The sequence below is a fragment of the Rousettus aegyptiacus genome, unplaced genomic scaffold, assembly GCF_014176215.1.
Source record: "Rousettus aegyptiacus isolate mRouAeg1 unplaced genomic scaffold, mRouAeg1.p scaffold_m13_p_3, whole genome shotgun sequence".
Taxonomy (NCBI): Eukaryota; Metazoa; Chordata; class Mammalia; order Chiroptera; family Pteropodidae; genus Rousettus; species Rousettus aegyptiacus.
The window spans coordinates 123,176,889-123,311,497 of NW_023416306.1; the positions used below are offsets into that span (position 1 = coordinate 123,176,889).

Here is a 134,609-nt window from a genome sequence, read left to right on the forward strand (position 1 = left end):
CAGTTAATGAATGTGGTTCTGTAGGAATTTGGAAACCACCAAAACTTTACTAGGGTGTCCTGGGTAGATTCTCAGACAGGAAGAATTGTATACTGCACTCCTTTTAGAGAAAAGAAGAGGTCTGTATGGTGAGGAAGTATTTAAAATTCAAAGATTCAAGAGTCCAACTCTTTGACAAGAATGTCCCTTGAGAGTGCCTTAAGTTGGGCCAGTTGAGAAACTTTGTAAGATCAACTAAATATTTGTTCTCATTTCATACTCACAAAGTAAACTATTAAAAATTTGCCTGCCTTTTTTTGGAGAATTACAGGGAGAAAGGAGAATGCACTATTTAAGTTAACTGGAGCTTCTAACAGGTGCATTTTAAAAAATAAGGTGGCAACTGGTATATATCCTATATCAATGTATTTGTGAGCTTGGGTTAAGACACAAGTATATAAAAAATCAGTATGGATGGCTTTGACTAAAGAGAATCTGTTCCTGAAAGATAATGACACTTGCATGAGGACAAGGTTGAATTTCTGGGAGACTAACTTTGGTCAATGAAGAATTTACAAAGGCCAATGCCCCATTGTGGGGACCTGTCTAGGAGGCCATTCTTCTCCAAGTAACATCCCTCTGCATCATCAACCATAAACCTTAATGTTTAATGTTGAACACTGATTGCCAATACCCTGTTTTTAAAACTTTCTTCTCTTGACTGCTAGGATACCACTCTTGTATTCTCTCCTATTTCTCTGGCCGTTCTTTCTTAATCTTCTTTGTTGAGCCTTTACCTGACTCTTAATGGGAGAATTCTAACAATTCTGTCCTTGGCTCCCCTTCTGTTCTAGTTGTATACTCTCCCGAAGATCACGTCTATCCTCATTCCTTCAACTGCCATCTATATAGTCTAGATCAGTGCTTTTCAACAGAACTTTCTGTGATGATAGACTATGATGTATCTGTACTATCCAATATAGTAGTCACTGGTCATATATGATTATTGAGCATTTGAAATGTAATAATGCAACTGAGGAACTGGGTTTTAAAGTTTATTTAAATTTAATTAACTTAATTAGCCGCCGGGATTAGAATCACAGAGAAACTGTAACAAGAGTCTCCTCATTAGGTCTGGAGAAAGGTCCAAGAATTGATATTTAACCAGAGCTCCCCCTGGTGATTCTGATGCACACATGCACTAAAGATTTTTCTGGCTTAGAACTTGGTTGGTGTATAAAAGCTTAAAAAAGATTAGGGCACTTCTTGAGGTTTAGATGCTCTAGCTCAAGAGTTTGTAAGAGTAAGTAAAGTAGATGAGATATTATCCCACCCCATCCATTTCTCAAACATCTGAGAGTAGAAGAAGTCCACCTGCATCATTGCTAATATTGTAGCTAATATCAAGAACAGAATACATTTTTCATGAAAGGAACAGATAGGAAGATCAATTCAGGGAAAACAAGTGAGATATGAAGTACCCAACACCCTGAGGAGGGTACCACTTCTCTAAGGATATAGTGAGATGAGAGAACTTTATATGAATTGGAAAGGCTGGAACAGAAAAACGCTGGATATATTAAAAGGAAAAATGAACAATGGGGTCTGAAAGGGACTTAAAACTTTCAATATAAAAATCTCATATTTGCCACAATGTGTTTCTAAAATTTCCCTCAATTATTATTTGCATGTCTCCTGACAGTGTACTAAGTTGAAAGACCTTTGAGTTGTTTTAATATACTCCTTCCTAAAGTCTTTTTTCCTCCCTAATGATGAATAGTCATTTCCTTATTACCTAGCTTACTTATCATACAGCAATATAAACTTTATTGCCAAGAATATTGATGAAAAGTATATTTTAATGCCTGGCCACAAGAACTAGTAGAAAGAAAACAATGAAAAAAAGAGGCAAAATGCCATGTAGTAGAATGAGAAAATCATATGCTTTAACTTAGATTTGATTCCTGGATCTTCTACTTACTGTGTGACCTTGGGCAAGCTCTTCAAGCCTTTTTTTTTTACTGTAGAATATATCCATACTGTCTCTGAAGTAGGCTTTAAATATTAAATAAGTTAAATTGCTTACAGTGCCTGGAACATAGTAGGCATTCATATTCTTTTCCTCCTCCCACAGTATCTAAGTTTAATACATATATCTCTCACAGGCGATCCATGATGGAGTAGAACGAGTTGATACCACTAGATATTGAGAGTGAATTCCTACAGTGATGAAAAGCCTACTTCCCTTCTGGACTGATACTATGTTCCTGAGTCTAGTATACCATATGGAATACCATACCAAAATTTTAACAGTGACTATCTCTGTAAAGTGATAGCTAGAAGGGCAGAGGGAGGGACTTTCAATTTTATATTATGTAGTGTCAAAACTTTTTTTTTTTATAACAAACGTGTTGCATAAATTTTTTAAATTAAAAAAGGATAACTGTTGCATTCACAAAACAAATTAGGGAAGAGTGGGGATCCCAAGATGAAGTTTTTGAAGGAGAATTTTTTCTTTTCTTTTACCCTCTGGGAATGACAGCTGGCAGGGAAAATGGCAATAGCAGAGAAACTTCTGTTGGGTGCCTTCCAGCCAGTCCCCATTTCATAACTTACTTTTTTCGTTCTCATCTGATAGGAAAATTTCCAAAGACTTTCTGCAGGTTGTGACTTAAAGTTCCTTTTTAAAAGTAGTTATAAGTTATGACTCATTTTGTTAGTCTGTAAAACTGTAAGTGAATCTGTCGTGAGGAAATCTCTATTATCTACCATTAGTAGTAGCAGTGTTGTCTGCCGTTATCTTTACCTGCATGGCAACACTTAATCTAGTGACATAATCTGTGAATACAAAGAGGACTGATGTAGGAAGTGTGGTAAAGTTTCAGCCTGTGACAAAAGAAGAGTGGAAAAAAGAACCATTATAATATAGTGCCAGGGCAAGTGAGAGTAAACAGGTGCTGGGTGACCATACCTCACTGGGAAAAACAACATGGGCAAAAATGTGCTAAGAAGTAGAGGGACAAATGCCAGCACGTTTCCCTTGCACAAACTTTCTAGGAAGAGCACAGGATACACCGAGATGCTTCAATCATCTTCTTGAAAATTTCTAAAAAGTGCCCAAGAATGTGGAAAAACATGTGCTAGAAAGAATTCTGGCAAGATGACAGTGCTGTAGCCACATCAAAAGATATCTGCATACAATATCCATTACTAATTTTTAGATTACTGAAGAGGTCAAAGAAACGATAACTTTTTAAAAGAAAATTTAAAAAGTGCTTTGGTGTTGTCCAAGTTTTATATAAAATTATCAATATTGACTTTTGTCAAATGTATAAGAAGTCTAGATACATGTATTGAAATACTTATTCCAAGAATTAAATGACAGAATTTAAGAAGACAAGGCACATTAACAATATATATTTTCACCCCATTTTCTCAATCATACAGACCCAGAAAGGTCAGAGGATTCTTGGAGTCACTCCCATCAGATACCATTAGAGCTAGAACTACAATCCAAACCTTTTGGGTCCCATATTGTGACTGAGAACAAAATTTTATAAATTTGTGCCCCCGAAAACTCTTCAGTTGTATAAAATACAAATAGCCTTTTCTCTTTTAGCTAGTATTTTAAAATAAATTTATAAGAGGTTTCTTGTTGGCCACCACACAGTCTGCAACCCCACAATCATCTTTCCAGATTCTCTTGAATAGTCTATCCATTAGCCAGGCCCCCCAAATCCTCTCCCGTCTCCCAAATTCCAGACCGCTCACCTGGTTCTAGACTCCCAGGTATCCTGGGTCTGACCTACTTGAGTGGTACAAATTTTCTAACCTACACTTGTAGCTTTTTGTCCCAGCATCCCCAGTATTTGTGCCATGTTATCTGATCTGCTGTTGCCCATTGTCCCTGCACAAACATCTAAAGCCACTCTTCTTTCTAAGAGGGATGAAGGGAAGGCTTTTGATGCACTCAGGCAAGTTCCTTTGCTCAGTGATTTTCCCAGTTGCCAAATGCATTGTGACTCAGAATAAGAAAGAGAACTGGGACAGGCTCAAGACATCTCCCCCTCTTTTCTTGTCAGCTGTAAAACTAGAGTGGAAACTGTCTGATGGCTACCAGAAATTTACTCAATCACATAAATATTTCATCTAAAAATAAAAGCCAAATACACGTTTCTTTTTTTTTTCCGCATATATTTACAATATAAATACTAATTTGTTTTCAAAGTACATATTCTTTAACAATTTGTAAAAGTTATCTAGCATGGGACAGCAATTTAATGTAAAGCTTCTGTAGTAGTGATTAAGGAAAAATAGAACTGTTTGGGGGATAAGGGATTCTAGAAGGAATATAAATGGGCATGATGATCTGAACTTGCAAAGGGAATGGGAAGCAGCTTAGTCTGCATTGCACTGCTAATACAGAATGTTACAGGACTACTATGTAAGAGCAAATTGGAAGGGGTGTTGTAAAAACTAAACTTGGGAGATATAAAAAGTACACATGCTTGCATAGTGCGTTAATCTTAAAGAAGCTCAACATTTCATTCTCATTTTCAATAACTTAAATGAATAGTACTCAAAACACATCACACAAAATTAAAGACTTGTGCATATATTTCAGATTTCAACATTAATGTCAAAAATACATAGTATGATTTTACATAGGATTTGTGCTACATTAGAACACTAGAGACAAACATCACTTGAGTATTAAGGAAAACATTAAATATTAAATAACTGAGAAATAACATGTGTAAACACTAATCTAACCGGGGGTTCTGCTATTGCAACATGTCCAATGAAGTGGTTTCAACAGTACAAAAAGGCTTAGGACATGAGTGTTTCCAGTCTACTTGGAATATGTGGATCTCATTCCAGGAATCCTTTAATAAAAACTGGTCCAGGATAACAGGAGAGGATCCACTCTCCTGGTTGTTTATTTGGTACACTCTGTTCTACGCTAATTTTTACTTTCAAACTGGGGTAATCAGCAAATACTTTAAAATGTCACTTCTTATCAACATCTTGGTGAAAACTGAGGGTTTGTTGGTGATTCAGTGTAAGATTTGAGTTCGTATGCAGCACCGCTATCAACTTCCATTGACTTTCTAGAGAACAGGAGTCGTACATCTCTATGGAGGTAGATCTTTCCAGATTTAGAACTCTGGAACCTGAACAAACGAACAAACAAACAAAAAGAGGCATCATTTCAGAGAATAAGTCTTTAAAACAAAACAAAACAAAACAAAACAAACTCGAATAATTAAATTTTAAAACTAGGAAAAATTAGTCTTGCCACAATATTAATAGTAATTTTTAACAAGATGTTTATATTGCCAAAGCATGTGATACTATTTAAGCACCTCTCCCTTACTATTTCCTAAACACTTCATACTTCCTTCTCCCTCTGACAATGCAGATATGCTTCCTTCTGTAAATCTAGGTTTCACATACAATTTTACTTTTCATCCCTAACACCAGAGTACATATACCTTTCCTCACCTACAGTATCAAGTTTCAGTTCATATCAGCCAGTTATATACTACATTTAGGCTTTGCAAGCCTAGCATCTTCTAGCCACAAAGGCTGATACATTTCACAAAACTTGCCCTCCCACAATTTTGAGTACATTAAAATTGATTCCACATTTGAAAAGTCACCACAGAAAATAATCAAGTTTTGAGGACAATCACTGGATGAGAAAGGGCTGCTATCAGCAATAGTGGCTCACTAAATAAAGCCTAATCATCATTAAAAATCAGAAGAGTTAGCAGTGAAATGAAAACAGTTATCAAAATTGAATATGGAACAGTTTCTATCCTCTGCTAACGTCTATAGCATAATATGGGGGCTGTAATCTTTAATCATATAAACTTATCTGGCATTTAAGTCAAACACAGCCTTTAGTGTTAATTTCTCTGGTTTTCCCTTTGCATAGTGGAGGTACTCTCTGGGTTTGCAGATTTTATTCCTAAATTAGCTGAAAATTCTGGCTGTCAGTTGTGTATATTAAAACAAACCTCTGTCTCACTCTTCTTTTTTTCTTTTATTAGTTTCAAGTATACAATACATTGGTTAGACATTTATATAGTTTATAAAATGATCCCCCTAATTGCCCCTTTTCCTCTGTTTTTCCACCTAGCCAATATATTAATGCTAACTGCATTCCCTATGCTGTGCTCCCTATCCATCTATCAACCACGAATTTGTACTTCTTTAACCCTTCACCCCATTCTCCCAGTTCACCAACCCCCTAACCCCTCTGTCTGTCACCAAATTGTCCACTAAATTTGTGAGTCAGTTTTTGATTAGTTTGTTCTTTTTTTGTTCCTTAGATTCCGCATATAAGTGAAATCACACGGTATTTATCTTTGTCTGACTTATTTCATTCAGCATAACCTCTAGGTCCAATGTCTCACCCTTTTTCTGCAGTTTTTCACCATCTCAGTGTGAAGGAGAATATAGTGAGCTTTGGGAATTATGCCATACTTTGCAAAGAAATTTTTTTAGAGTATTGAAAATATCTAATCATTATGTGGAGATTGTAAAAGCTGGAGTAGTTGAGTTTTACTTTGGTAAATGTTGGTGACATATGGCTAAGGTGGTTAAACTTCAAAAGGAATGATATTGAATGGAAGTTTAGAGAGTTAATTCTTTTTCTAGATTGGGCTGGGAGCTATTCTTATAGTGTATTTTATACCATTTTTCTTTAAAAGTTTTCTAAGTCTATTTGGTAGATTTTTCATTCCCATAATCTGTATAACATTTCCCATGAGGCTCATGCCAGGTAGTATAAAGCTGGGTTTAAATATACTGTGCTGGTTCAACATGACCTTTGGTTGCAGAACACCAGGCAGAAGACCCCAAGAGTCCTAATTAAGCAGTGCTATAGGGGAAACCAATTAACTTAACAGACTTTTTCAAGTATGGGACTCGAGTGTGCAGCTCAATCCTTATTCACTCCAGATCACCATAATGCAGATCTATTGAAAGATAGCTGTTGGCACCATCAGTAACAGACTAAAGAGGTCCTCTGCCTGGGCCCTGAATGAAAAGGTGCCTCCTCCTGATGAATAGGGCTCCCTGGAGTAAGGAGTTAAGATGAGATGAATTACCATCACTGATGTGATTGAGGACTTACTATGAATAGTATCAGAAAATTATTAGGAACAGAGTTACAGACAAAATACTGTTGAGCTCTCTCTTAACCAATAGACTTGCTCATTGATCCTCAGAGCTGAACTAGGATTTCAGATTGGAAAACCTTAGGATGCTGGCAACTTGGGCTTCAAGGGCAAACAAATGGTTTCTCACGATGTAGAGCTGTGAGGGTGGGTAGTAAAAGTTAGAGGGTAAGATATTTCTAATGGAATCACTAGAACATAAGCTCCATGAGAACAGATTTTGTCACAGCTGTTTTCTAGTGCTTAGAAGCATCCCTAACACATAAGCATTTGTGAAATGAAGGAATAAAGAAAGGTTAAACACTTCCCTGTCTGATACAGTAGCTAGTAGCCACATGTGGCTATTGAGCACTTGATATATGACTAGTTCAAATTGAGTTATGCTGTTAGTTTAAAATACATACTTGATTTCAAATATTTAGTACAACAAAAGAATGTAAAAGCTCTCATCATAGTTTTTATATTGATTATATATTCAAATTATAACATTTGGACATATTGGGCTAAATAAAACATATTAATCTTTCCTGTCTCATCACTTTTTTAATGTGGCTACTAGAAAATATAGAACTATACATATGGTTCATATTATAATTCTATTGGACAGCACTGGTTTAGAAAATGTGTTTTACTGCCCCACATTTATCAGCATTTGTTTTGATATAAAATTACATTACAAAGCCATAAATGAGAACTCCCCAAATTCAACAAGTAATAATGACCGCAGGCAGTTATGCCATGCGTTTCTGCATCTTGGCAAATCACCAAGAATTTTCAAGTTAAGCAGGTTCCAAGAGGCACTGGTCTAGTTAGAATGACGGTTTTTTAAAGAAACTAAAAATTTTAGAGTTGTTCTAAAATTACGTATTTTAATATTCATTTGAAACATACCTCAGATGTATGAGGTAGCGTAATAACCGTTCTTCTGAATGTTGGATGTTCTCTTTATTAACACTTCTCCTCATGTCCTGTTTAACTGGTACAGAAAAAGTTCGCTGTCGTAGGAATGTCTGATGATTGGCTGGCATATCTCGTAAGTCATATATCACAACAAACATCTTCACCACAGTCTTATTAGGATTAAATAAGGTCTGAAGAAACAATATAGAAATGACTCCTTTAAAATGGTGACTTGTTGACTTCACTCAAAATGATTATGCCAATAATAAAATAGATTTTTTAATAATAAAAAGATCCCAGTGGATATACTTCAGTTTTGGGGACTGAAGTTAATGAAATTTGAGTTTATATGATAATATTCAATAGTTTTTAAATGGTTCAATTTATTGTTTTATTTCACAATAATGTGAAACTCTGTAACAAATCAATATCTTTAGTCACAAATTGCATGTCAATAATAGACAATACAGAACTATTGCTCCTAGTCCAGATTTTAAGAAATGGTTCTATTCTATTAGGTTAAGCAAAATATATCCTCACTAGATTAAAGCATTCCAGTTCATGTATTTCAAACATTAGCTTCATTAAAGTGTAGCAACTAATTTCTCAAAATAGAATTTTAATTTTCCTCACATTTTAATAGTGACTAAATAGAATCTTTAAAAATTAAAATCTTGGTAAAACTAGACTTTTAGGTACATATGGTTATTACAAAATTTAACACATATTCTCAAAAGAGACTTTTTCCTATCTGGAAACATATCCAAGTTTAGAAAATAAAGTTTATTATTAGTTACAAAGTAAGCTAAATAATACTTAATGTTCTCATAGATTCATTTCAAAAACTGAAATGACAGTTTATCATCAACAATATCATAATATATAAAAATATCCTTAGTGAAAACTGAATTAAATTCAATTGATACTTGGCTATTAATAATTGAAGGAATATTATTTTCTAAAATACGGATTTATAAACAAAATCTCAAACTGCCGATCTGACTTTAACCAAATTACCAACACATCAATAGGTAACTTGGTGCCCATGCTTTCAGAAGCTCATCCGTGGCACTGGACATCACTCACTGAATCAAAATGAGAAATATATCAATATTATGATCCAATTTTTTAAACCTAGTGAGTCTTAAGATTAAGGCTAATACATTCAACAACCGCACAACTAGCAAGCCAGGAGTTCAAACTATATTTTTACATTATTAAACTATATAACGTATGAGACCTACATTCTGTATTTAAAATTAACCATTAAAGTTGGCAGTCCTCAAACAAGAGATGAATGTACTGCTTTTGTGTTTATGCTTCATTATTATGACAACTGATAGCTAGTTTTCCAGTGACCCAAACTTTCACATGAGCTATGTGGCCAGAGGCAAGAGAACAGATTATCATTCTTTTAGTTTAAGAAATCCATTCAACATAAAAATATCACTTTAATATGCAGTGATTCTTCTTCAGTAAAATTTATATTTATGTATATATGGTAATATATACACACATATATAGCATAGTACTATGTTTCATATCTGTGTAATATGAAATAAGCAAATGTATAGACTCCTTTGCTGTATTGGAACAAAGGTGATGAGTAAAAGTGGTCTGGTGAAGCACTGATCACACTGAGGCCAAAGGTGAAACAAGCTTTTTGAGTTATAACAGATCCTGAATGCAAGAAACTCAGCTAGACTCATTTTTTTTTTTTTTAATGTCAGCTTTGTTGATGTATAATTGACAGATACAGCCAGACAATTTTCAGTCTGCAAGAGCCAACTCTGTAATAGACTTCTGGGCTTTCCAGATTATCCTGGGTCTGACTTGGAGACGACCTCAGTTTGGTAAAGTGGCCGTGATATCAAATTACTCTTCCGAGAACCCTAGACCAAAGAAGATGAAGAACTGCTTTCCTTTATGGAGGTCCCCAAATGGTCATTCCTGGGGCAGAGCAGGGAAACTCCAAACAAAGCTGCAGACCCACTGTTACTTACCAAAGTCGTTGCAGCAGCAGTAGCAGGAGAAAGGGCTAAGTTCTATATGTATGTGAGAGAATGATTATTGCAATTGTAGGCTATAAAACACATACCACTTGTATTGTTCCTGAAGGAGGTACTCGATAACCCCTTTTACCAAGGGACTCTAAAGTAATCACACCCTTGAAATAAAAGAAGACAAATTTGAGTACAAAACCGATGCGCATGTATATAAAAGACATAATATTAATAAATCATGTAATTATTAAAATTTCGGAATTCTATTTGTATGGAAAAACATTCACATTGAATTAATAGAGATACATTCTAAGAGTATGAAATAGTGAGGGTCCCACTGGTATGAAAACAATTTACTGTTCTTCCTGGAGATGTTGCAATAAATAATATATACATCAAATATACAAATAAATAACAAATATATAATATCATGCTGCTTGAAATTTCTATTAAGATACAGAGAAGTAAGAAGTTCTTTAACTAAAAAGGATAAAGGGAGATGACAGGATTATTCCCTTGTATCATGTGGGAGAAGGGAAATTAAGAAGCAGAATAATTCATTGGTCTTTGGACACATAAAAAGTCAGAAATGTGGAAGGGTCTAAGCCTTGACCAAAAATGAAGCAAATTCTTACTAGATACAGACCAGCATCAGTATCACCTGTGAACTTGTTAAAAGTGCAGAATTTCTCATTTTTCCCCCGACCTACCAAATCAAATTTGCAAATTAACAAGATTCTCCATATGATATCAAAGATACATTAAAGTTTGAGATGCACTGCTGTACTATATAAAGTAGTTTTCTGAAAAGGATGTTCTAATCACTGCAAAAGTCCAAACAATGGGAAACAAGTACATACTAAAACAAGGGAACCTAAGATTGAATGTGTGAAAATTTCTAGAGAACCAGAATGACCAAATGACTAAAGGCAATGATTGTGATAATTCTTAGATAGCTTTAAGAAATGAATGCTGATTCATTTGTTTTAACAGAGCTAAAAATAGTTTTCTTTTGAATAGTTAAGGTAGTTAAGTAGAATAATTGCATGCTCTACATTTCATATCCCATCATTTTTCGTTGTACATGCCAAAACATGTCTATCTTATATAAATGTAAATATAAAACAGGACTGTCCCATCGGGCAACATCGTCATTGGGTTTGAAAGACAGTCCAGGGTCGAGGGATAAAAGGAGACAAAAGTAAAAGGGAAGACCAGACTCTGATGTGTGAACACCTCAATTCCAGCATTTAACATCGAACTATTAAATTAACAAGCTAATATTGGGAAATGTTCACAGAAATGGCCAATGAGAAAACAAACGTGGTTCTTGACAAATCTGATTGATCACATGGTCATTTAGAATATGAAAATAGCTATCACTAATTGCATCCCTAATAAAAAACAGCAATGAAGCTTTAAATAATTTCTCTTATAATCTGCTCTAAATGAAAAATGCTATGGTATATAATGCCCCTTTTCTTCCTAGTTCCAGAAAGAAAAAAGTAAAATATATCTAAATAATAGCTAACTTTATAATCACATTGCTACAGGTAATGCATTACTGTTTTTCCTTGTCACCCTCCCCTAAATAAATAAAGGAAAACTGGTGAGGCAAAAGCTACTATCAAGCCTATACATATTTCCTTTAATACATACAATTCTAATAGTTTTTAGAACATGATAATGTAATTAAATCAATTTATAAAGAAAATATAGATTTTTTAAAAACTTTAATAAAGATTAAGGCAACATTTTATAATAATTTCTAAGCAGTGTAGACCAGTAATGGATTGGCAAATTAGGAATTTTAGAAAGGAATTGAGAAATTATTTAGAATTTTATTAATATCATTAAATTATTTATTTCAATAAGTCAGCATATTAATATTTATATCTACAAAAAGTTGCCGTATTTAATATAAAGGAGAAAAATATACTTCTGGTATTTTAGGATAGAATAGGAAGGTTAAGATAAGCTAAATTGGGTCAAATCTTATACAAAAACTCAGTCTCTAATTATTGTCAGCAGAGAATATACAAAGCTAAGTAAAACTGAAAGAAGTTTATCTTAATTTGGTTAATTACAAATGGAATAAAATAATATATGGCCCTACTATAATGATAATACAAATCATACCATGAATTTGCCACTGTCACACCTGCTTTAGACCTTTCTGCCTGGTTCTACCATGTAATAGTTTTGAAATCATGAAATGTTGTCATAATACATTAAGAGAACATTTTAACCACTGACAGCCCATTGAAGAGAGATAGTATATAGCTTTGAGTTAATCTTATTTAATGAAAAGCCCTGTATCACTTCTACGCCACAAAGACAGAATTTTCTGTGCTAAAATTTTACCTTTGTGAGTTATTTTTATAATTCATGATGAGAGGTCCCAAGATGATAATTAGAGTAAAAAATAGGAGTTTAGTGTCTCAGCTCTGCTGGTCTACGATATGTATTATCTTCTCAAAACCTGATCAGTTCTTTGAAAACAGACTAAACTACCAGTATGTAATAAATAAGATTCCCTGAAGAACAAGATTAATTATATTAATTTATAGTGGGAAAGATCTGTACTCTAAGATTCGGACAGGGTCATTTGTAAAAGGAACCCATTCCTAATGAGTAAACTGACTTAGAAAAAAAATTACATAATGGAAAGTTTATTGAAAAATATTATCAGAGAAAAGTAAATCAGGGATTCTTAAAGGGTAGACTAACTCAACTCAATAACCTGATTTAAACTCTTTCCAATATCTATTCAAATTTGTAACCATTTGTGTGTACTTTCTGGAGACACAGTGACAAAATTCTCTCTTTCTAAATCCTTTATTTTAACCATTCATTTTTTTACACATCAACCAAGGTTAAGGACTATTACTGTTTTGCTTTTTTAAAGCACAGTTCAAATGACCTCTTGCCCATGAATTTCACTTAAAGATATTTGAGCTGATTTTCAGCCAACTCACTTTTTTTTTTTTTTTATTATTTCTAAACCATCCTAATAATCATCAGGACTTGGTTGGTACATAATGACAGATATAGTACTGTAGACATCTTTAAATTCTCTATCACTATGTACTAGTAGAATATGTGAGACTGATGAGACCTCTTGATGTTCTGGTAAAGCAAAATGGGAATCTTTACAGCTATATTCTAATACTATAAGCATTCTAGTATAATACAGTTTTTTTCTGGTATTGAACTTATATCAATGATACTTTCCATTTTATTAATTATCTCACATTAGCAGTTACTTTTTCAAAAATTTCTAGAAAAGTGGATCCATCTTTCTATGGTAAATGAAAAACAGGTGGCTTATGTGGTGATAACCGGGCAAGTGTTTGAAGGAGTGGGCCTCTGTTTTTGATAATAACCAGTGTTGTGTGTCTTATAATTGTGATCCACAAGTGTAAATATTGGGAAAAGGAAACTTTGAATAAATGAGCAGACCAATGTGCTTTTTCTATCAAAGTATGAAACACTGATTATGCTCTTAACTAAAATTTTCACCCTTAGAATGGAGTCAGTCTTCCTTGAGCAAATTGGGCAAATAATGGGTAGGCTGTATTTAGTTCCCTAAAAAGTATAATTTCCCTTCTTCTGTTGTTTCTCGATTACATAGAATTCCCTTTTCACAACTAATAGCAAAAGATGTTGTTACTTATGTTCTTGAAAATATAGAATATGGGGAGAGGAAGCAATTGGACCAGGTAGTAGCTAAGGACATTAGAGCGGCAAGACCAGTGCTATATATTTCTATACTAATAGAAATATGTACTTCTCAAAACAAGACCTAACATGAAAACCCATATCTGACTCCATATTTGACACTGTCACTGTAAACTTTTTATATACTTGTATTGCTAGCCACTTCTCCCTCTTTGTCTTTTGCAAAAGGGCTGATACTAATCATTCTCTGGGACTCAGTATCAGTAAGCAGTTGAAGGCTTATTTTATCCTCAATCTATTGGAATAAAAAATGGAAAAGATCAAGTCATAGAATCATAAGGCTCCAAACTGTGCTCTAATTCCCCTTAGCTATCTTACTCTACTCTAAAACATTAGCATAAAGCCAGAAATAACGAATATTCTAAAGAACCCTAGGATTGAGAAAAAATGGTCCAAAGATAAAGCAAACAAGAAAATGGGGGTGAAAGGGCCTACAGAAGCCTTAGGTTACCAAATCTTTACATAAACTCTACTTGAGATGAGGATCACATGTGAGGGCAACCCTCGTGGGACCAGAGTACACTGTAAGCACTTGAGAATTTGTGTGGGTCTATGGCCATACTACCATGAACGCACCTGATCCCGTCTGATTTTGGAAGCTAAGCAGGGTCGGGCCTGGTTAGTACTTGGATGTGATGAGAATTTATGTGAGCTCAGCAAGATATAAAATTATAGTGTCACTAATCAAATTTTGTCATTTTTTCAAATTACATAGAATAAATTTTCAGCACTATGATCAAATGTGAAAGAAGGTATCTACTGTTAGAGATAGCTCAGAAAGAAGTTGTGCGATACTATTTTGGTATATTAATTTCTATTCAGTCTTCAATTTTCTCTTAGGAAATGCTTTATACTTTCAAACATTGCACCAAAGCGATCCTCAATCTCTCATCTTAAAGACATTTGTCATTAAGTTGTTGATTTTAGCAGAAAAAAAACAATTTTAAAAATACTTGCCATATAAGGAGAGGGAGCATTATCATCTGAAACACTGTAGAATGACACTTCAACTGGAAGAATCAAATGTGTGGGGCAGAAAATACCACTTGCCCCTACCTCGGCAGTAAAACCATCAACAATGCCAAGAGGATCTAAACGGTAGTTCAAGACAGATTCCTGGAAGACAAAATAATTTTTAAGAAACAAATATAACAAGTTAACACATTCATTTTGTTTTCAATTTCAAGAAATACATTCCTATGCCTTTTGGCACTAGAAAAATGGTTGCTACCATTGCCATGCTCTCATTTCAAACATTCATCTGACCTGAAATCAACTCCTCCCTGGGGCATCAATCTTCTACCATACTGCAGAGTTCAGCCACCTCTCACTATTCTGACCCATTAAACTTCACCATTAGTTAGATCTAATTTTTAACGTTATTCTTATTTCTATAAGTAAAAATATACTCTAGAGCAGGTATAATAGCAGAAATTTTTCTCATCCCTTGCATAGCCTTTTCATGGTGTTAGCTACAGAGAAGCACTTAACAACCTGTTAGCAGGTCATATACAGAAGTTCTATCAAAAGAGAAAGCCACACACTGCTCCTTTAAAAAAATACTGTTGTATATTACATATGTTTTATTGTCTAATTTAAAAAACAGTAAATGCTCATTAGAAAAAAAACTTTAAAGAAATGCAAACAGAAGAGAAGATCCTTATCCATCTATCCCAAGCTCACTCACTGAGATAACCACTGTTAACAATTTAATGTTTATCTTTCCAGGTATGGAAATGTTTCCAGAAACATTTTAAACCTTTCACAAACCTCTCTTTTGTATACTTATATCAGCACATATATGCATTTATCACGTGAATAGCATTTCTTTGATTAGGTAATTCTTTGAAAAGGAACCCTGCAAGCCCTTATGAGTCTAATAGTCTGTGTACTCTAAATGTAAAACAGCAAATCAGCAATTCTGAAGTCCCCTGGTCAAAAAGACTGAAAGACCCATGTTAAAACAACCTTCTCTATCTCTTTCCTGCCCTGCAATCAATCCGATCCATAGCCTGGTGATTTGACGTCTCATCTCATGGCCTCTGCTCTCTCCCCAACCACCACTAACCTTGCTCAGACCTTCATGACCTCGTCTCCAAACAAATGTAACGTCTTCTAAGTAGTTTTTCCACCTCTAGTGTATCCTCTGTTTTACTGTCAGAGTTGTTTATCTTTTTTTAAGGAATGTCTTATGTCATTCACCAGGTTAAAAACTTTGTGTTTCTGGTATCTATGGGATGAAGTCAGATCTTCATAGCATGGCATTAAGCCCCCTGTACCTTTCCTGCATCATCTCTTCCCACTTGCAGAGTCTCATGCTTCAGTTTCAGTTGATGCTTTCCAGCACCACAATGCTATTTCTCTGCTTTGCACATGTGTCTTTGTGCATGTGGTTCCCTCTGTATAGAATCCTTTGCCACTCCCCGCACAAATTACTTGGCAAATTCCTACTCATCTTTTATAACCAAGCTCAAGTAACAGTTCCTCAGTAAAGCTTTCCCACATCCCTTTAGCAGAGAGTGGACATATGAAGACTGAAGAAATTTCTATTACAGTGCTAATTACTTGGGTTTCTAAGTTATTTATATGACTATCTTTTCTAGTAGACCATAAACAAGACAGGAACCTTATTATTTAGTTTTGTATTCCTAGCATACATGACAACACATAGTAGGTACTCAATAAGTGTTTAAGAAAAATATTCTAAAGATGTATAAAATGTTCATAGGGAAAGTACATATTAAAATGCTTACAGAAAGGGCCAATGACCCATGTTAGTCTTTAACTTGATTCAGAATTTTGTGACTTTAAATTAATATGCTAACATGGATTCTAGGCCCTACTCAGTGCAAAATAACAAGGAAATAAAAGACATACAGATAACAAGGTAAGAAATAAAACTGTCCTTATTTGTAGATAATATGAGCATCTACCTAAATAATTCCAAAGAATCTAAAAAGAATCAATAAAAGTAATAAATAAGTTGAGTAAGGTCATAAGTGATTATATATATGTATATGTGTGTGTATATATATGTATACATATACCCATATATGTGTATATATACACATATATGTATATATACACACACACATAAAATCACTTATAGTTTAATATATAACAATGAATAATTGGAATTTAAAACTTTTAGTGTGTAATTTACAATTATCACCAGAAAACATGAAATACTTACATATAAATCTATAAAAATATGTCTAAGAAACTACAAAACACTGATGAAAAAAATCAAATAGCTAAATAAATGTAGAAAGATACTGTGTTCATGTATCAAAAGATTTAATATTCTTAAGATGTCAATTTTCCAAACCAAATCCAGTTGGCTGTTTTGTAGAAATAGATAAGCCATTTCTAAAATTTATATGAAGAAGGAAAATAACTTTTAAAGCAATTTTAAGATAGAATGCCACATTAGAGGACTCACAATTACTGATTTCAAAACCAGACGAAATGGACAATCATATTTATAAAAATGAACCTTGACCGCGTACTTCATATCATATATAAAATTAACTCAAAATAGATCACAGATATAAATGAGCTAAAATAATAGAACTTAAAGAAGAAAAACATAGAAGAAAAATTTTGTGACCTTGGATTAGGTCAGTAATTCTCAACCAGGGGACACATGTCAATGTTAAGAGATATCTTTGGTTGCTACAATTGGGATAAGGAGGGGAGTGCTACTAGAATCTAGTGGGTAGAGGCCAAAGATTCTGCTAAACATCTAACAATGCTTGAAACAGATCCCATAACAGAATTATCTGGCTCAAATACCAATAGTGCTAAGGTTGAGAAGTTCTGGGCTAGGCAAAAATTTTTCTTAGTACATCAAAATCAAGATCCATAAAAGAAAATAATAAATTGGACATGAATAAATTAAAATCTTTTGCTCTTTAAAAGACTGTTACAGAGATGTAAATTACCCTTAGACTTAGAGATAATATTTGGAAAACATAATATGCTTATTTGGGATAGCAAAGCTAAATGATAAAGCACAGAAAGGAGGCTCCAACAGTATCAGTCATGGGGAAGTATAAATTCAAACCACAGTACGAACAGCACTACACACCTACTAAAATGGCTAAAATTAAAAAGGCTGACTATTGCAAACATTGGCAATGATGTAGAGGAACTAGAACTCTCATACATTGCTGGTGGGAATTAAAAATGGTATAACTACTTTGAAAAACAGTTGCACAGTTTCTTAAAAAGTTAAACACACCTATCATACTACCTAGACATTCCAATCCTAGGTAGTTACCAAACCAAAGCTTATGTCCCTATAAAAACTCATACATGAATATTCATAGGAGTTTTATTTGTAATAGCCCCAAACTTAAAAAGACCCAAATGTCTAGAATCAGGTGATTTAATAAACAAACGTTTATTGCCACATAACAGCAATAATAATAATAATAGCAAAACAAAACAAAACAAAACAAAACAATGACAACAACAAAAAACCCTAACTCTTGATATACAGAACAATACAGATAATTTCAAAATAATATGGGTGAGTCAAAGAAGTCCCTGACTCCAAAAAAGAGTAATTACTGAATGGGTCTACTTAAATAAAATTTTAGAAAATGCAAGCTATTTTATAGTGGTAGAAATTAATGGGATTACCTCATGTAGGAAAAATAACCCATTTCAAATGGCTGTCGATATTGTGCTGGATTGAACTGACAGAAGAAGAGAATCACAAGACAGATAAGTGAAAAGGACGAAAATGAAATTTTTGGAAAGGAAAACACTAATCGATAGCAAGAAAAAAAAAACTAGCTTCAGAGATCAGAAAGACAGCCTTCTATTTGGGTGTTGCTCTGGGTCCATGTGTTTCTAGACTCTACCTAAAGCCCCACAAATCATGACAAAAAATACTGATTCCCCTCAACAACCTTGAGGGTAAGGCTTTGCCCTGGTTCATGAAACAAAACCAATGTGTCAGTTTAGTAATTTGTCCATCCCTCCACTACCCTTTTTAGATTGCCACAGAGAGTCGAATTCACAAAGGAGAATATCTCCTGTGATTTACTGGAGAGAGCATCAAATTCATTATTAATTAAAGAGGACCTATGGGTTGGACAGTCTCAGAACTTCTTTTAAGTCACATAATTTTTCTGTTTAAGAAGTCACATGAAATGTGTCCATATCTGCACAAATAGAGTCGTGTGAAAATAAGTGTACTGATCTTTAACCAACTTCCTTTTCATAAAGCTTTCAGATATCAAAGCTCTTTTTTCCCCCTTCATAAATGTTCTTGTAATAAAAAGGTTTCAGAGGACCTGATCCTCACAAGAGCCGTATGGAATTTTAAATGACAAAGAACAGAGAATTCAGCATCTCTGAACTGATACCTTGACAGTGATATAGAAAAAAGAGTCTACTTATCATATCATATTTTCTTTTTATTTCCACTAAAACTTTAAAAGACAGCCTCAACATTAAAATATTGTCTTAAATAAAATATACTGTTAATATATCAAAACACCACAACCCTGGTAAAGCTATTTTAAGTTAAAAATATAAATTTTAAGTTATTTTTTCTTAAAAAAAAAAAAAAACACCTCATCAATTAAAATCACTTTTAAAATGTCATTAGCAGGTTTATGTTTAAGGTTGTTTTCTAATTAATGACAACTAAACCTATAATAATACACTTGATCCCAAGTATATTATGTTCATTATTAAATAAAGCAGCACACATATCAAAGACCTTTAACCATTGACTTTCTAAATTATCTTTTTATTTTAGAATCAATTTAGATTTACAGAGAAACTGTAAATACAGTACAAGAAACCATGTGATTTAAAAATCAACCTCCCTGATCATGATGGGATTGCCATCAGCACACCATCATCCTTCAAGGCCAATTTTATCAGGTAAGAAAATGAGTCAGGTCTGTCCTCTGTGGCTAGAGTAACAGATACCTCCATCCAATGTGATTTTATCTAAGTCCTCTGTCTCCTCTACAACCACCCAATTCTAAGATGTCACTGTCAACAATGCTCCCAATTTCACTTCTGGTTTAAAGGAAAAGGAAAGAAGGTGATTTCAAGGCTTTGGAAAAATACAATCCAATTTTTTATTTCCTTTTCATAAGCAAATGACATAAATTATCCCCTGGACATAAATGAAGAAACTGCGACTCTTAAAATAGTTTCAAAAAACATTACCTCAAAATTTCCTAGGAGACTAAGACTTGTTATAGGTGGAGCACTAGAACTCAGAAATGGTTTTTCATGAATATCTGGATCATCTTCAATTTTCAAACATGGCCGAGGACTAATAAAAAAAGTCAGAAATGAACATATTAACCATAATATTTTCTAATTAACTTTTTCACTGTTAATATAATCTGATCAATTTTATTTAAGCTACCATAATAAAAAATCAATCGAACCAAATTCTAAGATATGAAATATCTAGTTTAAAATTCCAGATTAGATTTTATAATCATTATTATAATATTTAATAAAGAACATCTATAACATCCTAGGAAATTTCAAGGTAGAATTTATAACAGATCACATAATGGCATCTACTGGAAACATATAATAATGCAATCTTTTATATCAATTTTCAAATTCAATTAAAACTGAGAATACAAGGGCAATATTATGTGAATAAAGAATATGAGAGTATTATATGTCAACAGGGCCAAATTGCCAAGGCTTTTTTTGCAAAGTAGTATAAGGCAAAAGAGGGTGTGAATGACCAGAAATATACAAACCCACTTAAATGTTAAAACCAATGTGTTTGTTTATTATGATGACCAATATATAGCATCTACTTTTAATTTTCTCCCTGACTCATCCTTAATAACTGTGTGTGTGTGTGTGTGTGTGTGTGTGTGTGTGAAATCACATTGAAAATGAGAGCGAAGTAAAAAATAAGATTCCTGTTAAATTTTTTATTTTTAGAGCCAACATTATTTATTGTGAAAGGTCAGAATTTTGTGTAATACTGTTTATATCATATACACAAATGAATATTAAGATAAATACCTTCTAGATGCTAAGCTTTTCAGATGCAGTAACGAAGAATCCAGATCAAAGCAACCTGATTGTGTCTTTCTTTGAGGAACCTAAGGTCAAAATAATCATTTGTAATATTTGTAAAGGCTATAATTTTTTTCTTGAGTCGACAGAATACTTTTCAAATGAAAGCTAAGCAGATCTTAAAAATAATAACCTTCTCCTGTAACAGCTTACATAAAATAAAGCTCTTTATTACATAATATTTCATTTATTAACTAGTATGGAAAAAATAGATGATTAATAAAAGCACTTTTACTAGGTTTCTTTTATTTTTAAGAAGTAGAGCCATTTTTTTTTCTAAAACCAAACATGGAATCCCAATATATAATAAGACTTTTCTACTTTATATACTTCTGTATTTCGGGGTGGGGGCGGGAGCGGGATGGAACTAAAAGATTTATAGCTTTGACATAAAAGAAAAAAAAAAGATTTAATGGTTATGGGAGCCTGGGGTCCTGTGTTGCTCCTCTGCTCATCCCCACTACCCTGCACATTTTTAAGAACCTGGGGCTTCAAAGACAATAGGTTTGAAAATTACTGCACTAGGAAGTTAGAGGCACCGCTGCATACCAGATTATCTTTAAGACAAACCACCATCTAGCTCTAAATATCCGAAAAGTGAAAGACCCAAGTGTAAATTAAAGGTGAAATCATATATGACATGCCAGTTAGACATCTGTTTCTAGAATTAATATTACATAAGTATCTGAGTGATTAGTCTAATTGGTGACAAAGAAAAACATTACACTGAAAGTCTAACCTTCAATATTTTTGAGAGTTGTACAAGTGTACCATATGATTTTTTTGTAGTCAGCACTTAATGTGAAATTTTCAACCTAAACTATCACTCTTCAATTCTGGAAAGGTCATTACCTTCATTTCTTCTAATATTGCATTTTCCTTATTCCATCTAGTCCTCCTTTCAGAATTTCTACTGGACTTTTCCTGAGCATCTCATTTTATCATCTATGGCTCTTTCGTATTTTACCATCCCTCTTCCTCACTGTACCTCATGCAGGTGCTTTCTAAGTATCTGTCTAATCCAGTCACTAAATCTATCCAGCTTATTCTAGTCCACTGTTTAATCCATCTGTATGTGTATGTACATGTGTATATACTCTTCAATTGTAATATTTTTTATATGTAGAATATCTATTTATTTTTTCCAAATCCATATGATTCTTCATCTCAATCCTCTGTCTTTACCTTCATTAATCTCTTGGAACATTTTCAACAGAATTGCTTTTTACTCTTTTTCAGGTTACTCTGATAACAGGATTCCTAAATGTGAATTCTTCCACTTCTTGCTCCTGCTGATTCTTTTAAGGTACTCTGTAATTTTTTTCCCTTGCAGATCATCTTCAGCAGGAATTATTTTCCATGAAAACAAATCCTTCATTATAGATGTGGGATAGTTTCATGCTCCCTTTGCTGGGACTCAATGGATTTCACAGGTTCCAATTTAGTTTTATGGTTATTTCATAGCTAGATGTTTCTGAAACTCATCAATTACACAAATTCAGAACCCTTACCATGAGTGGTTTAGGTTTAGGTCACAATTCTTTTGGGGGCTTCTTTTCCCATATAGGTAAATTTGTTCCTCCTTTCCTATCTCTGGAAGGACAGTCCACCCTTGTTTCTACTTTTATGATGAGTCTGGTTTTAGGTCCCAGCTATGACTGGTGCAAACTTGGAGTTATGACTCCTGTCCCAGCAGGGGCATTAAACCCTAGCACTATCTTAGGTTTAGATAGCCTGGAGGGCCATAATTTGCCCAAGTTAGTATTCATAGATTTATCTCTCTTGCGCTTACATTATATTTACAAGTTTTGTCATATTTTACCCTGGATATCTGTGTTTAGGAAGGAGGAGGGGGTCTTCCTGTATCTACTCAGTCCAACCTATTGAATAGAAGTTTGTAGTGTTTTTTATACCAGAATGATGCCGATCAATGATTTGCAGACATTTTAGATATCTGCAAGTTCTAAACATGAGATCAGAGAAAACTACTTACAGGACTTGAAAGAAGAGGCAATCCAGTTCGAGGATGAAAGGCTCTTGTTGAGGTTCCATCCAAAGAATGAAAATTATGTTTCCGCCAGACACTTGAATGTTTCAATGGCATAGTCCTCTGCTGGGAAAAGAATTAGATTTTAATAGTAATATTTTTTGGTCTTAGACTCAGTTCTAATATGTACTAAGGTACTACATGGTGGTAAAGCTAATCACCTATATATCTAAATTTATACACTTTAATCAGAAAACAGTATTAACAGTTTTTTCTAAGTTGCTGAATAAATGCAAATATTCTAAAGAAAATATATTCTTTAGAAAAATACTTAATACAACATAAAAGTATGTTCTATTGAAAGCATCAATACCAAAGAAAGTATGTTCAAATGCTTTATCATATCTATAAATAATCAGTCTAGCATCTAGTAAGCTAATATTTGATTCTTTTAATTTGTAAAAAAAAAAAAAACCAAAAACAAACAAACAAACAAAAAACTACTCACAGGTAGAAAAAGCATAATGTTCTAAAATAGAAAACTGTCCATATTAAGAGGCATTCTCTGAGGATATAATTTGGTGGGGCATGATATAGAAAAATATAGTAAACATGAATTTAAAAATATATCTCATGTAGTCACAGTACCATGTTTTTGAACTGATACAGGAAATAGGCTAACTCTTATGAGTTTAGACAAGTTTATGCCAAAGGGTCAGAAATTCATAAAAACATGAATAAAAATCTTAAAAAAATAATTCGAGTTCAGGCTCTACCATTTACTAACGTTGTAACCTTAGCAAGTTCTTCTCCAGGCATAGGGTCCTTATTTGTAAACTGGAATTAATAATAGAACCTAAGACCTCATAGTGTAGTAAAAGGATTAAGTAAGCCAATGTGTATAAAATATTCAGAAGAATGCCTGGGTACACAGTAGATGCTATATGAAAAATGTGCATGAAAAAATGAAACTAAGTGGCTTGAAAAATGTCATGGCCAAATTCAGCCTATTTGGTACAGGAAAGGATCATGAAAAGCTGATAGTCTTAAGGCCAGGGTAGGTTTTCACAACAATTATAGCTTTAAGAAATTAGAAATTACCATTTGATTAAACCCATATGTATGTTAAAGAGATGAAATTTTCTGTTAAAAAAATGTAATTTTAAAACTATAATGTCCAGCAAAACTAATCTGAGTGACAAAGCTAAACCAAGGCCATTCAAGTTTGAATTAAGGCAGTTAAATAGTTTTCTTTATAATTGAGATATAAATCTGTGATACTACTTAGAGAAATGAAGACAATTTGAGCCTAATAGTAGTTTTCTAAATTAAAAAGTGGTTTGGTAGAAAGTCAAATAAAATATAAATAAAGTATCTTTTATTTATATAATGCATATTTTAAAATCTTTTATTTGATTGTCACTTCAACTCCGATATAGGCAAAAGAGATTTATTATTCTTATTTTCAAATTGAGGAGACCGAGGTTTTTAGATATTATGTGACTTATTCACTGTCACTCAGGGACCTAATTGTGAAGTCAGGACTGGAACCCAGGAATTCTGACCAACGGCCTAGCGATTTCATTATAGATATTTCTGCAATCTTTAGCTAAGCAGTGGCATAAAATAATGAGCACACTGCCGATGTGTGGCACACTGCCAGAGGGACTAATAAACAATATGTTAAAATGAGTTTTATTTCAAACTCCTATGTACACTCCATCAGTTGTCCATACTATTGAAATAAAAAAGGGCAACAAGAAGAATTAACCTAGTATCTTCTCTTAAGTGGGTTATTTGCAAGGATGTTAATTAATACTAGTTCTGTAGCAGGTTTATCAGACTATGTGTTCTTTAGATACCGGGCACTCAGGGTCTTTATATCTAGATCTCCTAGAAACATAATGGATGTTTTAGAATTACATTTGAAATAGTACATATTACCTACCAACACCTCTGTATTTTTCAGTCGTTCACATGTAGACAAACAATCTTTTACATTCTTCCTCTGAGAACGGTTTTGAGATTTTTCATCAACTGGATCTTCTTTCTTGTCCTGTTCATTTTTCAATTGGTCTGACTTTTTGCATTTGAAGTCTTCATTATCTTTATTGAGATAATTTTCTATACTATTAAGTTGCATATTTTGCTCACGTGTTGTAGGCCTTTTTGAGTCTTTATCTGAGCACTCGTTTTCATATTTGTGCAAATATCCAGATATTTCCAACATAGTAACTTTTGAGTCTTTTTTTTTTGAATTATCAAATTGGTGATTGTTAAAAGATTCTGGATTACAATTTTCATTTTTTATTATTTTTTCTTTATACTTATTTGTGCAAATTTGTTTGTCAGCACTGCAATTTGAATACCGTTTATCAATTCCATTGCTAATTTCTTGCTCCTTAAATTGACACTCAGAAAGTGTATTTTCCAATCTGACTGCCAAATCTAAGTTATTTCCTTTGCAATGAGACATATTTGAGGGAGCCACTAATTTGTTCTGTGTTCCTTGAAGTGTACTTTGGATGACTTCACTAGGACTGTCCTGATACAGATGTCTCCCTATTTGAGGTTTTAAAGAGGACTTGACTTTACTATTGCATTTAAAAGAACTAAAAGATTTGGTAGGTATTAAGTTTTCCCCTTCATTGCAGTCTTCTAACAAGGAAAATTTTGTATTAGAAATGGAAACAGAGGCATCATTCTTGTTTTTCTTCAACAAATTTTTGTCTTCATATGAACTCCTAAATACTTTAGAAGGAACTGAACTGGAGTCACACAGGTTGAATGATTGCCGGGGCATATGTGATACCGTTGGATCAATATGCTCCAAATGTTGAGCAATCCTTGCAATGACATCTTGCCGCTCCTGGAGTAAAGAGCCTATTAAAGGATTAGTCTCACCAACAGACTGGCGAGAATAAAGACCATTAGAAGTGCAAGTTTCACTTCGAGGAGTTTCTGGTTTTGCTCGAATTTTCCCCTCACTGGCGTCTTCCGAAGAGGTCAGCTCTGGATTACCAAAAGAAATGGAGAAAGTTTCTTTACATTTTCTCACGTTTTCATTTTCTTGTGAAACACGGAAAAGTTTAGAATTACGTGAACTAGATTCTTGTGTATTAAATGTATGTCCTGAAACATGTGAACTGCTTGGATCACAATGAATCAAATGCTGAGCAATTCTTGCAATAACATCTTGTCGCTCCTGAATTAAAGAGCCTATTAAGGGATTAGTCTCACCAACTGAGTGCCAGGAACTCTGGCGGCTAGAGACACTGGAATCAATCACTGAAAGTGATTTTATAGTTCTCACTGGTGTTTCTTGAGACTTTTTATCTCCTCTACCACGGAAGCCCAGAATGTTGGCTTGACATGTTCCATAGTCAGATTTACTGCCAGTGCCTGGATATAGTTTGCCATTTTTGACAGCTGCAGTATATTCTGGAGTTGTGCCATTTTTTGCATGTAATACACTTTCAGGTGCCATGGTCCAAGTTTGTTTGCTACACAGACGCTGTGAACTGTTGGTACTACATTGTTCTGCTTCATTAGAATTGCGGTGCTGATGGGCTTTAAGTTCACGTTCTTGAATTCTTTTCTCATACAGGCCAATATTAGTGTGAATACTACAGGTCAAAACCGGGTAATTCGATTGTCTGGGCAAGGACTGAACGCTGACTTTCAAGGCCACATTGTGAGAAACATTGGGAACAGGAAACACATGTTCAGTTGGAGTCTGTGAAAAATTCCACTGTAGGTCTACATCGGCAGCACTGATTCTGGAATCACACAGAAAAATATGGAATCAACGAGGTTATAAAATATATACCATTAGCATATATTATTTAAACATTTTAAACAGCCATCTACTTATCTTTGTTTGTATTAATGACTATTGAGGTTTTACTTTTTGCTATTTAACCATGCATGTCATTCTGATAAAACCAACACGAGAAATGTGGTAGATTATGTATGGAATAGAGATGATCTTTTAAAGAACACCAAAGAACTTAAGCATTAAAACTGAAGAATATTATAATTTAAAATTATTTGTCAAAGCAAAAAAAGAGCTTCATAGTTACCACTAAATAAATGGATTTAGTTAGTTCTATTGTGTAAGGTGTTTAGGAGATACTTTCTATCTCATGGCCACCTGCCTAAAGAGACAATTAAAGAGTTGTTTAGCAGCCTGTATGTTTACAGTGTTTGAAATGCCAAAAAGTAAGTAAGGCTACCATTATGGAAATACAGCAGCTCAGAAAGTTCTTCCACTTTATTTATAATAGCAGCACTAAGTTCACTGTTGGCTCTCTAAAGTAAGTTTAAAAGTTCTCTGAAAACTATTCCATACCAAATTTAACCCAGAAACAAAATTTACACTGACTCACATCTACATTTCTCTAATTGTTTCGAGAAAAAAAAAAGTCAGTAAATTTTACCCACTTATATTTATAAATGCAGGAATAAAATACTTAAAAGACAAAATATCATTCGGTAGCTAACCAATGTAGTTGAATACACACTGTATTCTTTTTTGCCCTACACATACCTGTAAAGAATATTTCGTGGAATAGCACCATGAGAAACACTCAGCCAAGCACTTAATTGAGAAAAGAACACAAATGAGCGGACAGCCAATAGAAGAGTCTTCTCTTCAATAAATCGATCACCACTCCTAAGGGAAGTAAGAAAGCATCATCTAAATGTCAGCAAGTACAAAATGAATTTATTTTAGAAAAATAGAAACTGAAATAAACATATCACTTAGGATGCATGCTTTCAAGAGTATAAGAGTGAATTTACTGGTGTCACTTGAAGTCACATAAGTACTAAATATCTAAATTTTACTACATAAATAAAGGGATTCAAAGATAGGGTATATTATTAAAATAATGTATAGAAAGTAGTGGAAACATGATTACCAAGAACAACTTCAAACTGGGTTCTACAACTTACTGTCGAGGAACTGGTTCCAATATCCATCTTTCTAATAATAATGCATCTTGCTTAATTGCAGGATCATTTAGGTCAATTCCTTCTGTGGTGGGCCCATCGTCGCTGTAGCAACAGTCTGGCAGTAGCATCACTTCCACCATGATTGGAAGGTTATTCTTCCACAACAATGCAACCTCAGACCTGGTTCGTCTGGCTTGTCGACACTTAGGAAAAAATGAATAAAGCAAAATGTCTTAGTAACCCACACAATTTTATATTTAAATTTGAAAATTACAATTGTTAAGTATACATCTGTTTGAGAAATGAGCCATCAACTGTAGAACTTGCTTAGACTTGTCTGTTTAGGTTTCCGCATTAACTAATGAATTAACACTAGTGAACTTTAGAGTGCAAGGATTAGTATTGAAAGACATTTATGAGGCAAATTTTTTTTGGGGGGGGTGGCGATATCTTTGCTTCAACGTGTAGGAAAAGAACTTCCATACACAATGTTTGACAGGCCTTGAGGTGGCCCAGCTTTTCCTAGTTTGTTAATTACTCATCATTACAGAGGAGATTCATTCTAAGTGAATACCAAAATATTAAAAACTTGTTTTAATTAAATGCTGAAAATATACAAGATTTTAAAAGTTTAAATTTTGGACTACATTTAAGAAACTAACTGGAAGAAAAATCCTTACAGCAATTTATATACTTACTAATTACCAAAATAAATATTTTAACACTATTATACAAAAACATTAATATGATAGCAAAATGTATCCTCCCATCAAAAAAATATATATATAAGTGGGAAATTGCTTCATGTGGGGAAATAATCATTAACATCAATCCACTAAATAAATAAGAACATAAAGTCGATGAGCCAGGGATGAAACTCTAAAAATAAAAAAGGCTGAATTATAGTAGCAAACATCATCTTAAATTCGGTGAGTAAGAAAGCAGGTAAAAATTGGCTGCCCACCTGCCTGCTGATAAGCGAAGCTACCTACTGTGCCTTCAAGAGCCTTGTTTAACAGCCAAGGTTACTGGCTATGGTCCAGGCTTAGGAATTTTTCCTTATTGTTCTGACTAATTTTATATTTAAATGTAAACATTATAATTGTGATGTAACAAAGGCAATGACAGAATTTATGTAGTTTATATAGGTTTAGAAAAAATAAAATAAAAAGCTCTCGACACATGGTTCTTACCTGGGCCAGCTTGTCACTGCATTCATGTTTGGTAGTTCCTGAAGAACAGGACTGTGCTGGAGGGCAGTGGAAACTTTCTGAGCGACCTTTCACGGAACATTCAGGTGTTCGTCCTTCTGTTATTAACAAGGCCAAAGAGACCAAGAACTCCTCTGCATCGTATTCAAAATATTCATCTAAAGTATCTGGTATTAAAAAAGAGAAAGAGGAGCCTTTGCTTTAATGTACTCTTCATAAGAACTCATCTTTTATGCCTAAAATAACTACTGTCACATTCTACATTCAAGTATATTCACTAACTAAGAGTGAAAAGAGAATAAAAATGAGGCAATTAAAATGCAGTAAACTCTTGATTCACAAAATACACAGTCAGGAGATGATGGATATTTCAAAATTAAACAAAGCTGGTTAAAATTATCGCATAAAACTGTTTTAATGTAAACTTCAATTAAAATACCTAAGATTTAGGAATACTTTAATCCTATAGATAAATTATATGTTTTTGGAAGTCAACTACAATAGTTTTCACACATAAAACTTCACCAATAGCAAAAGGTTAAAATGTTTTACGTCATATATTTTTAGCTAAGATATTTTATTACTATTATTAAATATTAGAAAAAGATACAGCTCCAAATGCATGTTTTTCCCCTTTTCTCTCTCTTCCCTTCTTTAACCTGCTTCTTGTTCTCACAGCCCTAATTCTGTGACACGGACATTCACAGCCACGGGGGCCTTCTCTGCCTTTCCAATACAGTAATGATAGCTGCAGAGGGAGATATGCTATGATTACCCAACAGCAGATGCAGGCTCAAATTGCAAAATATGAAATGTAATATTTTGGGGGGTACTACGCAGTTCCAAACAATCTAACCAGCAGATATTTTCACTTATTTGCAGTAATTTTAAAATTCCTCACAGGTGCTCTAATTTTTTTAAACACAGTTACCTTTTAAAATTATTAACCTGCTACACAGGTTGCACATGCATGCACATGTACTTTTACATACACATGCACAAAATTCCATTCGTCATGCAATCCAATTAAGCAACACATTTTAAGTACCTACTATACTGTATTAAGTCATGGAGTACACAGAGTTATACTCCACACAGCTCCCAGTCTCGAAAATGTCAGAGATGATATTAAAAACAAATAGAACACTACAGCATTTAATAAATTCCAAAGAAGTTCAGATGACAGTGGTAAATTTTGCAAAAGAGGTAGGTATTGAGCAGAACCATAAGAGTGAAAATGCAACTTGAGTGGACAATTTGTATAGAGAAAATGTGGAAAAGGCGGGACCGGAGCCAGATGTGAACAGCCTTGAAAGGTATGATGAAGAATGCTTATTTCTGGACTCAAGAAGGCTTATCAGGAAAAGATGGAGCTTTAAAAGCCAACTCTACTGAGTTGGTATTTTAAGACCATTCAGAGAAGTTTCCCTAAAATGACCATTTGTGAAACATAAAATAAAAACTACATGTAGTAATATTGTCAAGGCATTGCCAGTTTTAAGTACTTTCTGTATATTAGTGCATTCCATCTTCAGAACAGCTATTACCACCATTCTACAGATAACTGAAGCACAGAGAGATTAAGTAACCTGTGTGAGACCACCCAACTAAGAAGTAGCAAAGCTGGAATTTGAACCTACAGAGTCTGGCTCCAGAATATGCTAAACCATATATGCTTTCTTTCATTATGGCTATAAATTTTGCTTTTACGTACTTTCATGTATGTTTGTAAAATTATAAATGAAAATAATATATCCAATATATATTTTAGTAATGTATTTTAGAATATTTATGACATAGAATTAGTTTCTAGGAATAGGACCCCAATTTATAATAAAACACCATAGAGTATAGTTTACTATAGTAAAGAATATGAATAGAACTGGAAAATTTATCATGCTAAAGAAAATTCAATAGATAGAACTTGATATTTTGATACATAGCTTACTCTGGAAATAGTATGATTTTAGGGCCTGGGAAAACAATTTATCTTTACAAAAATAAAAAATGTTTCAAATTTAGACAAATGTAGACTGCTAGGTTTACCTACTAGTTACACAGTTTAGAAGAGATAAATTATTTAATGTAAAACACAACTGAAGAAAACAGAAAGGATGTTATCAATTTTCACGGGCTATAAAGGACAGATCATTGAAAATTGGGAGTTGATCAATCAGAACATAGTTCTAGAGTCCCTCTCCCTCAAAGACCTCAGTGGGTATTGTGCTTACACTACAGTCTGACTGACTGGTGGCTGTAACTGGACTGGCTGCTTTTGTAGTGGCAAATGTGGCTCTGGAGTTTAGCCATTTTCTTAAAGGCCCCCATCTGTTCTGTCTAACAAAAGACGTGAACGATTTGGTAATTGTGGAATTTTTGAATAGAGTAATCTATAAATGAAATGAACTAATTTGAGAAGTCAATTCTTTATCACTAGGGGTGTTCAAGGACAGACTGATAAACACTTGCCAGGGGTGTCCTTGAAGGGATTTAGACAATAAATGGTGACCTTATTAGACTTGCAGGGGTTCTTTCAACCCCAAGAGTCTATGAATTTCTGTTCTTCAGAAGTAGCTCAGAAAAAACCCAGGGGGAGAGGCCAGGACCACTAACCTCTTTCTTCAGAGGCCCTAGCCAGTAGCCCCTCTGAACCAATACACTTATTGCTGGTATCCTTGATTGAGAGCAAAACCCAGGATAGTGCAGAGCTGCTTCAAAGCTCTGTCTAAAGGGAATGGAAGAAGGTGTTACTCATCACTGGGCTGCTGTAGCTGCCATTCAGTTTACTTCCAGAGCCTGACGAGGTAGTGGAAAGATTCTGCGCCATTTATGACATGGAATAAAATGGCAAGATAAGCATAAGAGCAACTAAGGGGATTGCTAATAAGAAAGTTTCTTTAAAAATAATGTCCTTTGGAAGACAATCTGGAATATGAATTAAGATTCTCCTTTTATGAACTTATCCCAGGGAAATAATAGAACAAGCATACCAAACTGAATGTTCAAAGATATTTGTTAAAATGTTAATACTAGTTAAAATTTTGGAATAAACTTAAATGTACAATAATATGGGACTGGCTAAATATATTGTGGTAGAGTTATACCTAAAATAATGATATAGATCTACTTTTGACAAGTAATCTACAATGTAAGTGAAAACATGTTTCAAAAGAAAATGCTATGTGTTTGTGGGATCAATGGACATACATGCATAGAAAAAATATATATACAACAAAATATTATCAGTCTTATAAAGCAAAGACAAAATAAAATTTAAATAAATTATTCTGACTGATATTAGATAAATGATAAGGCCTAGTAACTGAAAAATAACATGTAAATGAAAACACTGCCTAACGTCATATGTTTTACTTAATTAGAGTTACTGTTTTATAGAACCCCTAGTAGGTAAGTCATAGTTTGGTTGCTTAATATAGGAATTTGTGAAGCCATACATAAGAATATACTGTTAAAAATTGGAACTTAGCAATTTGAAACTTTTTTCTTTCTTCTCTCTCGTTTGCTCGCTCTTTCTGTCTTTCTTGCTTGCTTTTTAAAAATAACCCTTTTAAAAAATTAGGTAAAAACTAGAATCTCATACTGATAATATGAGAAACATATATGGATGGACTTGAGAATGGGTGTTAAGAATCAGGAGAAGAGGTTATGCTCAAAGAATTGGACTGTCAATTGAGATAACCAATATGTAGGTATTAAGATTTGATTTATTCAACAAATATTTATTATACACCTACTGTGGGCCAGGCACTTTCCTAGACACTGAGACTTGGAGCTTATATTCTAGTGGTGGCAGAGAAAAACAAGAATAAATTAATAAGAAAAATATCAGATAGCTCTAAGTGCTAGGCTGTAATTATAAAAAGAGTGATGTGAGAGTTATTACGTGAATGCTTTATATCAAGTATAACATTTAAGCTGAGATCTGAATGAGGAGCAAGTCATTCAAAAATTAGGGGAACAGCATACCGAGCATAGATAGATCTAAGGTGAGAATAAATAAGTAATGTCCCTAGAACTAAAAGAAGGTGAGTGAGGCTGAAATGGCAGTGGAGAGAGGGAAAGTGGAAGCAGATGAAGTTTAGAATAGTGGTCAGGAACTAGATTATATAGGATTTTGAAATAGTGCAGGGACTTCAGATTTTATCCTTAATGCAATTGGGAAGCCATTGGAGGATTTTAAGCGGAAAAATGATATAATCTGATTTACATTTTAAAATGATCATCCTGGCTGCTATGTTGATAATATAACAGGAAAAAGAATCAAAGTAGGTATACTAGTTAGGAGGTTATTGTAGTTGTGCAGGTTGGAGATATGGTTTTGTAAATCATGGCATACAGAGAGTATTGAGGGTCAAGAGTTACCTAGAGGAACATGTAGGGAACTCGTGACAGAACCCTGGGGTCACTCCAACAAGGGGCAATCTGGTAGAAGATGAATCAGTAAAAAGAGCTGTCAAGTATGGTATCATGGAAGTCACAAGAAAAAAATATGTTTCAAGAAGGGTATGATCTCAAACACTGGTGAGGTTTAATAAAATATAAATAAAGAACTGACCACTAGATTGAACAATGAGCAAGTCCTTGGTGACCTTGACAATAGCAATCTCAGTGCTGATGGAAGATTGAACAGATGTGACATACATTGTCAATTATTCTGAAGGGTAGAGATAATAAATGCAAAAGTGTACCTTCCTAGTCCTCTCTTAACAGCCATTTATATTTTACAATTGTCCTTTCTATAAAAACAAGATAAGTACTAAATATGTAGTATCATCACTCATACAAAATTGTCTCCAACTCCCAAAACGAGATGAAAAGAAGTTCCCTTACAAGTCTATGGGACAGGAGCAGGAGATTTCCTTCTTTATGGTCTTGAAATCCAGTCACTAAATCTTATTAATTTGTTCCTTTAAATTTGTCGTGTAATTAAACACTTCTTTTTTAACCTCGAGACAATTACCTAGTTAGGTTCTTATTACTTGCACCTGAATTATTACAATAGTCTCCTAGCTGTTGAATCTAATGTGAACACTTAAGCCTGGCATTAGGGTCAGGGCCACCAAACAGAGCATTGCCAGATTCTGATGTGAATGCTGCCTCTAGGAGTGATACACTAAGGTGACCCTCCTTAAGATTCAGCCTTCGAAGTTTCAATTATCTCCATCTTTGCTTCCTCATCTCATCTTTTACTACTCCCTACATGGTCTCTCTGTTCCAGCCAAATTGTTCTCTATACCATGCTCTGCTCATTTTCCACCTTGTGCAATTGTTTGTTCTTTGTTTAGCTAATAAAACATGCATCCCTCCTCTCCTTTCCACCAATCCTGAGCTTTCTGAAGAGCTTTCCTGACTCCCTATTTTTTTTTTTTTTTCCACAAAAGAGCTCTTTCCTAACTCATTTCCACACTGATCTTTCACTTACTTTGTACTCTTCCCCAGAACTTACGTAAGCCATCTAGGCTATGAATGGTTACTTCATGGTGCTGGCACACGAGCTTAAGGTCATGAATCTCACAACCGCATGGGTGAGTTTCACTCTGTTCCTTGGACAGACTGTACCATAATTTCAGCCAACCTTCTCCCGAATGTGGGGCATTGATCACAACAAATATGACCATGAAAAAGGAAAGGACAGATGGGTGCAAATCAACCGTCATTTTAGGAAAAACTCAGCACCATCTTACCAACTCATCTATTTCTCTATAATAATAGTCTTAATATTTCATGGACATATCTCTAGTAATGGGTTAAATTCTACATACATTAAACTATTTTTGGTTCTAATCTATACATTCCAATCTCAAAGGTAGGAGTTGTGTATTTCTGTTTTGAGTAAGAAAAGCATCTCAGAAATCATGTAGCCTAATCTACCTTACTTCAAGATGAAAATAAGACACAAAGACCACCCTTTCTTGCTCAAAGTTGTGAAATCAATATAAGATATTCACTCATTTTTGGATATCTTGATTCATAGAATCTTATAAAACACTTTGAATTTCTTGAAACAAAAGATCTAAATAATGTTGAAAGCCAAATATTTCTATTCTAAGACTAAAAAAGAACCTCAGGGAATCCTGGAAGCACTGACGGTGCTCCTTTGATATCAGCTCTGACAGACAGGCCTTGTGCACTCGGAACTCAGGCCACACTGAGCTCCTATGTTCTCTAAGCTACTAACAGCCAAGCAACAACATAAGTACTTAATTCTCTTCCCTTCTTTGGAAACATCGCATAATATAAAACAGCAATCACCTACCAGTTTGAATTTGTTTGCCGCGATTATTTACTACAGCATAAAAAAATACAGTGCTATACAGTCTTTAAAACACAATTGTAGATAATAGCAAAACTTTTTTAAAGGCATATATTTTGTCATTTAAACACCTTAGTGATTATGTTATAGATTAAAAGTTTACATGACAAAGAAGTATGGCATTTATGATTAGTATTTACATATTTTCTTTTAAAATAATTTTTACTAAAATGCTATAAAGGCATAACACAAAAGAAATATCTCTTTTATAGTAGTAAAACAACTGATGAGTTCATAAAAAAATTTCAATCTAACTTATTATTGATTTTTCACCCAATTGTTAACAAATATGGTATTTTCTAGGTCATATAAGAGTAGGAAGAGTTCATCAGAGGCTAAAGAAGGTAAAGCTTGTGCTTCACACAATTCTAAAAGGCAACTAAAGCTCTTCCCAGAGCACTGTAACTGGCTGCCATAAAAGATATCTCTTTTTCCTCTTCTATCTGAATTCTCAATAACATAAAACCCCTAACATATACATGCCATCCACATACCCATGGCTCCTTACCAACTCAACCATAGTTATTTGTGTGGAGGTAAGGGTATTATTTTAAGGAAACAACTAGTAAGATTAAAAGAGTAATTGAGAATCGGAATTAAAGAGAAAAAGGGGGAGAAAAGGACAGGGAGAATATATAAAGAGGAAAAAACAAACAGCAGGAATATAAGAAGAGGAAAATATGAATGAAAGAAGAAAGAAAAGTTGAATAAACTCCCATCTTTCAAACATCCCAAAGTAGGCCTCCCTGTCTTCTCACACATTTTCCACTGGCACCCCTATAATAAAAGGAGCCCCAAACTTCTAAAAGGACTGTGTTCCAAAGCTCTGTCCAAACTGGTTATTGAGCATTCAGAACAGCTGTCTTTATTAAAGTTCCTGTGGACTAAGGCGGCGAAGTGCTACACCAAAGGCACCACAGAGACTGAAGAAAAAATAAACAAACAAACACCAAACCAAAACAAGGAGAAAAAATTTGCAATCTAAATAACCAACAAAAGATGAATATCCAAAATATTTCACCTAAGAATCCTGAGAGGCTAATGAAAATAAGATGCTGAACTTTCCTAATCATCACAAGATACAAATTAGAGCCACAACGACATACCATTTCACAATTACCGGATTTTTTGGGGGTGGAGGAGAATTAGTCTGATCAAATAAGTTTTGATAAATGTGTAAGTCTAAAGAAGTACTCATAAACTGATAGTAGAAGTATATACTGATAAAACCACTTTGAAAAATAATCTGGCATTATCTAGCAAAGAACTGCATGCTCTATTACTCAATAATTACTCCCTTAGGTAGGTAAATAATCCAGAGAAAACTTTTTGCATGTGCATTAGGAGACCAATATAAGAATATTCAAAGAAACACTGCCTACAACAACAACAAAAATCCTGGAAACAATAACAAATGTTTATCATAGAGAATGGATAACTTGTGGTATATTCTCATAATGGGATACAACAGTGGATATAAATATAAGATTAAGTGATAGCTGCATACAGTTTACAGAAGACTATAACTAGGATAATTCTATTTACATAAAAGTTTAAAACACAACCAAAATTAAACAACATACTTGATGGTTATATACATATGTCAAAAAAAGTATTAAAAAGTACAAGGGAATAATTAACCCAAAATTCAAAACAGTAGATATTTCAAGTGTGACTGGTGGGGTTGTCACTGAGGTGAGAGGTACACAGGGGTCAGCAAACACAGGATTGATAATGTTCTTAGCAGCTGCATGAGAGATCATTTTATTATTACTCTCTAAACTGTCTTTAATGCACATATACTTTGTACAATGTGCTCCATAATTAAAAAAAAATAACTTACTACATTGTCTCGCATACATGACAAAAATAAACTTTTTAAAATTTCAGCACACACAAGGAAAACTGACATCTGGGAATTCCGCACTAATGTAAGACATAACTATCTAGTGAAAAATAAGCACTGTGCTGTAGATCTCATATTCCCATTATTAACCTCTTTTGTTCTAAGTTGAACCCTTGTCAGACTACACCACTTCTAAAAACAAACAAACAAACAAAACACCTGCCAGCTTTAGGATTCAGGAATTTATGAAAAAATAATGTGAAGAGTCCTAGTATAAAATAAAGGAGTTAAAAAGACAATGCTCAATTTATAGCATTGTTTAACTTTCTATAGGATACAAAGCTGATAAGTCCAAATAATAAGGCAAACACCCATGCCTAGTTTGTCATATATGTTATTTCTAGAATGAATTCTACTTTTTTTTAATGTAAGGATCAGGTTCTCAAGCATAATTTATTTTGAATTGAACACCAAATCTGAAAGCTACAATTAATGAAGTTAGAAGATTTCCTTGTCAGTTGGACAAACAACTAAAATGTTTTCATTTAAAACACATTACTGACCCAAGTAATTACATGGCTCAAAATATTTTCTTTTGAAATTAAATAAGCAATCCTCTGCTTTCACATTAGCACCATATTTGCTTTGTAAAACGAGCAAATATCACTGAATGTACAATGCACCTCGTCTACAATAAGGCTGCGCAACTGCCAGTTGCTTCCCTAAGGTACTATTTGCATCTTGTGATGCAGTCTCCTGGAAGTCATATAGACCCTTTTCTATTTGTGGCAGAATTTAAACCACTTCTATTAGCCAAGTTGTTTCTCCATACAAACTATATGATTTAGTTATTGTTAGGGTTACTACCTATCTGCCCCCTGTAAACTCTATAAGGGCAGGGATTTTGGTCAGTTCTGTTGACTAACATAGCATCAAAACTCAGGCACTATGCTTGGCACATAAAAGCACTCAAAAATATTTGTGGACAAAATTATTTATTTCTACACTGTGAAGAAACTAATTATAGAATCAGTACTACACCCAGCCAAGAACTGATGCTATTTCCTGAATAACTTTCCCTTCATTATAAGAAGTTAGCTGTATATCCATTGATTAAAAACATTTTAAAGTAGAAAAAAAATAATTCTGAATAATTCTGAACTAAAAATAATTTTAGTTCATGATAGTATTCAAAAGATACGGTCCCTCAATTTAATAAGCACAAAATATTGACTGTAACTTAAGCAAGTAGCTCTCTTAATTATTTCTCTGGTGTCTAAGAGATGATTTATTATTTGTTAGCTATATGACTTATATAGAAATAAATTCAAACACTGAGTGACTCTAGGCGAGTTGAAATAATAATTTCTACCTCTGAGAAATTTCTGATAAAAAAAGATTCTGCCCTTTGATTTCTGGCATATCTTGCTGTGGTAGGAATAATCAGATTAGATTTCAGTTATTATTTAACTTTAAATAGTAAACCCAGTGTAGTCAACAAGTATTTAAAAACCTCCTTACAGTCTGAAGACATTCTTAGTAAAGTTTCCATACAAAAGACCAGAATATAATTTAAGAAATTTTGATTTCATGGAGTATTTCCTTCATGACGTATTTGATTCAAGGAATGCCATGAAAATCAAAATCTTCTCATTTTCAGAAATGAATTGATATTATATACAACATAACTGATGGACAAAGCAAAGTAAAAATTAAAATTCATGTACAGATTTCAAAATAAAATTGACTTTTAATAACTATTTCATAACTGCAGTAAGTAAAACATCTACTGTAAAATTCAGTTTTACTATTTTCACAAAGACAGCAGTAAGATCTAGTAAATTCAATCCTGGGCAAGTTCAGGCATGTTACTGAATTTCTTCATTTATAATATGGTAATGATAAATGTTAGGAAAGAAAGAAACTTCTTCACTTTACTCAGGTTGGGCTTCTGTATACAGAAAGAGCAGGACTTTACCACAAGCCTTATCTCCCCACCAGGGCATATATTTAAGGAATTTTTATACTCACCCACTTTATGAACTCTTCCACTAGGCTGGTGGGGTAGCTAACCTGACCGGTTTGATTTTGGTAGCCAGTCAGCTATTTCCAGTCACCACAGAGTAACAAGGACCTGATTTACTCACACACACTAAACCACACAAAATATACTAACAACTGTTTTCAGACATTGGACAACAGTACAGGACAGTGATTCCTGAGAGAGAAATAAATAGGTGAGCACTACAATTGCCCAACCTTACCGCCTGGAGTAAGTTTCCAGGCTGAAGTGCAGGGAAGGGGAAGCCAGACAGAATCCAGTAGTCTCCTTGAAATGAATACAAAAGAATTATGGGAATGGGAGGTCAAGGTGGCTAGTCACAGGGCAGAGTACCAGTAGCACAAAGAAAGAGAGCTCTGAAGAAATAGAGAAGCAGTGAAAGATAAAAACTCGTCAACCTAAAATTCTTAAGAAAGCAAAACAAAACAAAAAAAGCAGAATGCTGTTTTAGACACAGAAAAGCTGAAAAAATGTCAAGACCAACAGACCTGCACTACCAAGAATGTTAAAAGGAAGTCCTTCTCTCAGGAGAAAAATGATACATTTAGAAGTCTGGAACTACACAAAGAGCACTGGAAATCATAAACATGTAGGCAAATAGAAAATATTTATTCTTGGTTTTTAAATCACTTTCATATAGAATTGACTATTTAAAGAAAAAATAAGAGTAATGTATTGTATGATTTATAACTGTAGAAGTAAAATGCATGATAACAAAAGTATAAAGGCTAAGAACGGTAAAATAGAAGTATGTCATTACAAGTTTCTTGCACTAGACACAAAGTAGTATAATATGCTTGAAAATCAACTGTGACAAGTTAAATTATCATATACCTTAGAGTAACTAGTAAAAAGCAAATGAAAACAAAACCAAAAAAATCTCACAAATCTAATCATAATTAATAGTTTAACAGAGAAGATACAATGGAATTTTAAAAAATTTAATCCAAAATAAAGAAAAAGAATGAAATAGGAACAAAGACCAGGGACAAATAGAAAGCAAATAATTAGTTGGTACATTTAATCCCATCCATGTCAACAATAATCTTTAATGTGAATGGTCTAGTGAAAAAGCAGAGATTATCAGATTGGATTAAAAAGCAAGACAAAGCTATATACTACCTAAAAGGTACCCACTTTAAAGACATGAAGAGGCTCAAAGTTAAATATTGGAAAGATATACCATGCTAACATGAATCAAAGAAAGCCAGAATGGCTATATTATCATATGAAACAGACTCCGCAACAAATAATATTGCAAGTGATAATGAGGTTAACCCATCAAGAGAGCATAACAGCCCTAAACACTAATGCATCTAATAAAATGGCTTCAAAATGTATAACGTAACAACGTATAGGATTGTAGGGAGAAACAGACAAATCCACAATTATATTTGGAGATTTCAGCACTCTCTTTTTCAATAATCAATAGGACAAGTAACAGAATATCAGTAAGAATATAAAAACTTGGAAGGCACCATCAACTTGGCCTAATTAGTATTCATTGAACAACTTGGCCTAATTAGTATTTGTAGAACACTCCACGCAACAAAAATAGAATATATCTTTACTAGGTAAACACAAACTGTTAACCAAGACAGACCACATTCTGAGCCATAAAACAAGTCTTGATAAATTTAAAAGAATTTAAATAACCTGAACTATATAGATGTCTAACCAATGTACTATATACTTGAAACTAATTTAAATAAATTATAAAAAATAAAGAAGAATTTAAATCATTTGAAGTGTGGCTCTCCAACCACAACGGAATGAAATTATAAGTCAGTCAGAAAAAGATAACTGGAAAATCTCTAAATATTTTGAAATTAAATGACTGGTATAATTGTAACAGTCACTGAATCATCCCCTTTACTCTGAAGTGAGGTTATCAAGTGCTATGGACTGAATTGTGTTCCCCTGAAATTCATATATTGAAGCCCTAACCTCTAATGTGACTATTGTTTGGAGATAGGGCTTTTAGAAGGAGATTACGATTAAATAAAGTCATTAGGGTGGGGTCCTAATCCAATAGAATTGGTGGCTTTATAAGAAGAGGAAGAGGAAGAGATCTCTTTCTGCAGGCCACTTGAGGACATAGTGAGAAGGCATCTATCTGCAGGCCAGGAACAGAACCCTTACCAGAAACCAAATCAGCTGGCATCCTCATCTTGGACTTCCGAAGCTAAATAACTGTGAGAAAATGAATTTCTGTTGATTAAGTCACCTAATTTATGGTATTTTGTTATGGCAGCCCAAGATGACTAGTACACCAAAGCTAAAAGCCAGGAATCCCACTCCATATTTCCTGCTCCTTCCTGAAACTCAGAGGAAGTAGTCTTACACTTAGCTTCAGATTTCTGAATAAGGCATGCTGGCACCTGTGCCTAGAGCCTAAATGTTCTCAATTAATGAAAGTGGGAGTAAAAATACCAGACATAAATGGGTTTCCAGAAGCCTTGCACATGGGGGATTATGGGGTACATACCCAGTTTAATAAAGTGATACTTTATTTCCTATTCTACTATCAATCATGTGTGCACATAATTCCAGTTGGAACTCAGAGGGAGAAATGGTGACTAATACTATGAATCCCTAGCAATTGTAATAACTATTCAACCACTCTGCATAATTGTTGTGATGATCAGAAAGGAGGTATATCAAACACTGAATCATTATATTAGTCTTACTGAAAAGGAAAAAGAAAACTTTTTGTTCTACAGCATGGCTACTTAATAAAGTCAAGATGGGGGCACGGGGAGAAAATTAAGAGAGAAAAAGAGTGAGAAATAAAGAGAAAATAAAAATAAAATAGTAACAAATATATGTAGAATTCACTAAGTCCAACATTATATCTTACTATCCCCTGCTACACATGCACCCATGTTCCTCCAACCCCAAATTTGCTATTTCTCTTGAATTCCCTATATATATGTTCCAGGTGGCTAGAGTCATAGGGCAGACTATCCAGGCTCAATTGCCCAAGTCAAAAACTTGGCAATTGAGTCCTATAAAATGTACCTCCTAAATAGATCTAGCTACTTTTTTCCACACTGTATAACCCCTGCCAGTACTATTAAAGCCATCATTTCTCACATAGATAATTAAAATAGCTCTGTGATTCGTCTCCCTGCATCTTGTCTCTTATCCTTCTTATCCATTCATCTTCCTTGTTGGAATTCTATTTAAAATACGATTTTGCTGGCTTAATTTTCCATAATGGTTCCCATTATTTACAATTTAAAGCCCAAACTCTTACTTTTGAAGAACCAGTTTAAAAATCATTTAATAGGCAGAAGTAAAACCTCCTTCACTCCCTCAGGCAGATATTTCTTTTTTATATATTATTGTATATTATATATTATATATTATATATATATAACATTAATAACTTGTGAGTTCCTTGAAGACAGAAGCTAGCTCACTCATTTCAATATCTAATATATTAGGATTTTCTATATAAACAATCATGCACTATAAATAGTTTTACTTCTTTCTAGTCTTTGTACTTATTTTTTTTTCCTTAGCTTATTGCAATGGCTAGGTATACAATGTGGTATACAAGTAGCTAGATTGGATGCCTTCTTTCTGACCTTAGAAAGTAGTCAATATTTCATCATGAAATATGGTATTGGGTGTAGATTTTTCATAGATGTCCTTTATCAGGTTGAGAAAGTTTATAAGGTCATTTTGACTGGAAAAATATGTAAAAAAATCCCTCAAGGAAATGCCATCTTTTGCTTAATTTAGAATGTGCCAAACAAATCTTTTAAAAAACAAAAAAAAATCTCTGGACAACTGATAAAGAACATACTGTTTTTCAATGTACATCATTTATTTTTAGTTAAAAATATCCATACATTAAAAAATATTTACCTCATATGAAACACTAGGAAAAAAAAAAAACCTATTCACCAAGAGTGAACCCTAATGTAAACTATAAACTTTTGGTGGAAAGGATGTGTCAATACAGGTTCATTGACTATAACAAATGTACCACTGTAATGTGGGATATAAATAATGGGGGAGGCTGTGCATTGTGAGGACAGGGCATATATGAGAACTCTGACTTCAGTTTTGGTAGGAACATAAAACTGCTCTAAAAAATTTAATTTATTAATTTAAAAAATTGCCTTTTATATAAGAAAATATTTTTATTTTTTTTTTGCAGATTTAAAAAATAAAAACAATAATAAAAATAATCTATTTACGTATCCTAAAATTGTACTTTAAAAGTTTCCCCAAAGAAGCATCAATAATAAAGGGAAAAAAAATTATAGAAGAAAACCACTTCTCAAGCAAATAAAAAGTATCAAAGCTGAGATGAGTCTTTACTGTCTTGGGACCAAAAAACTAGCCTTTTGTGAAAACTTAAATTAACAGAGTGAGTTAATGTTTTATATTAAGCATTTTAATGCCTGATAAGTATGAATATACTTACATGTGTTTAGGGCCTGAAAAAAATAGGATAGTTACTGGTAGAAGGAAGAAATGTTCCTTCTGTAACATTGCTATTGGATTTGTCTTACAAGTAAAAAATTGTTAATTTACTGTGGGAAGCAGTTTTTACAATACGGACATTCTCAAAATCTGTCGACAATAATCTTATGTCTCATATAACCTCTGGTGCTTTGTTTCTTAGACAAAATTTCCTTGGACTAGACTACTGAATACCTATATTAAATTCCATATTTTGAGAATATGCCAGAATAAGAGCCCCTCATGGCTAGTATGGTATATTATATAATGATAGCTTTCAGCATTCTGTAAATACAGCAGTCTAGAAAATATCAATTTAATGGGAGATTTCTGTTTATAAAGGGACTTGTCTATAGAAAATAGCTAAAAAAAGAGTTGATTTCTCTCATTTACACTGAATAAAAGACTGCTGGACACAGCTGTCTGGTATGTGGTTGTGGATCTATTCTACAGGTTTTTTTTTTTTAATTAAAAATTATTGGGGTGACATTGATCAACAAAATCCAATACGTTTCAAGTGTACAATTTCAACAGTATGTCGTATATACAATGCATTGTGTGTTCACCACCCATAGTTAGATTTCCTTCAATTACTACATATTTAACCCTTACTCCCCTCCTGCCCTCTGGACCATCCTGCAATTCTGACACTAATAGTTATAATGTTATAGTAACACCTAGCTGACACTTCTTAAGATCTTACTATGTGCCAGAAACTATGATGAATATTTTATCTCATTTAACATATACAAAAATACTAATAATACATCACACTGTTTTACCTCTGATTATAAATGGAATGAATGGTCATCTCATGTACAATTACTATTGGTAATTCATCAAATGTAACATGCCATCAGTTTTAAGACATATGACCACTTTATCTTTCACTAAGAAAGAAAAAAAATCTTCTAATTAAACTACAATGTGCTGTCAAATGTAAGAAATAATTTGATTTCAAAGATTTAAAATGCAGGAAATGTACATGTTAACATCAACCAAATATGGTAACTCTAAAATGATCAGTTTTATCAGATACTGATTTAAATGCAGTATGTCTGAAGAGACCTGCATACAAAGTGAGCTAACTGAATGCTTTTTAGCCTCTTTTAAAAAGAAATCTTAGAGAATGAAATCCTTTATCTGACAAACTTCTTACCTGAAGGAAAAAAGAGATAGATATAGCTGCAGGTGTTTATATGAGCTATACTTATACTTTATGCTTATATATTTCTAATCAAAGTAAAAATACTTTCATCAAAGTGTTTAATGATGACTGGTTTAAATAAATCTATATTTTAACAAAAGGGTGAAAAAAGACTGTATATTTATAGTTTCATAGCTAAGATTATGGTTAACAATTTGAATCCTGGTTCTGCTGCTAATAACTATGTAGCCCATAGAAACCTTTTCGGTTTCTCTAAACTTAACTTTCCTAAAAAACAGAGGCAATACCTATCTCACAGCATCACTGATTTCATGAGGTAACAGTATGTTGTGTTGAACAGTGTCTGGCACACAGTATAACCACTATTATTATATGAAAACTTTCCAATAGTTCTGGAGAGCTTTAAACCAAAGAACGACAATAACAAAATACAAATAAAACTCAGGGACCCATTCAAGACTGGGTTTTCTATTCTTTTAAAAGCTTCCTAGGTAATTCTAGTGTGAAACCAGGATTGAAAACCACAGCTCTAGTGGAAGCTTAAAGTCAAGCAATGGGAGAAAATAAGGATATTAGGCAAGGGGTGCCATACAGAGACACTGGTAATATTGACAAAGCAAGAGTCCTACTTTAACATATGTTTACTGGTGTTTTCAGGTATAGCTGTGAATTTTCATATATCCATCCAATCATAACACATAGCTGAGGTAGAAGAGGTTTTCAAACTGGGGTCTGTGGACATCCTGAGGATCTGGTAGCTCTTTCTCCCCGCCTCCCCCTAAATTTAACATGTGAGTTATTGCACTGAAAATCTCAAAAATAAGCACAAATCTATTCTGGACCATCTGGGTAGCCAACGATAATCAAGAATTGCCTTATAATTTCAGTCATGTTCATATTTACAGTTATGACTTACATTTATAGTTTTGCTAGCATTCAAAAAGCATGATTTTAATAGCTTTGGACTAATTTGTAATAACAAAAACACAGATGATGCTTTTGTGTTGTGTATAAAATGTCACTGTGGCCTGGGGTACTGAAAAGTTGACAGGGTTAAACAACAAGCAAATATCAAGTCATTGTATCTGAGGCATACTCAATTCAAAAAGATTTGACCCCTAACACCAAGTACTGTATTCACATTTTGATCAGTGACTTTGTCAACACGTCATGAAGTTTACTATTTCTACAGTTTTATTTGCTTTTAGCTTTTCAAAACTATTGGTTTTATAGTTGTATGAGAGATAAAAGAATAAGGAAATTGTACTGAGTTCATTATAATAAAAAAAACTTGTTTCAGCTGGTTTCAAAAATTTTTTTCCTTTCAACAGCTGTGGAAAGTCTTGAAGAGAGACTGAATAGATTCAAATCTCATCTCCATTTTATGATAGGGAGGCTTTCAACTTTTTATAAGATCTTTAAACTAGTGCTTGCTCCCCCGCTTCTCTCACGTATTATCTTGAAGTTAACATTTCTAAATACATAACAGAGTTCCTTAAAACCAAGCCAGGCTCCATTACTAAATTGATTTTTCTTCACCTGCATCTTAAAGTCCATCTCAATGTCAAATTTATGCAGATTTTTATATTTTAGGTCTAGCATTTTTAGAATCAATCCTTTTAAATTTCATTAAAGCCAACACAGCATGTTTGTTTCTATTATAATTTTTCTGAGTAATAAAAATCTTTCTTGTAGTTTACCTCAATTATTTTTACAAATTCTCTCTGGTAAAAGGTCAAAGAAGTACCAGAAAAAGTCTAGACAGGTTATATAACCTTCCCCAAAATATACAGAAAATCTCTAGCTGAACAAGCCTATGTTATACATGCCTAATGTCTGAATTTAGATATTTAGAATTTTGTATATAGGTTTGCTATGTTTACATAGAAAAAAAAAGCACTGATATAAGTGATTTATATAATCCCTCTAATAAACAATTTGAATGATGAAAACTTTAAAAGATCACGGTACAGATAATATATAGAATATAATTGCACTTTCGTTTTAAAAAGTTTTAAGATAGTCAATATCATGCATACTTATATGAGGATAAGAGAAAGAGTAGAGATACATGCACAAAACTGTAGACCCTGTTTATCCCTGGGAAAGTAAACACAGGAGGAGGTCAGGAGGAATCGGTGGTTTCCCCTATTTATACATTGTTTTTGTTTAAATTATGTTTAGGAAACCATGTACTACTTCTGTAATTTTTAAATCAAATTCTTCAAAACTAGAGGGCACATGCAAGGTACAAGTGCCTTTAACAGCTTTTAAAATCGTGAGTAAGAAACACAAAAACACTAGAGGAGGATTACCAACTTTTTACTTTACTAGGTAGTCCTTAAAAGACTACTGAAATAAAATAGAGAGCTCCTAAAACAAATAATTACATGCAAAACTTTAAGGCCTCTACCTTATATAAGCTTTTTAAGACAGAACAGAATATTTAACAGTTTGAGTATACATAGTAACTGAGGGAAAAATATTGAGTATCTACCATACACCAAATGGTTCTCAAATTATAATTTTTTAAGTATTTTAAGAATAATAGCCTCCCAAAGATGTCCATGTCCCAATCTCTGATACCTGTAAAATATGTAACATTACATTCAAAAGGAACTTTGCAGATGTGACTAAATTAAGGATTTTGAGATTGGGATCTTTTCCTGGATGATCCTGGTGGGCCTAACATAATTACAAATCCTTATAAAAGAGAGGCAAGAGGTCAGAGAGGAGAGAAGATGTTATACTGCTAGCTCTGAAGATAAAGAAAGGGGCCGTGAGCCAAGAAATAAGGAGACCTCTAGAAGCTAAAAAAAGTCAAGGAGACAGACTTTTCCCTGGAGCCTCCAGAAGAAAGTCAGCCCTTTAGACTCATTTTAAACTTCTGACCTTCAGAACTGTGAGACCATAAATTAAATTTGTGTTGTTTTAAACCAAAAGTTCTGGTAATTTCTTATAGTAGCAATAGAATCTTAATACAAGTATCATCTCAGAAGCTTGCAGAAAAGGTGCATTCCCAAGTCCTACTCCCAGAAACTCTGACTCAGGTGGTCTGCATGTTTAACAAGAAAGCTCTAAGCCTCTGATGTGGGTGATCTCTGGTGCTCGCTCCAGCAGCACATATACTAAAATTGGAATGATGTGGGTGATCTCTGTATCACGCTTTAAGAAATAGCACTTTACCATAAATCAAAATAAATACCTCGCTGATAGAGTCACATCTAAAATAAAATTTTAACGGGGAAAACTAGCAGAATATTCAATATGTATTTATTTGACCAATGGAAAAATGAGAAGTTTCCCAGCTTGGAAATAATAGAAAAATACTCAGAAAGAAAAATATTGACAGATTAAAATATATAAAATCTAAATATTCCTGAAAGATAAAAAATAGAAGGGAAAATAGTTCTAATAATATATGGCCAACAAAGTATTTCTAGTTTTATTATTCTATGTTAATTAAACTATCGCTATTTCAAAAATTAAATGAAAAGGGAAATAATTTACCTTAAATAAAGTGAAATTAAAAAGTAAACACATAGAAGAGACTGTTTAATCTTTCTATAGAGGATGTTTACTCAAAGGCATAAAAATTAAAACCTTACTGAAAATCCATGTTATAGCTACAATAATAGGAAAATTAAAATTTTTTTTAAATTACCTATGAAAAATGGTTCGAGTGATATGATATCAACATTGTAAAATATACTACAGCCATTAAAATATTTGAATAATATTTAGAAAAATTCATGTTACAGTCTATTAAGTTAAATAACATAATTTTGTTATTTTTAAATAATGTATAAAGATAATCTGTATCAATGACTTATAAAAAATTAAAATAAGCTTGTTAAAGTTTGCTTGCTTGCTAAAATTTGTTAAACTTTCTAAAGCTCCTTGCTAAGATGCTTTACTACTAAAATTTTAATATTTCACTTCTTAAAAGCAAAATTAGAAAATAAAGTACTACTATCTTTTTTTAAAAAAAGAAAAAGGCATTTAATTAAAAAATTGGAAGACATGAACACAGAAAAAGAACAGTCCCTCTTGAGAAAGGATGTCTATCCTCTTTGCTATTGGCAAATGAAAAGCTGATGTTAGACTAGCATGGGTCTGAGGATCAGCCGCTGGAACTGTCACCATAAGGTACTAAGCTGAAAGCTGTTTGACTTTAGCCTCTCTGTGAATATGAACCAAGAGTCCAACTACATACAGTTCTATGGGGTTCTTCCCCTCCCTCCTCACTGCTCCCACCTCAAGCAGCCTGAGAAGCTAATCTGTCATTTAAAAGAACAATGATAGGCAGGATAGATACCATATTCCACAAAAGTGGAAAACTGCCAACTCTAAAAAAGGAGGAAATGGACCAGAAGTCTATGAGAGTGATAGCTTGCCAAAAAAGAAAATGAGATGATGTAATAGCACTGAGAAAAAATACCCACTGGTTCCTTTAGTGATTCAACCACTTGAAGAAGGCAGACAATGCCACCCCTTGCAACCATTTGTTTGTTCAAGTGGATTCATTCATTAACCTCTGCACAAATGTGGGGAGATCAATTATTCAGAATGGAAAATTACAATTTAATTGTAAAGGGCTATTGAAATGATATCACCTTGCTATAGGTGGGTGAAAACAGAAACAATACTTTTTTCTCTCTGATTTATTTTCCTCAAAGGCAGTTTCATATTCCTCTATTTCCCCTTTAAAACTGTAACTCTGCTAAAGGCAGTATCTTTTGATAAAGATAATAATCAAGCAGTGGGATTTAATGCTAATATGTTTTTAATTAATGTTTTATTAGATGACTCTGTGGTCATTACCATTAACTTCAGTCAGCCAAGTACAGAAAATTTCCTAGAACCAGATTAAAATGGTTTTAGTTCAGCCAATTCACATAACAGTACCTAATTGAATATAGTTATTATGATCAAGCAATTATTCATTGTTGTATTATTCCAAAATCATCTGTTAAGAGAATAAATGTGCCAATCTGCTTTCATAATAAATTAGCCTCATGACCTTGGGAAAGGTCAATTAAACTCTGTGACCCTCAGCAAACTCACTTGTAAAATGAAAGTGTGTAAAATTAGATGGCCCCTTCCAATCTGAATATATCTCATGCCAATTTTTGGAGTCATAAAATATACAATCCCACTTATTGTTAATATCACTTTGGCCACAAGCACAGACTGATCCTGGTATATCTAGCCACCATGATCTAAAATAATCATGGAGTGCTGACCCAAGTACAAAAGTTGCCCCAACCACAGCTATGTTTGCTTTTTGTGACTCAAAATCTTAGAATCATCTTTATGCCTCCTCCTTTTCCCTTGTCCCCAATAAGCCATCACTGGTGAAGTCTGACTGCTTCTATTAATAACCTCCCATACCTAATCCCTCACCATTCCCAGTTTGCCCAGAACATTGGATACATAAAGGACAGTCATGAGAGAAGGAGTGAAAAAAAGGAGATAAGGGTCCTTTTTTCACCTAGCCTTGCATTGCTCTCTATGCATCTAATGCTCCTGGCTAAACTGATTAACTCATTTTCTCCTAGAGCCCCCTCAAGATGTCCCACCCTCTGTATTCCACTGAATCACCAGAATTCCTCCTGTTTCCAGTACTCCCCTTCTGGCATGCCTCCTGGCCCCACCTCAGTTGCTTTAATCCTTCTCTCCAACTATGCCAATATTCTTAAAGCCACGGAATGGAAAACCTTTGTGGTAAGAAGATAACTTATCCTTTTGTGCATCAGGAGAACACTCCAACTTCTTTCTGGTCCTTCAGATACCTTACTAATTCTTCAATGATTCCCCAAAATTATTTTCATTTATTTTTTTTACGGCAAGACAACCCTTGGTTGACATCACAGATTGCCAGCACTTTGTCAGTTTACAATCCCTTATTTTTAATTTTTTTACACCTACAGCACCTGGTCGTCCTAGGTGGTCTCCCATCCAAGTACTAATCAGGCCTGACCCTGCTTAGCTTCCGAGATCAGATGGGATCGAGCTTGTTCAGGGTAGCATGGCCATAGACTTGATTCTCCAAAATTATAGCTAGTAAATCAAAAATCACTTCAAGTAGCTTTTTAAAAACTGCATTTTAACGGTCCAAATGTCACAATTTATTGAAACCTTTTAAAATATTTGTGGAATTTTAAAATTTTCTTAATAAAAGTCTTGAATATTTCTGTTAAATTCATTAAAAATTAATTAATTCGTGTGTTGTTCTTGTGCATGGGAATTTTTTCATTACATTTACTAAAAGAATTTTTACCTTTATGGAGTTAAACTTTTAACTTTACCACTTGATTAAAGTTTTACAGATTAAAAAAATTATGAAATAATGACATGATTTCTATTTCAGCTTAAACACATCATTTTTTAATAGGTTTTATCCCATCCAGTCCCATTATACTCTTCCATGACTTTTTACTGTACTTAAAAGCTCATTGCAACTTCTGGTTTTCCCTCCTAAAACAGCACAAATCAGTATTTGCATTTTTCCTCTCTCTAACCCATTAAGCTCCATGAAAACAAGTTGATCCTGTTTCCTAGCACAGGGCTTGGCATGAACAAGCACGTGACACTTGTTGAAATAATGAATGGTCAATATTCCATAATATATTATTTTCTTTCTATTTCAGCTTAGTTATGCTTCAAGCAATAAAACTTTGTCATTTTCCTTTCCAGATAATTATCATTTTATTCTTCTCTTGGATTTGATATTTTAATTACCTTTAATTTTTCTATTTTTTCAAATTTAAAAAGTCAAAGATGGAAATAAAATTCTACAATGTATCACCTAAAACAAAGCACTAAACCTTTTCCTGACCTTTCTCTGATGCCTAAAAAACAGGTCTTAGTTTAGTCAAGAGGGGTCTAGTTCCCACCCTCTTTTATACTGAAATTGTTTTGTGAGTTGTTTTTAGTGTCCTTTAATTTATCAATATAATTCTCTTGAATAGGACAAGAAAATATACATTTTTAAAATACTGAAATTGCATTAGGTAATCACCAAATCTCTAGCCCAGGACAAAAACATTTAAGTTATCAAAATTGAGAGAGAGCACCTTCTGAGTTTAATTTCCAAACTAATTTTTGTAATTTCTAGGCCTCAACAGTCTTTTAAGGGATTACAGAGAAAATTCATCATAGCAACCTACTGGCTGTTTATGTGATGACTTGAGGGCAACCCAAGCCCTAAAAAGAGAACTAAATTTTAAGAAATTTAAAGACTGGCTATAAGATAAGAATGGGTAAAGAGAACTATCTACACGTGAAAAACTGTCAGTGAAATTAAGCTCTCTTGCAGAAGGCAATGGGACAACAAGCTGCTGTACTATCTTCAAGTCGAAGACAGTATTATGGAGAGGAGACAGATAAGTCTAATTCATGGTGATGTGATAAATGATAATAGGATAAGATCAGGGTGCTATGGGAATGCTTAGGGGGGAACTCGGTCTTAGACATCAGGGAAAGCTCTCAGAGGACTTGATATTTAAAATGTAAGAGTTAGAACTAGTCAGTTATTAGGAAATTTACCAGTATCCATTTGTTTTTCTTAATTCAGTCTGCCAGAATTATGGTTTCAGCCATGTTATCACAGATGCATGGGCACAAATTTAGAGCTAAACAGAGTTTTCCATTTCCTTCTTACCTGCACTAACCCTATTTGATTTCATTTTTCTGTGCTCTACATAAACCATTAGACCTAATTCATCACTGTCTCAGGGCCTGAAAGTAGGAAAAATTGTCCTTTTCATTGTCCTTTGTGGGAATATTCCTGATTACATGGTCTTATCACTCCACACACCCTGCAGAAAGAACCATGAGACAAAAAAAACTGAGAAAACATTGTGACAAAAGGAAACAAAAAAATCCTGTCTCTCAAAACCACATATTCTAGATTTAGCTATACACTCAGAAGACAAGTCTGTGTTAAAAAAGCAATAATCCACTATTCTAGTGCTATTTTGTTTTGTTCCAGCTTTACTAATCCCAGATAACTGGCACATAACTTTCCAAAATTATCTTCAAGTTTAACCTAATTTAGTCTTACATTTTTACCTCATGGGAATATGGTTACAACATAGACTGGTCCCAAAAAATACACTCTGTCCTTTCAATCTCTTTCCCTCTACCACATGCATGGCCCCTACTTCTAAGTACTCTCTCAACATTCATATTTTCCACTTAGTGTGTTTGTATGTGTGAAACCTAAAACTTCTGCAAAAATAAAAAGTGGATGGAACAGAGAGTTGTTTTTAATTAAGAGTTGAGAAACTTCAGCACAGACAGCAAGATCAACTGTGCTCAGTTCTCTCAAAGGTAGAAGTAGGTGTCTCTCGTGTAGAGTGATTTCTGGAAGACATTCTAGGTGGTAGTCCAAGGCCAAACGAATTATCTTCTAGGCCTCCTCAAATCTCACTCCACAACTCGGAGATAGCATTTAGGTCCTGGGTACCTGAACACTGCCTTCCAGGCCTGGTCCTTCTGTTCTAAGTTCTCTATCAGAAGCTCATCTAGAATACAGGGTTAATTTAACTCAGGAATATGGTGTACTCCCCAGAGCAATTCTATGTGCAAGAGTGGTAATATATGGAGTACCTGCTGGAACATTTTACTATCTCCCTAGAAGCTACAGAACAGCTTCCCATGTTCATTACTTAACACTTTGCTTGATACATATCCTTATCCAGTCTGTTCTAAGCCTCAATTTTAAAAAATTAATGTGCTTTTATTCTCTGACTGAAACAAAGTTATGTTTAACAAGACTGCTTAACCTAAGAAAATTTATGAACCTCTGGAAACTTTTCACAAAATTATGTACATGTATACACAGATGCATTTCTCCCCACTAGAAAGGGGACTCATAGTTCAGCAGATTCTCAAAAGAGATGATAGTACACCAAGCTGAGAAACACCAACATAGTGACATCTGTTCTTTTTCTGTGTAGATTTTTTGATTTATGCTAAGTATGCATTACTCAAAACAAATATACCAATGCAATGCAATCATGTAAAACCAAGATACTTATTTCTGAAAAGGTTCTCCTAGCTCTTTTTTCAGTTGCAAAATAGTCTCTGGACCCAATGCAGAAGCCTCTTGGGCAGTACTACTGAACGTACTGACTGATACATTGGAATACACTTAGAAGAGATTGTCTTTTCTTTACATTTCTTAGTTCTCTAATTCTTAATAAGCTAAACTGTACCTTTAGCAAATTGGATGGCTAAATAATATATTTATGTAGGAATCACAAAATTTTAGCATTTGATGAAAATATGAAAGCCAGGATGGAAACCCACATTAAATCTCTCTCCCAAAATAACACAAAATTATGATTGCAGAAAGCAATGAAAATTCTGTAGTCAGTTGAAATTTTGTGTATCTATTAAAATGGCAAAAGAGCATTTTCTGAATACTTGGCTTTGAAGTTTGAGTTTTAAAAATTTGGCCTTACACCACCAGATTTTAATTCTGGAAATTCTTATATTTCAAGACAATTACATTCATCATGTATGCAATAACATTTCATTTCTGGCTCCCAGGCAGCTAGCTGGCTTGTCCTTTGACATTAATATGGGTGGCAAATACAAGTTTACCCTTAATCCAATCCTTACCGAGGAACTGAAAAGTCAGAAACAAGTTACTTCCAAGTATACAAATCCTCGATGAACTTCGAAACTCTAGTCAGCTCAACATTTGTGGGCACTCATGTACATGTGCACGTGCTCACACACACCCCAAAAACACTACATCAAACAGCATAAATATTTTTTCCCTGCCTTCCCTTATTTATCTTCCCATTTTACTCATTATTTCCTTACTGTTATTGACTATTATCTTCCTTCAGAGATTTAGTCATGTACTTCCCTACAAACCCTGCCCTTTCTTTTATTCAAACTTCCATATTTCCATCACTTTCCAGATCATGAAGTATCCACCTTAGAAAACAGACACCTGAAAGGATACTTGCATATATGAAGAGCAGGGGAAAAGTCTTAAAAACCATGCTGAAAACTCTCCAAATTTTAAAATACAGAATAATTTTAAAGAAAAGTTTAATATGATAAAATCTCACATTTTATTGAGTTTTAAAACTCTGTCACCGATCTAAGTCGTTTTCATACATTCTTTCAATTTCAATTCCATAATTACCCTAAGACCTCATTATATTGATGAGAGAACTAAGGCTCAAAGAGATAAAACCATGCCCAATATTACACAACTAAATAAAAATAAATCATACAGAATAGATAAGACAAGCTATCCTAAGTACGAACTAAAAAACTAAATAAAACTCAAAATGTTAAGAAAACAGAAACCAAATTAAATTTTAATGGCCAAATTTAGCAATAAAATGTTAAATAACAGGGGCACAGAGAACCAATTGGCAGAGTTTCCCTTTAATATTCTGGATGATGAGAAATTATAGCAAAATCTGAAGCCCGACTACATATAAACCTTATTTTTTCTACCTTATCTTGACTGCTATTGTAATTTATCATTTTAACGTCCTTGGGCTTCTCATAAACCTTATAATTCAAATCATTTGATGTTCAGAAGTCTTTGAAAGAATAAAACTGAGGACACCACTGAAGAAAGGAGGAGATGATTATTTTCAGTTTCTTAATTAATAGTCATCATGCTACCACTTTTACCTTGGCCTCTTCACAAAGGATTATATAATTTGCTTCAAGCAATACTGCAAACAGCTATAGTTTTAAATCTCAGGTCTTTGATTTTAGATACACTGACATGTGAAAATTTAAAAAAAGATTTACTATACTCTTGCAAAAACAATATAGTTTATGCAATAGCACTGTTGCCATGTGAAAATGCCTGACAAATAAGTTGTCAAGATTAAACTTCCCTAACCAGCTGGCTATAATAATCAAATCACTTTCAGATTCAGAATATGAACAGAAAATGAAATTTCTTCAAGGAAGTCAAAAAACATTGTGCCACAAAGCACTTAAAGCATACATATAAAAAGCAAACATTTGACATAATACTTGAAGTAGGAATGATTAAAAAGAGATTTCACAGATTTCAAGAGAAAAACTCAGATTGTTACCCCTCCCCAACCTGAGGTTTTAAATTACAGAATTTTTTGAAGAACTGTAAATGAATACTATTTACATAACATTGCCTGGTGATTTCACAATAAACAGAAACAATTTATTTTATTTTAAATAAAATCAGTTATAGCAAACACTGCATCTGATAAATATGAGCACTTCTGTTTGCTATTCTTAATCAAGTGGCTAAAAAAGAAATCACTATTTTTTAGAACTGAAGTATTTTTCTACTTATAAGTACACAAAGGTATAGCCAATTTTAAGATTTAATGTAGAATAATACAAAAATTCGATTGTCAAATATAAATTCAACGAGTTTAACTGTTCTAACAATGTTAGTATATTTGACGAAATTGTAAACCTCAGTTATTATCCTGAGGTTTTAATACTGAACAGGAACTTTCATATGTTCCAGTATAAAAAAATATATATTTAGGTGCTGAGCCTAGGAATAAAATCTGGGATTCTGCCAAGACTATTCCTCCTGCAACAACACAATGGCAAAGCTTTTGTGTGACACAGCAACAGACCCAACTTTGTTGCCATGTTCCTTTATCTTTTGCAGCATATGAATGAAATCAGGCTGCTCTCTTGGAAGTCTTTTAATTCTTAAGAAATAAACCAAGGGAAAAGGGTAGCAAACCAATTCAAGCAAAACTCTGGTTTTTGTGGCTCTATAATTTCTTTTAAATTAGTAACTGATAAGAGTGATAACTAAAAAAATGGAAATGACCAGATTGACCTCCATACAGTTATTGTTTAATGAACTCGGATCCTCTCAATATCCCTGCCCCCTTATAGTTCTCCTTCTGCAAATGAGTGCTTTATATTGTGGAGGAGATCAAGCCCAAAGAATATAATAGCTTTCTTCATCTTGCTATAATGTTTATAACTTCTATGAATTTCGAATTTTGGGCTATACCTAACAAATTAGAAAAACTGAGAAATGTCAGTCTTTAAAGTTCAGCAACATGTAGGTTCATGTGAAAAACTTTTTTAATGTTTAAGGACAATTTATTTTGCAAATTCTCATCTATTATTTAACTTAATACAAATATATATGTATCATTAAAAATGATCAGTAATGGGCACAAAAGCCTGATATATTTTGAGTTATTTTCAAAGAAAAGAAATATCTCTCCTATCAAATACACTAACATTGATTTCTAAGCCTTCCTAATAACAGGTACTTCTTGAAAAGAGCAGCAATAACATCAAAACCAATCTTATTCCAAAATATATCATTTATAGAAATAAGAAATAAAGTTTGAATATTAACTTTGAATTTATATTACGCTAATTTTATTCATTAGAAATAAGTCACTGAATTAAAAAGGAGCCATTTGCACAACCAGGTGAAACTGAATGAGCAAAAGGAAATTGTTCATAAATTAAGCAATATGCTAATTAGTCTTCTGCTTTAATTTAAAAGAATCATTAGCTCAATAAACTATGTGAATGCTATAATTTCACAGTATTTGAAAACATGCAAAAAAAAACACTTTTGTTTACCTAAGATATTTTAAAGCTTTCCTATAATCACTTGGAAAAACTGGTTTTTCCAAATCCCCTAAAAACAAACTGTAACTCATATTCTGTTTGATTACAACAAATACTGAATTAACGAGGTTTAATTTAATAAGATTCTGTCATAAGTCAAATATGGAATTATTACATTTAAGAGGTCTACTTTAATTTTAAAATATGACCTTAACCATTTGTGGTATGTCAACTTCAAAATCCTTTATTTTTCAATTTTCTGTATGGACATTTAATAGAACATGGTACTCACTTTGCAGTTAGATTATACTATAACCTTTATCTGAACTGCACAGAACTAGTCGATGGATCAAATAATTAAAAGACTGTATAATTTGAGGTAACATCTTCAGAAATCCTTAATAAAAAAGACAGCATATCAATTGCTTAAACTATGTCAAAATTCTCAACATGCTAAATTCTGACAATCTGTCAATTTCATAAACAATAAATTTCAGTTAAAAATGTTACTTATTTTAAATACATTCCCCTTAACAGATTTTATTTTTAAAAACACCTCCTGCCCCCAAATACAGTTAATGTTTCTGGTTAACCTTATTCTCTCCCCAGTATTCTCATTTTTATCTTATTTTCCCCCCTATTAAAGTGAGCACATTGTATTTTGGTTTCTTTTCTTCCTACTCATTGTTCAGATCAGCATTTTAATAATCTTTAAAGCAATGCTGTTCAAAGAAAACAGGCTATTATGAAGCTAAAGAAAATTCCCTAAGTTCAATATTTTTCAAAGTGAGATCATTTTTCTAGACCTATTTATTAAAAATCCATGCAAAACAAACATCACAAGTGGTAAACAGCTACAGAAAATGGGAAGCTTAAAAATAACGCCGTTAAAAACACTTCATTACACACCTTCTCTGTGAAGCCCTTTGTTTCCACTGAAAACCATACTGGAATCTTTGTATAAAAGAAGTTGCCTTCTGGCTGTCAATTGCTATATAGTCAGTAACTGAGGGATCCAGATGTCTGCAGTGGTTAAAACAAATGTTCAGTGGTGGGTGCTGATTCCGCTTCTCTCTGTGTAAGGTTTTTCACAAAGGCAGCAGAGTAAGAGCGCACATAGCAACAGCACTCACAGCTGATTGGATGGAAGGTGTGTTCAGCCACCCTGCTCGCTAGGTCCACTACAGCTTCCTGTCTACTTGGCAGCACTATTCTGTTGTCTTTGCTCCTCTTAACAACTCAGCTGTGTTTAGGCAACTTGAAAGGAAGAACAGTAGAGTAATAATGACAGAGTATTCTAGCATAAACCCCTAAAATGTGTGTCTCTGGGTGCTTTTAAAAAAGAGAAATTCATAAGGCAAACATTTCGGTCAGTGTTTCACATAAAACTGAAGACATAGGGAGTGGTGGAAAGAATCAATTTATTACTTCATGTTTCAATTAAATCAGGTCAAGTGAAACTCCCTGAAAACATCGAAACACAAAAATGTACAACAATTAAAATAAAGCATCAGCCTCCATCTACCTAGAACTATAAAATACTTTACAATAAATTTCACAAATTCCTAGAAAAGTACAACCAGTTAATGAAAATGGGTGAGGGCCTAAAATGTTCCCCTCCTCAAATTTATAAAGAGTCTTTAAACAGGGCAAGAAAAGTTGAGGTTAACTGATTGATTAGAAAACGATTTAAAAAGGAAAAAAATCAATTAATTACTTAGAAACTCTAGCAACAATAAAAGATTCAACTAAGTATTTGCATTAAAACATAATGCATGTTTTACATAAAACAACAATTGGCATTTAGCCTAATTTCATTTAATTTGTCTATTATAAGACTATCTGGAGATACAAAGGCATAGGAGATTTTTTTTTCAGGTTTCAAGTACTGGGCTTCAATATACTAGTCAGCACTATTTCCACAAGCTTTAAGAATAACAACAAAAATCCTTCCCCAACTTACAAAGACGTTTGGGGGAGTCAATGCAGGCAGCAGGAGATAAAGATCAGGAAAAAAAAAAAAAACCCTTATTTAGGAAACACTTTTTCAGAACATCACATAAGCTAGGATAGTGTTTTCCAAACTTTTAAAGCAATGGAACCATTTTTACTTGCATTCTTCCAATAAAATGCATTAGTGGTGGCTTTAGGATTTTTTTACAGGAGGTCTGTGGGAGTAGGCAGAGACTACAGCAGAAGCACACTGTTTATTACTCAGATCTTTGTTTATCTGGAGTGTCTCGGGGGTAGGGAGCAGAGGCTGATGGAAATGTTGGCTCTATTAAAGCACCCCATGAGCACCACGAGGCTATTTTTAAATGACAGGCCACAAACAACACTGCAGTTTCATATCAGCTCATAATCTACAAGATTCCTACTCCTGTACAAGCTTCTAGGATCCCTGGAGTTCTACAGCATACAAAAAAGAGTATACAGTATATAATTTGTAAGAGTTAAATCTCATTATTACCTTAGTGTAAATAAAGAATCTGATCACTTGGCTCTACAATTAGCCAGAGGGAAAGCTGCTAAGCCCTCCCAGAAATAAAATGAAGGAAGATGTGTTTGGGAGCACATTAAGCCTTTGAGGGTCAGTGACTCAAAGAATAGCATAGGAGACAGAACAAGGATTTTGGAGTTAGGCCAATCAACCTGGGTTCAAAACATGAATCTGCCATTTATAAACAGTAAGACCCTATACAAATTACCAAACCACTCTGAGCTTCAGTTTTCTTATCTGTAAAACAATTAACTAACAGGGCTATTGTGTAGGCTAAAGGGTGCTCTTTGCCAGCCAGACTGGCCTTTTGGTTACCAAGGACCTTAAGCATCTTTAAAATTTGGAGTCTTTGCAAATACTATTTCTCTTCCACTAGGAGTAGTCTCCCCCAACCTCTTCTATTGATGTCTCATCTTCCCGAGAGCAGCTTTCACTGATGCAAGACTAGTCTCAGCCTCTTTGTGTGTGTGTGTGTGTGTGTGTGTGTGTGTGTGTGTGTGTGTGTGTTTTTATTAGTGCTTAGCTCATAAAACGGTAAATGATTATTTGCAAAATGACTGGTTAGTAACCTTCCCCCCTCCACGTGCTTTGAAGGAAAGTATTATATTTGTCTATATTCTTGCAAACCTAGCACCATGCATGGTTTATATATATATATATATAATATATATGTATATATATTATATATACATATATATAATTTAATTTCACAACCATAGAACAAGTATCATTATTTAAATTTTTCAAATAAGAAAATCAGCTCTAAAAGTCTGTTTACTCAGGCCCTACAACTGGAAGTCAAAAGAAATAAATTTAAAAAAAAATTTGAGTGAAAAACTTTATAATTCAAAAATAACCTCTTCCTATATCTTTCAAAAAAGGAATAATCATAATCCCTAAATTATTTTGGAATATTTCTTTTGTTATAATTCTTAAATCTTTTAATTAAAAACTAACGATATCCTATATTTATAATCTAAAACTATTGGTTAACATCATATACAAAGAGAACTTATAAAAATATTAAACTTAGTCAGAAATATGTAATTATAAGTGAATAAAATACACTCCAAGAAATATGCTACATTCAAAAATTTAAAATCCAACCTAAAGGTTTATTTAGTAAAATGTATCCTCTGTGCTGTTAGTTTTCTATTAATTTCAAAAAGGCACTTTATATAATTTTGAAGAATGCTTGCTTTTCTTTGGTTTGTTCATTTTGGTATACAAAGGTGTAAATGAGTATACTATAACATAATGGCATGTTATCTACTTTGTAGATCTCAAGAATCTAAAAGTTAAGAATCTGAATAATATGAAATTCTATACTAAATACAGGTTCTCAAATATCAACCCTCAACCATGAAACCCCCCTATTTCCTTGTACGCCACCTAGCATGGTCATAATGGTGCTCTCCAAATGGACCAATTTAAGAAATATAAATTACTTATATTATTCTAATGTAAGGAAATAGGAAGGTAGACCTTCCATAAGTTTTTTACTATATATTCCAAATATAAAATGGAATAATTTCAAATATCAATTGTTTCATATTATCTATGCATTGTTAGAAATAACTGACAACTATCTATCTACTTTTAATATACTTTAGAGATAATCACGCTAGCTTGGACACTTTCTAAACAAAAAGGAATATTACTAATAGGAAAAAAAGAACCTGTCAAAGGTAGTGATTAAATAGCTATTATATATGTAAGGCCCATGGGCCAGACATGGTGGTAATCTCATGTTTACATACCCATCTGTTTGCCCAAGAAACCAGAACTAAGTGGGCAAAGCCAGGATTCAAAGTCAGGTCTTTCATAATCTAACATGCATGCTCTTAACCACTACTACCCTTTCCTTAACAATTCCTTTCTTTTTTATACATTTCCAAAAAGCAAATATGACATGACAATAAGAATAAAGTTTAAATACAGAAATCTCAAATTCATACTTTCTATTTATTACTCATTCAATAACTACCACTACAGCCCCATTATACCTCAAACTGTCATTGATATACTACACAATACAGGAAAACAGGATTTGACTGCTAAACAGCATGATCACTACATGAGGACACAATAAAAGAGTCAGTCTGTGAAACTTCACTACTTCATGATCACAGAACCAGAGAAGATAAAGTAGAAAAGAGCACTGACCCAGGAACCACTGATCTGGGTTCTAAGCTAAACTCTACCTCCAATCAGCTTTGTGCTCTTAAGCACTTCTCTGAAATTGCTCATTTAAAGTCAGGAATCATTCTGGGTTTTTTTGTTTTTGTCTGCAATGCTGATATGTTGTAAGGATCAAATAAGATAGGATAAAATTATTCTGAAAATAGAAACATGCTATATGTCAAAACCCTGGTGGGCTTCTAGAGGACAGTATTGTGGACATGTAAAAATCCAACCTCATTATTGGAAAGATCCCTTAAAGCAGTATGACATAATGGGGAAGAGTCAGATAATCTAGGGGCTCAAATTCTTCCCACTTAACAAGCTGTGCTATCAAATTATTTAACCTATCTAAAACTATTTCTTCATCTGTAAAGTAATAATTTTTCTAAGATTTACAAACCACCTAGCTCTGTACTTGGCTTTCAAGCAATTAGGTTTCCTCTTTTCCTTCGCAAATATCAGGTCTACAAGATGTTAATAAAGGGTGAACATGCATGCATACACATACTCACCCCAACAAATAAAGGACAATACTTTTACAGTATCCCACTGATATTTTTAAAGTTTCTTAAATATTTAACACATACTTCACAACTCAATAACTAATTTTCAAGAAAGACTAAACAGCTAAAATTTAACATTGTTATCAGTTTTGGAAATTAGGGAAATTTATGGTTTTTCTCATTAAATCAGTTTTTATTCAAAAACAAAATGTTATGCTGGTAGGTCAGTACTGGGACAAATTAAGTCATAATAAATTACATTAATTTCCACTTGCATGGAGATTCCTAGCAATCATTATTGCTGAAGTGATTACCCAGTGATTTGTATTCATTATGACATGGTAAAAATAAGCCAAGTGGCCAAACAGCAATTCAAGAATACTGTGCTTTTAAGAGCTAAAACACTTCTTAATTTTAAAATATTAAAAAGTACCTAACAATTTTAATTGGAAGTCTCATCTTTCAAAAAATTTTGGGTTATGATGACCTAGATTAGTTCCAGGAGCAAAGCCCTGTTTACAAAATCTAAGATCCTGGAGAGAAGAAAATGTTCTAGCCTGGTTTTTTTTTTTTTTTTTTTTGGCATCATTCATACTACATTGTTTAAAATGAGCTAGAACAGGGGTTATTTATAATCTAAGCTACCGGACAAACACTTTGTCTAATAATATCTTGTACACACAAGTCAGATTTAATAAGTATCCAGATCAGGTATAAGAATTCACTTTTAATAACCTATATACTTAGTCTTTATAATTAATATCACCATAAAATATATGCCGAGATGCCCTTCACCTATGCCTATACTTTAAAGACATGTTCTGGAATGTTGTTAATCTTCTGCTATTATTTTATAAAGAATGGTATATTTGATTCACTCTTAAAAATCTAGAACCAATAATGAATTTTTTATTCTGCTAAAATGTTTTACTGAAAATATTTCCATGGAGATGATATATGTGACATTTACCTGTGCCTTACAATTGTAACTTTGCGAAATAAGAATATTTTGTAGATGAAGAAATTGAATCATAGGGCTTAAAGCAGCTGGTAGGTTACCTAGCTGAATCACCTAACCGAGGTTTAATTCCAAGTCCTGTGTTGTTTTTTTTCCCCACAACTGCTTATCACTGGTAGATGTCATTATGCCAAAAATAATACAAATGACAAATTCTGCATTTTAAATTTTGAATAATGTTAGCAGAAATCTGATAAAGTAAACCAGTTGTATAGAATTAAATAAAACTCATGAGTTTTAAGAAAGACTCAGTTGTTAAGGCCCCAAAGTTCTAATACTGTTTGTTCACATTTTTTAAAATTTGCTAATTTTGGACTATTTCATATACTCTTGTTCCCAAATGATATGACTAAACTCTTCTGGCTACCTATAATGCCTCAAACTCTAACATATCTAAAATTGAATTAATTTTCATCTGAAGAACAGTTACCATTATTCTTCTTCCCAATTCCCTTAGCTAACAAACTTTGGCGAGAATCAAAGTAGCCACTGATTTATGTGTTTATTTAGTGTCTGGCATAACCACTTTACTCAGGTTATGTCATTATAAAAAACCTATAAAATGAATGCATTATCTCAATTTTAACCAATAAGAAAACTGAAACCCTGAGAAGTTGATAACATGATCAAACTTACCTAGAGGCAACAAAACCAGAACTTGAATCCAGGTCTTTCTAGTTTTCCTAAACGCTAAACCAATCTGTAGGATTAAATGTGCTGTGAAATTAATTTAAGGTGTTGGAGCTATCATTTTGTTTTTAAATAAAATAGGAAAAAGAAAAGATTAGCCACCATTGCATGAGCAAGACTGAGTAAAGACTTGTTTGGAGAGAGGGAGTGTTGTTAGGGGGCAGCAACATCAATTCTCTTTGTAATTGTGGGCAGTCAAAAATATTTAAAGCTGCTGCTCCATATGTGATACTGTCTCTCAATAACCACCAACCCCACAATGTCCCCAAATAGGTATTTGGTTCTATCTGTCACATTCAACCAACATGGACTTCGGAAGTATATATTAAGGATTGATACTAAGTTTTGTTTTGTTTTGTTTGTTTTGTTTTTGCTAAAGAGAGTTTGAGAAAGTAGCTGCTAGAAATTTACAACCAGAAGTCACACATCTCACTGGCTGCCATAACTCAGTTCTACAAATCCTTCTTTACCAGAGGTGACACTACACTACTAGAGACACAGATGTGTAGATATCCCAGAGGATTCAGAATGTACAAATTCTGTAACTACTGAGTATACCTTTTTGTGTAGAGGGAAACAGGAATTTTTTCCTCACACATATGCTATGCTACAGTCCATTTGTCCATCAAAGCTCTCCATTTTCAACAACTTCAGTTTATACAGTTATTTCATCCAGCAAGCCAGTGGAAAATACTTATCATTTGAATACCTCAATAGTTTCTCACCAGGAAGGTTCCAGCAGCATTGTGCAGAGGAGAACCCAAAAAGACCTCATGAACTAAACCTCATTTGAAATCTGCACTTACTGAGAATAAATTTCATTACTCATTCTCAAAAACAAAACAGAACACCCAACACACACACACACACACCCCTCAAACCAAAAATATTTGAGACCACCACAAATACAAAAGAACAGTTGAAGGTAACAAGTTCCATAAGTCTGTGCAGGTCATTTGATACTTTTTTCTCTTCGTGGAGAACTTATCCTACTTTCCTCCCCCTCCGCCTGTTTCATGCCTCTTCCAAAACAGCACAAGGTAACCTCCAGTTTTGATTTGTCCACTGACTCCGGGGGAAAAAAGTCAGAAAAGACTACATTTGACTACAAGGGCCAGAGGCCAGAGTCCATGTTAGTTCTTGGTCGTCATTGTATTTCCAGTACATATGTGCCAGGCACATGGCAGGTGCTCAATGAATATTTGTTTCAGAGAAGAAAGGGAAAGGTATTTAGCTGTCTAAAGTTTTACTGCATTTAACGGTAAATTCTAAAAATGTGATTTCATCAATATACTATGTAATAACTAATTTAATATTTATTGCAGAAGGCACCGTTCATTAGAATTCAGATGACTTTGAATAAAAGAACATTTTGTCAAAATATATGCATTTTGGTAGAAACATTTTAGAAATCAAACATGTCTGAAACTAAGTCAAAGCACGTAGCCCATGTTGTCAAGCCCCTGATTTAGTACAAGAGTCTATATAAAGTATTCCATGCAATATCCCACAGAACACAGCTGGGGAAAATTGTCTACCTCAGGCTATACTTAAGCAATCTAAATACAGAATGAAATATAGTTGACTCTTGAACAACACAGGTTTGAACTACATGGTTCCACCTATATGAGAATGTTTTTCAATTCATATAGTACTGTAAATGTACCTTCTCCTTATGATTTTCTTAATAATATTTTCTTTTCTGTAAGCTCACTTTACTGTAAGAATAGAGTATGTAACACATATAACATATATGTGTAAATTAACTGTTTATGTTTTTGGTAAGGCTTCCGGGCAACAGTAGGCTACTAGTAGTTAAGTTTGGGGGGATACAAAAGTTATATGTGGATTTTCAAATGCATGAAGTGGGGGCTCAGTGCCCCTAACCCCCACATTGTCCAAGGGTCAGTTGTACATGTTAATGGAAGCCAAGCTTTGACTGCACTAGCACAACAGTAAAATGGCTAATAATTAGGGTAACCATAAAATTCTTCGTCCAAAGAGTGACACATTTAGAGTGAAACAGGATCAGACACAAGAATAACAGGCATAAACCAAGACCATCCCAGGTAGCATTTAATCCATCCCATTCTCCAAAAAAAAATCTGAACTTCGTAGTACAGTTAAATAGAGGCACAAAACAGTTAACTCAAATTAATTTTTAAAATTTTTATTTCATGAAAATCACCGATGTAAGTCAAAATATAGAATTTGTGATATGTTATGATATTTAAATACTTCATAACTGTGTCAGTTTTTCGAATGTCCTTTTAAAAAAAAAGTCTCCATATGCGACTCACTGTGTCCTAGCTTATTCTTCTCTTAAGGGAGGGGAAAGATCAACTCCTCACCATGAAGCACAGACAGCGATCAAGCACGCAACAGGCACTTAAATGTTTTTTCCAAGCTTCTAATAAATGTCACCCTGTGCCAAGCACCAAGACAGATGTGAGAGACACAGCAGGCAATAAGTCAGATGTTGTCTCTGCCCTTGGAGAACAAATAACAACAAAAAGTGAGAGAGACAGTCTAAAATGAGCAGATGAAGCCAAAGTGTGTGACGAGTCCTGTCAGGCTTTGGTGTATAGAACATGCCAGGCTCTCCCTAAATTAAGGACCTTTTCACATACTACTCCATTGGCCCAGAATGTCCTTCCCCTCACTCCTTACACAGCTGGCTCCTGCTTGTTCTCCCCTGACTTTTCTCAGAGAAGCTTTACCTGATCATCCTGACCAAAGAGGGCTTATCCCTGCTCTCAGTCATCCCCTTGGCTTCTGTATGTTTCCTTCAGAGCACTTAGAATGTGTACTTACCTAACTCATTGAAGAAATGTTAATATATTAACAATATGAAGTGACATTTATTGAATATTTCTTCAGAATCAAATATACTTCTAAGCACTTTACATGGATTACCTCATTTAATCATGATGCCAGTTATAGGTACTATTACTAGCCCTGTTTTTCACATGATAAAACTAAAGACAGATTTCTTCTATATTTAAAAATAATAAGCTTACATTGCTATTTCTTAATTTTTAAAATTTAGATATTATTTCTAAATTCTAATTTATTCATACTCTATTTTTCTTTTTAGCATCTTAGTTTCAAGGATGAAATATATGTTTTACTTTTAGGTCTATTACCATTTCACTTTCTTCTAAAAGTATGTATATATTAACTGCAGACAATGTTAAAATATAATTACCTAAACTTTGTTTCTTTCAAATTCCTTGAGGAAGGATGGATGACCATTATGTCATTTCTGGTGCCAGTTGTGCTCTAGGGGCAGTTGTGCTCTTACTAGAGGTAGTGTATTGAAAATACTCAACTGGCTAGCAGGAAATTTTAGTTTTATGTTTGTAGTTGGACAGATTAACTTTTTTCCTCTGAACTTTATGTTTGCTCAACTGTAAAAACAAAAGTGACACATACTCTACTCTCCAAGTACCTTTCCAATTCTGAATTCTAGCTATAGTATGGTTTTGAGAGTAATTTCAGAATAACGAAAGCACTTCCATGTCCTGAGTTCTCCATAATGGAATTTAATCTGTACCACCATGAAACCTAAGTATTTTTTTTTTCCATTGTTAGCCGTTCAGAGTCCCCTGGCAGATACCTGAACTCTGAGACATAAGATAAGCTACAAGACAAAGCACAGTGAGGTTGTTGTATGCAGGACCACAGAAATATGCCTCCAGGACCAGCATTCAATCAACGCAATAATTACTAATGTTTGGATACACTTCCTCAAGGGCATAGGTATCTTTCCTTATTCCAACTTCTGAATAGTGAGTATGCCAATTTAAGAATACACATTTCCAGAGAAACGATTTTAAAGAAAGGAATTGTAAAGGATAGACTCCAAGGTTTCTTGCTTTGTGCTCTACCACAACACGCTGAACCCCTCTTAGGGCCAAAATTTTTTTTCTTAAAACTTTGGTTGGGTAAGAGAAAGGATACATGTCCAGTCTCACTTTAACAGAGCTAGGAAAGCTCAGTATTTGGGGAATTTCCTTGCTCTCGCCAGCTCACGCGAGCTTGGAAGGTACAGGGGCCTCTCATCCCACAGTTTAAGTTTTTGTCAGCAATTATCTGGACTGAGAAGGATTCTCTAACTTTATCCTGTTTTTGTCTCCTCTATTTGTTATAACAGTACTTTATAATAAATAGTGCAATTTATAACTCTGACAAGAGAGTATCATAAAACAATAGCTATGGTATTACCAGTATCATGTGCTATGTTGACAGTCCCAAGAATTTTCATAAAATTGAACACTAATCTTTCATATATTACAAAGAACAGTGGCAAAGAGAAAGCAGAGCAGTAACTCCTCCAATTTTAGTCTATCCCTTGAACATCTTTATTGTTCAGAATGTCCTCTCTTATAGTTCTCTCCCTCTTGATCTCTGTGTTTCCATCTTTCCAAATTGTACCTGTCTTTTAAGGCTCAATACAGCTGCTGTCTCTGCTGAAAGGCAGCTTCTGCTCTGAAATTAATCACTGCAGCTGAAATTAATCATTCCCTATGAAGTCTGATAGCAGATGTTACTTTTTACCATTTATTCAGTTATCAAGTGTCTTGCATTATGTTTGTGTAGTTATCTCATTTGATTCCACAATAACCTTGAGGCGTGGGCATAAATATTCCCAGTTAGAAACAAAAACTGACACTAGAGAATTCTTAGGGCTACAAAACTAACAAATCATAGAAAAAGAATACGTAACATTTCCAATAATAATAAATTTTATGCTACACCACAAAGATACTAAAATGCATGCAAGCATTCATTCAACAATAAATATTTACTGGGCAGTTACTAAATGCCAGGCACCAGTCCACACATGGGGAAACAGCAGTGAACAAACATCACTATGACCCTGCCCTCATGAAGCTTACATTCTTATTGGGGAGAAAAACAAAAAAGCAAATAAATAAATATAGAACATGAGGTTAAGCAGCGATAAGGACTGTGAAGAAGAATGATGCAGAGTAAAAAGACAATGAAAGAGCTGTACCCCTTTTTTTTTGGAGCTGTACTCTTTAATAGGATGATCAGGGAGATCTTCTTCGAGGAGATGACAACTGAGCAGAAAGTCAAATGAAATAAAGGACAGTCATGAGACTTGTATTCCAGAAAGGGACAGCAAACGCAAAGTCCCCATGGCATCAATGTGTTTGTGGTGACTGAAGAACAGCAAGATCAATGTGTCCAAAGTGTAGGGAACCGAACCTAGAAGAGTACTAAGAAATGAGGTCAGAGAGGTAGCCTAAAACTTCAGGATTAAAAATAAAATTCTTCCTAAATCAAGTATAATTTGTTTTCAATTTAAAATCTCAAAATTTCAGTCATTTTTTCTCTTAAATCCACTTTATCGAAGTAATGCTTTCTTAAAGCTAAATAATGAAAAACAGCCAAAATCTTAATTAACTATTCAATTTACACGATCTAATTTTTCCCCTAAAAGCCAATAATTTTATTCACTTCTACCTTCACTTATTTTTATGGCGTACTCTCAAATCTTTCTAAATGTTGTCCAACACCAGCATCTAATTTGCTTTCTGTAACAGGAAGCAAATTGCTTCCTTAAAAGGCAATGTGACTAGAGATGATACTGGGGAAATGTAAATATAAACTGCATATTGGATAACACTATTGTGTCAATGTTAAATTTGAGTGTGATCTTATTTTTAGGAGATATATGCAGTGGGGTGATGATAAATGTTTAACAACTGGCTCTCCAGATGAGAAAAGGCTGGTTTTGTAGCAATGTCAACTTCCACTGCTGATTTTAAGCAACCAACCTGATACAGAATTGGGAAGAAAAGTACAAAATCAGCTTTCACATGCCAGCCAGATCCTTGTACACAGGGTTAAGTGTCATGACGTCTGCAACTTACTGTCAACTTATAAAAACAAACAAACAAACAAACAAAAAGAAACCCCTATGTCTGTCTGTCAGTCTGATCTACCTATCTACCTACTGAGTGAGAGAGAAAACAAAAGTGGTAAAATGTTCACAATCAAGCTATGAAAAGGTATTTAGAATATTACTTGTATGATTGCAACTTTTCCATGGGTTTGAATTTTTAAAAAATTAGATGTAAATTAAATTACAGAGCAAACAAAATAGGCAAGTTTAAAGAAATCCTTATGGCTAATTTTTTTATAAAAAAAATAAATCATAATTTTATCAAGTATACCAAATATGATAGAGCTTTAACCTAAAGTTATTTTTAAGACCAAACCTCAAAAACAAAAAGCAATTTGCCAATATTAATGCTAAAATTACACATTCTCTTACTATTATAAATTTAAGTAGAAATGGCCCACCAGACAACGTGACAGACGAGGACTTCCCAGATGTCAGAATAAAGTATCATAAAGGGCCTGATTTCAGATATTGATATCAAATTTTAACTCTATTTAAGAATATATAAGTTTGGTAAGTGGGAAAATAAAAAATGGAAACTTCATATTAATTTAAAATGTTAATCCCCAACTATAAATTGGTTCTGCTTCCAAAAGGGATAAGATTTTGAGCTGAAATAATGGTCATACTTATAATAAATATTACTTATAAATAATGTTGAGTTATTACTAGATTCCCAGGCTAACCTACCAAAGTTTCTTAACCTAGAATGGTCACTACTTGCAGCATCATTGAACTAGTCTAAATTCTGCTAAATTCACAATAGCAGAAAGGCTCTGCTCCAAGCACTAAATCAATCCTAAGTAATATTCTGAAATAAAGAAAAAAGCAATTTGGGGCACGATCTCACTATTCTCGTATTTTCCATCAACCTCTTTCGTGTCCACCCATGCCCCAATCTCTTTGCCCTAGTGCTGCTCTAAATGCTCATTATGGTGTGTCATCACCCAGAAATCGCTCGTGTGCTCCAATTACCTACTTTCTCTTTCCCATTACATGTGCATTACAAATATATAGTTCAATGCTGGTTTTAAGTTCCTTTGGTTAAATACTGCAGAATACAAGTTTCAGAGTGACAAGATAAAGGTCTGTTGATCTCTTATGCCTGTTTTGACTTGCCTTCACAACAAAGCCCTCATTTTCTCAGTGCAGCTGATGATCCAAGTTGAATATCCTTGGAAGTAAAACACTTACCAATCCCTACCCTACGCCAGGCATATGCAGGGTGCTAAACCATAGGTTCTCAGTTCATCTTTCTCACAATCCTTAAGGTTGACAGTGTTGAGACAAAAAGAACTAAAGTATGTAATTTGCTCAAGGTCATTTGGCTGGTAAGTGCTAAAGTTAGACTCTCTAAGTCTGACTATAAAGCCTTAGGGTGTTAACTCTTCCTGCATCACAGCATGCTAAGAAAGACACCTTTGAGCTATTATTATACCAAAATATGGCCATCATTTCAATAGTCCTCAAAAATGTATAACTAAATAAATATACATTTATTAATCTAAATGAATTTCTAGTTGGTATGTCAGGACAACAAAGGAAAACTTTAAAAATAATAAAAATCACTGTGTGAATGGATATTTTTAGACAGAATGGCCCCAACTAAGATGCAGCTGGCTGTGCTTGGGAGCACCTGGCCCTCTGCTCATCTGTATAAACATTCCTGCCCATAGGGTAACCTAGTCAACATACACACAGCACTCCACAGCCACCAAAGTTCTCTGACACCTGAAGCTCTATAGAAACACTTTGAGCCCTGCACATTTCACAGACAAGAAAACAGGTTTGGGACCTAAGTCATAAAATCTGTTAAGTGACAAAATGAGTCCCAAACCTAAACTCTAAATCCTTTCGGTCTTTTGCCTTTTAACCTATCCTACGTTCTTGTCCTCATAAACCTAAAGTTCTCCAACCAATTTAACACATCTCCCTCTCCCTCTCTCTCTCTGTCTCTCATAAATAGCAACAGGAATAAATCCAGTATGGTGGATGGAGAGCAATTGCTTGTGTGTGGTTCCTTTGTTAATCAGATGCATATAAACTGGGGGAACACCTATACCAAACAGTTTTTGCCTACTCCTTAGTTATTTTACATTATTTTATTTCAATTCAGTGAGAGTTAACCAATTTTAAAATATAACTTTCCTTTAAGTAAACTATAGACAAGTATAGTTTAAATCTATTTTTTTAATTGAGTATAAAGTTGTGGTATTAGCCAGTAGTCAATAATTCAAACAAATCCATTAATTGGCAGAGTTTCAGTTGGTGTCAGTAAAACAATCAACAATTGCTAACCATCTGCTTCTACTCCTATTTAATCCACAAACATTGAGACATACTTGACATTCATTCTTTCAACAAATATATACTAAGCACCTCTTATGTACCTACAATGCATCTACCATGTATCTGCTAGGTGATGGGAATGCAACTGTAAACAAGAAACAAGGTTCCTACTCTCATAGAAATTAAAAATCAAGTTATGGAGACAGACAATAAACAAAGGGAGAAAAATTACAAGATGCAGTATAATAGTTATCAAGGAAACAAGATTGCTGAGACATAGAACAGCAAAGGACATCTAATTTAATAAATAATAATAGCAGCTAACTTTAATTGAGCACTTTAGACATGGTAGTCAGAGAAAGACTCCCTGAAAAATAACATTTAAGCCAAGATTAGCAGGATGACAAGGAGTTACCAATGTGATGGCTGGAGAGAAAAGCTTTTAGGCAGAAGTAGTGCATATAAGGCCCTGAGCGGTAACCAAAAACCTAAAAGGTGGCCAGTGAGGCTAAGCATGGTCAACAAGGGGAAGAAATGGAAAAGGCCTTATCGTAATTTTACTGGATGAGTATCTTTCATATGTTTATGAAAGTATGAGTAAACTCAACTCGGATTATTGCTAGGTATCCCTGGTATGGCACATGTCCAATAGTTTTTACTAACTACTGACATTTTACCCACTCCATCCTATTTCAGTTTAATAAGAAAGTCTGATGTAATCAAGGAACTATTCACCCATTTGAGCAAAAACAGAATTGATTACTTTACTGACAAATTGATTTTGGTTTACATACTGAGAAATAGTTTCTAGGTACTACAGTTTTGATTTTTATTATAAAAACAGTATTAAGTTATTCTAAGTTTAATATTCCCTCAGTTTTCAAAATTCTCAGTTTCAAATGAAGGGAAAACATTAGCATAATTAGTTACAAAGTTGAAAAGGGGAAAAAAAATAAATATAAATGTTCTTCGTTTAACAATTAATTTTTTCTATACTAGTTCACAATGCAGAATGATCAGGCCCCATAGGTTTCTTCACTTTTTGAAAAGAAAATCAACTTTTTAGTCACCCTCTCCCTATGCATACATTAGCCTCTCAATGTGCCTTCCAATTATCTTTTTTCTCTTCCTTTGCATGACAGTGTTCCATCCACTGAAATCATTTCCTTCTTACTGGATGACAGGCAAAACCATAGACCAGGAACCTCTATGTCAATCCCTTTCGTATATGAATCTTAGAAGTTGTATCAAGCCAGCAATTATTTGACAGCTCTTGATGTGTTGAGACCTATCAATGTAAATGGATAATAGGCCAACAGTAGCTGGTTTTTGACTTGAGATTACAGTGACTGTACAAAACATGTACAGCTGAATCATCCCTTTTGTCCTCCCAGCTTTTCCTAAATGACTGATTTAATTTAGAGTATGTCCAATAACAATAGCAGTTCACATTTGAATATTTATTATGTACCAGCCACTATCCAAGCACATTACATACTTTAACTTATTTAATCCTCAAAATAACCCTAGGCAAGGTACTATTACTTCTCCCATTGTAAAGATGAAGAAGCTGTGAAACGGAAGATAAGCAGCTTTCCAAGATCATAATACTTACCAAATCGGTTTTGAATTTTCCTTGAGCTTATTTTTAAACCAGTTTGGTCCCAATATTTTACAATATTTTAACAAAACTTACTGTTACCAATCAGAGGGTTAAAAGCATGTACTTGAGCTGACATCAAATCTGGGCTAGCTCTCTTATTAGTTGTGTAACAATGGGGAAGTTATCAAGTTTCTCTCTGTGACTCAGTTTCATTTATCTACAACATGGAGATGACAACAGCATCTACTTCCTTGAGCAACTGTGAGGATTAAATGAATTATATATGCAAACTACTCGGAAAAGTGCCTGGTGCATAGTATGTATAAGTATTAGTTGTTATTACTAACACCATCACCTCCACCTGCAAATTTAGCAAAAGGCTGCTCTATTTAGTCAATATTTCATTTCTGCCAACATCTGTCATTTTTATTGTTTGATTTACATTGGCTAACAATGAACTATTCTTAACCAGTAAGCAATGCAGCTAATTCCCTTCCCATATTTTTTTAGTCCTTGCCATTTCTTTCCTCCTACTTCAGTTGAAGTAGGAATTGTTTGAGGTTAACTGGGTGCATTAAACAATAGATAAGTTCAAAAGCCACTGCAATAATAAGGCTGAAGCCTAAATTAGTTATATAATCAGAAAGGAGGTATCTTAAGTCTGTTCAGACTGCTATAACAAAATATCGTAAACTAGGTGGCTTACAAAAAATTACTTCTCATAGTTCTGGAGGCTGAAAGTCCAAGATTGAGGTGCCAGAAGATCTGGTGTCTGGTAAAAACTGGATTCCTCACAGATGGCTGCCTTTTCACTGTAACTTCAGAAGGTGGAAGGGGTGAGGAAGCTTTCTTAGGCCTCTTTTATAAGGGCACTAATAATATTCATGAGGGCTCCCCGCTCATGACCTCATCACCTCCCAGAGGCCCCACTTCCTACTACCATCACCTGAGGGTTAGGGTTTCAACAGATAAAGTTTTGGAGGAAAACAAACATTTACTCTACAGCAGGGTTTGGAAAAACTAAGATAGCACTCCTTTCATTTCTAACCTTAAAAAAAAAATCAGTTTGGTATTTTGCATGTAAAACAGGTTGTGCACAAATAGTTTTTACTTAAGAATCATAAATGCCCTACAATGTGTTCAAATATGAATTGAAACACAGTATGTTTAAATTATTAATTTATTGACGATTTACTAGATTTTATAGGCCTTAATCTTTCAGAACAGTTAATAAACTCAGATAACATTCTTAGAAATGTCTAATGAAAAAGCTTTATAAGCAAAGCATAAAGCATAGCAAATTGGCATTTATCTTTTAAATTAAAAAGATTTTGATTCTCCTCAGATTGTTGTACAATACATAAACTTAAGACTTTTAAACTTTGGTAACTTTTAAAATCAAAACATTATTTTGAAACATATTTTTATAAGGAAAAAACATTACTCATTCAAAAATAAATATTAAAAATACTATACATTTATAACATATTTTTAATTACTTCTACATGAAGATCACACTTTAGACTTCTCTTGAAACAATGAACATTCAATACACATCTAGGATCAGGTCCAAACTTTTCATCCTTGAGTATAGGATGGAGTACAGAGCTGACCAGCTCTACTCAACAAGTAACATCATTGAAAAATCTGTTCCCAGGAAGCTTAGTCCACCCATGTCACCCCTTACGTAGAGAAATTAAGCTATAATTGTATAACAAATGACAGTATAAAGAAATAAATTACACATATATGGCAAACATACTTTTGTAGTTTTTATATTTTTCTCAGATAATTATATATTAAAAGCCAATTAAATCTGTTTGAGCCTTAGCAGGTTGAATACTTGAATATATAAAAAAAAAAATAGTAAGTGTTAGGTTATTGTACTTTGGACTATTTCCTTACCTGAGTTGAATATATTTTGTAACTGACCAACACACAAGCATCTGTAATATCTTGTTTAATTATGATCACAGTTACCACTTAATTTATATCTACTATGTGCTAAACACTGTCATATTTCATTTTAACAACTATGAAAAGTTGGAATTATTTTACAAAGATCTTGAGACTGTCAGTGATTAAGCAATGTGATGAAGATTACACAGCTAGTAAGTAATAGAACCAGGATACAAAAACAGGTCTGATTCCGAAGCCTGTGCTAATGACAACATCAAAGTGTCATCTGTGGCAACAGTGCTCAAGTAATGTTATAAAACTACTCAAAAATTTAAAAAATATTTACCTCAAACAATAAAACACTATTGACTACTGTGAAATGCAGCCATCATGTTACACTGTAACAGCTTAATTATCTGAAAGTACAGTAGAAAGCTCTCCTGACTTTCATTTAACCAATAGGCAAGATTGGCCAATGCTTTCCAAACCCTCCATAAAAGCAAACTAACAGACACTAGTAGCTAGTAGGGTACAGCAGGTCCTTGAATATGTTGTTTGATTATAATGTTGATGAGAAAAAAAAAACTGATTCCCAGACAGCATTTCTGTCTGTGTAGAGTTAGAATGTTCTCCCCATGTCCGCAAGAGTTTTCTCTGGTTTCTTCCTACATCCCAAAGATGTGCATATGGGGTGAATGGTGTGTCGAAATTGTCCCAATCTGAGTAAGTGTGATGTGCCTGCAATGGAAGGGCATCCTGTCTAGGGTGGTTTCTGCCTAAAGCACTGAGCTGCTGGGAAAGGTTCCAGCCACCTGTGACCCTGAACTGGAATAACTGGGTTAGAAAACAATTATCCTCCTTGTTTTTATTACTCCTTCTTAAATGTATACATAGCTCACATTTATTTCAGTGTTTAATATCAGAAATGTTTGGAGTGTTTATTTAGAAGTGTGATGGTGTTTTTGTGACCACAAAAATACCGTAGGAACTTAATTAACCCTTGTTTATATCAATTAGCCTATGGTAAAATTGGTTGTTATACTCTGTTTTGCTTAAAGTCGCAATATCCATTGACGATATTTGTGAGGACTCACTGTATTTTTTAGTTGCCTGCACACTTTTAGTTCTACTAATTGAGTTGTATGTGTAACTAGTATCCGGTGTTTGTTCCTAAACCAGTTTATGCCACTCAGTAATAACTAATTTGTTAAATATTATATAAACCAATAAAATGAGTACAAAAAAAGTTATTTCTGTGAAAACTATTTTGAATGCTTTGGAAAAAGCATATTTTGATGAATATATATTCCCTTTCACCCCCAAATTCCTGTAGACTGTGTATATACAAGACACATATAAAATTGTGTAAAACAGTAAATAATAATTTTTAAAACCTTTAAATGATTCCATCCTCAGAATCCTCTGTACAGTCTTTTTCACTTTAAAGAAATCAAAACTAGAAATCTTAGGTGTGTATTATTGATGTGGTTTATACAAAAAAGATCGTATCTAACTGAAAAACAGACTCTATTTCACCCCCTAAAAAGAGCCTCGATCCAACACCAAAAGATAGGTGAGATAATTAAGGCTGTTATTTTTTATAATTTCTCACTTACATTCACTTTTTCAACTAGTCAATCATTATACCCAATCATTTAGGATAAGAGGCTTCTATTGTACTTATCTAATAGCTCACTAAGCAAACATCTCAAAGTTTCTACACTAGCATTCATACACTTTATTCAATTCTGAATGAATACCTGAAAGGTTCTCCTACATATTCTCATTTTATAAAGAAATCAGTGTCAGGCACAGTTATCTAGTTCTCTAGCCCAGAGACTAAAAATGGTAATATTAAAAGGAGGCAAAAATAAGCAGACTGTTGACAGCATGGGAATTTTAAAAATCAAATAAAAAAAAATACATATTAGCTGAAGAGGTTTAAGGTAGAGGCAAAAAAAAAATCTTAGAAATTTAAATATCTCTTTAGGACACTTCTAGATCATGACAGAGTACAACGTTGAAATTCATAACAATGCCCCTTTTTCATTAAGTAAAGATTAAACTACATTGATTCCATATATCCTTTATTTTTTTAAAGGACATAGAAACATTACTATTTTAGAGCTCTGTCCACATATCATGATTATAATTGAAAATATTTTTGGCATTTAAAGTTTCAATTATCCATAAAATTCACTCATGTAGAACAGTTTCTTAGACACCAATGTAGAAAAAAATGAAGTATTGCTGTCATCTAGCAAAGTGTAGCCCATAACTGTGCCTTTCCAACTTTCAGGTCAAGAAATCAATTCAATGGGTGGGGATACCAACTTTTAAAAATAGAAATAGAACAGTAAACACAAGACCATATTGCACACTGCAAGGGTAAGTCTGTTTTGTGAAAGTTTATTACAATATTTCTATACTATTTTGCCAAGTAAAAGATATTACTTACTCTGGATCTGGTCAAAAGAAAGCCATGGGCCTAAGGACTCATATTATTACCATGAAATATAATTACAATAGTAAACTTGCCATCCTATCATTTTTACTTCATAATGTTAAAGACACAATTTTAAAGGGGAAAAAGTCACTTCTTTACAAGTCTTGATAAATAAATTTATTTTTCCTAATAGTTTATGTAAGTGTATAACTAACATGTTATTGTGGTTAGGGCTAGCTTTGGCTAAAACAGAGATTGTGTGCAAATATTTTTAAACTGTTTATGACCAACAGGAAAAAAAAAAAAAAAACCCCAAACAAATAGTGACTTTGATTTTATTTGCTTGTTGATTCTGAGATGCAATTACTGACCTTAGTGCCATTTTCCCAAAGTCACTGATGTAATCTAAAAGACTAAATAAACTTGGCATTCTACACAAACAACTTGCTTAGTAGCAATATACTTGCTAATACTTATGCATAAATAGCTGATTTTAAGAAATAGCCAAACACTTGAAATTAATTTAAGCCACTAAATTAAATATGGCTTTCTCCACTTCTTTCTAGTGCATTTTAAAGAACACTAGTACCAAAGATGTATTTTAACTAGAAAAGAAAATTTATCGTTCTAATCCACTTTGGCAAAAACATATGGAAAAAAATAACCAGTTTAATCTATCTTTATGAGTACCTAATTCATATGAGGATAAACTAACATTTCTACTCCCAAAGTCTCAGATTTGGAAGGAACTCTGTCATCTAGTCCAACTCTTTACAATCATCCTCTTCCTACAATCTTCCTTGGAAACAAATCTCTCCATCTGACTGAAAAGCCTTCACTCCTCACTATTACTATATCAAAATCTCATCTTGGCCATGCCATTATTCAAAAGAAAATTGATAAATGAGTTTTCAGTTCCTTTGAAGTCTTTAAAAAACACAGGACTTATTCTCATATGTCCTAAAAACACAGGTTTGGAAAGGAAATAACACATTTATTTATCACTAGGGATTCCAACAGCCCTAACTGTCTACGTATTGATATACTGAATAAGGCCCTGGAATACTTTGCAAAGTTTTAGAGTTTGCCTAAAGCACAAAAAGTCAGCCAATGAAAGCAACATTAAAATAATAAAAAAAAATTTGTCAACTCAATGTTAAATTGTGTCAACTTACCAAGTTCAAATTCTTAAGTTGAAAAAGATTGTAAACGTCTTTAAAACTGCAGTCAGACTGACTTTACTTAAAAATGAGTAACATAACTTTAAAATATCAAGTACTGCTTCAACAGATGCAAACACTGTTTTTGACAATTTCATTTTGAGTTACACTGGAATTTCTCTGGCAACTACTCCTACACAGTTTAAAGAACATCCTCCTATCTAGATCCTAACTCTCTTTCACGTACCCTTCTCTACCTTACCAGCTGGAATCTGTAACAGAAACAAGTAATCATATGTAATACACAAAGAACTGATCTTGCCGCACAATGAGGTTAACGCTTCTAAAATGGGGAACAGGAAAAAAAAAAACTACTTAAATAAATCATTTACCTCGGTCTGGCTTCATTTTCACATTCAATTTCCACCCAGGGTGCTGTGAAATACACGTGTGGGTTCTTTCAACAGGCTAGCCGCTGATTCTGTGGCTACTGCAGTTTGCAAAATGCTAAAAGAGACCAAAATAAAATTAATCGGGTCCTGCTCTTACACGCAGACCTTGCAAGAAAACTGTTAGCAGTTAGGCCTCTTCCTGGCACTAGTTGAAGTGACAGCACCATCAGCAGGTTTGAAAAAAACAAAACTCTTTCTGCATCGTCTCCCCCATCTCCTCCAGACAGAGCACCCCTCTTCCCCGCCCCAGTGCTCTCCAGGCCAAAGTGTCCTTCTTTGACACAGTGTCTCTGAACCAAAAGGAAATTCTATTTATAACCTGGAGGTACAAGGGAAAAAAAAAAAATCAAGCAACACAAGCTAACTAACCCCTTTGTAAAAAACGCCGCTGAGAACAGTGGCACCTCTGCAGTGGCTGGTATAGAAATTCTCCGACTTGGTGCCTGGGCGCAGGAAACTCTTCAAGACCCCCTGGCGCCTCCCCAAGTGCTCCGCCCACCCCGCGGGGCCTCACCTGTGTAATTACCCTTTGGCTAGCCTTCCTACCGCAACCGCGGCCAAGTTTACACAATAAGAGGGTCAGAAAGCAACGCGAGTCATCTCCTCGCGCCCAGCCCCCAGCCCGAACGAACTCTACCGGGCAGTCCAGGATCGCCCCCTACCACCCCTATCTCTGAGCTGCCAGGCCAGAGGTCGACCCCGGAGAGGGGTTCACAGATGGGCGCTCGCCCCTGGTCTGCGGAGCCAGCCCGTTGCGGGCCCCTTCCGTCCTGCGCGGCCCGGGACTTCCTTCAGCCCCGCCGCACCGATTGCCGCGCCTGCCCCTCTCCCCGCCGGAGAGTTGTTTTCATGGCTCCCTCAGCCGACCTCTGCTGCCTAACTCGCTCTCCTCTCCGGTCCCGATCCCTCCTCCTCTTGGCACTTCTCTCGGCTGCTCGCCCGGCGACTCACATCACACTCCCACCTCAGACCCGAGGCTCCGAGAGGCGCGGGGCCGGCTAGAGCGGAGTGTGGCGCGCAGCGCCCCCCGGGGCTGCGTCAGGGGACCATGGGGGCCCGACACCACAAGCCCGACACGGTTCCTCGGCGCCCCTGTGGCCATCCACCCCCGCCTCTGCTGCAGCCTCGCTCCGCTCCCAGCGCTTAGCCCCGAGCCCCGCCCGACTCGCACCCGAGCCCCGCGGCCCCCGGCCGGCCCGCCTGCCCTGCGCCTCTGCCAGCTCCTCGCCCGCCCGCTGTCTCTAGCTCTGGCGCCCCAGCTCCCGGTCTCCCTCGCTTGCCCAGTTCTTTCTCTGCTGTTTGCCCTGTCAAAACACTGCCCGGATCACGTGTCCTAACAACAGCCAACCCACCACTCGTCACTTCCTCCCCGGCGGCCTCCGCGGCGGGCACCCGGTTGTTATGGCAACGCCCCGCGTGCCCCGGGGCGCTAGCTGGGGGCCCTGGGTTTCGGAGCATGTGCCGGTGGTCTGCGATCGTACGGGGGATGGCGGCGGCGTGCGGACGGCGGAGCCCGGGAGGCCCGAGAGGCGCGGGACGCTCCGGTCGCGCTCTGCTGCTGCTTGCGCTCTGAGCCGGCTGCGGCGCGTCTGCGACCAGGAATCCGAGCTGCGCTATTAGAGCACAGGGTAACTGGGGAGATGTCATCCGAGGGCCTGCCCCAGACGTGGAGGATAATTATAGTCTCCTCCTCCACACGGGATGCTGGCGCAGAGTTGTGACCGAGCCCCAAGTGGATTGCAGAGCACAGTGGAACCGGGTCTAACGTGGTTGGGGCAGAATAGGCTGCCATGCGCGTCAGGGACTAGGGAGTTTAGGAATAGCCCCTCACCCTATATTTTACCAAATCTCTAGGGATTTTAGTAGGATTCAGAACCCAAGCTCCAGAGGCACTCGCTGTGCTAAAAATAACTTTTATAACATCTAAAACACTGACTCATGCCAGAAGGACACTTTTGACACGGTGTTATTGTTGGGGAGCTGTAATTTTCTTGTTGTGCTGTAACAATGTGACATTGCATTTCATGTTGTGATGTTGTGTCATCACTCAAACACAAACAGATGACAAAGATCTGCTGTAATTAAAAAAAAAAGAAGAAGAAGAAGAAGCAATCCTAACAAGCACTGAAGCTATTAGCTACTCAGTTTACAGGCAAGGTACATACGAGGTTGTGAGCTCAAAATAGGCAAGAACTAAATTTGCCATGTTCTTTGGCTTCTTTTTAAAAAAAGCTTTTTTTTTTTTTTAGAAATAATTTTGCATACAAGAATCACAACAGGAAAGTATTAGAATAGGTTTAGCTTTGGTCTTTCTGTGGTTTTCAAGGTTTTACAGTGAGTGAGCATGTATTACTTTTATATCAGAAAAAATCTTGTAAAGTACAAGATTGGAAATTGCTTTTTTTTTTTTTTTTTTTTTTGCCTCAGAACCATCAAATACATGAAATTTCTATTATGGAAAATAGTAATATTCTCTAAGCATGTTGATATGTACTATAAAATTACAGTCACAACTGCAATTATTTGCCTTAACTCTAAGATTGTATCTAATCAAAACAGGTCAGAACATACAGGAAAGTAACATTTTATTTTCAAGGAAATGTTCTGGCATTATTAAGATGAAACTTCTGACAAATGGCAACAGCTCCTTAATCTATGTAATGGCTACAAATGTTAACTGCCAGTGAATTTGACTTTGATATTATTGAATACTGTATTATGTAGTTTCTTTTCTGAACTGAAGTTTTCCTTGTTCTACCATCACTTTTCAATTAACCTTGGTAATGGGAGACAGAAAGAACAGTTACAGATAATCCAAAATCCTAAATTTAGCACAACAGCTGGGACCAGATAACAGCTATTGTAAAAAGCTTACTGAGTGAACAAGGCTGCAAGATCTGTGATTTAGTTCCTCGTCCTCTGCTTAATCTATAAAAGATATAAAGACCTAAAAAATGTTGAGAGTAGAAGCTGAGGATATTGGATAATGTGAAATACAAACTAAAGAATTCTCTTTTAAATAATTAACAGCACATTGATAATGATGTTGTGCGAGCATTTGTCAGACTACCTTGAAGCTTTTTATTGAGAATCCTTAGTCTGTTTAAAAATTGGAGATCATTATGGCAGTGGAAAAAATAGAAGAGGTATACTTTGGACTCATTCATTCACTGTTCAAGTAATTGTTTCATTCACTCAGCACACTTTTACTGAGCACTCACTATCTTCTAGGCACATGCTAGGCTAGAGAATATAAGTTACCCAAAACAGGGTCACTATTCTCATGGAGCTTCCAGTATTGACTACTATAGTTGCATGGCCTTGGTCGTCTCATTCTCTAACCTTCTTTCACCTTTAAAAATGAGATATTTGGACTCTAACAGTAAATAATCTCTTTCAAATTCTAAAACAATCCTGTAATTGCATAAAGTATGTCCAGAGTGTTTGGAAATAAGGGCCTATCTACAATGCCAACTCTAAGTGTTGGTGATAAGTGTGTTTGCACCTTGGGGCACCCAAGCAAAACAAACATCTCTGGTTCATACTTGGTAAGGGGTGCTGGTGGGTGAAGCAAGGAAGTCAAAACAGCTGGCAGGACCATACCCTTTTTCCATCTGATTTGTTCTCCATTTTGCTTTCCCCTTATGTTCCAAAAAAGTAATTAACTTCAAAAAAAGTTAACTCATCTTCAGCAAAGAGGTAATCCCCTCAACCTTTACAGGCTTTGTTGAAATGAGCAGTATATAACAAAACTGCATATTTAATGGCAGTTTCTGCAAGTTTTCCTACTAAGGTGATGGGAATAACAGGTTTGCTTACTTTATTAATACAAGACTGTTACCATAACCAAGGTCACGGTACCAGTCTAGGCTATGAGAATGAGCGCCAACCAAGGAGGGACTGGTGACTTTTTCTTTTATCTCTAGCACCAAGCAAAGGACCTGGCACAGAGTAGGGGCTCAATGCATGTCAAGCTTTATTAAGACCAATAAAATTTTCTTGTACATGCCCATAAACTGTACCTCTAATACCAACTGGCATTTTCTCCCTAGTGGGATAAAGCTAGAGAGTTGGGAGATCAGTGGGTGATCTGTATCCTTCGCACACAAACTTGATATCTGAAGGATACATTTTCATTATACTTTTGTCTTATAATAAAAAGAACGTGTTATGATTGAATCGTGTAAACTCCACACCCCTCCCCACCCCCACGTAATGATATGTTAAAGTTCTAACCCCTGTACCTGTGGATGTGACCTGATTTGAAAATAGGATCTTTGCAGATATAATAAAATTAAGATGAAGTCATGCTGGGTTGAGATGGGCCCTAAATCCAATTACTAGTGTTTTTATAAAGTGAAAGAGATTTGAAGACAGAGGAGACATAGGGAGGATGGTTATATGACAAGGAACAGACTGGAATGATGATGCTGCAAGCCTAAGAATGCAAAAGATTGCCGGGAGCCACCAGAATCTAGTTAAGAGGCAAGTAAGGACTTTCCCCCAGAGACTTCAGAGATAAGGGGGCTCTGCTGATACCTTGATTTTGTTCTTTTTGCCTTCAGAACTGTGAGAAAATAAATATGTTTTCAGCCACTCAATTTTGTTATATTTTGTTACTGTTGCCCTAGGAAACTAATATAGAACTCTAACAAAAAATACTACCATAATTTTTTATTTGCCTGTAAATTGTGTTGGCTGATATTGCAAGTTTTCTAAAAGTTCCAGGTTCTGAATGGTCACCAAACCGTGGAGATCTTTAATTTTGTAAAAATTACAGTAAATCGGCTGCAAATGTGAAGAAAATCTCTGAGTGTCACAAAGGAAAGCCTTATGACCTTCAGCTAAGGAATGATCATGAATGGGTGGTTGAAAATCATCAAATGAAAATACACTATCTTAAATAAAGAATAGTACAATTAATTCGAATGTACAGATAAATCCAGTCCTGTAAGGTAAAAAAAAAAAAAAAAAATTAAACTGTACTTTTAGTTCTTGAAGGAACAAGATGAAAGGCAAGCTATCTTTTCCACAGCAAAAATGTTTCCAATGGTTCACGTAAATTCATTGCAGTTCACTTTTTTCTAAGAAAGAAAGACTGTGGAGTCATTACTCAGGTATTGGTGCATGTAAACAACCCTCCACCTTCCCTTAAATTGGTTGGCTGGTTTGTCCTTTTTTGAGGCTCCTGTTTGTCTACCTTTTGTAACCACAGGTATAAGGAAGTGAAAAATGATTCTGGTGACTACCTGCAGAAGTGACTGTAGTACTAAGAAATACAAAAAAAAAGCCTGTAAACATCTAGCCATAGAAACCTTTAGTCTAAAGGTTTACTGAGCTGCTGGAGGTCTCTGAGCCATCAAGATTTAAGATCTTTTCAAAAATTAATATTGCTCATTTTTGTGACAGTAATTATGCTCAGCATTTCAAATATATATTTAATTATAATAATATTACTCTCTTACCTTGTGGATTAGGAAACTGAGGCTCACAGGGGTGAGTAACTTTCCCAAGGCTACATACAGTTAATAAGTGGAAAGAGCCTGCTTTCTAAATGGACTCATTTTCATTTCCATTACAACATTTTAAAGTAGGTTAAGTTATTCCAGAATTTTCAAATGGGGACACTAAGGCTCAGAAACATTGAGAATGGTTGCACATTTAGAATTTATATTGTTTTATATAAATTTAGGCTCAATGCTTTGAGATACAAGTTCTAAATAGAATGGTTCTTGTTTATTATTGGTAAACTCCAAAGAACAAATAGTCACACTTAGTTAATAACAGCAGCTTACGTTTCTTGAGCACTTAAATAGTAAACACTATGCTGAGTACTTTATAGGTATTAATTCATTTAATCCTCACAACATCCCTATGAGGTATTATTATCCTTATTTTATAACCAAAGAAACAGGAAAGGGGAAGTTAAATAACATGCCTAAGGTCAAGCAATTAGCAAGTGGCAGAGTCATGATTGGCACCGAAGGAGCATGGTCGTGGAGCATAAATTATTAATCACTGTCCAATATTGGTCCCATTTAGTTTATTTTTCCACCAAAATCCTGAACCTTCCTGCTACTGGGCTTTTGCCATTTCCCCCACATCATAGCCCTCTCTAACTCCTATCTAGACTCTTTTGGACTTTCAGAAGCCAAAGTCTTACCTCACAATGCCTTCTAGAGCCTACACTCAAACCCACCCATCTGTTATTTCTCTGAACACATTTATGATCTCAAAACCACATATTCATTTCACCTTTTTAAAGGCAGAGATGAATTGTGGCCTAAAGTTCCTTTGTCTTTCTTGTGGTGAGTGGCACCAGCCTGGGCACAAAGATTCAAATAATTGCTGAAGACCTAAGGCCATTACCATTTTCTGGAACTGTTCCAGCTAATACAGTAGCCAGTAGTCACATAGCCATTTGAGCACTTAAAATGTGACTAGTGAAAATGAGACACTGAATTTCTTATTTTTATTAATTTAAATATAGAAATTAGTTTTCTCTTTATGCCTGTTAGAGAATCACACAGAACTATTTATCTTACTCCAAACACTAAGCTAAGTTCAAAAGCAGTAATGGGTGGACTTCATTAAACAGTTAAACTCTCCATGATCCGATAGAGACGTTAAGTCTATTATAAATCGAGTTACTGATCCTTTAAATCCTTTCATTGAAATATATCAGTTCATTGCAACCTAATGAGAATTCTATGACAGTGCTTTACATGGTAAAAAAAAAAAAAAAAATCCATACCGTTTGACTTGAAAAGTAGATACAAACAATAGCAGTGATTTCTGTTTCAAAATGTACATGATAAACTAAATGATGAAATAATTCAGAAAAAAATGTTGAGTTTTATCCTTCAAAAACATTTATAAGAGGAATCTTTTCTTAGGTTATTATGTTGTTATCTTAGTTTTTTTGTTTGTTTGTTTGTTTTATGCCTACAGCACTTGGTCTTCCTAGGTGGTCTCCCATCCAAGTACTAATCAAGCCCAACCCTGTTTAGCTTCTGAGATCAGACAGGATCAGGCATGTTCAGAGTGGCATAGCTGTAGACTTTAGATTTTTAAGAAAGAAATAAAAGGTTTGTAGGACTGCACAAAAATACTGCAGAAAATCCCCAACTCCTTTTCACAAATGGGAATACTCATAATTGAAACTAAATTCTTCACATGTCCCAGATAGAGCTTGATAAAGTGATCTGTAATAATTTTTAATAAATCAAATTTCTGCTGCTTCTATCAGACTCCAAGAGCTCAATGTAGCATAAAGAGAATTCTAAAAGTGATTCCTTTATTTGCCTGGTGTGTATATCTCAATAATTCCATAATACCGCCATGCTTCAGAGAAAACAGAACATTACCTACCTTTTAATTCCAAATTGCTCAGGCAAAATTCTGTAATCGCAACTCAATATAAATGGTCTTTAGTTCCAAAATGTCATTTCTGTCTAAAGTAAGTTTAATTCAGTTCGGTGCTCATTGAACTTCGTATGCCAAATTCATTTCTGGGCCCTAGAGAGACAGAGACCAGAAAAGCCAGTACCCTCAAAAATTTTATTAATCTAAGAGAATATAGCCATGTAACTAAACATCTACAATTTAGTTTGATAAAGCAAAAAAAAAAAAAAATCATGCATAAAGAGAACAAAACAAGTGACGACACGAAGAAAACTAGTTACTTCTCTCTACGAGAGAGAGTTGCTAAAGAAGGAAAGATCATACTGGCTATGTTTTGGAAGATGAAGAGGAGGTCATCAGACAGGCAAATAGTGTGGGACAGAGATAGAGAAAGTTGTTTCTAACAGATGAAACAACATGTTACTGAGGCATGATAGAACATATTTTGTACAAGATGCCATCTTAGAAAGTCAGATTCGAGGAAGTTAAATGCAAGTGATGGGTACATTAGACAGACGATTTTTTCGTTTTGTTTTTGTTTTGCTGTTGGCACCAGTTCTCCATCTCTCCCCTTATCTATGCCTTTCTCACATAATTTGCAGTCTCTCCCAGTAATAGATCAGAATACATTTCCCAACTCGGCGTACAGCCACATGACTTGCTTTAATGAACAGACTGAGGCTGCAGTGACAGTTTTGAGCTAGACTTTAAGAGGTCTAGGCTATTTAATCTATTGTACCTCTGCTATTACCGTGAAAAACAAATAAATGCCTAGGCTAACTTGCTGGTCTTTAGAAGATTAGCCACCTCAGCTGATTCACAAATAAACCCAGCTTTGATTAGTAGAACCACCACAGCCAACAAATACAGCCAGTATAAATTGTAGTTTTAAGTCACTACATTTTGAAATGGTTTGTTACGCAGCATTGTTGCAGCAATAGCAAACCAATTCAGCCATAGTAGTGAATTGGGATTTTACCTAGTGGATGACAGAAAAACATAAATAACTTTATTTATTTATATGCGTATGTATGTATGTACGTATGTATGTATGTATTTTTACAGCAGAAAAGAATAGCTTTATTAGAAGGGAAAGTAAAGCAACAGTACACTTCCAGATGTATAAGCAGACCCACAAGAGAAGAGTGGCCCAGAGGCTCAAGGGCTCAAGGGTCTAAAGAATTTTAATAAATAGATGATTAGATTATTTCAGAAAGATGGCTTCAGCAGTAAAGTGGAAGACAGAAATGGAAAGAGGATGGTGGTGGCGAAGAAGCTATTCCAATGGTCCAGCCCCAAGATTATGCAGATCTGAACTAAGGCAATGGCAGTGGGAATAGAGCAGAGAAAACAGACTGGACAGGGTTTCAGAAGATAGAATTGATAGAACTTGGGTGATGATTGGCTGTAGGCAAAGATAGATGGCAACATTTCTGCCTCCACCACTGCGCCCCACCCTGGGTTGACATAGTTGTGGATCACCACGCACTTGTAGGTAGGAAATACAAGAGAAAGATCAAATAGGCCACTGAGGGCTGGATTAGGGTGAGGAACAAGGGTATAAAATATTCAGTTTTAAACACATTAAGTTTGAAAAACCTATAAGCATCTAGACAGACATTCTGAAGGCAGAAAAAGATTCTGCTCTGGAGCTTGGAGGTGAGGTCCAACCAGATATATATTATTCAGAAACCATCAGCATATGCATGGTGGTTACTCCACAGGAGAAGATGAAAATATCCTTGGATACAAGAAGGAAATGTGCTCAGCAATGCTGGCTGTTGCAGAGAAGTCAAATGAGGTAAGGACTGAGAAATATTCTTTTGATTTGGCAATCGTTTCACCCATTAAAGAAGGAACAATTTTGAAATTCTTATAAGTGGACAGTAGTAGCCTGGGCCCACGTGAATTCACTGTGTATTCAGGAAAAAAAAAAAAAAACCCTGTTGGGAAATTCACAGTATCATTACTTTGAATTCAATCACTACTGCACACCAGATCAGTGTGGCATAATTTTGAGAATAGTCGATCTACTTGGAGCATGTCTTTTGAGAATTCAACATCATTTGTACTATATCCCAGAAAGACTATTATCCATGATCTCATGAAGTGTTCTAGCTAAATACAACATGTAGAGATTTCACGGAAATTGTTTTTCTGAGGGTAATGTACTTCAGAAATATTTTCTGATTTATAGGAATGTCACACATGGAAAAAATAAAAAACCCTCTCCAGCTCTTATTCATAAGTGCCTATGTGTTGAATTTCTCTTTAGTGTGCTATATATATGGCGTTTTCCTCTCAGTAAATGACTTATTTCTGGCTCTTCCTCACGATACAGCATGATGATTCTAGGAAACATGCCTGGAGATAGGAGGCTTGTCTAGCAAATGAAATCTGCACCGCAAATTCTGTAGCAACATGAATATGAAATAAAACCAGTATGGCTGTTTGGTTTGTTAAATACTGATACAGGACAGAACCTGGTTATTGCTTTTAACAGTAAGGTAGTACTAGGCCACGCAAGGTGCCTCATTTGTAGCCCCCTTTTTGCCATGTGACCTTACTTCCTTGGCCACAAGTGATTGAACTAAGGATCAATATCCAACCTAAAGGCAGCCCTCTATAGGCCAACAAGCTTTTAGCCAAGGGGCACCATGAGCACACAGTGAGCACACTGGAGGAGACATCCCACCTTCAGAGATCCAGTTCTTAAGGGGAAAACAGATGGTCGGTGGGGGGGGGGGGGAGGGGGCAGGGTGGCGAGGAGAATAAAAAAGAGGGGAAAATAAAATGTTATAATGCATAATTGAATTAGATTCCCTACATATGTCAATTAATTATTCAATCTATATATACACTGATTATCTGCTATGTGGCAGACATGTACTAGCATTAGGAATCTAGTTGTGACCATGATTGGAATGACTCCTGCCTGTATGGTGTTATGCTCTAGCCTGGAATACTTTTATTACTTGGGTCTTAATATGTAGTATATGGACAAATGTAAACTTAATGTGTCTCAGAAGCTTGTGATGTGCAATTATTTTCTTTTGTTTTAAATATTCATGGTTTTCCAAATACGCTATATTGATAAGGGCATAGCATTAAAATCATGTCTTAATACTTTAAGTATACTTACATTTATATCAAAATTAAGGTTTAGTTCAGAGCTTCCTAAGATTTACCTCATCTGAAACAAAGCAAACAACAGGATTAACCAAATTATAAACTATTAACTAGAATGTAGTCCCTGAGTAGAGCAAGAAGCAAAGTAGCAAGATGAAACTTGCAGAAATCAATGCTAGAAGAGAATAAACTCATGACATTTATATGCCAGTATTTTGCAATAGTGGTTATATGTCACCTATAAATGAAAGTGAGTCCTGAAATAGAAGGCTGAACATTTTTCTTTGTCCTAAGTAAAAGATAAACTGAAAATTAATGGCATGGCTTGCCCAAGATAACAAGGTTGAAAATAAAGATATAGGTGATTCATTAAACTAGATGGAAGAAAAATGGAGAAGATGGAATCTGGTGCTTGGTGAAATTGAAATGTCAAGTAATTGACATTGATGCACCCTGCTGGTAACTCAATAGTCAAGCAAAAAATTTTAATGCTATATTTCTTAGACCTACTAAAATTAAGAGTGAATGTCTTTCTCAGGAGATAAGATGGTCCAGTGAGAGTAGAGAGTTGGGGGAACACTGTTAAGCTCTTCAGAGTTTCTCAGACTCTCGTTATTTTGCTTGTAGCATCAAGGGACTGAAATGCTCTTCATTATATTCTCCCTTTCAATTTTTTCCAGGCTTTCCTTCCAAAATACCCAAATTCTTAAATACCCGAATGTCTAGTTGCTGTATGAGACTTAGACTTGTTGCCATAGTACCGCTATAGAAATTATTTCTCGTTGTCTTCAGTTCAATAGCTTGCAGTTCAAGTGTCTGCAGCTCTCTAAGCAGAGAACGCAGACAACATTAGAAATAGAGAAATGTAATTATAGGTACAGAAGAAATTTTTAATTATGACAAAATTTTATTTGCATAATTTTATACGAGCAAATTTGAGAATGAAATGAAGTGGATAATCTTATGGAAATTATTAACCACAAAATGGAACTAAGAAAATAGATAGAGAACTTGACTTAGATCAGCCATCATTTAAAAAATGGAAAAGTTAGTTAAAGATCTATTCCTCAAAAAAGATACGAGGCGCAGAGGAGTTTATGAGAGACTTCTACCAAACAAAGAACAGATAATTCTTCTGTTATGTAAACTGTCCAGAGGAAAGAAAAGGATAAAAAGTGCGCCATTTCATTTTGAGACAAATGTAATTCTGATAACGAACTAAAATGGAAAGTACTTACTGGCCCCAATAAATCACAAGAAACAAATTTAATTTATAAACAAAGAAGCAAAAAATCCCAAATACAGTAATAATGCACAGAATCTGGCAATTTATTAAAGAAATTACATTATGACCAAGATCATTTATTCTGTGTATACAGCACTGCTTCGATGTTATCAAGTCTATTAATACAAATCACCATACTATCTGATTAAAGGAAATAAAAACCAAATGATCATCTTATGCTGAAAAATACAGTTGACGAAATTTAATGCCCCTCCTATTAAAATGACATAGAGAACAAAGATGAGAGGAAAACTTCTTTGCAGAGAATTTACCACAATCTTATAGCAAGCGTCATACCAAATAATGAAACACTCAACGCAAGCAAGCATCCTCTTGAAAGTCAAGAATGAGGTAAGTATACCTACTTCAGCCACTACTATTTGCTGTTATATTTGAAGTTTTAATCAACACACTAAACAGGAAAAGAGACCTAAGATATAAGGAAATGGAAAAGCTGAGATAAAACTATGTTAGAGGTTACGGTTAAACTAGTAGAACTAATAAGGGAATGCACTAGTATGGTCCAATATATGATCAATGTTTGAAAAATTAATAGTCTAATACTCCAATGATAATTAGTTAAGGGAAAAGAGATCCATTCATAGTTGCAACAAAGCCATTACATCACTGAGAAATAAATCTAGTGAAAAATGTGACTTATATGAAAAAAGCAATGACATTAAAGAGGCTCTAAATAACTTGGAAGAAAGACTATATTCCTGAATAGGAAAACTCAGTGTTTTAAAGACAAGGTTTCTCAGTCTATAAATTCAATGCAACTTCATTCAAAATCTCCAAAGTAATTTTTAATAGAATTTGACAAGTCCATTACAAAAGTTTACGTGAAACACTAAAATGACACTTAACATGGTGAAATGCTTATACTAAGAGCATGTGAAAATTATTGCCAATTTATGGAATCACCTCTTCAAGACTTGCTTCTCAAGCACACAGAAAATATATTAATTGAGGCAAATGGTAGCTATGAGTGCCTGAACTATTTAAATCCTTCTCTTCTCTCTCACATCTAGATCTCCTTTTTTGTTGTTGTTTTGTTTTGTTCGACCATTATAGGTGAGTTAAGTGCACTACATAATGTGATTACTTCACACTTTGATATATTTCCTTCAAATGCACAGCCTAGAATTTTGCAACTTTTTATGTAAGTCTCTTTGCATTTCATACTTAGGCCTTCAACTGAGTTCATTTTAATATGTGATTGCTTAGAATTAAAGCAGGTAGTTACCATTTCTTCTTTGAGACTCAAGAAGCCATAGATATTTGACCTGATGCTTTTGTGTTAGGTCAGCTAGAAAATACAAAACACAAACTGTGTTTTGCTGAAACAAAACATTTGTTAACGCACACAAATCTCCAGTTTTACAACAGTGCTATTGCCAAAATTAGAAAATCATTACACATGTCTTTAAAATGTAATTTAAAAATATATTTTGTCTAACCAATTTTCCTGGATCACCATACTTTTTAATTTTAAATTCAATAATCACTGTATGTTTTCTGATAGCAAAAGAAATAAAGAACAGTAGAAAGGGCTATCACTTCTTTTCTGACTACTTTTTAAACACTAATTCCCCTCACCAAATTTACGTTTTCTTCTTTCATCAGTGTACAAGTACTCTCTGAACAAGCCCAAGCTTCAACTAACTCCCACATGCTAATCAGCTTCCAAATCTACAATCTGGTACCAAACATCTTTCCCTCTGAACTCCAGAACACCCAGCTATCTACATCTCCCAGGATGACGCACAGATCTTTCCGCAGTATATTAAGTCAATAATACTTTCTTTATTCCCTGAAAGCATCTACTCCTCTCCTGCCTTTCCTTTTTTGGAGATGCATCACCATCCTCTATTCATTCATACAATATCTATTGAGCACCTGCTATGTGCCAAATACTGTTCTGGGTTTGGAACTACAGTGACCAAAACAAAGATCCCTGTCCTCATGGGGCTTACATTCTAGTAAGAGGAGATAGACAATAAACTGAATAAGTGGTTTAGTATATAAAAGGCAGGGGGAAAAACAATGCAGCGTAATGGGACATGAGGAGAGGATGGTTTAAACAGGGTTGTCAGGGTAGGCCAAATTTTTGTGATTGGAAGGTTAAGGGAGCAAAGACTTGAAAGGTTTGAGCAAAGACTTGAGGAAGTTCAGAGAGTTAGCATGTGGATATCAAAGGGAAGTCTATTCCAGGCTGAGGGAAGAGTCAGGGGCAAAGGTCCAAGGCAGGAACATCCCCTTGTATGTATGAGAAGAGCAACTGTGTGGCTGGAACGCAGTGAGTAAGGGAGGCCTGGGATGGAATGGGGGTGGAGACAAAAGGAGTCGAGGCCAGAGAGAGGATGGGGGTCCAGATCATATGGCTTCTTAAGGACTATTTTAAAGACTCTGGCCTCAAAGGGGCCAAATTGCAGGGCCTTGAGCAAATATGCATTTGCTTCATCATATAATAATTTCATTCTCTATCTCTAGGAGAAATGAGTGCATATGTCCTCTAATATAATTTGTACATTATAGTCATAGCAGCTTTAGTAATAATATACAAAAGATTAAATGATCCAAATGCTCATCAACAGACAGATAAATTGTGATACATTTATATAATGGAACACTATCCACCAATTAAAAAATGAAATAATTGGCTCTGGCAACAAAATGGAGAAATATTACAGATACTATCTTACATAAAAGAAGCCAGACCAAAAATGTTCTAGTATATAATTCTTTTATATAAAGCTTAAGAAGAAGTAAAACTAAAAGCGGTTTCCAGAAGTTAGAAAAGAGATTAACCCTTCAATGGTCAGAATGAAAAGTGCACAAGAGAATCTTGTGGGATACAGGAAATATTCTAGTTTTATCTTGATGGTGATTATCCAGATGTACACATACATAAAAATAGAAACTATATGTTTAAGATGAGTACACTTTATGCACTTTACTATATATATGTTATTACTCACTAAGTAAAATAAATAAAGTTGGTCGAATTTGTAGAAATGGTAATGTTTTGGGAAACTGAAACCATGGCAAAACCATTTGGAAAATGGTTTTAATATAGTCCAAAACAAACCACCAATTGACCCAGTGGAAAGAATAAGAAAGTTATTCTTGGATGAGTAAAAAGCAGAATGAAAATAGAAGTATTTCAAAAGCAAAAGCACACTACACGAATGCACCATATTCACACTAGCATGCCCCAGCCTCGTACCCATAACAACCTGGGTTAAGCCAATGGCTCAGAAATCACTAAACATTGTGACAATGTTGGCTTCCTAACCCTTAGTATATTTTTTGTTTTATTTTTTAAAGTTTAATTTTTTTGAGATATAATTAACGTATAACATTGTGTAAGTTTAGGGTATACAATGGTGTTGATATGATACATTTATATTTTGCAATATGATTACCAGCGTAGGGCTAGCTAACACCTCTATCATGTTTACTTTCTATTTGCTCTCTTCTTTCTCGTCTGTGTCTTCACACTGGTAGCACTTAAGACTAAAGAACATTCCTTTTGCAGTGAGGCATGAGTTGGAAAAATGACTTCAAGGGAGATCATTCGGCTAGAGAGAAAGGGACTCGCAGGGTATGATCTCCAAGGTCTGACACTCCCACATCCTTGTATGTGTACCCCATCATCCTAGATGAGTCCTCCTAAATGCAAGCCCCAAATCCCTTCAGTTTTGCCTCATGGCCTTCACTGCCTTTAATACTGTCTCCTAATTAGTTTTCTTGCCTCAGATATTCTCTCCACCCCCCAATTCCACTCTCCAACAGCCAGAATAGTTTACCCAAAAAGTAGGTCTGATCATGTCACCCCACTTAGGTGGTTCCCTTTGTCTTGGAATAAAATCCAAACTGTGTGGTGGTAAACAAGGCCTTTTATAATCTGTCCGTGCATATTTCCCTCTCCAGTTTGACCTCAGCAGGCACACTGTGCAAGTCCTTCAAATGCGATATTATATGGGAAAGTCACAGATTAGCTTTCAGAGGACCACCATGACCCAGAGTCCTTGGTGTGTCTTACTCTTGCCGCCTACTGTAGTATTTGAATTTAATTTTTGTGAGAATCCAAAGAGTACTAGGGACATTAGCAGCAATTCTGTCATTTGCCTTTGTCTCCTAGAATTGTCAGCTCTAAAGTGAGATTTTCAAACTTGAAGTGATTAAATACTAGACATGGGGATTTCTAGAACACAGCTCCCTCTTCCTAAATGCTCAAAATATGTATGAGTGTGCCATCAAACACTTTATTCTCAATGTATAAATCCTTTAGAATCTAAACCTTAGATTTTTAGTATGGAATTAGATTAACCACCAGTGGAGGAAGAAGGTAGATTTCTAGTCCTTTCATAGAAACGACACTGTGATCTTCTTGGTGGTGATTTGCATGCGAAATTAAAATTTGCTCAGAACCAAAGTAAACTACAAATCCCTCAAAAGAAATACAAGAACATGAATAATACATATTAATGTCAGTGGGTAAAGAGCTAAAACCTGGAAATTGCCTACACAGCTCTAGGTTTGTAAGCCTACAATATATAATTTGTAGTGCGAGGGTTTAAAACTAGCATCCAAGAATTGGCTTCAGGGAGTCTCTGCATCCCCCACATGAAAGATATTGTGAGCTTATGTATTTGGGGAAAAAGGGAGTCCATAGCTTTCAGATTCTCAAAGGGATCTAAGACCTCTTCAAAGACAAAGAAGCCTTGGAGTGATTGGGCTTATTTTTTCCACCTAGAAGCAACCACCCTTCATATTTACCAAAAGCACACTCAAAAAAAAAAAAAAAAAGTATCTAGCAAACTTAAATACTGCAGACCAAACTGCTTATAACTCCTGAACACAAAGATAATCAAGCAGTGGATTACTATTATTTTTAAATTGCTGCTTTTCTTTATTGGAAAGAAAGCAAGATAGACTTCTTATTTTTTATCTGTCTCATGGAAGCAACTTCTGATTCATTTTTTTAATATACTTATCTCAAACACATCTTTGATAAACAAATGAAAACTTTAACAAAAGGAAAGATATTCCTTGTTTGTGGTTAGATCGTCTAATTGTCATGAAGTCATCCGTTCTCCCTATGTTAAATTTAATATGATCCCAATAAAGTTACTAACAAGCTTTCCCCCCCCCCCACTGCAGCTAGACAGATTGATATTAAAAAGCCTCTATTCGTAAGACTCAAAATGGATAAAAGACTTAAATGTAAGACCTGAAACCACAAAACTTCTAGAAGAAAAGATGGGCCTTAAACTCTCTGATATTACTAACAGGAATTTTTTTTTTCAGATATATCGCCTCAGGCAAGGGAAACAAAAGAAATTATGTTCATATTTACAATGGAATATTACTCAGCCATTAAAAAAAAATGAAATCCTACCATTTGCAATGACATGGATGGACCTAGAGGTTATTATGCTGAGTGAAATAAGTCAGACAGAGAAAGATAAGTACCATATGATTTCATTTATATGCGGAATCTAAGGAAGAAAAAGAACAAACTAATCAAAAACAAACTCACAAATATAGTGGACAATTTGGTGACGGACAGAGGGGAGTTGTGGGGCTGGGAGAATGGGGTGAAGGGTTAAAGAAGTTCAAATTAGTAGTTGATAGTTGATCATGGGGATGGGGAGCATGGCAGAGGGAATGCAGTTAGCATTAATAAGATGGCTAGGTGGAGGGCCAGGGAGGGAGGGAGCAATTGTGGGGGATCATTTTATGAACTATATAGATGTCTAACCAATGTACTATATACTTGAAACTAATTTAAATAAATTTCTTTTAAAAACAATGTGGTGTTGGCACACAAACTAGAGTGACCAATGGAATAGAATGGAAAATCCAGAATAGTCTCAAGTACATATGGAAATATAGTATATGATAAAGGTGATTTTTTCTAATCACTGAGGCAAAAAAAAAAAAAAAGGTTTTGATATCTCAAAATAACTGGATAGCCATTCAGAAAAAGATAAATTATATTGTTTCTTGATGCCACACACAAGAATAAACTTTAAATTGATAAAGAATCTAACTGGAAAAAATGAAACCATGGTAATACTAGTAGAAAACATAAGTGACTTTTTCCATAACATAGGTATAGGAAAAAATTTTCTAACTATGATTCAAAATCCAGATGCAATAAAGAAAAAACAAATACATTTGACTATATGGAAAATTTAAATTTTGCATTTAAAAAAACCCTAAGAAAAATTAATGTACAAATGACAGTTGGGAGAGAATATTTGTAACATGTACACAAGAAAGGTCTAATATTCATTATATATAAAGAATTTTAAAGATAGAGAAAGAAGACCAAAAATCATAGAAAAATGAACAAAAGGCACAAATAGACAATCACAAAAATACCGAAAAATGGCATTTAAGAGATACTTAATTTCACTCATAATAAGCCATTTTTCTTCCAGGTGGTTATTAAAGGGAAACAAAAATATATGTTCACACAAAGACTTGTATCCAAATGGTCATAGCAACTTTAATAATAGTTCCAAACTAGAAAAGGACAAATTTCCATTATCACATAAATAGATAAAGTTTCCCTTTTATTATTTATTTCTAACTCCATCTGATTTGTAGTCAGAGAAGATACTTTGTATGATATCTAAAGTTTTAAATCTATTGAGACTTAAGTTGTGGCCTAATAATATATGGTTAGTCCTGGAAAATGTCCCATGTGCACTTCAGAAGAATGTGTATTCTGTTGTTGTTGGGTAAAATTTTCTGTATATGTAATTAGATCTAATTGGTTTATTGTGTTTAAATCTTCTATTTCCTTAAGGAGGAGAGGGAAGAGTAATGGATGAAGAGTTAGAAATGGAGGAGAGATGGAAGGAATATAACTGTAGAGGGAGGACAGATGGGTAAAGTATGACTGGAGGTGTAGAGAATTTAGAGAAAAGCAAGTAATCTTGAGGCTTGTTATGACTAATTTTTGTGTAGCATTGTTACTATTAATCACAAATATTAATAATAGTAATATAGTTAGCACAAGTCTGGCATATGGTAAAAACTGATAAATATTATTAGTATTTACTTTTAAATTGATGTAATGACCTCTCTACACAGTGAATATGCTCAGGCACTGGTTCATTCATTGGTTCATTGTGGTTATGTAAAAGAATATACTTGTTTTCAAAAAATATACACAGAAGGAGCACCTAGTCTCAAATGGTTCAGAAAAATAATAGTAAAATAGTGGTGGGGGGTAGGAGGTCGAAGGAAGGAAAGAAGGGAGAGAGATAGAAAATGATAAAGCAAATGTGGCAGATGTTGAAAACTGATGAATCTGTGTTCAGAGTATAAGAAGCGCAATGTTTCAGTAAGTAAAAGTTTAATAAATTGTGTTTGTAAGTAATGCTCATTAAAGTCACAAAATCGACATTGTTAAACTCATTTGTCTTTCATATGTGAACCCCTGAGAGCAGTTTTATTTATCCAAAGAGGTCAAACTGGGAAAATCCTAGTCCCAAATCCACGTTATTGGAATGTCACAGAAAACTTGACAGCAGAGGGAACCACAGGAGGCCGAGGGATGTTTTCTGGGACTTCAAGAAAGTAGTGGAGTGACCCTGGGAAAACCACAACAAATGTGAAGTAAAAATAGTTGTAAACAGAATTTTGAAAAATAAAAATTCAACTGAGTAAGTTTAAAGATCTAATTGGCTTTGTTGAATAATAATTTATGAATTGAGCAGCATTCCATGCAGTAAAATAGAAAGGTACTCCGAGAAGCAGTACAAAATGGAAGGCTTTTTTAGTGAGAAACAGGGCAGGACCAGAAAGTTAAAAGAATCGATTATTGCAGGCAAGGACACCTTCTCTTAGGTGAAGGCAGGGAATCTTATTAGGCCGATTATCTCACTAGACCAGACCAGGAAATTCCAGACTGATTGGTTTAAAATTCCACTCCCAAAGAGGTTGAAACTGCAGTTAGGTTAGGTATTAAGTCTTAGTGGGGCTTCTCGAAAGTGTCTCCATTTTGGGTCTGTTGTTTCTTTTTAACAGGACAACAAGAAAAATAAACAAAATGATGGGAAGGTTAATTCCTTCAAGTGAAGCTGGGGTCAGTTCTGCTTTTGGTAGCTTGGGGGACTGTGACTGTACTACTATAGCAATCAACCTGTGCAGAAGCTCTTCTCTCACATGCTCCAACTCCCCTCTTCCTCTACAGCAGGGGTCAGTGGCCCAAACCCTGGGCCATTAACTGGTACTGGCCTATGGCCTGTTAGGAACCAGGCCGCCCAGCAGGAGGTGAGCGGCACGCGAGAGAGTGAAACTTTATCTGAATCCGTGGCCGCTCCTCAGCGCCAGTATCACCACCTCAGCCCCACCTCAGATCATCAGGCATTACACTCTCATAGGAGCACTGGTCCCTGGTGCCAAAAAGTTTGGGGACTGCTACTCCGTAGAAAAGGAAAGAAAGGATGGAAGAGGACTTTCTTTTAAGTTCCAAAAGTCGAATCACTTGCTAGCCTTGAGAGGAAAGGCTGCTTCCCGATTCCCACCCCCCATCCAAAGTTAACTCCTCACTAGAAACTTAATCCTTTAAACAGAAAGCAAAGTTTCTCATGTGTGATAATGTCTTCAAATTTAAATCATTGGTCAGAGTAACACGCATAGAAATGCATTCATATTAAAGTGAAATCAGTTAACTGGTACAATCCACAACTGTAAAGGACTAAGAAAAAACTAGGAATAGATTTTCTTCTTTGGAAAAGATAGGCTTTGAGAAAAAGAAAAAGAAAGAAAAAAATTCCTGGGATATGAAGAGAGAGAGGAAAGAAAGAGAGAAGTCCTTTCCACCTTTATAATTTGCTGGAAAGCTAATCCTAGGATTCCTGGTAAACCATTTAACAGGGTCATTGTTATTAAACTGTAGGACACAAACTTCCTGTTCACAAGATTTATGAAGTTTGCTTTTCAGACTGGCTTTATAGAAGAACTCAGGTTTTAAAGAATTTTTTGAATCAAGGTACAGATGTTAAATTAAAGCACTTTTCTTTGCCTTGGTTTCTCAATCTATAAAGTGAAAATAGTTATATTTGTAAAATCTACTTCACAAAATTATTGGGACTGGAGAGATAATTTTTGTTAAATTGCTTTAGGAAAGAAATAATACAGCACCAATTTAAAGTTGTGTAATTTTTTTTTTACTATTTCAACTGGTCTGAAAAAAATTCTCCTTGAGCCTGTTATTACCCAATATTACCCAATTGTTCACAGATAGCTTATTGTTTCATTAACATATTATGAGACTCTTCTCTCTTCCTCACTGGTAAAATGAGGTTTCTTAGTTGACTAGTGATCACAACCTCAGATCCTCCAGGGCCCAATGAGGTAACACAATTCTGTGTAGCTGGCTGATGTGAGCTGAGCGGCGAGGATTGAGCCAGTGGAGATAGCATGCCTGAAAGCCTTCCCATACAAAACACATCCAGGCAAGTGGGTCAGTTTTGCTCCCTCTAGATTAGAGAATGCTTGAAGTCCCTTTTAGCTCCCATATCTTATTATTTTGAAATTTCACATTTGGCATGTTAACTGGTCTGGAGCCTCTTTTTCCCCGAGTATTTATTAACCTGCATGGCTCTCGCTGGTCATATAACATTGCAATCATTGGTTTTTCTTTGGGAGAGTGATTACTATTGAAGGAGAAGTTCATATAAAATGTTTCATGTACAAGTTGACCCTCGAAAAAGCAGGGGGTTTGGGGCACCAACCCCCATGCAGTTGAAAATCCACGTATAACGTTTGATTCCCCCAGAACTTAACTACTAATAACCTACTGTTCATTGGAAGCCTTATCGATAACATGCAGTCAATTGATACATATTTTGTATGGTACATGTATTATAAACTGTATCCTTAGAATAAAGTAAGCTGGAGAAAAGAAAATGTTAAGAAAGTCATAAAAAGAGAAAATACATTAGTGGTTACCAGAGGAGAGGGGGAAGGGGAAAGGGGAAAAATTAAAAAATAAAATGTTAACAAATAAATAGAAGTTTTTTAAAAAAAAGAAAAAAGAAAAAGAAAATACATTTACAGTGCTATATGTATTTACTGAAAAAAAAATCCATGTATAAGTGGCCCCGTGCAGTTCAAACCCATGTTGTTCAAGGATCAACTGTATTTGGTGAACCTTGCCCCAAAGCTCTAATTCTGCTGTCTCTCTTAAAGAACCAAGCTGTAGTTACAAAACGACAAGTTATGAATTATTTTCACATTGACTTTTTAACATAAAATGTATACGTCTCTTTCACCCCTTCCAAGAGTCACCCAATTTCCATGTTATTCCCTTTGAACAGTCCAGGTAACCCTTACTTCATCTGATTACAAAGCTATCTGAGCCCCTCATCTTGCCTAGTCTCTATAATCTCCCCACCCCCACCACATAATCCTCATATACCTCTTTCCTATCTCTTATCTCCTTACCTCCAAGCCCCCTTCACACTCCTCTCTTTCTCCAGACATAAACCTACTAGGTCTTGTCCACAGAAGTGTTCCTTGCCACAAAGAAGAGGATCTGAGCGTCTGGAGTTGGCAGCAACAGCCTAGGTCATCGCTTCAACTGTAAATAGATTAAGCAGAGGGTGGAGTCTGTGGGAGGGGAAGTCCCAAAGAAGTTCATGAGAGAAAGATGCTAAGAGCCCCGGCTTGCCGGCTTGCCGAGAGAGGGGGCCCCTGGACTGTCACAGCCTGGCTAATCCCAAATAGTTTTTTTGTTAAGGCCTGGTTCCTGATATTGCAGTCTGATTCATCCAACCTACAGTAATGCAGCTTGGGATATTTTTCATTGTTATAATGATAATGATGTTGAACTGGATTGACACCTGCCCCACAAGAACTCAGAATTTCTAGAGCTAGTGAGTTGCTGCTGACCAGTCCCTGGCGTGCTGCACTGCTGGCAGCTGATCCCAAAGTAAGACAGCAGTGAGGTCAGGTGTTCTGAAGTTCAGAGACCTGGTGTGAGAGTTAGCACCTGGGAGACTGCAGCTGTAGCTAGCCAAGTTTCTGTTCCTGTTGTATATATTCTTATATGTTATTTTAGGTCCATAAGGGACGTACCTGGGGCCTATCAGCTACTTTGTTTTTGTTACAACTTGCTGCTCTGCACCCCATGGAGTCAGTCTCTATCAGGGCCTACATTATCCCCACCTCCAAGATCAATATCTGACACATAAGCAGTGTCTAATGCATGTGGATTGACTAAATGAATCTTGGTGTGTGCTGAATGGAAGAGATATGACAACAAACAAGACAAGCAAAGACTTCCAGTTTAGAAGGAAAGAGAACCATTAAAACAATAATCAATTTATTGAAAATGTGTCTTAAAAAACAATAGAAAAATAAGAAATCACTTGTTTGTTCACAGATTGCTATGAATGTATATACCGGGAGTGTTGGTAGGGGAGTTGAGCAGCCAGACACAGAGCCCAGAATTCTCAGGACTCCAGGTATGTTTATGAATTGATAATAGCATTTTATTCCTGCAAACCTGATGGGATCCCATGGAACACATGACTCGTTTCTAGTTCTCAGACTGCTTTTCTGCTGAGGAGTCTAATTAAGACAGCCCTGTGGCACCAGCATATTCATTAAGCTCAGTGAGTTTGAGTAACCTTTAAATCCATGTTTCAACATCCAATGAATTCAGATTCTGGGGATGTCCCAGGGCTCTGAGTGTCCTTTGGAGCTTGTAAAAAAGACCTGGCATGAGGCAGGGACTGCATAGGTCGATAGGCTTCCTTTAAAGTTTCAGAGGGAAAGGGGGGCCAGGTCACTTTTCTCTAGAAGTCACACACCAATAATTTTGTTGGAACATTCTAATTTCCCCTGTGCTCATAAATGTCCACTCGATTCATTTATTTTACCTGTCAAGCCCCTGAAGGCATCTGATCCTGTGAGTCCTACTTCTAGGCATTCGGCTGGACATGCTGAGAGTTTGGTAATAGTCTGAAATCTCTGGAAAATTTCTGTTAAACAAATGAACTATAATTTAGGGAAATTCAAATGCTAAAATGTTGGTAATTTGGGTACCAAATTCAAAAATCTCCAATATAAAAAAGTCCAAGAAGCTAGGATCATAAAACTCAAATCTTAAAGATTCATAAAATAAAACTTTTTTGAATTTCCTCAGCAGGATCAAATTTTATCCTTTGGCGGTTGTTTAGTTACTACTACTGCCTACCAGCTACCCTGAAATGTAGGGACAAAATAATCATTTTATTATGCTCATGGATTCTGTGGGTTAGGAATTCTGGCAGGGCAGAGAGGGAACAGCTTAGCTCTGCTCTGGGATTCTGGGTCTTCAGCTTGGAAGAAGATTGGGGTGATTCCATGGCTGAAGGTTGGAATCAGATGGAGACCTCATCGCTCATATGCGGGCTGTTGTCTAGGCACACCTACACATGGTCTCTCAATGTGGCCTCTGCACAGGCCTGTTGGAACTTCTTCACAGCATGGTAGCTGGGTTCCAAGAATGAGTGTCCCACGAGAGCAAGGCAGAGGTGCATGATATTTTTATGATCCAGCTCAAGGTCTCATTCATTGTAAGAAGAGCATGTGGGATGGGATTATTGCAGGTGTCTTTGAAAAATACAGTCTGCCACAGTGGTACACTTGACTTTCAGAAGTAGCAAAAAGTCATCAGGAGTTAAGTTTGATAAAAAAATATAGATGAGTAAAGCTATGAATTCAAAAAATGAGAAGTGTGACCATTAAATAATAAGAACATTTCCTTTTATGGATTACATTGAATCCAGAATTCAATTTCAAAGGATCACTTCCAGCACTTTTAAAGCAACCATCATCATTCCACCAATTACCATGGCAGATTTGATTGGGCATTACATTAGGTATATCATCTCCCAGAGGAGAATTTTAAGCACTGCCATGTAGACAGGTAAATCCTTGAACTTGAGTTCATTAGAAAACAAACAAGCATCCTCATCATCTTATATTACATTTAGTACATATGACCATCACCAAAAGCTAAACTTTGTCTTGGGTATAAATTCCGAGGTGCTGGCAACAACCCATAGATCTCAAATATTTTCTAATGGTGTTTTCCAAAATTATGTTCTGAGCACTAGTTCCTGGAGATGAGAAATCTTCCTCTTGGAGGTTAATAACTAACAATTCATATAAGTATTAAAGGATCTACACACACACACACACAAACCTGTTTGACATCGTTTAACCCAGTGACCGAGAAACTTCCTTTTCAAGGAGATTCTATTAATATCTCTGGGAACTGGTATACTGTGAAACATACTGCCCTTTGGCCTTGTCCCTAAAAATGTTTGGAAACAGCAAAAAGTACTGTTGGTTTGCCATTTTGTCCTCAAGTTCATTTTTAACTTCTGATTAACCTGGTGCTAGTCGATCTGATTAAACTGAGGGGACGGAGGACACCTGGGGCCATTTGATAAAAGAGTCATTAATATAACATAACCATGTTGCCTGGGTTTCAGAGCCACTTTCACAAATTGTGAAAAGCAATCTGGGGTATAGACTGTAAAAGAACCACAGAGCTGGATGAAACCTTAGTGATTATCTACTTCAACAGCTTTATCTTAAAGATGGAAACAGAGGCCTACCTCTGTTGGACGACTTCCCTAAGAAACATTAGTCTGTGCCAAACCAGGCCTGGGAGCCAAATGTACTTTCTTAGGGTAATTTTTCCAATATAAAACGCGCATTCGTGTGTCTTAGAGTAAATCTGGATCCTGTATCCCTTAGAAGCAAGAAGTTGGTATCGGGCCTTAGGAGACTCTGCAATTTATTAATTTTAGGCAACTTACCAACTCATTCACCTTCTCCAAACCCTTTTTCTCACCTATACATGGGGATGAGATCACGCCTTAGCTGCCTTATCAGGGTAGTTGTGAGGGTCACATGAGGTGAGGTACTGTAGGGAGGCCTATGCAAATGTAGGTCGTTGCTTGGTTTGCTTGCTCTCTGCTGGTTTGTAGCTCCCTCAATTCATAAAAATGTGACCCTGGACTCCTTAGTAATTTTTTTCGAGATGTTGATGGACTCACCAAGGAAGTTAGTCTTTTAAACTAGCTGATTTCCTTTTTACCTCTTGGTAAATGAGATAAAATGGCACAAAATGAATAATTGAGGGCAAAACCTCAAAGCACATTTCCAAAGTTTCTTAGAGATAAACCCAAGAGACCACTGATGTCTCCCTTGTGTTTAGGAAGTGGAAGAGCTAATGTGTGTCTTCAAGAATTCTGAGCAGAGAGACGCTGGTTAGGCAGGCCTTCCCTACTGCTAGCAGAGCTTGGGCAAGAGTACAGAGGCCTTCCTACCATATGTCTAAATCTTTGAAAGTTGTAAATAAAGCTGATCAATTGCTGAATAAAATATGTTTTATCCTCCTACCTTCATAACAGCCTGGAGAGACAGGTTTGAATTTTAAATTATTAGAAATGCACATCAAAATGTGGCATCACAGGTGGCTCCACAGTGTAGTGGTTAGCACGTCTGCTTTACACGCAGAAGGTCCTGGGTTTGCACCCCAGGTGGAGCCACAGACCATACCCTGGGTGCACCAGACCCCGGGTGGGTGTCTCAAGCATGTGGGAGGAGATGCCTCGCCTTCAGAGATCCAGTTCTTAAGGGGAAATGGCAACTTTCATAGGTCAGGGGTAGATGTGGGGCAGGAGAGAATTAAAGAGGGGGGGAGGGAAGGAGCATCACAGAGTGAGCTGAACCTGGCTCCCGGGCCCTGGGCTGGACCTCACCCTTTTTTCGTCCTCTACCACCATCTGGCTCTGTGAAGTCCTCTCCCACATCCAGACTGCACATCTATACCCTCTTCAAACAAGCACCCCTAAGCCACCCTTCAGACCCAGGTATCTAACATTTACCGCTGGGAGCATGGCCCACAGGAAAAAGCCTCTACGGTCTCTGGAAGTTGTCTCAGGACCATTTGGACAAGATATTCCAGGATCCGAATAATAGTATTCCAGCAGTGGTCTTAAAGTGGTGGTTTGGACTTCAAGTGGCATGTCCTCAGCTTGGCAGTATCTCCGCTTTGTGGGGAAAGGCTCAGTCAGAAGAGGGCCAGGGCAGGGCCTCTCACCTGGGGCTAAGGACAGCACTGTAGTTATGTCTCTTGCAAAAGTCCCAGTGAAGGGTGGCAAAGGTGAGATCAAAGGAATAAAAAAGTCAGCAAGTGGGAAGATTTCATGGTGCTTAGAAACTACCAAGATGTGGGGGGACAAAAAAAAGGAAGGAAGCAACAGATGATGCAAATTATCAGTTCGGGTTATAGGTGAAGAGGGGTGTGGAGCCTATGACATAGGAAATCTCAGATTTCTGTTAGCGCGTATGATTTTTCATGACAGAGCAACACTGTTTCTCAAATATTTTCAAACACAATTGTCTCATTCATATGTGTTCAGGATAGTGCAGATACTTAAGCATTTGCTCCAAACATCAGATATAAGAACACTTCTGCTTATAAATATTTATTAACAGTAATATCTAATAGCAACATTCCTCAGGAAAATATGTGATTTCTATTTAAGTATTAGGTTACTGCAGCTCATGCAAATGAACTTCATTCTGTAGACTTTATGGCTAAGAATTGGACCAGCTGCAAAATGAGGCTATTGAAATTGCTTTACCACTAATTTTGACTGTCCACTTCTAGAGTAGACAGGGTAAGATTTTACTAAGCCTGAGTTCTCAAATGTCTGAGATGTGACTTTTCCTATTACAGATCAATCCAGTTGAATCAAAGGTGGAAAATATATAGATGGAATATAATTATTCTAATTGGAATATGGCCATGACAGCCTGCCAGCCAACATTCCAGGCATAGAAACAATGGTTAATTTATTTCATTGTTTTTTGTGGGACATTGCAATAATGGTTTGTGCCAGATAACTCTGACAATGTAGTACTGTAATTGAATTCTAGAGTTATTGTTTAAACCCACTTGTAATATGAAAAACAAAAATGTGTCTTTCTTTAAAAGAAATACAAATGTTTGCTTGAAAGATAAAAATATTTAGTTCCATGAAAGGTCCCATTGAGAAATAATAGATTACAGTATTCTTGCAGTATTTTTTCCTAAATAGTAAAGCTTTTAAAAACGATCCCCTCTTTCTCTTAATATTGACAACTGTGAAGGAAAATCATATACACTTAAGTGGATCTTGGGTTGAGGGTCCTTAGAGCATTCCAAATAGCCTGGTAATCCACAGGGTGCCCCAAATCAGAGCCTGAGGAGACACTGAAAAGTAGCAGAATAAGATATAACTGTGGGTGACTAGGTCTTCATCTACATCTTGTTCTTCAGCCCACAGGACACATTTGACAACCTCCAGGTCTCAAATGGGGGTGGGGGAAGGTGAAGGTTAGGGGTAGAGGTGAGGGTGAGGGCAAGGGCAAGATCTCTAAGAAAATATATCAGAACAGATTCTTCTTGTTTAGAGGGCACTGAGAAGCAAGGGAGTAGAATCCTTTGCTAAGCAATTCTCTTTCTGTCATGGCTGACATCTTAAGGATGCTGGTCAGTCACGTGCTTCCTCCCTTCTGGCACACAAGTCTAGTGGGAATAAAACCATATCTTTATTCATGGTAAAGCTGAACTAGAGGACACAGCTTGTACCTGTGGCCTAGGTAGGGTCTTCAGTTTTACCTGTAGGTGGGGAGAGCTGCTCTGCAGAGCACGCTTGACTTACCTTTGCAGCAAAGAAAGTTTCTGCCCTCACTTCCTATCAGATCCAGAAGGTAGGCCCTGAGCCCCCTCCCAGCTCTCCTTGCTTCATGGGACTACAGAGACAGGTCTCAGCCAGAGAGTGCATGAGCAAGCCTTATGACCTTTACCCTCATCTACCCAATCTTATCAGTCACTCCTCCCCAAAGGGCAGAGCTGGGAGCAACTTTCTTGCTTCCTTGAGAAGACAAAGTGTGGGCAGAAGTTACTAATTTAGAGGTCAATGATGGAATGTGAGAAGGAGAAAAGCGTTCCCTCAGTTGTCAGGAGACTCAGTCTTATCCTCTCCGAAGAACATTCCAGAACAGGCAGGTCCTGGAAGTTGTAGTTTTAAATGAGCCCATGTTTTAAATAGGACAGCGTTGGGTGACATTCCCACCCTGTTGCTCTTTGCTCCTGGTAGGGGGAGGCAGATGTAATTTGCAGTTCAAGCATTTGCAACAGAAAAACTCTTGAGGTCAGTCCTGAAGATGAGCCGAGGATTCCTCCTGAGAACCTCTGCAAGACTTGTGTGGAGGGAAGAGAGTAATTTATATTTACTTTGATTCGAAGCAGCCCTGAGGAATGAAAAGTGTCTCCCTTCTGAGCCTGTCAGGGGAAGAAAAGCCCAGAGTTGGGGCGAGAGGCTGGAGGGAGAATCTAGATAAGTGCACAGAGGCAAGGTTGAGTTTTGAAGAAGTTTGAAAATTAGGTTCCTTCATCTGTGGCATCCTCATTCAGCTCTTCCTTTGACCAAAGCACTCCCGCATGTTCCCCTCATTTTGTAGTGACCTTTCCTTTCCCTTAAACTTCTCAAAACAAGCATTTCTTCAATCCTTCAAGTGCAGCTCATAGGTAGATGGTAGGAGAAAAATTAATTAATTAAAATAATTAACAACAGAATCCAAACTTTAGCCCTCTTTAGCCACCTTGGATGCATTTGCATTTAAAAAAAAAAGAAAAACATTGGTTTACAGGTATAAGTATCTCAGTGGTTTACATTTCAGGCAGAACTCTGAAGCTGTTTGCCTGGGAATCGGAGGTAGAATTGTTCCCAGCATTGAGCAGACAATACAGCCTTCTGTGAAAACATGGAATGAGTAAGGGCCAGGCACAGATTCAGCAGAGGTCAAGAAGCATGAAGACAAAGAAATGACCACTGATTGGCAGAGGATGAGGTCATTGGTAACTTAAAGGAATGGGGGAGCAGCAGTAGCAAGGATGATGAAGATAACACAGGTGGTATGAATCCAATTCTGCCAGTAGTTTTGGGGCACTTATTTTTGGCTAAGGGTAAGCCATGGGCTGGATACAACAAAGCCCCCGAGAAAAAAATACATTTATTGGAAAGAATGGGGCACTGCTTGAGAAGGGTAGTAGAATAAGATATTTTACAGTAGACCCTTGAACAATGCATGACTTAGGATTTTGCAGTACAAAATCCATATGTAACTTTTGACTCTACAGTTGGTCCTTAGCATCCAAGGAATCAACCAACCATGGATCCAAAAGAGTCTTTTTTATCCGTGGTTGGTAATGTGAAAATACTGTTTTTGATCCATGGCTGATTAAATCTGTAAATGCAAAATCTACAGATACGATGGGCTGACTGTATTTATTGAAAAAATCTGCTGTATTTTATTGAAAAAAGTGGGCCCACGCAGTTCAAACCCATGATGTTCACAGGTCAACTATAATTATCTGAACTGGTAAGTATACTTGGATTTTTCTAAGCAAACCTCTAGTTTTGAAGAAAGGAAATGCCAACTTGTTCCTTTCTAGTTGCAGGACTCATGTATATGCACCATCTTGATGGTGAAGTCTGCCCTGGGTCAGTCTCCTTAGTCATACAAATACATGTTTTCTTCCTCCGTTTGGTAATCCAAGGACACCCAACTTATACTTCATACCCTTTACACTTCTCTCCTTGCCTCTGCTCTGTTCTCTCCAGTACACCTCACCCCCTTTTTCCCCAAGCCTGGACTGTTCTTGCCTCTTCTAAATCCTGCATCCTATTAAACTGGCTCATGTTCCTAGATACTTCCTTCTCTGAGCAAGCTTCCCTGAGTATCAGGATCCCTAGTATAGTATTATATTAATAATCATGATGGCAATGATCACAGCAATAATAATAATGCCTTACATTTGAATAGGGCTAAGAATTTTTCAAAGTATTGACACAAATTTTATTTTCATGCATCACAAGATTATTCAAAAGATAGTAAGAGATTAATATTATTTCTACCTAAAAACAAAACAAAACAAAAATCAACACAAAAAGTGAGGTCCAGAAAGAGTAAATGCTTCTCCCAAGATTACAAACCTCAGAATGCGTTGTAGCTGCCATTTCAGTCATTCTAATTTAAGCTTTCTGATAAATGTTATCTTGCACTGTTTTCACATTACTTCCTTTTCTAGTCTTGGCTCTCTAATAAGATTATATTTTTCTTTGGGGCAGGAAAACTCTCGTATGCAGTTTGGCGTCAGCACCCAGAATTATACTGAGTATATAATTTTGGCATAGAAAATGCTGCACTGATGATGTGGAGAGTCACATGTTTCTATTCCTGTACATCGTTTGAGTATAGACATTTCAGTTGCTGGAAGGCACCACAGCCTGCACGTCCATTTGACCTTATTTCAGGTGTTGGAGATCCTGGGGTGCACAGAGACTGAAGAGTAGAGCTCTGGGGTGATGGCTGCCATCACTAATCTAAAAGGACTTCATTGTTGTGTAAAGATGGGGAGGAATAAAATACCTCCGTTTAATGGGTCCGCTGCATAAACCTAGAAGAGGGAAGGAAGGGCGCTTCTGAGCCATCCGATTTAAAATTTCTCACCTCCCTCTCTGCCATAGATAGTGGCATCTGACTTGTACCAGGTTCAGTGGAGAACAAGGAAAGCCCTGACTTGGTGATTGACACAGTAATAATGCTAGCGAAGAGAATGAACTGGAAGGGTTAATAATTGTGCTGGTGGCTTTGTCCATCTGAGAAGGAAACTGGGGAAGCATGAGCTGGTTCTCTCTCTCCTGGGGCTTTGGGGAGGAAGGATAGGTAACTGCTCAGCTTAGTGGTTGACCCCTGAGGGAGAGGAAAGAGAAATCTCCAAACCAGATTCCTCCAGAGTGAAGCTACTGAAGATCATCATGGTGATAGCATAAAGACTATTTGGGGCTCAGTTCAGGAACAGGATGACCCCTGGTTAATACATCTATTGGCTTGTTATCATGTAGGTTTATGTCCTACAGTTCAGGTATGCAATCTCAAAATATGACATCATGACATCATGAAGATTTGTTTTAAGTTAACATCTGTAAATAGAGTGGAACATTGCAATTTCGATAGTTGGTGAACAAATCTTAGCAACTATTGATCATTTATAAAAAATTAATTAAAAACAGCATTCAAATTCAAATATGTAAGCATGCCAGTAAGATTACTGAGGCAAAAAATATCAATGTATTCTGGTTTCTGAAACATTCTTGTGGATCACTTTTAATAAACATGTAACACCTACTTCATCTCTAAATAATGAGATCAAATGTTCCAGGGAACTTGACCTTCTCCAGAGAGAAATCAATCAAACTATGACAAAATAATATCCTGGAATAAACATAAGAGCAAGGGAAATAAGAAGAATATTTATTTTCATGAGAATTATTTTTTGTTCCAGAATTTTGACCCTGATTTATCAGACTCAGAAGTCCCAGAATTGGCTGTGAAATAAAAACAAAGAAGATGTTTTTAAAATTCTAAGTCAGAAAATGTTTATTTTATACAGATTAAAGTATAAATCTTACTAGAGAGCCAAGACTAGCAACAGAAAATAATTTGAAAACAGTGAAAGATAACATTTAATCAGGGACCACACTTAAATCAAAGAGACTAAAATGGCAGATAAAATGTATATATGGTGATATACAGTTGAAGTTTAACTCATGATTAGAAGTAAAATTGCACATACTCATGCAGTGCTAATTATATGCCAGGCACTGTTCTAAGTGATTTAAATATATTAATTGATTTAATTTTCATAACAACCCTATGAGGTAGGCCTTATTATACTCATTTTATAGATGAGGAAACTGTAGCACAGATCAGTTTAGTAATTTGTCCAGCGTCACACAACCAGTAAGAGTACTGAGGATGCGAACACAGGCAGTCTAGCTCCGAGTCTGTGACCTTAACCGCTTGGTATCTTATACTCCTTCTACTAGTAGTAATAATAACTTTTAAATTGTTGTTTACTACATTAATACTCAAAATAAAGTGTCAGGTAGTAAGTGAAATATGTGCATGTATATCACTGGCCTTTGTTGTAAAAGCCACATCCAGAATATCCCATATTACTATCTCCCAGACTCTATCAGCCACCTGCTTATTACCCAGCTCACTTATTTGAAGCCTCAAGTTGTTTGTAGCCCCATAGCTGATTCTGAGGAGTTCTTTGTGCACAGATAGCTCTAATTTGTGCCATGGAGATATGACCCACCACTCTAGGCATGAACAGTTGCTCCAAAGGGCAGCTATCTAAAGGCTGGCCAGTGAATGGATTGACCTCACCTGAGAGCTGTGGTGACTGGACCCCGTCATACTTTCTCTCTCTGAGACTTATAACGTGAGGCCAAGAATGGTTGATAAATGAGTGTATTGGGGTTGGATTAGATAGAGACACAAAGAAAAGAGCAAAGAGGAGTCACAAAGCAACAGAAATAATGATCAAGCAGGAGCCTCGAGGTACACGGGAAAGGAGGGGAGTCAGTCCACTGTGGGGTCGAAGGGAAACGGTACAAGAGCAGGAGCTGAGGAACTGAGTCACAAACTCAGCCACTGATGGAGACTACAGACTGGGTTACCAGAGCCACATGTGTCTTGAAGTGGTAGGAGTGACGTTTTCATGAAGCCAACAATGCAGTTACAGAGGTGGTTTCTGTCCCCTTTAGACTGGCACGGATCCTTATAATATGCTCCCACTCATGGGGGGGTATTTTGATTATATTTTTGTATCTTACAACCTGAAAAAACGGATTAATCCAGGGACTTACAGTCCTAGCCTTCTCTTTCTCCTTGATCCCTCCCCCACCCCCCCACCCCCGCCCATGTGCTATTACCAAATTCTGCCAAAGTTGTCCTCAGACCCCCCCTTTCTACACCTCCCTCTTGACCAGAGGTCTTAATTGTCCTAGCCACATAGCTGCAGTGACCTCCTAGCAAAGCCTGATGGAAAAATGCAGAAACATAATTTTATAATTTGTTCTGATGAAGAATTTCAATGAGGTATGGACTTATTTGTTAAAAAAAAAAAAAAAATTGTAAATCAGCCCCTTCTGATTCATATGCTAATACCACTGATTGAAATCAGAGAACATGGAAATTTTCTACCTGAATTTTAACAAAAATACTCACATAATGGGTATGTGGAATTGAAAATATAATTATTATCACGCTTCATAAGCACACTTCTTCCTTTGGGTCTGCTTTACTTTGGTGAGGTATCTTTTATTAGCCATGACAGCCACTAAAGCTCAACATCAAAATATACCCACCTTTTCCTGTAAGTCAAAATTTCCAAAATAATGAACCATAACCAAGGTTATGGCTCATACCTGAATTATTTATATTGTTTTTAGGAAGAACAAATATTAAAAATTTTATTTAACTAATAGGTCTCACTTAAAATTTTTTTCTGAGTATGTTTTATGATGTATATATTAGCAAAACAGTACAAATATTACATATAGGAGTGTAGTCTCAATACATGTTAATGGATGAGGTATGTGATTCAAAAAGTTGGGCTAAACAAGAATTCTTATCACAAGGAGAACTTTTTCTTTTCTTTTTATTGTATCTATGTGAGATGATGGATGTTAACCAAACCTACTGTGGTTATCATTTCGCAATATATGTAAGTCAAACCATCATGCTGTATTCCTAATACACTGATATATGTCAATTCTTTCTCAATAAAACTGGAAAAATTTGGAGCCCCCTGGCCTCCAGGATAAAATGTGGTCTTCAAGGTTTTTCTCCAGCGTCCTCCCCTTGCCTTACCTCTCCTGCTGTTCTCCACCTCAGCTCCTCGACTCCAATCGAGCTCGCCATTTCTAGAAGCTTATGCTACTCCATGCTCCTCTCCAAGCTTCTCTTTGCTCTTCCATCACGTAACTCAGGTGACGACATACCTTTGTTCTTTTCCCACCAATCCAAATGGTCAATTTTAGTCTTTTAAAAAAACTTATGGTTTCTAACTTTAAGTCCCTTGCCCATAATAATGATGCAGACTCTAATTTAAAATATGTTCGTATCCAATATTTTAATTATGTTCTGTTTTGATTTTGTTGGACTACAAATTAGACACTAACATTAAACTTTTATGCTAATGGGGTTTGATAAGGCATACCTACATGTTTGCCAATTTATCGACTCATTATTGTTTACGGCACACTAGGCCTTTCCCTTCCACAATCACTTTGGAGTTTTCCTGCAGTACACATATGAGTAGTAGACTTTGCCAGTGGAGTTTCGTACCTCCCCAACATTTACCATTTCCAAGCTCAGCTGGCCAATCTCCAACTCTCAGCACTTGCAACTCAGCCTGAGGGCTCTGATGGCTGTCACAGCTTCCCTGCTCCTGACAGCTGCAGGCAAGATGTGTCAGAATGCCTCCTCGAAGCAGCCTCAACCAGCACTGAAGGGAATTGGTAGACACCCACTTCTCTTCCCCTTCGGGCAGGAAAACTCTGAGACATTTTCCACACTGGGCCCAGGATTCCTCAGTGGGATGAAGCTCCAGTCACCCATGGTAGTGGATTTCTGGATAACATACCTTTTCTGGCATCCTTTCTTTTCCCCTCTCATTTCCCCATAGACCCATAAACGTTTCCTAAAATTACTTCTCAAATAAACAATAGTTCCTCTTTGAACTACTCAGGTTTGAACTGCAGGGGTCCAAGCACATGTGGATTTCTTTCAGTAAATACAGTTGGCCCTCCCTACCTGCAGATTTGACAAACAGCGGGTTGAAAACTGCTTTCGCATGCCCAGCTGCAGTTTCCCAGCCATGATACCCAGCCACAGACTCCCAACCTGGACTGAATATACTGTTTTTGATCTGTGGATGCCAAGGGCCAAATGTAGAGTCAAAAGCGCCCCTAACGTATACTTCATTCAAGAGTCGGTCAGGATATACTTTTGACCTTTGATCCTTTAGAAATTTCTTAATGCGGGTTTATTGGTGGCCGATTCAGTGTTGTTTATCTGAAAACATCTTCATTTCATTCTTATTCTTGGAAAATAGTTTTGCTGGATACCCAGGCATCTACTTGTTTGATTTTTATCTGTAGGACCCCTTGTAGCCCCTCCAAAGTCTGTGTGCTGGACACTTCGAAAGGCCAAAACTCAGAAGGCCAGAGTTTGGAGTAAGGGAAGTTTTACTAATGACGGTGTCAACCAAAAAAGTGGGAGCCCAGGTGGTACTTTAAATCTACCTTAAGAAAGTACAGAGTTCAGGCTTCTTCTTTTGTCAAGGAAAGGGGAAATGGGAGGGGTTGTTTTTGTAAAACTCAAGCCTCAAGCAGAATTCTTCTAATGATTAGCATGTCTATATGCAAGACTAAGCAGAAGCTATTAGCCTGAAGGCCATGGGAACAAAGCAGTCTTAAACAAGATGGAGTCAGAGAGAGACTGAACATTTCAGCTTTTACACCCTCAGGGCCTAAACTGGGGTTGCTTTCTTTCAGAGAAAAATTTCATTTGCATTTGCATATAGGGGGCACTACCTGCTAGAAACTTTTGGCCCCTTCTAGGCTCCTTGGCTTAATCTGGAGTCTAAGGTTCCACTCCCTGACTCCGCTGCTGACCCAATGCTTAAACTCCGTTATGGGCTAAATCGTGCCCACCTCTCACTCCCAATCTTTATGTTGAAGTCCCAGTCCCCAGTACCTTATAATGCAACCTATTAGATAGTAAGGTCTTTAAAGAGGTGATAAAGTTAAAATAGGGCTGTTAGGGTGGTGCCCTAATCCAATATGACTGGAGTCCTTATAAAAGAAAGACATACCAGAGAGGCCTGAGAACTGGGCAAAGAGGCAATAAGAGAGTAACAATCTTCAGGCTGAGGAGAGAGGCCTCAGAGGAATCCAATCCCGTTGACACTTTGACCTTGGACTTCTGGTATCCAGAACTGTGAGAGAATAAAGTTCTGTGCTATGCCACCTTAGTCTGTGGTATTTTGTTATGGCAGCTCCAGCAAACTAATAGTGCCACTCTTTGGGGTTTGCCCTCAGGGTAACTGCAGTTTTCCTCCTGTGTCCTTATTGTTCACCACCTGGGTTTCACTTCACATTTTAATCTCTGTCTCTGAGGAACTGACTGGTGTAAAGGAAAGCACGTTTCATTGCAAATCTAGTTGTTTTGCTGGCCTACCTGTTCAGAGTATCTAGTCTGCCATTCTGCCAACGCCTCAAATTCTATTGCTGTCTTAAGTACCCATTTCACTCTTCTTTCTTCTATGATATCTTTCTAAGTAATCTCCTCATGGAAACCTTCCCTCTCCTTAAACTCTTTGCACTTATATTTATTGCCGTTTAGGCAACATCAGAATTAGTATTGAAAACAGAGGCCAAATCTTACACGTTCTCTCTCACACTGCTCCTGAAGCAGCACCGTAGACATGTATTTCATGTTTATGAAGTGAGTGAATACAAGATGAAAAACAAAGGACCAAAGATCTGTTAGCTGTCAATACTACATTGAGCAGACTGCACAAACCATGGAATTGATTGTGGATATTAAGTGGTCCGAATATGTTTTAACAACACAAAGATCACATCTGAGCCTTTGAGGAGATAATGAAAAGACCTTCCATTATTGGCCAGAAACACCCCCAAAGGAAATGACAACTGAAATGAATCAGAGCAGTAATCCCAGTTTATTTTGCAAGTCCTGCTCTTCCTGAGAAACAACAAAAATAATGAAACTAAATTTATCTTGCACTGCCTCACACCAGAAAGGAAAATACAGTCACCTGTTGTGACTCATGAAGTCTATTTGGCAATGATTTCCAGAGTCCTCTTCCAGTTAAGAAGCAAGACAGAAGAACCAAGGTTGTTTAGTTAAGTCTGTGTGACAATAGATATTAGACCATAGCTACATGAAGTCACTTACAATATGGGAATTTAGTCTGTAAATGAATTGTGGTTTTGAAAATTACCAGGATTTCAGATTTCTTCCATCAAGTGTGTCAATTCGTGTTGCTGAAGAAATAAAAAGGAATTAAGTGAAAAATTAAAATGTAATAGTTATAGAGCCACATGGTCAGAATTATTTTATTATGTTAGGGTTTGATTTTTAAAAGCTAACAGATAAGACCCAGTCTGGAAGAAGAGGTACAAGTAGTTGGGAAGGAAGAACGGAGGTACGAGATGGAGAGATGCCACAGCTGAGGGGAACTGGGTACCAAGGCTACCTTTTCGAGGTGACTCAGAAATCTGGAAGCAGCCTTCTTCCTTTTCAGCCCTGAGGGGATCCTTGAGAGATTTCAAACAGGCTTTTGGAATCTGGAACAAGACAGACAGCTACAAACTATATATTACCCCATCCTGACTTGCAACTGGGAACATTCTATGTCAGTGATACAAGACGAGCCAGTTTACCGCGATCCAAAAGACTGCTAAGAGTAAGTTTATGCTTAGACCAGTGTGACCCCAAAAGACCTGAACTGAACTTGATTTACGTTCTTCAGTGGGCTCCATTTTCCGAAAGGCCATAGAATTAAAGGATCACAGAGCCTCATAATCAGAATTTCGATGGTCTCCATAGACTTATCTTTCTATTGTTTCTTTTTTGAGGCAAACTCATACCTGCTTAAGTTTACTTTCCCATCTCTTAATAGAAAGGACAATTCTCCTCAAATGGGCCCGGACTTGTTACCTTCTAGGGTAACACTTGGATCACTGGTACCTTGAAGGATATATATTTTCTTAAATGACATGTCTGCATCCCTTTTTTGTTAACAAATCTATAAATCAGCGTTCCTTTATTTCCTCCTTTGATGAGAAAAAAAAAAAAAATCCATGATCCCCCTGATCTCCTAAGACTCTCTGTGTAGCACACATACTTTGATTTTTGTCTTCTTCTCCGAGACAACATGGTCAATTTCCTGTTGACTTGATTTGACTCATGCACGTGCCATGAGATCTTATGACTAATGCATGCCACCTTCTGAAGAGGACCTAAATAACCTACTTGTAATTCTAGTTCTTTTGTAATAGACCCACATCTGGTTTCTCTTCCTGGTCTATTTGAGGTAGACGCTATGGAGGTCATTTTTCTATCCCCTTTTCCATGGGGGCAGGGGTAGCATTAGCAGTCCAGCCTGGCACTACTCTTCTGTGTCAGAAACAAAAGAAAGATGATATTCAAAGGGTTTCTGGGGAAGCGTCATAAATAGTTTTCACTTATTACAGCTTTTATAGTCCAATTCTCCAAGGCGCATAAAACCAGCACACTGAGGTAGGGCAAATGAGTCCAAGCGTTAGATCTCAGCTTTCTCGGCTCATAGTACACCCCGGAGAATACCTGAACCTCTGTGTAAGCCAACACCAAGGTTAAAAATACCTCTCTCTGCCCTGGCTCGAGGAGAGTGGTGCTCCACGACGGAGAGGGGTGTTAAGGCCACAGACACACCTGCTTGACCAGAGCTCCTATTGCTGGAGAGCTGCCCAAGCACCAGCATAGCCCACCACACACTTGCCCAGAAATACCACAGGGACAGTCTTGAGCCGTCATAGTAATGTCTGGAGAGCTGGGAAAGGCTCCCTCCTGAGTAAAACACCTTCCCGACCCTGATAACCAGCCGCCTGAAGTTCTATTGCTGACAGATACCTTTATCTGAAGACATGTGAAAATGTAAATCTTCCCGAGAAGGGTAACATCATAGATCAATGCATTAAATTAAGAAAAAGACACACACATGACTTGTGTTGTTGAAAAAGTCATGCTCGCATGTGGTAAAAAAAAATTCAAACAGTATAGAAAATTATACATTAAAATTAGTCTTCCTTTTACCCCATATTCTAGATGCCTCCGGCCCTGCTGCCAGCAGTTATACTCATCAGACTCTTAAACACCCTACCAGAGATGCCCTGCACACATTCAGGCCTATGTAAGATGGGTGTCCCTTTACTGCCTCCTCCCTTGTGTTTTACCTGTATGTGAGCACGCAGTTGTGCCTCCTTGCTCTCCTACCCCCAACCTTTTTACTTATTTGTTTCCTTGCTCTTTTCTTTTTTTCACGGACTGATTTACACTGAGGGTAACTTAGCAGTTGGAGACAGATCTCAACCTTCCCAGCCTCTGCCCAGCATTCCACGATCACCATAACAGAGGGCAGAACTGACTTGTCTAAGGATGGTTCAGGCACTCCACATTTCCTGAACAAAAGAAATGGCTGAGATCAACTTAAGTGGCTTATTTGAGTAAAACTTAAGCTCATAGAACAAATGATTTATTCCACAGAACATGGTAAAATATTTAGAATTTGAGGGTAAATTAAATTTTGAAATGTGAAGCTCTTATAAACTTTGAGAACAAGGTAGAATTTTAAACATCCAAACTTCTACCTGGATTGGTTGTTGCTACTCTTGACCTGTCACTAATTGGGGCAGAGCTAAGGTAGGAACCAGACAGAGCAGGTGGGAAGTAAACGAGTTGAACTGGGACCAGAACCAGTGGGGTCAGGGTAGTGCTATTAGTCAAAAAAATGAAAACTGATCTATTTCACAAGAGAAAACAGGAGTATTTCCCATGAAAGGTTTAAATATTCTGATTTCTTTTATGTTAATTTCTTCCAAGCCCTATCAGACCACATGTTTGTGACTTACGAGATTCTAAAGGTGAATTATAATGAGACTCTCACTCATATGATGAATAAGTAGGTAGGTTTTGTGTTTCATGAGATTAAGATAATATGGTCTAATTGAGCAGTACCAGTCGATACATGTGTGATACTTTATGTAACGTATGACATTGTCATTTATGTCATTCAGCTTTTCTATGGGATACTTTATCCTTTTTATAAAATATATTTAGAATTCCGGAACTTTAAAAACATTGACCTCAATCTAACTCTTAGATCTAACTTCCTGGTTACAGGATATTCAAGGATAGAGAAACAAGCTAAACCATATCTGGAAGTATCCATCGGACATACCCAGGAGGCAAACATTTTACAGGTCAACTGATCTCATGTCTCCAAAGAGTCCACAGCATCAAAAAAGAGACTATTGTTGATTGAGAGAAGATAGGGACATAAAAAAAAAAAAAAAAAAAAAAAAAAAAAACAGGTGCAATGTAGGGTCCTTTTATTGGATTCTAGTTTAGACAAGCCAACTATTAAGGACATTTTAAAGGACAATTTGGGAAATTTGAATTTTAACTAGGAATTATATATTAAGGAATATAATTATACAGTTTAATTTGGTTAAAACGTAAAATGTTATTTTGACTATTAAAAAAAAAAACAAAAAAATGTTCTTATTTTAAAAAGACATACACTGAAGCTAAAAAACAAACAGCATCCCCCCAACTCTGAGTTCTTAAAATGAAGGTTACTAGATCAGGGTAATGTAGCAAGGCTGTGCCATACCTTTTCATTTTCATTCTGGTTAAAAGAAAATGTCCTAATTGACAACTGGGAGTGTGGCGTGTATGGAGGAAATCACAGCAACTCAGAATGCTTGCTGCCATGCACGGCTGTCTTTCTTTAATCGCCTTTTTGTGAGTACTGAGTTCTTGTATTACGGTTTGCACCGTCAGCAGAGCGGGCCATGTGTTATATAGAGTCATGGATTCTTGCATCACAGTATTCAAGCTCTCTTACCCATATCTTGTCACATTCAGCTGCAGATGTGACAAGAAGCTCCAACGCAGCACAAAAGGCCTGTCCCTGGGACTGCAACCTGTGCTCTGGGCCTCAGTATATTGTGCGTCAAAGGGAATATGAGCACTTGGGTTGGAGGCAGGGCGGATGATAGTCACACAGGACTTCAGTGTCCCCTCAAGCATGCAGACTTTAGGATTATGTCTGTGCCTCTGCATTCTAAGGAGTCCTTTCTCAAGAGGACCCACTGAGAAGAACTGCCTATGATCTGGGCCCTCTGGCTCCCTGGGCCAGCTGGTTTGGACCAGACTTTAAGACTCCCACTGCAATGTCTCCCTTCAGCAGCCCCAACCTGGGCCTGGACCAGAATCTCAAGAACAGCTCCTGTTGGAACTGATTCTTTAAGCTCACCCCCTGTCTGTCTCAATACCTTTCAAGCTTAAGCCTCAGGGATCCCTGCTGCTTCCAGTGGATTCTGAAGCCCTGTCCTTCCACACAGACACCCTTCCAACCTTCAGCTCTGCTGAATGGGCTGGGGCGGGATGGCAGAGTGGGTGGGCGTAGCTTTAGGATGCCAGGCGGTGAGCATTACTGAGTATTTTAATACGGTGGAGAGCTCTTTGAGCCAGCACCACGATGCCCATCTGTCCATTAGCAGAAGGCTATGGATTAGGAGTGGTAGAAAGGATATCTTTAAATAGATTTCTCTTTTTGCTTGTTTGGTTTCAGGCCTAGTGATTGAGGTCACTCTGGGAGAAATTTCAGTAGTAGGAAGCTGTGATAAGAAGCTTTGGGTTTTACATTTCATGACCATTATTCTCCCACTTCAACAGGAGAAATAAAAGAGGTTAGTTGGGTGAGGTTGTAGACTGAGGAACAAAATTCTCAGTCTAGGAAAATCAGAATATAACACATTATTCAAGTACATATTTTATATGTCTTAACCATTGCGGGGAGGGTTCAGTTTAACTAGTGCAGCTCAGCTTCATCAGGCAGACAGACCTGGGAGCCCACTGCCAGATATTGGCCCTGTCACCTCTGAGCCCACTCCTTCACAGATAAAAGGCAGGAGTTTAGAATGGGTTTAAGCTCTGTGGAAAGAGGTGAGGGAGGCCTGGACTCATCCAAAGTCTGGCTTTAAGTTCTAGCTCTGTCGCTTGCTGGCTGTGGTATTTTAAACAAGTCTCTTAATGCTTCTGGAGCTCAGTAATGACCACAGAAAACTGAGATAACTTGAGGTACCAGGCTTTGGTGGGAGCAGTTCTGGGATTTGAGGAGCTGACGGAGAGGGGAGAAAGAGAATTGAGTGGCATTCCTTCTAAACCCATCATTCTAAGAAAAACCAAAAAGAAATTTTGGTAATAGTCTTATTTAAAAATCATTAAACTTCCTATACTCTTAATGATTTATTGTTTCTTTGTAATCCATCCTCTAGAAGTCTTTAAAAATTTGCAAGTCACCTTTTGTTTTTCTTTAACAGTGTGGCATTAGCACCTCAGCGGGGGTGGTGCCTAGGGCTCCTTCCTGAAGCCCTAGGGTGGGGGTGGGGGCAGGGTGGGGGCAGGGTGGGGATTAGGTGGGGTGGATAATTTTGTTTCCAAGCCTTGCATCACTGTTTACAACTTCTTTCCTCCATGCCTCATCACCTAAGTGCCCATAAAAATGACATCTTCCTGTAGTGATTGTACAGGAAGGAATAATGACTTTGTCACCTTCAGCTCTTGTGTCAGGGAAGTCTCTTTGTTTTACCTCCCTCTGGTCAATCTCAGCTCTCTGTACGCCTGTGTTTTTCTGATGAGAAATTGGTTAAGTGCTGCCACCTTCTGGCTAAAGTGTATATAATTAAAGAGCCGTGACATGGAAAATGTTAAAAAAGGTTTCCAAGACAACGTAGTGTGTTAGAAGTCACGAGATTGCTTCTTTTCACATCATTCTGTTAGCAATCTATAAAGCAAAGAAGGGGTCCACAACAATACTTTCAGAGAAAAATGAAGCCGGACATAGTTATTTAAATCGGAGATTTAAAACTTTTTACGTTGAAATAATTTTAGACTTGCAGAAAAGTTGTCCAAACAGTACAGGGAGTTCTGTTTATTGCCCCAACATCTTACATAACCATAGTGCATTTATTGAAACCAGGAAACTAACTTCGATACAATACAATACAAAGCTTCTGATTAGAGCTTCCTCCTACTCTATAGACTTGATTTGAAGTTTAACTATTTTCCATTAAAGTCCTTTTTCTAGTCCAGGACCTAATACAGGAGCTCACACTGTCGTGTCTCATTAGTCTCTTCTAATAGTGACAGTTCCTCAGTCTTGCTTGATCTTAGCACTTTAGAAGAGTACCAGTCAATTATTTTGTATAATGTCCCTCAGTGTGTCTGATACTTTCTCATGGTTAGATTGAAGAAATATATTTTGTCAGTGCATCATAATAGGAAATATATAATATAATGTTGATATGTCTTATGGATAGTGATGCTTTGATCTCTTGGTTAAGCAGGGGGCTGTTAGGTTTCTCTGCTGTTAATATTTTCTTTTTTGTCATTAGCAAATATCTTGTGGGCAGATACTTTGAGATTTTACACATATTCAATTTCTCATCATACTTTCAGCTACTGATTTTTGCGTTCATCAATAATTGTTGCCTGCAGTAATTGTTATTGTGGTGTTTGCCTAGTGGCGATTACCTATTTCAATCTCTCCTACATTTTTAAATTACAATTCTGTAAGGAAGGGTTGTCCCTTCTCCCTATTTACTTATTCATCCAGTTATATATTCATGAGAATATGAACTCATAGATATTTATCTTATTCTATGGTCTATAATATTCTCATTATTTATTTCGTAGTTCAAATTGTCCAAGTTTAGTCCTCTGGGAACTTTTATAAGTTTGCTCTTGTGCCCTTCAACATGCCTTATCATTTTTTTAATAGCAGCATTAAAGATATAATTCACATACTATAAAATTCACTCTTTTAAAGCGTTAAGGGTGGAAAATTTTCTAGTGAGCCAACTTCTGCTTCTGTAATCTGCTTGCTTGTTTAATGTGGTTCTAGGCTTTATAAGCTGCCTCTTTTGGGAGCTCGGGGCTGATTCTCTGACCTTGCGTGGTGGAGTGTCAGTCATCGGCCAGCTAATAAAGGCTCGTAATTCATCTCAGTTGGCTCCGTAGGTCTTAGAATTGATCCACACTACAACATTTGGAGGTCCCAGCGAGAACTCTCCAGAGGGGGAGATCTCCTAAGACCCGTGACCCTGGCCACCTTGGGCAAGGACTTGCTCCATCCAGGGGACGGTTGCTGAGACGTTCCTCAGCCCCGGAAACCAGGCGGACTTGCCCAGGAGGGCAGGTGGACAAAAAAGTTCAATTCTGTAACAATTGGGGCACGAGCCACCTGGAGCAGCTTCACTGGTGAGTAAGACTGCACTTGGATCTGTCTGTCCTTGGGCCCTAAAGTGAACTAGTGGAAGGCTGGACGCAGCAATACTTCCCTAGTTCAGTCAAGGTCTGAGACGTCAGACTTGACTTCAGGTATTCAGGTTTTTGGGTACATTAGTGTTTTGTGTTACCTGTAGTTTGTCTTGTCTGTCTGTATTGTGTCTGTCTGTCCGAACTGGTCGAATGTACTGTTACCCTCCTATTGCCTTGGTCTTCATAAGTTCACTTATTTTGATTCTTTCCTTAGGTTTGGCCTCTGTGGCCCCATCTGACTAGACTCTGGGTCAGAGGCTGGTCCTAGCCCTGGCTTATTTGGCTTTTGTGGGGATTCTCTCTTTTCTTGCCTGTTTTTACTAACATGGGTCAGGCTTCTTCCTCGAATCATCCTACCCTCTGTTGGGACTGAACCTCAGAGGCCTTTCATAGTCTATGTTCCTTTCCCTAGTAGTGATCTGTATAACTGGAAACATCAGAACCCTTCTTTCTCAGAGAAACCACAGGGACTAACCTCTCTCCTGGAGACTATCTTCTTTACTCATCAGCCAACTTAGGATGACTGCCAGCAGGAGGAATGAGAGCGGATCCTCTGAGAAGCTGCCAAAGCCGTGTTAGAGTCGTATGGGCAGCCCACTGCCGATCCTGCCCATGTTCATCATGTTCTTCCGAATACCCGTCTACCCTGGGTTCCCAACACCAAACATGGTAAGGAGGCTTTCAAACTGTATCGCCAGTTTCTGCTCCAGGGCCTCCGGTCTGCCACCAGAAGACCTACTAATCTCTCTAAGGTAAGCGAAGTCATCCAAACCAAGGGTGAGTCGCTGGCGGCGTTTTTGAACGGCTCTTAGAGTCATATTGGTTGTATACCCCTATTGACCCGGAGGACCCAAACAATAGGCGAGCCATTAATCTTGCTTTGGTTAGTCAGTCGGCCCCAGATATTAGGAGGAAGATGCAAAAGATAGAAGGGTTTGAAGGCAACTGAGGATTTGCTCCTAGAGCTAGATAAGAACAGGTGTCATGTATCAACTAAGAAGGCTCAACTCTGCACCCCCAGGCAGCCTATGTAGGCTACAACCTACAGAAAGGGAAAAGGACCCTGTTCTCTAGTCAGATTGAGGCTATTCTGAGGATACCCCAGCCGTGCACCAAGCGACAGGTTCGAGAGTTCCTGGGAGCAGTAGGTTACTGCAGGCTTTGGATTCCTTGGTTTGCAGAAATAGCTAAGCCTCTGTACTCTAGTACTGGAGGGAAAGGAGAGGGGCTAGCCTGGGAAAAGAAAGGTAGGCATTTGAAGCCCTGAAGGCAGCCCTAACCACAGCCCCTGCATCAGCCCTGCCCAACCTGGAAAAGCTATTCCAGCTCTTTGTTACCGAGGTGCAGGGAATCGCGAAAGGGTCCTGACACAGACCTTAGGACCCTGGAAGTGACCAGTTGCATACCTCTCCAAAAGATTGGACTATGTGGCAGCAGGACGGCCCAACTGTTTGGGGGTGATCTCTGCCACTGCAATCCTCTCTAAGGAAGCCCTAAGATAGACACTAGGCCAGGCCCTCCAGATCATTGCCCCATACACAGTTGAGTCAGTGCTTTGCAGCCCACCGGACCGGTGGATTTCCAACACTCGGATCACCCAGTATCAGGTCCTGCTTCTCAAGCCCCCTCATACACGGTTCCTGAAAACTGCCGCACTCAACCCGGCTACCCTACTGCCCGACGATGACCCTTGCCAACCCCTGCATGACTGCCTCGAGGTCCTAGAGAACGTCACCTGCACCAGACCGGACCTGACGGACAGCCCTTGGCCGAATCTGGACGCTACTCTATTTACGGACAGGAGTAGCTTCATCTCAGGGGTCAGGTATGCCGGGGCTGCAGTGGTTACCACCGAGACTGTCATCTGGGCACAAGCCCTAAGCCATGGCACTTCAGCTCAGTGGGCTGAACTAGTAGCAATGACTCAAGCTCTGCGGTGGAATAAAAACAAAACTGTTAACATCTACACGGACAGCAGGTATGCCTTTGCCATGGCACACGTACATGGGGCAGTATATAAGGAAAGGGGGCTACTGAACTCGGGAGGAAAAGAAATTAAGAATAAAGAGGAAATACTAGCCCTTCTTGAGGCAATTTGCCTATAAATACGAAGCAATTTCCAATTGATCCCTAACACCTTTGCTAGAGATTGGCTGGTCTGGGTGATAAACGCCGGGCTGTTGTCAGACCCCAGTGTATGGACAGGCCAAATCGAGGCATTATTCCTGAGACTAATTTCTTTGCTATTAGCTGAGCTGTCTCCTATTTGGTGGGGAAGGCTTCAGTCCATCCCGAAAAAGTGTCAATGAACACAAGCAAGTACTTGAATCTGAAGATACCCAACTCCCAATGTTCCCCCGGTTCCTATTCATGCAGATGTGGCACCGGGCTGATACCTGCTTAGCCATTTGGAATGTAATAGTCTCTTTTCAACAGTTCAATCAACTTGGTTCCTCCCAAGTGAGTGCTCTGGTGAACCTGGGTTATAAGGTCTCGGCTCAAGGCCTCAGGTACTACAATGTGGCCATCCGGGAACCTAACCCACTCAGTAGATTCCTCTTTGCCTCCCAGCTTATTGCATAGTTCAACTTTTCCTGGAGTGTATTGTAGGTAGGGGTGTCTGTTAGCACCCTGGGCAGTAGGGCTGGCAGAATGTCAATTGGCCCCACTGGTTTTCAGGCAGCCTCCTTTGCTGTCTGATCAGTGAAGGAGTTGCCTTGTGCTACCTCAGAGCCCAAGTTCTGGTGCCCTGGGTAATAGATGATTGCCACTTTCTTTGGCAGCCGAATTGCCTCAAGAAGGGCTAGTGTTTCTTCCTTATTCTTCACTGGTCCTTCTCTAACCTGACCCTTCTGGGTCCATTGTTTGCCCTGGGTGCCTGTTCCGGCCTCTGCCTTTTCCTGGTGGTCCCTTTGGCTGGGCTCCTTGCATGGTTGCAAGCAGGATCTTGGTTATCTTCTTAGTATGTGCTATATCCACCTCAACTCTATTGTTATGTTGAATACTCGTTGGGCTATCTTGACCAACTCAGACAGGTTCTTTCCTTCAAACTCTTCCATCCTCTGCAGTTTCTTTCTAACATCTGGGTCCAACTGACTGACAAAGACTAAATTCATAGCCCTACTATTATTAGGGTCCTCTAGATCAATAGGGGTACCAACCGGTACGACTCTATAAGAGTCGTTCCAGGAACGCTGCCGGTGATTCATCCTTAGCTTGGATGAGCTTGCTTACCTTAGATAAGTTAGTGGGTCATTGGGCGGCAGACCGAGGCCCTGGAGCAGAAGCTGGCGATACCGTTTGAGAGCCTCCTTACCATGTTCGGTGTTGGGGACCCAGGGTAGACGAGTATTCAGAAGGACATGAGGGACACAGGCAGGATCGGCAGTGGACTGCCCATACGGCTCTAACACAGCTTTGACAGCTTCTCGGAGGATCCGTTCTCATTCCTCCGAGATAAAAAGGACCTAGAGAAGCTGCTGGCAGTCATCCCAAGTTGGCTGATGAATAAAGAAGATAGTCTCCAGGAGAGAGGTTAGTCCCTGTGGTTTCTCTGAGAAAGAAGGGTTCTTATGTTTCCAGTTATACAGAAAGGCCTCTGAGGTTTAGTCCCCGCAGGGGGGTAGGATGATTCGAGAAAGAAGCCTGACTATGTTAGTAAAAACAGGCAAGAAAAAAGAGAATCCCCACAAAAGCCAAATAAGCCAGGGCTAGGACCAGCCTCTGACCCAGAGTCTAGTCGGATGGGGCCACGGAGGCCAAACCTAAGGAAACAGTACATTCGACCAGTCCAGACAGACAAACACAATACAGATAATACAAGACAAACTACAAGTAACACAAAATGCTAGCGTACCTCAAAACCTGAATACCTGAACCAGAAACCTGAATACCTGAAGCCAAGTCTGACGTCTCAGACCTTGACCGAACTAGGAAAGTATTGCTGCGTCCAGCCTTCCACTAGTTCCCTTTAGGGCCTGCTGACAGACAGATCCAAGTGCAGCCTTACTCACCGGTGAAGCTGCTCCAGATGGCTTGTGCCCAATTGTTACAGAATTGAATCTTTTGTCCATCTGCCCTTCTGGGCAAGTCCGCCTGGCTTCTGGGGCTAAGGAACATCTCTCAGTGCCCATCTCCTGGAGGGGGCAGGTCCTTGGCCAAGGTCGTGGGTCTTAGGAGATCTTCCCCTCTGGAGAAATCTCACTGGGGCCTCCAAATATTGTGGCGTGATCAATTCTAAGACCCACGGAGCCAATTGAAATGAATTATGAGCCTTTCTTAGCCGGCCAGCGACTGACTCTCTACCACCGAGTTAGAGAAGATTGATCAGACCTGAGCTCCCAAAAGAGGCAGTTTATAAAGCCTAGAACCACACCCTGGTTAACATCAACCAAGTAAACACATTACAGAAGCAAAAGTTGGCAGTTAGCATATCTTTGAGCAGATTACCACACCCTGGTTAACATCAAACAAGCAAGCAGATTATAGAAGCAGAAATTGGCTCACTTGAAAATTTTCTACCCTTAACAGGATGGGGGAATGGCAGAGTAAGGATCATCATGAAAGCAGTGGCGACACCGGCAAAATAATCAAAATCGACTTTTAAAGAACTCTGGAATTAACCAAAGACATGCAACAGCTGAATCTCAGTAAGAATAGCTATCTTCGTGTTATCTTAACTTGTGCTATTCGCATCTGCTTCCCCTTCCTGGTTCTGCAGTGGCCTTAAAAACTGTCAAATGCCCTGTAATGGGAATGAAAACCAATAGCCTAGCAGCCACTGGAGGGGACAGATGGGGATGGAGGTCTTCCAAAACACCATTCTCAGAGAATTATTATCATTACTTGACTTGTCTGGATGTTCACTAAAAACCACCAGTCACAGTGTTACTGGAGAGTGGGGCTCCTCTCCTGGCGCGTTGTCCAGGTTCTTGATGTCTCGAACAAAGTATTGAGCAAGACACCAAAATACAGCAGAAAAGAAAAGCTTTATTAGAAGGGAAAGTACACTTCCAGACATGGAAGGGGGCCTGAGCAAGAGAAGCATGGCTCAAAAGGCCTGGTAACAAAGCCTTTGGGGTTTTTATCCCTATTTGCTATGTGTGGTTACTTTTCTTAGAGGGGTGGGCTTCCTTGATTGACAACTAATATTGACAGGACTCAGTGAGTCATCATTTGCTTTCTGCTCATGTTTGTTCACAGAATTCAGTCTGTTATAATGATATTAATGAACTTCTGCGTTTATGCATCGTATTATAATGATGGTATAATGAGGCTCAGGTGAGTTGAAGATCATTGGGGTCTTTATTGTACAGGTGTGAGTGACTGGCTGAAACTAATAACTAATTTTCGGCTCACTTGTTTTCTATGATTTACTTTTAGACCCCACATGCCTTCTGGGTTGCTTAATTATGGGCGGACTAGGGAGGACCCCTTCTAGGAGAGGATGACCTCAGTGTCTTTGCAAGCAGACCTGAAACCCCCTAACTTTCCTGCCTAACTCTTTTCTAAGAGCCATGAACCCCCTTATTATTAGTTTGGATGTCGAAGGATAGGAGGTCTCTTCTGTATCTGTTTTCTGCTGAGAAGGGTCCCTGCCTATTGGGGTTTTAAAGCTCTTTCCCTTTCTGCCTTAGTCAGGGCAGGGTTTTGCGTTTCCTGTTTAAGTGCAGCCTCAGTTTCTAGACAAGGAAAAGAAAATATGGATTTGTTATTTAAATCATGTCTATTAATTTCAATTATTGATTTGCCGGACTCTAGCTTATTGCCATTCTGCTAACAATGGGCCGATGACCCTTATCAATAGCTGGAGGATCTGAGTCACCAATTTCGGGGCAATTATCAGGATTTGAGGGAGAGGGCCTTTTCCCTAAAGAAAGGACGAAAGGAAACTTAACTAGGCTTACTAAAAAGATTAAGAACTCTGCAAGAGATGTCCCGTTTCATTTCTTGCTAAAAGATTAAGAATTTTACCAGTGATGTCCTGCATCCACAGGGCTTTTTTTTTTTTTTTTACAATTTTTATTTGACCTAACTCACCTAACTCAGAGTTCGCTCAATTACAAAAACCTTTTCCCTGGGAATTTGTCAAAAAAAACAACTGCTTAACATTATAGCTGCCCGAGACAGTAGCAACGGTGGGGGCAAAGAAGAAAATGACCAAAAATCTTAAAAGGAAAAGTTGGGGAATGAGTTACTTATAAAGGACTTTGAAAAGCTCTTATTCCTGGGAATTGGAATATGTTATGCACCTACGTGGGAATAATCTCCTTTACTTAAAGTCTACTAATTATGAATAATAATCACATCTACGAAATAACTTCATAATAACACGTAGGTGTTTGATTAAATAACTGAGGACTAGAAACTAGCCAAGTTGATGCATAAAACTGACCATCACAGGAGAGTACAAAACTATAGAAGAGCAGTCGGTATATACTATTGAAATAAAGTTGGTATTAATTATCCTTGGTGCAGAGCTCAGCATACCTCCCACCATCCCAATGATAAGCCCAAGGTCGCATAGCTAGTAATCATCACAACAGGAATTCCAAAGCTAGTTTTCCTCCTCCCTAAACCAGGCCTCTTGATCAATCACTACACTCTATTAAATAGAAGAGGATCCCAATTTCCCAGCCCATCTCTAGCTCCTAAGACAGATAGACAGACAGACACAGATATCTCTCCCCTACCCACCACCCTACGTGTTATTTTATTGGAGAGGACTTTTAAAGGCCATCCTCTCTAACAATTTTATTTCCTCTGAGAGTCCAATCAGGTTAATATAAATGGCTAACATCTACAAATAAAATGTTTCACTTCCATTTCAAAACATCATCCTTTTCCACTAAAGAACTTCCTTCCTCCGCCTTAGTTAATCTTTCTTTAAAACGCCCTAGCTTTAGTTCTCAAGTACGCTGTCCTCTCAGCTTTACCCTTCCTCCAAAAAACATCCATGAGCTACTCACTGATGATTCCAAAGAGAATAAAAACAAAAGAAGGCAAGTATTGTCTAAATTTAAAGTGCTGGAAAATCCAACATTTTATTTACTACATTTTGGTGACTACATAAATGCTGAAACATTTTAACACTGAAAAGCATGATGGCATCATCACTTGCTTTTTTTTCTTTTTTTCTTTTTTGCTTAGCAAACACAGCAGATGATATTGCACGGCATAAAGTGAGAACAGTAGGCGAAGCTTAACAAAAATGAAAGAAACCTTAATGCAGTACAGGAAATACTCATAAACAAACCAGAATAATGCCTAATGCATTACACTTTTTTGTTGCTACACACAAAAATACAGAAGCATTAGACAGAGAGAAAGAGAGACAAAATATTAGCAAACAACCATAACTGGGTACAATAATCATTTCATCTGAAATGTAGATGCAACGTAGAAACTACCACTGTTTCCTAATTGACAAAGGAAATGACAGCAACATTTGTCTTTTATCAAAAATCTTCTAAGCCCCTCATAGTTAGGTTTTTAAATTAATTAATTATTTAATTATGTATTTACTTTCCCTCCCCCCATTGCTAAGGAAGAACTCCCTCTGCTCTTGGAAGATTTTCTACTCTACTGATCTTTTTTTTTTATTATTATTTTTTATTTTTATTTATTTATTTTTTTACCTGATGATTGTCTTAGGCACCCTCCTTACATAATAAACCATCAAGCTAACTTGAACAGGGAAACTGAGTCACACTCAAACAATAGCTAAGGTCAAAGTGTATTGAAAATAGAAGAGGGGGAAGGGACAGGTCTAAGTGAGTGACAGATGGGCTGACTTCAGAAGGGACAAGAAACACAGGGAGATATGAAGACGACTACCAAAGCAAGTGGAAGACAATGTTTTAAAGTTTATTTTGTTAAAAAATACTTGTCACTTGATTCAGACGGCATATCTAAAATGAGCCCACAATGATTATGTAATAAATGCAGAACATACTACAAAAAAATTGAGACTAACACAGAAACAGAAAATATGACCTTGTGAATACAGCTTGGTTCAGTGTTTCTCTGCTAACTTTCAGCCTTCTCCCTCCACCATTTTCCTGGGCTTTCTGTAACTCACTGCACAGCATTTGTATTAAAAACAAATAATTAGTCAAAGCCTACCAACAGAGCACTGAATGATCCTGCAACTCAGAGCAGATTTATTGCCCTATTAAAATACAGAACGAGTATAAAAATGTTTCTAAGAAAACGTAACATTTGACCCAAAGTCTAAGCCCTCCCTTTCTTTCCCCACCCCAAATACCCCTGGCAAAAGAAAATAAGGTAAATTTCTTATACTGAGAGGGAAAGTATTTACATCTATGGATTTATGCCTTAGCTGAAGCAACTTATTTCAGCAAAACAGTGGGCACTGGGTCTTTTGAGGATAACGCCATGAGCCGGCTGAGAATTGTGTGTGCGCACTGACCTCAAGCAGGGCCAAGTATCTGAACGGCCTGGATTACAGGGCCTGAGGCAGGGACCAGCTCTAGAGTGTGGAAAAGAAAACTAGTGGGAAGACTGTGAGAAGAGACCAACTCAAAAAGGCCTGGGGCACATTCACTAGGGAACTCTGACTTTTGAGGAGAAGTCTTCCAACTGTGATGGTCAGGAATATGGGGAGGTGGCGGTGGGGGTTGGGGGAGGTAATTGTGGGTAGCAGATTCCAAGAAACAGATGTGCAGAAGAATATGTAACTGCGAAACATTTTCCTTAAACTCGATTGGTAATTGGGGCTGAGCAATCATGTTTTGCTTCTTCCATGGGCTGGCCAGATGAGCAGGGGCAGCTGCCCCTCAGCCTTGACTTTCTCTGGAAGGGCATGAAGCCATGTACTCTCCTCTTAGCTCTGAAAAAGGAACTGTGTCTCCAATCCTGACCCCTGCCTTGAAGCAATTCAGAAACTAGATGAAACTTAAGAGGATTTCCAAATTCAAGTTAGCTTGTCTCTTTGAGTTTTTACGCTCTTCTCATACCCGTGCGCATGGCTAAAAAATAAAAAATAAAATAGCGAAGTATCTCACAAATGCCAGTGCTCTGGGACGTTAAACAAGTCCTAAATTCTTTGGAATTTCAGGTCTAACCTGCAAAGTAATCTTTTCTAGAAAACAAACAAAAGAATTAATAAATTAAAGGAACAACACAAATAAACTCCTTTCTTCTTTCTAAGTGACAAAAAGGACTACCTTGAAACACTCATTTTGGCATGTACAAGTTTTCTGAGGGGGAACTTGGCAGTGTTCACAACACACATTGAAGTGCCTGCTAAGAAAAAGCTAAAGATACACCCTGCAGTTAAGAGAAGCTCTTGCCTTCAGCTCATCTTAGCATCAAGAACAAAAAGATTGTAACATAAAGCTTTGGCCATGTTGATTCTACTATATACATTTTAAAAACTACACAGTCATAAATTAAAGCAGTGATTAAATAAGCTCATATAAAATGTAATTAAATTAAAAA

General features: G+C 36.4%; 1 protein-coding gene, 1 non-coding gene and 1 pseudogene across 10 annotated transcripts; all 3 read right to left on the bottom strand.

Annotated features, from left to right (window-relative positions):
• Positions 1–4,156: 4,156 nt before the first annotated feature.
• On the bottom strand, positions 4,157–102,624 carry FAM214A (family with sequence similarity 214 member A). Of its 9 annotated transcripts, XM_016153659.2 has the most exons (15): positions 102,547–102,624; positions 90,756–90,806; positions 87,581–87,727; positions 80,150–80,264; positions 29,030–29,214; positions 27,837–28,039; positions 27,430–27,555; positions 24,829–26,659; positions 22,887–23,006; positions 20,840–20,919; positions 20,009–20,117; positions 14,768–14,926; positions 10,165–10,233; positions 8,058–8,257; positions 4,653–5,153 (listed from the first exon to the last, which is right to left on the bottom strand). In XM_016153659.2, the coding sequence occupies exons 4-15, from the start codon at positions 80,163–80,165 to the stop codon at positions 5,000–5,002; spliced, it is 3,252 nt and encodes a 1,083-aa protein (XP_016009145.1). In that variant the 5' UTR covers positions 80,166–80,264; positions 87,581–87,727; positions 90,756–90,806; positions 102,547–102,624; the 3' UTR covers positions 4,653–4,999. The 9 variants fall into 9 exon arrangements, 8 of the variants coding, with proteins under 8 accessions (XP_036094312.1, XP_036094311.1, XP_016009145.1 ...); XM_016153663.2 differs by lacking the exon at positions 87,581–87,727 and having other exon boundaries at positions 102,547–102,617; XM_016153661.2 differs by lacking the exons at positions 87,581–87,727; positions 90,756–90,806; positions 102,547–102,624 and adding an exon at positions 81,562–81,670.
• Positions 50,861–50,979, bottom strand: LOC118600849 (annotated as a pseudogene).
• On the bottom strand, positions 87,152–87,270 carry LOC118601071. The gene has a single exon (XR_004950173.1). It is a non-coding gene; the product is annotated as a 5S ribosomal RNA (ribosomal RNA).
• Positions 102,625–134,609: the final 31,985 nt, after the last annotated feature.

Coding starts and splice junctions, on each gene's coding strand:
- FAM214A (XM_036238418.1), bottom strand. CDS start 58,476: ATGGTTTTCAGTGGAAACAAAGGGCTTCACAGAGAAG. Junction 28,040..29,029: donor GCAGTGACAAGCTGGCCCAG/GTAAGAACCATG, acceptor TTTTTTCCTAAG/TGTCGACAAGCCAGACGAAC. Junction 26,660..27,429: donor CCACGAAATATTCTTTACAG/GTATGTGTAGGG, acceptor GTGTGATTCCAG/AATCAGTGCTGCCGATGTAG.